General features: G+C 39.1%; 2 protein-coding genes, 1 long non-coding RNA gene and 1 other non-coding gene across 6 annotated transcripts; 1 reads left to right on the top strand and 3 right to left on the bottom strand.

Annotated features, from left to right (window-relative positions):
• Positions 1 to 34,988: 34,988 nt before the first annotated feature.
• Positions 34,989 to 54,908, bottom strand: LOC100847509 (uncharacterized). 2 transcript variants are annotated; one of them, XR_001501269.3, is made up of 4 exons: positions 54,709 to 54,908; positions 47,150 to 47,242; positions 46,753 to 46,984; positions 34,989 to 35,585 (listed from the first exon to the last, which is right to left on the bottom strand). It is a non-coding gene; the product is annotated as an uncharacterized lncRNA (long non-coding RNA). The 2 variants fall into 2 exon arrangements; XR_001501268.3 differs by lacking the exon at positions 34,989 to 35,585 and having other exon boundaries at positions 45,210 to 46,984.
• On the top strand, positions 54,577 to 77,237 carry DIPK2A (divergent protein kinase domain 2A). 2 transcript variants are annotated; one of them, NM_001205651.1, is made up of 3 exons: positions 54,577 to 55,921; positions 71,318 to 71,621; positions 74,318 to 77,236. In NM_001205651.1, exons 1-3 carry the CDS (start codon positions 55,265 to 55,267, stop codon positions 74,647 to 74,649), a joined length of 1,293 nt encoding a protein of 430 aa, NP_001192580.1. In that variant the 5' UTR covers positions 54,577 to 55,264; the 3' UTR covers positions 74,650 to 77,236. The 2 variants fall into 2 exon arrangements, with proteins under 2 accessions (NP_001192580.1, XP_059732186.1); XM_059876203.1 differs by lacking the exon at positions 54,577 to 55,921 and adding an exon at positions 56,023 to 56,113 and having other exon boundaries at positions 74,318 to 77,237.
• LOC132345853 (uncharacterized) lies at positions 55,896 to 65,611 on the bottom strand. The gene is made up of 2 exons (XM_059888923.1): positions 65,214 to 65,611; positions 55,896 to 57,901 (listed from the first exon to the last, which is right to left on the bottom strand). The coding sequence occupies exon 2, from the start codon at positions 56,304 to 56,306 to the stop codon at positions 55,896 to 55,898; it is 411 nt and encodes a 136-aa protein (XP_059744906.1). The 5' UTR covers positions 56,307 to 57,901; positions 65,214 to 65,611.
• A 50,549-nt stretch (positions 77,238 to 127,786) lies between the features above and the next one.
• On the bottom strand, positions 127,787 to 127,893 carry LOC112448367 (U6 spliceosomal RNA). Its single transcript, XR_003036745.1, has one exon. It is a non-coding gene; the product is annotated as a U6 spliceosomal RNA (small nuclear RNA).
• Between the last annotated feature and the right edge of the window lie 16,286 nt (positions 127,894 to 144,179).

Below are 144,179 nucleotides of genomic sequence, written 5' to 3'. Positions count from 1 at the left end.
TCACTAGTCTGTTTTATTGGAGAAGGCAATGGCAACCCACTCCAGTACTCTTGCCTGGAAAATCCCATGGACGGAGGAACCTGGTAGGCTGCAGTCCATGGGGTCGCAAAGAGTTGGACACGACTGAGCAACTTCACTTTCACTTTTCACTTTAATGAATTGGAGAAGGAAATAGCAACCCACTCCAGTGTTCCTGCCTGGAGAATCCCAGGGACGGCGGAGCCAGGTGGGCTGCCGTCTCTGGGGTCGCACAGAGTCAGACACGACTGAAGTGACTTAGCAGCAGCAGCAGTCTGTTTTATATTCCTTTGCCTCAAACTAGTCCCCAAACAGCAATCATTCCATTTTATATATTTGTTAACAACAACAAAAATAGACAAAAAAATGTCTTTAACAGGCAAGATTAATATATGGTGGTAGAAATCAGAATGATAATATGAGAAGGATGGGTAACAACAGGAAAGGAGCAGAAGAGAAATTTCTGGCAGGGTAGAAATGTCTATACCTTGATCTGGTGATGGTTACAGAGGTTTATATGTTTGTAAAAGGTCATCAAGCTTTCCCTTTAAGATTTGTGTATTTTACTGCATGTAAAAGATACCTTAATTTAAAATATTTTAAAAATACATATTTTTCTTAGGTGAAATCCTAGATGTAGATGCTTTTGGTTTCAAAAATTTATTTTATTTGTAACAGCATAAGCATGAGTACTACATGGTACATTTTGGAGGCAGCATTTTCTTCACACACGGTCAAAAACTTATATTGAAATTCTCATCACATTCTACACAGTAAATTAATTCATGAGGTTGATTAATATCCCTGGAAAGTAATAGTCTTTTAAGGTAAGTTTTCTTTTTTTTTCTTTTTTAATGGAAATCTAAGGAAATTCTGCAACTCCAGCTAATTTTGCTGCAGTTTTGTGGCAGTTAAAATATGTTTTTGTCTGTAGTCCAAACACCATAAAATCCTACATCCCTAAGATTATAATCCTGTGGCTATGATTATGTCACTGGTTTTAATATAATGCTTTCAATATATTTAGATTTTGAGAATAAATCTAAAATTAGAAGAGAAAAATAATATATGCTACACCCAAAATTTTAAACACAAAATTCAGTGTTAGGATCAACTCAAAACATTTCATTTTTTTTTCATTTACTCTTAATCCTGTCCTCCCCTACGCCAGTTTACTCAAAACACAAAATCTTAGGACATAAACCCCTCCACATATAGTTATTTATTCAGTGCTAGTAGAAGGCAATGGCACCCCACTCCAGTACTCTTGCCTGGAAAATCCCACGGGTGGAGGAGCCTGGTAGGCTGCAGTCCATAGGGTTGCTAGGAGTTGGGCACGACTGAGTAACTTCACTTTTACTTTTCACTTTCATGCACTGGAGAAGGAAATGGCAACCCACTCCAATGTTCTTGCCTGGAGAATCCCAGGGACGGGGGAGCCTGGTGGGCTGTCGTCTCTGGGGTCGCACAGAGTCGGACACGACTGAAGCGACTTAGCAGCAGCAGCAGCAGCAGCAAGTTCCTAGGCACTGGGGCAATAAAGGAAAAGAAAGTAATGGCACTTTCCCCAGAGAATTTACAATCTAAATGAGGAGATAGAACAGCTCATTTTAAAAATATTACTATCAAAAAACATTTAAAATTTATTTTATCATTATTACCATTTAACAAAAAATTATAAAAATATATCATATATAGTGGTGTGCTGGTAAATATTTAGCAACTGGCTGTCCAGGAAAATAAAAAAAGACTTCATTTGCAGCTTTTGCCAATTTCTATCCTGTAAATATTCTCACCATGGCCTGATATCAAGGTACTAATGTGAAATCAACTGGCTGGCAAAATTTCTCCAATTTTGACCATCTGCTGTCATGAATTGGTATACACCAATTCTGGTACATGACTGCTTCAGTATCTAGTGAGAATGCAAATTATTTCTGTAGAAGCTTCAAACCTTGTAGAATTGTCAAAGAAACTCACTTTATTAAATATCTACTAAAAATCAAGTACTGCGTTAGATATTAGGAACAAAGATGACTAATTATAGTCTTTGCCCTCAAGGATTTTATAATCCATGGGAGTGGAGTTATATAAGTAAACCACTGGCTATAAACACATACAATGATTAAATATTATGGTAAGGGAAATGTAAAGGAGGGAGCAAGCAATTGGATCATGGGCCAGGAATGCTTCCAAGTGGAGGTAATACTTGAGTCAAATGTTGGTTTTAGGCAGGAAGTACTTATTTTCAAGCACTACTGGTGACTTGATCTCAGCAGGTCTAACAGTTCGAGGTGGGCAAAAGTTATTTACCAGATTATTTGGGGAAAACCCTTTTTAATTTTTCCTTATAAATCTGGCCAAAGGTAAGAATTTTAAATATTCATATCAACAGATAGATGCCAAAAATAATCAAGTTCACTTGATAGTAGCAATTTTCCTAGTGATTGAAACCAAATATTTTAATACTTTTACCAGCACTTCTTAAAATAAGTTCCACGGAGTGTTAATAAATCATGTTCAAAATAAAATTTCATGATTAAGTAAACTTGGGAAAAATTTAATGCAGGAAGTTAAGCTGGTTAGTTATTGCAGTACTTCCCAGTGGCTTTAATCTGCTTCTGTGCATTGTGATCCTTTAGGAGCAGGTTAAAATATGACTCATTTCTCCAGGGGATATTCCCAACCCAAGGGTTGAACTCAGATCTCCTACATTGCAGGTAGATTCTTTATCACCTGAACCACGAGGAAAGCACCTCCCACACATAGTATGACTCTTTTACTGAGATTCACATGATTAGTGTTCCAAGAACTGGACTTCGGGGTATATTAAAGTACAAACGACACATTAAAAGAGTTTTAAAGGGATTTTTTTTTCAACAACCAATCCTTTGTAGACACATAGCTATTCAAGCTAGTAATCTCTCTAATTGTCATTAAGATGGCATGAAAAAAATCACTGCTTTAGTTCTACTTCACCATCTCACAATTATATCATGGGCAGTATAACACCTGACAACTGAGAGTAATTTAAAATATTTCTAGAATAGTAGTAAATGTGGTATCAAGCATGAATAAACACAACACCACTTGTTAAGCCCTAATGGCATTTGGTGAGGTAATATAACAAACCTGTGGCTTTAAATCTTGGTCCATTGCCAGTATCAAGGTTGAACTTATGAATAATGAGTTTTTTCTATGGTAGGAATTTCCATAATGGTTCTTTTACTCTCATTTTCCATGGGGCAGCTTTTGGTATTATCTTTATAAATTCCTTCCTTATTTACTTTTTAAGGTATTTCTTGAAAGTGAAAGTTAGTCATTTATTCGTGTCCAACTCTTTGTGACCCCATGGACTGTAGCCCACCAGGCTCCACTGTTCATGGGATTCTCCAGGCAAGAATACTGGAGTGGGTTGCCATTTCCTTCTCCAGGGGATCTTCCCGACCCAGGGATCAAACCCAGGTCTCCCACATTGCCGGCAGCCTCTTTACTGACCAAGTGTTCAGGAAAGACACTTGGAGTCCTCTAATAAAAAATCCACCACCCACCCATTCCCAGGGTTACTCAACCCATAGCAGATGTATCAGCTATTTTCTCAGTGAGAATCAGCAGGAAGTTGTCCTGAGAGAATATATATAGAAGCAAGACACTTGTGTTTGGAGAAGAGGGGAAAGACCTGTGCACTGTTTGGATTTCACTTGGAACAGAGCAGTCCAGGTTTGGTAGGCAGTGACTTATCTGTGTCTGTGTGAGACACTCCAGAGTTGGAAGAATTTCTCCCTCCTTCTAGCTTGTTATCTCCTTACTGGTGTTACCCAAATGTCCAGTGATGATGTAGTCTGTTAAGGTCAGCCTCCCCAGGGACAGAGAATGGAGAACAAGGAAGTGAGGGCCCACAAAGAATAATCAGCACACCTTCAGGGCCAACTAAACAGTGACAGAGGCTGCCATTTTGAAATTTCTTCTCCCTCATTTATGTTGACAGATGTTTATGTATTACCCAAAACAGAATACATCTAGTATCTTCAGAGTGTGTAGACCTAGGCCAGACAAATACAGCACACTGTTGCCTGCTTTGGCAAACAAAGCTTTATTGGAATCCAACCATGCACACCAACTCTACAAAGGCAGCATTAAGTATTTTCAGGAGAGACTTTAGGCTGGGAAAGCCTAAAATATTTACTATCTGGCCTTTGATAGAAAAGGTTTACCAATCCCTGGTATAGATAGTCCTTTTACTTTTCAAATTTTCAAAAATGTTTCCAAAGTGACTTTAAGTTTATATTCTTAAAATCAGATTTTCTCTGTGAAAAGATTCAGGTTATTTCATACTAAAAAGTAAATTATAGTTAAGCCTGGGTAATAGCTAGGCTAGCATATGCAGCTGAAAAGTGGGAAAATAAAATGTTTGTTTTGAAAATATCCTTTTTTAAGATCAAAACATCTGGATATTTCCCAAGACATCTGGAACACCAACTGATTGGCTCATTTATATTTAGCCAGGTGCATTTTGTAAACACTAGCAGTAAAAATTAAGCATTATAGGTAAAAATAATAATTTCATGTAACATTTTTGTACAAAATACTTCATATCGGCTTTCTTGTTTTCTTAAAATGCACCAAGAAGTATGAAGTCTATAAATCTGCCAGAGACTTTGGAGTATTTAAAGAATATGATATTGTCTTTTTTATTCGATCATGGATTCTCTATAATCTCATTGTCTGAATGATAGAAGATATCATTATGAGTTTTTTAAAAGGCCTCAAAACTTAAACAATGTATTTTTCAGTAACTATGTAGTAGAATATCAGCAAAAGGTATGAGAAATTTCCCTTCTCTGAACAATTAAACTGAAATAAAACTTGTTCCTTGGTTGCTCAGTGTCAGCTCTTTTGATGTCAGAATTGCTACCGGTTAGAGCCAAATAGATTGTCATTAAAGGGTCTGGGGCTTTGGAGCCAGACTGAGGTTTTACTGCTGGCTCAAATTCCTTTTAGGCTGTTAGGGCCTAAGTTTCTACTTAAAAAAATGAGGATAAAAATTTTATTGATGAAATAGTATATACGGTGCCTGAAAAAGAATAATAATAACAATAAAACAGTGGCTCCCATTTATTGACTTACTATGTGCAGGTCACTCAACTTAGTATGTCATATACTTTACATCATGTAATCCTTACAAATGCCATAAAAGTAAGTACTATTATTATATGTCATTCAGAGATGAGTTAACTGAAGTATTAACTTCTAATTTTCAAATTCTACCCTGAGAAGGGTAGTTACCAAACATTTACTGCCTGGAGACTTGACATTGTCTTCTCTTAAGGTTCAGAGGGGCTTACCTAGAGGCTCACAGGTTAAGAATTTGCCTGGAGTGCAGGAGACATGAATTCAATCGCTGGGTGGGGAAGATCCCCTGGGGGAGGGCATGACAACCCACTCCAGTACTCTTGCCTAAAGAATCCAATGAAGAGAAGCATGGCAGGCCAGTTTAAATTGTTTGCAAAGTTACACACTTTATAAGAGGCGGAGCTGGGGTCAGAGACTAGGAAGAACCCCCCACTACTTCCCAGGGCCATTGACTTTAACCTTTACTATACTACCTCAGCAAAAAGTAGCTATTATTAGTATCATTACCATGGACATTAGTTTAAGAAAATAAAAAATTAATACACTAAAAATATGCATATGTTAGAAACTTCACAAATGTAATTAGGGAATCTAACAGTTTCATGTATAACCTTTTGAATTGAGAGCATCTACCTTTGTACTTCACTTTGCACCCTTATGGCAGAAAGTGAAGAGGAGCTAAAAAGCTTCTTGATGAAAGTGAAAGACAGTGAAAAAGTTGTCTTAAAGCTCAACATTCAGAAAACGAAGATCATGGCATCTGGTCCCATCACTTCATGGGAAATAGATGGGGAAACAGTGGAAACAGTGTCAGACTTTATTTTGGGGGCTCCAAAATCACTGCAAATGGTGATTGCAGCCATGAAATTAAAAGACGCTTACTCCTTGGAAGGAAAGTTATGACCAACCTAGATAACATATTGAAAAGCAGAGATATTATTTTGCCAACAAAGGTCTGTCTAGTCAAGGCTATGGTTTTTCCAGTGGTCATATATGGATGTGAGAGTTGGACTGTGAAGAAAGCTGAGTGCCAAAGAATTGATGCTTTTGAAAAGTGGTGTTGGAGAAGACTCTTGAGAGTCCCTTGGACTGCAAGGAGATCCAACCAGTCTGTCCTAAAGGAGATCAGCCCTGGGTGTTCATTGGAAGGACTGATGCTGAGGCTGAAACTCCAATACTTTGGCCACCTCATGCGAAGAGTTGACTCATTGGAAAAGACCCTAATGCTGGGAGGGATTGGGGGCAGGAGGAGAAAGGGACGACAGAGGATAAATTGGCTGGATGGCATCACTGACTCGATGGACATGAGTTTGAGTGAACTCCGAGAGTTGGTGATGGACGGGGAGGCCTGGCGTGCTGTGATTCATGGGGTCGCAAAGAGTCGGACACGACTGAGTGACTGAACTGAACTGAACCTTTATACTGAATTGCAAAGTAAATATGAGGACAACTTCTAAAAGTTAAAATAGAGCCAAGCACTCCACATCTGAATCCACTTTCCTACAGCAATCTTTCTATAGAACAGAATCTGAAATTTTGTATTCCAAAGTTGCATTCACATTTGCAGTAGATATCTTAAATAATGTGTGTTGCCTAAAAGTGACAAAGTCTGCAATTATATCATATCCAAGTTCTAAGAAAGAAAGGTGCAGTAATGTTTGTGAAAAAGCATAGTGACATATGCACTCTATGCCAGAAAAAAATCAATTTGAGTTCCTGGTTTTTGTATCCTCACTTCTAAATGTCAGTCAGAGCGATATGCAGAAAATATGTAGCTTGCCTGGCTTTGCCCTTGCCTAAACAGTCTCGGTCAACATCGAAATCAGACTGATTATATTATTTGCAACCAAAGATGGAGAAGCTCTATACAGTCATCAAAAACAAGACTGGGAGCTGACTGGGGCTCAGATCATGAACACCTTATTGCCAAATTGAGACTGAAATTGAAGAAAGTAGGGAAAACCACTAGAGCATTCAGATATGACCTAAATCAAATCCCTTATGATTATACAGTGAAAGTGAGAAATACATTTAAGGGATTAGATCTGATAGACAAAGTACCTGATGAACTATGGACTGAGGTTTGTGACATTGTACAGGAGACAGGGAGCAAGACCATCCCCGTGGAAAAGAAATGCAAAAAAAGCAAAATGACTGTCTGAGGAGGCCTTACAAATAGCTGTGAAAGGAAGAGAAGCGAAAAGCAAAGGAGAAAAGGAACGATATAAGCATCTGAATGCAGAGTTTCAAAGAATAGCAAGTAGAGATAAGAAAGCCTTCCTTAGCAATCAATGCAAAGAAATAGAGGAAAACAACAAAATGGGAAAGACTAGAGGTCTCTTCAAGAAAGTTAGAGATACCAAGGGAACATTTCATGCAAAGATGGGCTCAATAAAGGACAGAAATGGTATGGACCTAACAGAAGCAGAAGATATTAAGAAGAGGTGGCAAGAATACACAGAAGAACTGTACAAAAAAGATCCTCACGACCCAGATAATCACGATGGTGTGATCACTCACCTAGAGCCAGACATCCTGGAATGTGAAGTCAAGTGGGCCTTAGAAAGCATCACTACGAACAAAGCTAATGGAATTCCAGTTGAGATATTTCAAATCCTGAAAGATGATGCTGTGAAAGTGCTGCACTCAATATGCCAGCAAATTTGGAAAACTCAGCAGTGGCCACAGGACTGGAAAAGGGCAGATTTCATTCCAATCCCAAAGAAAGGCAATACCAAAGAATGCTCAAACTACCGCACAATTGCGCTCATCTCACACGCTAGTAAAGTAATGTTCAAAATTCTCCAAGGCAGGCTTCAGCAATATGTGAACCGTGAACTTCCAGATGTTCAAGCTGGTTTTAGGAAAGGCAGAGGAACCAGAGATCAAATTGCCAACATCCGCTGGATCATGGAAAAAGCAAGAGAGTTCCAGAAAAACATCTCTATTTCTGTTTACTGACTATGCCAAAGCCTTTGACTGTGTGGATCACAATAAACTGTGGAAAATTCTGAAAGAGATGGGAATACCAGACCATCTGACCTGCCTCTTGAGAAACCTATATGCAGGTCAGGAAGCAAGAGTTAGAACTGAACATGAAACAACAGACTGGTTCCAAATAGGAAAAGGAGTACGTCAAGGCTGTATATTGTCACCCTGCTTATTGAACTTGTATGCAGAGTACATCATGAGAAATGCTGGACTGGAAGAAGCACAAGCTGGAATCAAGATTGCCAGGAGAAATATCAATAACCTCAGATATGCAGATGACACCACCCTTATGGCAGAAAGCGAAGAGGAACTAAAAGGCCTCTTGATGAAAGTGAAAGAGGAGAGTGAAAAAGTTGGCTTAAAGCTCAACATTCAGAAAATGAAGATCATGGCATCTGGTCCCATCACTTCATGGCAAATAGATGGGGAAACAGTGGAAACAGTGTCAGACTTTATTTTTGGGGGCTCCAAAATCACTGCAGATGGTCATTGCAGCCATGAAATTAAAAGACACTTACTCCTTGGAAGGAAAGTTATGACCAACCTAGATAGCATATTGAAAAGCAGAGATATTACTTTGCCAACAAAGGTCCATCTAGTCAAAGTTATGGTTTTTCCAGTGGTCATGTATGGATGTGAGAGTTGGACTGTGAAGAAAGCTGAGTGCCGAAGAATTGATGCTTTTGAACTGTGGTGCTGGAGAAGACTCTTACGAGTCTCTTGGATTGCAAGGAGATCTAACCAGTCCATCCTAAAGAGACCAATCCTGGGTGTTCATTGGAAGGACTGATGCTGAGGCTGAAACTCCAATACTTTGGCCACCTCATGGGAAGAGTTGACTCATTGGAAAAGACCCTGAAGCTGGGAGGGATTGGGGGCAGGAGGAGAGGGGATGACAGAGGATGAGATGGCTGTATGGCATCACCAACTCGATGCACATGAGTTTGGGTGACCCCGGGAGTTGGTGATGGACATGGAGGCCTGGAGTGCTGCAATTCACGAGGTTGCAAAGAGTCGGACATGACTGAGCGATTGAACTGGACTGAACAGAAACAGTCTCAGACTAGGGATTAAAACTCCTATCTGAATAGACCTTCTCCCCTCCTACTTTTTTTGTTTGTTTTTAATCCATCATCAGATTTAAGGATGGTTTGAATTTCTGCAAAGAAATGGCATATAACCAACAACAAAAAAACTGCTTCAAAAGTTTGGCTTTTATTGCAACATTTGGACAAGTTTTGAAGAAGATGTCTTGAAACAGTTAAAGTGCTCCAATAAAATCAAAATTTTCATCTACCAACTTTCAACAAGCTATTTCCTGCAAATTCTGCAAAGAAACCGTTCCATACTCTGCACTTCAGCTGGGGACAGAAAACGTTAGAAATGTGAACAGCTTCTTCAGTTTTGTCTTTTCATCATTCCATTTTTTCCACTTGTGTTTAACCTCGAATTCGATCCTTTTTTTGGGTTACTCACTCACCGGAGAATTTCTGAACAAATGAGTATGCCACCTGGTGGTGAAAGGTGTTTATCAGCCATTTACAAAGAATTGGAACTTTCCTGGATCCTTTAAGAAAAAGACAGTGCCTTTGATACTTCTGCTTGCATGACCAAGTATTCAACTTATTTGTTTCAATTAGAATTAAAGTCAAGTATTGTTCTTTACTATTATTTAATCTTAGTTTTAGCTGGTCAGTATAATGAGCAGAAAATCTTTGTTCAGTTGTGTCCTGCTACCCCATGGACTGCAAAACGCCAGGCTTCCCTGTCCTTCACTATCTCCCGGAGTTTGCTCAAACTCCATTCCATTGAGTTGGTACAGCCATCCAACCATCTCATCCTCTGTCGCCCCCTAGCAGAAAATAGCTAGAGAGAAATAAAGGTCTAGACCCTGAAGGATTCCTGTCTTTCTCCACTTTAGGGACCTGTGGAGAACTCAAGACACAGCACCCTAATGCAGCCACTTATTCAGAAGTCAAGCTGAGAATGTACTTCATAGGCCTTAAAAACAGTCTGAATTTTGCTTTTCTTACTCTTGGTACAAGATTTGATAGCTTAAAAATAGATACTGCTGCTGCTGCGGCTAAGTCGCATCAGTTGTGTCCAACTCTGTGTGACCCCAGAGATAGCAGCCCACCAGGCTCCTCTGTCCCTGGGATTCTCCGGGCAAGAATACTGGAGTGGGTTGCCATTTCCTTCTCCAGTGCATGAAGTGAAAAATGAAAGTGAAGTCTCTCAGTCGTGTCCGACTCTTCACGACCCCATGGACTGTAGCCTACCAAGCCCCTCCGTCCATGGGATTTTCTAGGCAAGAATACTGGAGTGGGGTGCCATTGCCTTCTCCAAAAAATAGATACTGAAGAATTTAAATTCTAACTTCATTTGGAAAATCTATAATGCACAATAACTCACCTAATTTTTATGATTACTAATAGCTTAAAATGCAAAATTAAATTTATTCTTAAGGATAATAGACTGTTTTATGGGAGCTTTTTATAGCTGATGATAGAAGAGATTAAATTACCACTTTAACAGTGAATTGTTTTAAATATTTTAATAACATGCTGATTTTTACAAGAGAACCTTAACTGTTCCCTAATCAGTAGATAGGTTGCAACATAAAATACAGGATGCCAATTAAACTTCAATTTCAGGCATATAATAAGTTTTTTAGTATAAGTATGCCCCCTACAATATTTGGGACATGGATTACTGAAAAAAGCTTCTGTTTATTTAAATCTTATAAGTAAATGGGAATCCTGTACTTTTATTTGCTAAATCTAGCTTTGAATGATTTTCAAGAATTCAGTTGACTATCAACACCCTTTACATTCACCCATTTATTCATTCTGGAGAAGGCAATGGCAACCCACTCCAGTACTCTTGCCTGGAAAATCCCATGGACATGGACAGAGGTGCCTGGTGGGCTATAGTCCATGGGGTCCCGAAGAGTTGGACATGACTGATCGACTTCACTTTCACTTTTCACTTTCTTGCATTGGAGAAGGAAATGGCGACCCACTCCAGTATTCTTGCCTGGAGAATCCCAGGGACAGAGGAGCCTGGTGGGCTGCCATCTATGGGGTCGCACAGAGTCAGACACGACTGATGCAACTTAGCAGCAGCAGCAGCATTCATTCATTCACTCACTCATAAATTCATTTAATAAATATTTGAGTACTTTCTATACTATTGTCAACATGAGGAATAGTTTTGCAAACATCCCCTAACTTATACATCAGTGGTTCTCATTTGTAGTTGTCATTGTAATCAGCGGGGGAGCTTTTTCAAATATGTTAATAGAGCCCTGGATACAACCATCTAAGATTTTGAATTACTTGTTCTGGGGTATGACCTGGATATTAAATTTTTGTCACCTCCCCAGCTGATTCTAATGTATGGCCAAGGTTGAGAATCACTGCTATAGATGGAGACAAACTGTTTCTTAGTCTTCATTTTTGCAACACCTACATCTGCCACCAGGTGTGCCCATTAATGCTTGATTCACTCAGCATATCAACTCTCTTCATACATGCAAACTGCATTCAATTTTAACTAATTGAGATTTTTCCAAAGCAAGATAACTTTTAAGGAAAGTATTATGTGTTTTTCTATTAAACTATTTGCCTTGATTATAAAACTATGAATATTTAAATAAATACATCTCTGCATTCATTCAAAAATATTTATTTCTGCCTAAGCACTAGGCATTGTACAAGGCATGGGATGGAGTCATGAAAAAGACAAAGCTTTTCTTGCAGGAGGACAGACAATATGAAAACAAAAAATAAATACTTTCTATGAAGAAAAAGAGACAAAGAATCAAAAAAATATTAAGTAGTGGAAAAGGATAGCATTATAGATAGAGCAATCATGAAAACCTTCCCCTGGGACATTTTATGAGATGAAGGACTGAATCTGCAAAGTTATCCAGTGATTGGTAAAAGAAATAGCATGTAGGAAGGCCCTGCTGCTGCTAAGTCACTTCAGTCGTGTCCAACTCTGTGCGACCCCATAGACACCAGCCCACCAGGCTCCCCCAACCCTGGGATTCTCCAGGCAAGAATACTGGAGTGGGTTGCCATTTCCTTCTCCAATAGGAAGGCCCTGAAGCCAGAGCAAACTTGGTGTATTTTTAGGAAGAGTTGGAAGGAGAGTGTGACTGAAGCAATGGTAGTGGGGTGAGTGATATAAGATGGGACTAGACAAGGGTATGTAGGTCCTTAGGCCAAGGTAAAGATACTGGGCCATATTCTGGGCTGTGGGGCAACATTCACAGTCTAATTTACATTGGAACAATATCACCGTGGCTTCCATGTAGAGACTGGATGGTAGGATAATGGTCTGGTAGAAGTAGGCAGACATTTAGGAGACTATGATGGTGACTTAGACCAGGGTGGTAGCTGTAGAGGTTTCAGGACATAGTTGGATGCAGTATGTATTTTGAAAGTAATCAAACGACTCTTGCAGATAGGTTGGATGTAAGGAGTAAACGAAAGAGGAAATAAGAATGTCTGAGATTTTAGCCATCTACTAAGATGGGGCTAAAAGACTGACACAAGAGTTCTGTTAGGACCAGGTTAAGTTTAAGGCACTTAAACGTCATCCCAATGGATAGGTAATAATGGCATATATGTGTATTTGGAGCTTAGAAGAACAATCAAGGCTGCAGATATAAATGAGATCATCACTAGTACATGGAAGTGTACTTTTTTTCCCCTCAAGTTTAACTGTTTTTAAACAAAGTGGTTTGGTCATTTCCTTTCCTACTTTCTTTAGGAGTTATACCTTGACCTTCTCAACTACACTGGAACCTGATGACTTGTAATCTTTTACTACAGAAAATATGTATAAAAGGAAACGTTGCCCCTGCAACTTTTTAAATTTCCCTGGGATGAACACAAGAGTAATTGTGCAAATTATATTGGATGATGCATGAGGCCATTTTAGAGTATGACTAAAAAAACTTTCTGATGACTAAGAAGTGATAATTTTCAGCTGTAACTACCTTTTTTCTTAAAATTGTTTTTTCATATATTTTAATATTCAAACAATCCAGAAGTATCTTTAAATAGTAAGTAAATTATACACAAAAATTAGATGTTTTATACAATTACATATTTTAGAAAGAATTTCATATAAGTAGCATTATTTTTTGATAGGTTAAAATGAGAATTGTAATACATCAACTAATCTTTATTATAATATTTACTAGGGAATATTCAGTTAGCTAAGTTATTAGAAAGCTGAGTTATATTAGAAAAGAAAGGATTATGAGTTTCATATTTGCCAATAAACTAGTTATATGACTGAATACAAGTTGTTTAGCTGCCTGGGAACTTTGTTTTCACATTTGAAGAAGCCTACTTCTAAATCTATTTCTAAAGTCTTTTGATTAAATGAAATAGTGTATGTAAAAATATTTTATAAATATAAAATTGTACATGAAAGAAATTATAAATAAATCATGGACTATTGTCCACTTTCTTGTCTATTAGCAGATACCATATATATCTAGTACTTGAGAACTCAAGGCAGATGGCAATGATGATAACCTTGTTATGATAAATTAGTCACAAAGTATTTTAAACTCAAAAATTAAAAGTCTAAAATTTTTACTTTTTTAAACTTGCTTTTCTGATGGTATTAGTTTATTTCTTTTCCTTGAGTTGTTAAGGTGACTGAGTTTATCTTTTTCTCCCCTCTATCCTTGATAAGGATAAATGAGGTATTTGAGATGGTGAAATTAAGGAGTAACCACTGATAGATGGGTAAAGAAAAGAACTATAAAGAATTCAGATAAGGCACACGATAGACTGGAACTCAGCTCTCCTTCAAAATTTACAGTATAAGTATTATATGTGTTTACATTAGTGATTATTGTTGTTGTTAAGTTGTTAAGTAGTGTCTGACTCTTTGAGACCCCGTGGATTGTAGTATGCCAGGTTCCTCTGTCCTCCTCTATCTCCCAGCCTTGCTCATATTCATGTCCATTGAGTCAGTGATGCTATCTAACCATCTTATCCTCTGCCACCCTTTTCTCCTTTTGCCTTCAATCTTTCCTGTCATCAGGATCTTTTCCAATGAATCAGCTGTTCGCATCAGGTGGCCAAAGTACTGAAGCTTCAGCTCCAGCAACAGTCCTTACCAATGAATATTCAAGGTTGATTTCCTTTAGGATTGACTGGTTTGATCTCCTTGCAGTTCAAGGGACTCTCAAGAGTCTTCTCTGGCACTGCAATTCAAAAGCATCAATTCTTCCAGTGCTCAGCCTTCTTCATCTCACATCCATTCATGACTACTGGAAAAACCACAGCTTTGACTCTACGGACCTTTATTGGCAAAGTGATGTCTCTGCTTTTCAATATGCTATCTAGGTTTGTCATAGCTTTCCTTCCAAGGAGCAAGTGTCTTTTAATATCATGGCTGCAGTCACTGTCTGCAGTGGTTTCAGAGCCCAGGAAAATAAAATCTGTCACTGTTTCCAATTTCTATTTGCCATGAAGTGATGGGACTGGGTGCCATAGTCTTTGTTTTTTGAATGTTGAGTTTCAAGCCAGGTTTTCACTCTCCTCTCTCAACCTCATCAAGAGTCTCTTTAGTTCCTCTTCACTTTTTTGCCACAGGAATGGTATCATCTGCATATCTGCAGTGTTGCTATTTCTCCCACCAATCTTGATTCCAGCTTGCGATTTATCCAGCCTGGCATTTCTCATGATGTACTCTGCATAGAAGTTAAATAAGCAGGGTGACAATATACAGCCTTGATGTACTCCTTTCCCAATTTTGAACCAGTCCATTGTTCCATGTTCGGTTCTAACTGTTGCTTCTTGACTTGTGTATAGATTTCTCAGGAGACAGGTAAGGTGGTCTGGTACTCCCATCACTTCAGGAGTTTTCCACAATTTGTTGTGATTCACAACAGTCAAAGACTTTAGTGTAGCCAATGAAGCAGAAGTAGATGTTTTTTTCTGAAATATATTACTAAAAGCTTTTTAAAGGAAGTTAATTTTAATTCATCATCAAAAAAGCTATTATCGTTCAGCTTTTAGAGTATGGAAATAGTTGTATTAAATAGAAATAGGATTCATTCCCATTTATACCCCAGATACCTGGACCTATGAATACTGTCTATGGAAGAAACAATATCATGTATTGGATGCTGATTTAGACATAAACAGTCTCCTGAATGGAGAAGGCAATGGCACCCCACTCCAGTACTCTTGCCTGGAAAATCCCATGGACGGAGGAGCCTGGAAGGCTGCAGTCCATGGGGTCGCTAAGAGTCAGATACGACTGAGCGTCTTCACTTTCACTTTTTACTTTCATGCATTGGAGAAGGAAATGGCAACCCATTCCAGTGTTCTTGCCTGGAGAATCCCAGGGACAGGGGAGCCTCGTGGGCTGCCATCTATGGGGTTGCACAGAGTTGGACACGACTGAAGCAACTTAGCAGCAGCAGCAGCAGCAGTCTCCTGAAGAATATGGAAGTGGCATCATTTATTATTACTCATATTGATCCACTAGCAAAATTTTTGTTCCCTGTACCTACAACCTTATCTTCTAATCTACAGGTCTGAGTTTTAAATGGAGGAATGCTTCCAACAGGAGACACAGTTAGAACACTACATGAAGACAGAGAACGGGAGTAACAAATAGACAAGTCAAAGAATGCCAAAAACTGCTGCAAACTACCAGAAGCTAGGAGGAGGCAAGGGGGGGATCTCCCTGTATGTTTCAGAGAGAGTATAGCCCTGCAGACACCTTGATTTTGGGCTTCTAGCTTCTAGAGCTGTGATCCAATAGATTTTTGGGGTAATTTTTTTTAAGCCACCTAGTTTATGGTACTTTATTATGGCAGCCTTAGAAAAGTGAGGCAGCCACTTTTAATAAATCTTCTAGATTTAACAAGGCACAGCACTTTAGAAAGATTTACTATTTTCTAGGAACTATTGGCTAAGGGGTTGTGTCTCCTATCTTTCTGAAGCAGTTAAGAAGGAACAAGAAGGTAAATTGAATCCGGTAGTACAACTCTTAAGTGAAAAAAAAAATGTTTATGCTCGCCACAATAAAGCACGCTTTGTGTTTTTCACTTTAAGACAACATTAGGAGATTCTAGATACTGCCAAGTAGACTTGGAGAATACGAGCCAGCTTTATAAGTAACAGAGGATGATTTAACATCCAGTGATGTACTTTTAAACTTCATGCAAGCCAAGGGTCAAAAGACAGGAGAGGTCATTTATGCTGCCCAAACTCCTAGAGCAATATTTGATTTGGGCCAAAGAATACAGACACTTCAGAGAGATGGGGGGAGGAGGACAGGGAAACTTTAAATAATACCATAAGGAAACTTTTAAAGGAGTATGACATCCATCATTTTGTCAACAGTGATTTGGTTAAGGCTGAGAATTTAGAACAGTTCAATAGGACTTTGAAATCTAAAATGTGGTGTTACTTTGTTGCTCAAAACCCATTTAATACATTGATATAATTCATCACTTTATCACTAGTTACAACCACCAGAAAAATCTACCAAAAAATCTATAAATGTCATAGTTAGGAATTCTTTAAAACTTTAAGAGGAAAAAACAGGAAATTCCATTTTGTGAGAGAGAAAATCATGGTGTCTGGTTAAAAGATTTGAAAAGTGGTTCCAGGAGATAGTAACAAGAAAGATATATTCAGTAACAAAAGTGGTAATCAGAAGTTAGCAACTAATTTTTAATGTAAAAGATCATAATTAGGCAGAAATAAGCTGCTGCTGCTACTACTGCTAAGTCACTTCAGTCGTGTCTGACTCTGTGTGACCCCATAGACGGCAGCCCACCAGGCTCCCCCACCCCTGGGATTCTCCAGGCAAGAACACTGGAGTGGGTTGCCATTTCCTTCACCAGTGCATGAAAGTGAAAAGTGAAAGTGAAGTCGCTCAGTCGTGTCCGACTCTTAGCGACCCCATGGACTGCAGCCTTCCAGGCTCCTCCATCCATGGGATTTTCCAGGCAGGAGAACTGGAGTGGGGTGTCATTGCCTTCTCCGAAATAAGCTGCAGGAAGAACCAAAAATCATAACCAAATGTCAAGAGTAAGTACACAATATAAAAAAAGAAATTAGACAAAGGGACATGATGGGGATTAGATCGTTCTCATGAAAGTGTTGGGCTGCCTTGAAAATATTAATAGTTGGAGAAGGCTTTGATGATTCAGAAACTTTACATGGTGGAAAATAGGTGAGTAAAATGCTTTTTATACATATGGGGAAATGGCAGGGGGAAGGGATGCATTGGGAATTTGGGATTAAGAGATGCACACTATTACATATAAAATAGATAAACAATGGTCTACTGTGTCACAGGGATCTATATTCAGTATTTGGTAGTAACATATAATGGAAAAGAATCTGAAAAAAGTATATATATTATATATGTATGTGTGTGTGTGTTAGTTGTTCAGTCATGTCTGACTCTTTTCAACCCCATGGACTGTAGCCCACCAGGCGCCTCTGTCCATGGGATTCTCCAGGCAAGAAAACTGGAGTGGGTTGCCATTTCTTTCTCTAATTATATATGTATATGTAATATGTATACATATATATGTGTAACAGACTTACTTCATCATATACCTGAAACACTGTAAATCAACTATACTTCCATTAAAAAAAAAAAACAAAAACTGTTTTTATATTATACTACTGAGCAATATTTCAATGTTACTTTCCCGTGAAGCTTAAGGATGTCTGATAGTTGGGATTTAAGCAGATCAAGGACCCAGAACTAGGAAATCACTTCCAAAGATGCTATCTTCTGGTGTGGAAGACCATGTTTTCTAGAAGAATAAGTATAAATTATCTTCTATAAATACTTTTATTTAGAAAATAGTAAATTAATTCAGGCCAGCTTCTATGAACCTCTCAGAATTTTATGCTGGATCTTTTGCTGCTAGCTAGCCAAGAGAAAAAGTGAGAAGACCACATGAAACATTTTACTGTCAACCCTGGAAGAGGATGTATCTCATCTATCACACTACATTGTCTAGAATCCAGTCACAAGACTGTATTCATACCGCAGTCTGGGCCAGGAAATTTAGTCTTCCTATGTGGAAAGAGAAATGGGATTGATTACCACCTAACAATTTCTATAAAAAATAAAACTAACACATACAAACATGCACAAATATCACCTATTTTTGTTGTATTGGCATCTACATGTATGTCTGTGCCCAGCTATTAATTTTCACCCTTTCTGGATTAGATTGACTTTAGATTAATCTCTGGAACCTACAATTTATATTTGGGTTTAGCTCCATGATTTGATGTAAGAGATTCTTCTTTCAGTAGGTGAGTTTATTCTTTCTAAATTTATTGATCTGATAGATATGTTTGTTCTTTGTTTTGTCAAATTGTTTTGTTTTCTTATTTTAACTTTTTACTGTTTACTCTAAGGTTTTGTTTTGTCTTTGGTTTAGTTTTAAGCTTATTTTCTTCCTAATGATTTCAGTGGCTTTATTTCTAATGTTAATATAATTTATCCTCTGATTTTTATAGGCTTGAAAACTATCTGTTGGCTTTAAATATATATAATAATTTGATTTTTTATTAAATTCTTCTGATGTTCTTTCTTTTCCTGAGAAAAAAGTAAATAATATTGCATCATCTTCTAGCACTGATTGTAACTGGGATGAATTTCTATATAATGTTTCTTTATTTTTGGAATAAGATAAATTTTTAGACTGTGTATTGACATTGTCTTATTTGCAAAAATGTGTTCTACAACAGGATGTTGTTTAAACTGCTAAATACTTTTCCAAATTTGTACTGTGTCACAATCTCCAGCAGTGTATGAGTTTCTGTTGTTCCACATCTGTACCAACTCTTGTTATTTCTAGTTATTTTAATCTTAGCCATATGAAAACATGTGTAGTAATAACTTATTTGCATTTCAGTTTGTATTTTTCTGACAACTTTTGATACTGAACATTCTTTCATGCGTTCAATGACTACTCATATTTTACATATTATGTATATACCTATAGTTTTATATAAAATATATTTATAATATAAATATGTGTATTACACATGTATAATTATATGCACACACATATATATACATATGAAATTTAATAACATTTTATCCCAATGTATGGCTTGCCTTTTCATTTTCCTAATGGTGTGTATTAAACAGCAGAAGTTATTCTGAGAAAGAATAATAAAGTGGGAGGTATCACTTCCTGATTTCAAGCTATGCTATAAAGCTTAAGTAAGTAAAATAGTATGATACTGGCATAAAAATGACACACTTATCAGAGGAACAGAATTGAGAGACCAGAAATAAATCTGTGTATATATGGCAACAAATATTTGACAAGGGAGTCAAGAATACTCAATGGAGAAGACAGTCTTTTCAATAATAGGTGCTGGGAAAATTGGATATTCACAAGTAAAAAGAATTAAATTAGACCCCTCTCTTACAGCTCACAAAAATTAACTCAAAATGGACCAAAGACTTCAATATAAGACCAGAATCCATGTAACTTCTAGAAAAAAACATTAAAAAAAAATTCTTGAAATAGATCCTTGGCAAAAATTTTTCGGATGTGACATGTAAAGCCTGCTCATGTGTGCTCAGTCATGTCTGACCCTTGGCGATCCCATGGATTGCAGCCCACAAGGCTTCTCTGTCCATGGAATTTTCCAGGCGATAATATTAGAGTGGGTTGCCATTTCCTACTCTAGGGGATCTTCCCACCCCAGGGATTGAAACTGTGTCTCCTGTGTCTTCTGCATTAGCAGGTAGATTCTTTACCACTGCACTACCTTAGAAGTATCTAAAGCACAAGCAACAAAATCAAAGATAAATAAGAGGGTACATCACTAAAAAGCTTCTGTGTGGTAAAAGAAATGATCAACAAAGTGCAAGGACAGCCTATAGAATGGGGAAAAATATTTGCAAACTGGATATTTGATAAGGGGCTAATATCCAAAATACTTTAAAAACTCATACAATTCAATGAAAAAAAGCAAATAATCCAATAAAAAATGGTCAACAGATCAGAATAGACACTTTTCTAAAGAAGATTTACAAATGGCCAACAGGTACATGTAAAGGTGCTCAACATCGCTAATTATTAGGGAAATGCAAATCAAAACCAAAAATAATATGTCAGGCCTGTTAGAATGACTATCATCAAAAAAGATAACAAATGCTGGTGAGGATGCAGAGAAAAAGAAACCCATGTGCACTATTAGAGGGATTGTAAACTGGTACAGCCACTATGGAAAACAGTATAGAGATTCCTTCAAAAATTAAAAATAGTATAGCACTATTATATGATCTTTCCATGGGGATGGTCTTGATCCCTGTCTCCTGTACAATGTCACGAACTCCAGTCCATAGTTCATCAGGCACTCTATCTATCAGATATAGTCCCTTAAATCTATTTCTCACTTCCACTGTATAATCATAAGGGATTTGATTTAGGTCATACCTGAATGATCTAGTAGTTTTCCCTACTTTCTTCAATTTCAGTCTGAATTTGTCAATAAGGAGTTCATGATCTGAGCCACAGCCAGCTCCTGGTCTTGTTTTTGCTGACTGTATAGAGCTTCTCCATCTTTGGCTGCAAAGAATATAATCAATCTGATTTTGCTGTTGGCCATCTGGTGATGTCCATGTGTAGAGTCTTCTCTTGTGTTGTTGGAAGGGGGTGTTTGCTATGACCAGTGTGTTCTCTTGGCAAAACTCCATTAGCCTTTGCCCTGCTTCATTCCGTATTCCAAGGCCAAATTTGCCTGTTACTCCAGGTGTTTCTTGACTTCCTACTTTTGCATTCCAGTCCCTTATAATGAAAAGGACATCTTTTTTGGGTGTTAGTTCTAAAAGGTCTTGTAGGTCTTCATACAACCGTTCAACTTCAACTTCTTCAGCATTACTGGTTGGGGCACAGACTTGGATTACTGTAATATTGAATGGCTTGCCTTGGAAACGAACAGAGATCATTCTGTCATTTTTGAGATTGCATCCAAGTACTGCATTTTGGACTCTTTTGTTGACCATGATGGCTACTCCATTTCTTCTAAGGGATTCCTGCCCACAGTAGTAGATACAATGGTCATCTGAGTTAAATTCACCCATTCCAGTCCATTTGAGTTCACTGATTTCTAGAATGTCGATGTTTACTCTTGCCATCTCCTGTTTGACCACTTTCAATTTGCCTTGATTCGTGGACTTAACATTCCAGGTTCCTATCCAACATTGCTCTTTACAGCATTGGACCTTGCTTCTATCACCAGTCACATTCACAACTGGGTATTGTTTTTGCTTTGGCTCCATCCCTTCATTCTTTTTGGAGTTATTTCTCCACTGATCTCCAGTAGCATACTGGGCATCTACCTACCTGGGGAGTTCCTCTTTCAGTATCCTATCATTTTGCCTTTTCATACTGTTCATACTGGTTTTTTCTGGGGGGTGGGGGGTGGGGCGGGGCTCCAAAATCACTGTAGATGTTGATTGCAGTCATGAAATTAAAAGACACTCCTTGGAAGGAAAGTTATGACCAACCTAGTTAGCATATTCAAAAGCAGAGACATTACTTTGCCAACAAAGGTCTGTCTAGTCAAGGCTATGGTTTTTCCAGTGGTCATGTATGGATGTGAGAGTTGGACTGTGAAGAAAGCTGAGTGCCGAAGAATTGATGCTTTTGAACTGTGGTGTTGGAGAAAACTCTTGAGAGTCCCATGGACTGCAAGGAGATCCAATCGGTCCATTCTAAAGGAGATCAGTCCTGGGTGTTCTTTGGAAGGACTGATGCTAAAGCTGAAACTCCAGTACTTTGGCCACCTCATGCGAAGAGTTGATTCATTGGAAAAGACCCTGATGCTGGGAGGGATTGGGAGCAGGAGGCAAAGGGGATGACAGAGGATGAGATGGCTGGATGGCATCACTGACTCAGACATGAGTTTGAGTGAACTCTGGGAGTTGGTGATGGACAGAGGGGCCTGGTGTGCTGCAATTCATGGGGTCACAAAGAGTCCGACAAGACTAAGCAATTGAACTGAACTGAACTGATCATATGATCTAGTGATTCCACTTCTGGAAATACATCCAAAGGAAATGAAAATGTTAATTCTAAAAGATATATGCACCCTGATGTTCAGAGAAACATTATTTACAATAGCTAAGACATGATAGGGGTTTCCCTGGTGGCTCAGATGTTAAAATATCTGCCTGCAACATGAAACACAGTTTTGATCCCTGGGTCAAGAAGATCCCCTGGAGAGGGGAATGGCTACCTACTCCAATAGTCTTTCCTGGAGAATTCCATGGACAGAGGATCCTGGCGAGCTACAGTCCATAGGGTCACAAAGAGTCAGACATGATAACCACCAAAGCGTCCACTGACAGATGAATGGATAAAGAAGTTATGAAGTTATATATATATATGATATGTATGTATGTGCATGATGGAATATTTTTTCACCCATTAAAAAAAAGGAAATCCTGCCATTTGCAGCAACATGGATGGACCTTGAGAGCATTTATACTAAGTAAAATAATTCAGACAGAGAAAGACAAATACTGTACGATCTTATTTATATATAGAACCAAAAAAAAAAAAAAAACCCAAATTCATAGTAAGAGAGATCAAATCTATGGTTACCAAAGGAGTGTGTGGTGGGGGGTAATTGGATGTTAGCAGTCAAGATACAAACTTTCAGTTATAAGATAGGTAAGTACTAGGGACATAATACTTAGGACAATTGCACTCATCTCCCATGTTGGTAAGGTCATGGTTAAAACCTTGCATGCTTGGGTTCAGCATTATATGAACCAAGAACTTCCAGATGTCCTAGCAAGCTAGGTTTGGAAAAGGAAGAGGAAGCAGAGATCAAAATGCCAACATTCACTGGATCACAGAGAAAGCAAGGAAATTTCAGAAAAATATCTACCTCTATTTCACTGACTTCACTAAAGCCTTTGACTGTGTGGATCATAATAAACTGTGGAAAGCTCTTAAAGAAATGGGCATACCAGACCATCTCACCTGTCTCCTGAGAAACTTGTAGGTCAAGAAGCAACAGTTAGAACCCTGTATGGAACAACTGATTGGCTCAAGATTGAGAGGAGTACAACAGGGCTGTCTGCTCTCACCCTGTTTGTTTAACCTATATGTGGAGCACATCATGAGAGATGCCAGGCTGGAAGAGTTACAAGCTGGAATCAAGATAGGTGAGAGAAACATCAACAACCTCAGATACATGGATGATACTATTCTTATGGCAGAAAGCAAAGAGGAACTAAAGAGCCTCTTGATGAATGTGAAAGAGGAGAGTGAAAGAGCCGGCTTAAAATTTAAAAAATAAATAAATAAAAAATCATGGCATCTGGCCCCATTACTTCATGGCAAATAGAGGGGGAAAAGGTGGAAATAGTGACAGATTTACTCTCTCGGGCTCTAAGATCACTGCGGATGGTGACTGCAGCCATGAAATCAAAAGATGATTTACTTTTTGGTAGGAAAGCTATGACAAACATAGACAGTGTGTTGACAAAGAGACATTACTTTGTCAACAAAGGTTTGTATAGTCAAGGCTATGGTCTTCCCAGTGGTCATGTATAATTGTGAGAGCTGGACTATAAAGAAGGTAGAATGCCAAAGAATCAATGCCTTTGAACTGTCATGCTGGGGAAGACTCCTGAAAGTCCCTTGCACAGCAAGGAGATCAAACCAGTTAATCTTAAGGGAAATCAACCCTGAATACTCATTGGAAGGACTGACACTGAAGCTGAAGCTCCAGTATTTTGGTCATCTGATGTGAAAAGTCTCTGATGCTGAGAAAGATTGAGGGCAGAAGGAGAAGAGGGTGTCAGAGGATGAGATGACTGAATGGCATCACTGATGCAATGGACATGAATCTGGACAAACTTCAGGAGATGGTGAGGGACAGAGAGGCCTGGCGTGCTTCAGTCCATGGGGTGGCAAAAGAGCTGGACATGACTGGGCGACCGAACAACAAGGGACATAATATGCAATATGATGACTGTGGTTAACATTGCTATATGGCCATTTGAAGGTTGTTGAGAGTAAATCCTAAGAATTTTTGTCACACAAACACGCACAATTTTTTTCCTTTTTTATATCTATACAAGTTGATGAATGTTAACTAAATTCATTATTATAATCATTTCACAAATATTAAGTCAAACATTACACTGTACACCTTAAACTGATACAGTGCTGTATGTCCATTATATATCAATAAACTGGAAAAAAGATACATTTGCAAAACCTAAAAACAATAATAACTCATTTATTAAAACCACTCCAAAAGAAACCAAGACTGTGACTGTGTCATAATAAAAAAACATTTTAATACAGGTTTACACCTAGAAAATGGATAATAAAACAATTCTGAGTGGGAAGCTCAGAAGAAAAGAAAAGGGGCAGTTATCACCATAAGATTTTTGAGTATCTCTACAGCTGCTTCAAGCAAGAAAAAAACATCAAGCAAGGAAAAACAATTGAGTAAGAATAAACTGGGTGAACATTGTAAACCAACAGCTAGTAATTTAGAAGAAACTGGAAAAGAGAGAATGAATAGGAAAGTCAGAATCAGAAAATAAATGTAAAAAAAATTAGTAGATTTCAAAGTAGTTTAAGACATATAGCTTGCTCTCATATTCTACCTTGGGATGAAGTGTGGTCTTACCCTGCCAAGTAGAGTTTTAAAAGCTGCAGTAATTTCCTGACATTGAGCATTACTTCAAGCTGTTAATGGAGTCAGGATGTTCTCCTCATTCATGCCTGCAATTTATCTTCAAAAAATTATACTTCAGATCCCACATGCCCACTTTCAATAATCTTTGTATCCAGTTCCCCAGTTTCTTTAATTGCTTACCTCATAAAATACTTTTTTAATATTTTATTAAATAATTTATTAAACTATAAAATTTATAATGAAAGCATTTTAAAAAGAAAAAGAGTTAATTTTGATAAAATGATCTTTTTTTTTTTTTTTTCCTTTTTGGCCACACAGCATGAGAGCGCTTAGTTCCCTGACTAGGGATTGAACCCAGGGCCACAGCAGTGAAAGCGCCCAATCCTAATAACTGGACTACTAGGGGATTCCCCAAATTTATCAATTTTTAAAATTTGATACCATGGGGAGAACTTCTGTTGTTTTAGCTCAAAAACTTTTTTCTACTCCAACTCTATGGAGATTTTCTCCTAGGTTTTCTTCCAGAAGTTCTGTGATGCTTTAACTGTTATGGTAGATCAATGACCCATTTAAAATTAAATATCTATAGTTTTTGAAAATTAAATTAATTTTGTATTCCTAGAATAAATTCCACTTAGTAATGATGTATTATTTTTGTATATTGCTGGATTTGATATAAATGTTTGCATCTGTGTTCTAAGTGATATTGGTCTGTAGTTCTATTTACTTATAATGTTTCTATCTGGTTTTTGGGTATTAGAATAGTGTTGGCATCATAAAATGAATTGGAAGTGTTTATTACCACTATTTTCTGCAGAAGTCTGTATACGATTAGTGATGTCCTCCTTTTAATATTTGTTTGGATATACCAGTCCAACAGCATGGGACTGGTATTTTCTTTGTGTAAAGTTTAAAATAATCAATTTCATGTTTTTAATATGGGAAACGGACATTTGTTTTCCCCTGTGCTAATCTTGTTAATTTAGCCTTTCAGGAGGAAATTTTCTATTGCTATTTTATATAAATAGTCATAGATTTCAACAACACATGTCTTTATTACTCTTTTAATGTATGTAAGCCCCATAGAGTTTTGACCTCTTTCATTCCTGTCTTTGGCAATTTTTGTTTTCCTTCATTTTTTCTGATAAGTCTGGAAAGAAGTTTATCAATTTTATTGACCTTTTCAAAGAACCAGTTCTTTGTTCAATGGATTTTCTCTATTGTTTATTTTCTATTTATTATTCCAGTCCTTATTCCATTCCTCCTACTTATGTTGGGTTTAATTTCTTTAACTTTTTAAAATAGAAGCTTATCCTTGGTTTTTAAGTGTTTCCTCTTTTCTAACATTAGCACTTAACGGTACAGATTTCCCTGTAAGTTATTTTAGGTGCACCCTACAAATTTTGATGTGTGTTTTTTTTTTTTTTTTATAGTTCAAAGATAATTTAATTTCATTCAGCTCAACATTTTTTTCTAATTTACCATGTTATTTATTCATCAGATCATGGTTTATGTAGAACGATGTAATTAAATTCTCAGTATTTAGGAATTTACTTCTGGATACATTTTGTCTGCTTTCTAAATTAATTTAATTGTGTCCATAAATTACATGCCATATGACTTTGATTATTTCACATTTATTGGAACTTCTTTTGTGACTCAACATATGACCTATCTTGAGGAACATTTCTTGTGCATTCACAAATAAGATATATCTTATGTTGGGCATAATTTTCTATAATTTTAGTTAGGACAATCAGGGTGATATTGTTATTCATGTCTTCTATAATCGTAGATAAATTTTCTGTCAAATTATTTGATCAATTAGTAAATTGTGTTGAAATGTTCAGCAACATTTGTGGATTAATTTATTTTTCCTTTCAGTTCTCTTAGCTTTTGCTTTCTATCTTTTGAAGCTCTTAGACACATATATATTTAAAATTATGTTCTCTTAATTAAATGATTCTTTAATTATTTTGAGATGGCATCATTTACTTCAGTAATATTGTTTGACCTGAAGTTTATTTTGTCCTTTATTAATACAGCCATTTTATCTTTTTTATGACTAAAGATCTATCATTGTCTTTATATTTAAATGGTTACTGACAAACAACTAATCTCAAAAATATACAAGCAACTCCTGCAGCTCAATTCCAGAAAAATAAATGAACAAATCAAAAAATGGGCCAAAGAACTAAATAGACATTTCTCCAAAGAAGATATACAGATGGCTAACAAACATATGAAAAGATGCTCAACATCACTCATTATCAGAGAAATGCAAATCAAAACCACAATGAAGTACCATTTCATGCCAGTCAGAATGGCTGCTATCCAAAAGTCTACAAGCAATAAATGCTGGAGAGGGTATGGAGAAAAGGGAGCCCTCTTACACTGTTGCTGGGAATGCAAACTAGTACAGCCACTATGGAGAACAGTGTGGAGATTCCTTAAAAAACTGGAAATAGAACTGTCATACGACCCAGCAATCCCACTGCTGAGCATACACACCAAGGAAACCAGAATTGAAAGAGACACATGTACCCCAATGTTCATTGCAGCACTGTTTATAATAGCCAGGACATGGAAGCAACCTAGACGTCCATCAGCAGACGAATGGATAAGAAAGCAGTGGTACATATACACAATGGAGTATTACTCAGCCATTAAAAAGAATACATTTGAATCAGTTCTAATGAGGTGGATGAAACTGGAGCCTATCATACAGAGTGAGGTAAGCCAGAAAGAAAAACACCAATACAGTATACTAATGCATATATATGGAATTTAGAAAGATGGTAACAATAACCCTGTATACAAGATAGCAAAAGAGACACAGATGTTTAGAACAGTCTTTTGGACTCTGTGGGAGGGGGGGAGATGATTTGGGAGAATGGCATTGAAACATGTATAATATCATATAAGAAATGAATCACCTGTCCAGGTTCGATGCAGGATACATAATGCTTGGGGCTGGTGCACTGGGATGACCCAGAGGGATGGTATGGGGAGGGAGGTGGAAGGGGGGTTCAGGATCAGGAACACGTGTACACCCGTGGCAGATTCATGTTGATGTATGGCAAAACCAATACAATATTGTAAAGTAATTAGCCTCTAATTAAAATAAATTTAAATTAAAAAAAAATGGTTATTGAGGAAACTATAAAGTTTGGCCTTGCTTTTTCATCTAGTCTGAAAATCTCTGCATTTTGATGGATTGTTAGAATATTTGTATAGATCCAGATTTCCACCCGGTATTATTTTTGGTGGGGGGAGCTTCCTGGGTGGCTCAGTGGTAAAGAATCCAACTACTAATGCAGAATACACAGGAGACTTGGCTTCAATTCCTGGTCAGGAAGATCCCCCCAGGGAAGGAAATGGCAACCCACTCTAGTATTCTACCTGTAAAATCGAATGAACAGAGGAGCCTGATGGGCTACAGTCCATAGGGTTGCAAACAGTCAGACACAACTTAGCAACTGAACAGCAGAACAGCAGCATTATTGCTATATAGCCAATAATTTGGCCAATAGCCAAATTAATTTCCTTTATCATTGTAGTGCTTCACTGTTAATGACATATTTTCTTAGTTTTGTCTGAAAATGTCTTTATTTTGCCTTTATATTTGAAGGATATTTTAACTAGATATGGAATTTGATTAATAGTTTCCTTTTTTTTTCCCTTTCAGTCCTTTGAAGATGTGTTTCCATCACCCTCAAGCTGACAGTATTTTTAAAGAAAAACCAATTCTAACTCATCTCATTAATTCCAAAGCATACAACATGCCTTTATTTCCCCTTTGGTTAATTTAAATTTTTGTCTTTATCACTGATTTTCAACAGTTTGATTTTATGTCCCTTGGTATAGTTTTCTTGAGCTTGCTCTCCTTGGGACTTACTGAGCTTTGTGGGGTTGTGAGTTGATAATTTCCTTGAAGTTTGAAAAATATTTGACCATTATTTTATCAAATATATTTCTGTTCCCCTCCTTTGAAACACCATTTGTACTTAAGCTGGATCACTTGATATTGTCTCATAGCTCACAGAGTGAATGTTTTCATTTATACTCAGACCTTTTGCTTTCTATATTTTAGCTTGAACAATTGTTAATTGCTATATCTTTAAGTTCACCGATCCTTTATTTTAAAATGAAATCTCCCATTAAGTTCTTTTATTTTTTTCATTTTGGACATATTTTTCAGGTCTAGATGTTCTTTTTAGTTCTTCTTTTGTATCTTTCTTTCCTCTCTTTAAAATTCCTTAAAGTATTTCTAATTGCTATTTTAAGGAATGTTTCTGCTAATATTATTATCTATTTCATGAGTTTATTTTTATTAATTAATTACATTCCTAGTAATTTTTATTTTATTTTCATGTTATTGGGGGTTTTAGTTCTCCTCTAAAGAATGCTGGCTTTTTTGTGTGGCTCAATTATTCATCCATTTGAGTTTAAGTAGTTTTGTTTATGAGATACTAGTCTAGCCTTAGGGCTTCCCAGGTGGCTCAGTGGTAAAGAACCTGCTTACAATGCAGGAGACACCAGAGGTATGGGTTCAGTTCCTGGGTCAGGAAGATCTCCTGGAGGAGGGCATGGCAACCCACTCTAGCATTCTCACCTGGAGAATCCCATGGACGGAGGGAGTCTGGCTGGCTACAGTCTATAGGTTGCAAAGAGTCAGACGTGACTGAGCACACAGCACAGCACAGAGTAGCCTTAATATGGACATAATTTAGCCTGTTACTAAGGTAGCATCCTTTTGGGGTCCCTGCTGAATGCCTTGACTGTTTACTAATGTTTCTACCTTTGGCTGGTCTGATCTCAAATATATCCCAGGCCTATCCATGCTCTCCCTTCTTGCTTTTCATTCTGAAAAATGCCTCCAGTTAGAAAGGTAGAATGATTGCAAGACTCACTTAAGTGCTTTCCCTACTCTTTAGGATCACAGCTTCGTGCTGCCAAAGTCTGAAAATAATTGTTCCTATATATTCTCCAATTTTTTAGTTGTTTATGGTGTGCCAGTCTGAAATAAAACTTGCTTTATTTTTTGTCTTTTTGTTGTAAAATAAAATAAAGTTACAGAAAAAAAATGAAGCTTATGAATTATAATACTATAAGGTTAAACAACTGCTATGGTTTCAAGTTTTGTGTACTCACCAAAATTTATATGTTGAAATTCTAACTCCTAAAGGTGAAGGTATTAGTAAGCAGTGTCTTTGAGAGTTACTTCAGTCAGGAGGGTGGAACCTTCACAAATGGTATTTGATTAGTGCTTTATAAAGGAGGCACGGAGAAGGCAATGGCACCCCACTCCAGTACTCTTGCTTGGAAAATCCCATGGGCGGAGGAGCCTGTTAGGCTTCGATCCATGGGGTCACTAAGAGTCGGACACGACTGAGAGACTTCACTTTCACTTTTCACTTTCATGCATTGGAGAAGGAAATGGCAGCCCACTCCAGTGTTCTTGCCTGGAGAATCCCAGGGACGGGGGAGCCTGGTGGGCTGCCGTCTATGAGGTCGCACAGAGTCGGAAACGACTGAAGTGACAGCATAGCAAAGGAGGCAACAGAGAGCTCCCTAGCCCTTTCTGCCTACTGAGAATACAAGGGAAAGTTTGTGACCTGGAAGAAGGCCCTCAGCCAGCTATGTCAGCACTGTGATCATGGACTTGAGCCTCCAATACAGTGCAAAATAAGGTTCTATTGTTTATAAGCTACCCAGTTGTGGTATTATGTTACAGCAGACTTTTGTAACCATCACTCTGGTCAAGAAACAGAAATTGGCTAGCCATTCTCAAAGTCTCTCTGTGTGCTCTTTCCCTCTCACATCCCCCTCTCACCCATATCCAGTATCCCAATTTTTATAATATTTGTATCCTTGGAGTTATTATGGTTTTTCAGTCACCAAAGTGGGCACCCGTAAATACTCACCCATTTATGTTAACTTGAATTGTCTTATAAGTCTCTTTATACACAGGTATTTCATTCATTGCTTTCTTTTCTTTACTACTTACCTGCTGGAGAGACAAGCTGCTTGTCCTGTCCAGTTTCTCACTGACTGAATTTTGCTGATTCTGTATTCATGGTGTTATTCAAATGTTCTATTTTTTCTATTTCTTGCAAATTCTATTCAGGATACAGAAGTTGATAAAACTATCTTTTTATCCCTTTGGTAAGACTATAATTTTAATCTGAAGGCCCTTATAGCTGTTTTCATTCAGTTTTGATACTGGCAGCCATTTGTGTTCAACGTCTGAATTCACTAATTCATTCATGTTTGCAAAATAGTGATATCCATACCTTCCCTTGTGGCTCAGGCGGTAAGGCATCTGCCTACAATGCGGGATACCCGGGTTCAATCCCTGGGTCGGGAAGTTCCCAGGGAGACGGAAATGGCAACCCACTCCAGTATTCCTGCCTGGAAAATCCCATGGATGGAGAAGCCCGGTAGGCTACAGTCCATGGGGTCGCAAAGAGTCAGACACGACTGAGCTACTTCACTTCAATGTTTTTATTAACTGAAATAAGTTTATAAGAAGACACAACCTCATTACTATTTACCAAGTATGGTAAATAGTGAATGGTATGGTTCATTTCCCAGGTGGCTTAGATGTTAAAGTGTCTGCCTCCAATGCGGGAGACCCGGGTTTGATCCCTGGAGAAGGAAATGGTAACCCAATCCAGTACTCTTACCTGGAGAATCCCATGGACAAAGAAGCCTGGTAGGCTACAGTCCATGGGGTCGCAAAGAATTGGACACGACTGAGTGACTTCACTTTCACTTTTCACTTTCACGGTTCATTTAGACAGGGTGACAAGAATGTTGCTTTCCTTTCATCTGCTTTTAAGACAGTGATTTGGGACTATAATAGTCTCCTACGGCTGCTGTAACAAATTACCACAAACCTGATGCTTTAAAACAACATGTATTTATTCCCTTACAATGCTGGAGGCCAAAAGGCTGAAATGAATCTTAGGGGACTAAAATCAAGGTTTCAGCAGGGTTTCACATTCACTTCAAAGGCTCTCAGTGAAAATCCCATGTCCAGGTCCTACCTCCATCTTCTCTCGTTGACAATGTTTCCATCACATGGCTTTCTTATTTCTCTCTGTAGTCAAATCTTCCTCTGCCTTCCATAAGAGAATACTTATGATAAGTTTAAGACCCACCTGGATAACTGAGGATAATCTCCCCATCCCACCATTCTTAGTTACATCTACAAAGACCCTTTTTCCACATACAGTTAAAAACTGTATATCTTTGGAGGTTTACCACAGTGACAATAAAATCTTTTAAAAATGTTATTTAATATTACTATGAACTTGGAGGTTTAAACATACTTGATTGGCTTCAATTCATTGTAATTTTTCTACAAACTGTGGTGAATTAGAGCCTCAATTTGATTTCTGAATCCTTGTGACATGACCTTTGTAGTTTTTTTTTTTTTAATTGTTTTTCTGTTATAAATGCTTCAAGATATTCTAGTATATTTTCTACTGTAGATCTGGGATCAGTCATATCTTGAAAAAGTTTTATGGTTTCCTTTAAGAGAAAATAGTGTTTCTAAAGAATAGTCTGGAAGCTAGGGTTTCTATTTGCACTGGTGATTTATTTTCTCCTGGGAATTTTCAAATTCAGGACTACAGGGTTTTTACTTAACCTTTTTTATTTTACACCTTTCCACACTGAGAATCTTCACTCTCAAGGTCACAAGTAATGATAGATTTAGAATATATCATAATTGCTCATTTGTTTTATCCTACTTACTTTATCCCACATCTTATATATGTTGTTCCATGTCTTCCTGCATAAAGCATTTTTATTAAAAAATCTGATGATAATTTTGATGCCCTTATGAAATACGTGTTCTTTTGGTTAGATTCCCAATGATTTGTTTGTTTGTTTGTTTAAGTCCAATACCTTTGTAAGAATACTTCTTGGTCTAGTTGCTTTGGGTTGATATTCTCAGGTAACAGGGTGTTCTTTTAATGTATACTTCACAGTAATATTTTTTAGCAAGCGTTTAATATTTGTTCTATTTCCTAGATCTTTTTTCTTTCTTTTTTTAGGTATTCCTGTAACTGTATATCTTCTTTTTATAACTTTAATATTTGTCATTATCCTTCAAATCCTTTTTATTTCTTCATTTATTTTTAAAGATTTCCTCCCTTGGATCTATTTCCTGTAAGGCATTACTTGTTGTATTTGGTTTTGTGTGTGTACGTGTGTTATGTGTTTTTTCTTCTAATTTATTCTTCAGTTCTGAAATATTTTTTCTTTTATGAGTTCTATTTGCTAGTTTCTGAATTTTTCTGATTTTTTACTGTTTTTTCATATCTTGTTCTTTTCACTATGCAACATTGTTTCATTTTGAAATGTAACATTTCAATTTGCATACAAGATGAGCATGTGTTTCTAGTGTTTTCTTTGACTGCAGGGTTATTCTGCTTCTGTCATCTTATAGTTACTTGTATGTTATTTGACATCAATAGCTTTCCAGTGCTCATTTTTACATGGATTTAACTTGCATGACTTCTTGGATTTGGTCCAGATAGCTTTCTAACTTCTCACAAGCTCCCTTTTCTATGCTTTTCTATAGCAGTAAAACTATAATTGCTTTCTTGGTGTAGTTGGCAGCTCTGTTTCCTTCTCTATTTTATCTGAATCTTTTTTTCCCTTTGTCCTAGTTGTTCCTATGCTGAACAATTTTTTTTTTTTTCAGTTCAGCAGTTTCTCTTCAGTATGAGACATGTACTTGAAGGGAACTCTAGTGCCTGTCAGTTATGAGAATTTATGAAAATGGGCCAGCAATAAGACTTAGTTCTGACTACTGGAACATGCTAGACCTCTCCCAGTTTTAGCTGCTGTTCTCAAATTGAACTGCCATGATTCCCAGTGAGTAAGTTTTAGTTTATGTGGAGTTTTTCTCCTCAGGTCCATCAGATGCCCCATGGCTTCACATTGCTTCCCCCTACATAGACACTGATCAGACATGGGTCTTGTGGCTACTGGTGGCTTTTCTCACCTGCTTGTATTCTCAGGTTTGTGAGGATAGTCTGTTATCTTTTTTGCAAATATTGTTTTTAGCTTTGTTAATCTAGCTGCAGTGTCTTTTAATGTGGGAATTCCAAAGATCTCAAACATGTTACGTCTCCACTACCACTTTCTCAGAATCCTACAGTTATTTAAGTGAGATTCCTTAATATAAAAAGTTCATTAGATATTAAAGTACCAAAAGGCAAAAGAAAAATTCTTGACCATTACAGGGCTAGAAACTGTAGGAAGTAACTACCATATCTAGATCTGGAAAACTAAAGAAGTGTTTAGTACTTGGCTGGTGCTGGCAATTCTGAGTTCAAATGAAGGGACTCATGGAATTGGGATCCAGCCCTAAGAGAAGCCAGAGCTACAGTGGTGTTGGTTCCCCTGAGTGGGCATATTCAGCATGGTATTTGAAAGACTGCAAAACTACAGTCAACTGCTGCTGTGATGAGGAAATGTTACTAACAAGTGAAGCTTTATTGTGCTTGTGCTTACTCACTCAGTCATGTCCAACTGTTTACCAGCCCACGGACTGTAGCCCACCATGCTCCTCTGTCCATGGGGATTCTCCAGGCAAGAATACTGGAATGGGTTGCCATGCCCTCCTCCAGGGGATCCTCCCAGCCCAGGCATCAAATCCAGATTTCCCATATTATAGGTTGATTCTTTACCATCTGAGCCACCAAGGAACCTATGAATACTGGAGTGAGTAGCCTATCCCTTTTCCAGTGGATCTTCCTGACCCAGGAACTGAACTAGGGTTTTCTGCATTGCAGGTAGATTCTTTACCAGCTGAGCTTCCAGAGAAGCCCCGAAGCTTTATTAAAGTCATGCTAATAGGAAAAAGTACATCATGAGAAACTCTGGGCTGGAAGAAGCAGAAGCTGGAATCAAGATTGCCGGGAGAAATATCAATAACCTCAGATATGCAGATAACACCACCCTTATGGCAGAAAGTGAAGAGGAGCTAAAAAGCCTCTTGATGAGAGTGAAAGAGGAGAGTGAAAAAGTTGGCTTAAAGCTCAACATTCAGAAAACGAAGATCATGGCATCTGGTCCCATCACTTCATGGGAAATAGATGGGGAAACAGTGGAAACAGTGTCAGACTTTATTTTTGGGTGCTCCAAAATCACTGCAGATGGTGACTGCAGCCATGAAATTAAAAGACACTTACTCCTTGGAAGAAAAGTTATGACCAACCTAGATAGCACATTGAAAAGCAGAGACATTACTTTGCGAACAAAGGTCCATCTAGTCAAGGCTATTGTTTTTCCAGTGGTCATGTATGGATGCGAGAGTTGGACTGTGAAGAAAGCTGAGGGTCGAAGAACTGATGCTTTTGAACTGTGGTGTTGGAGACGACTCTTGAGAGTCCCTTGGACTGCAAGGAGATCCAACCAGTCCATTCTGAAGATCAGCCCTGGGATTTCTTTGGAAGGAATGATGCTAAAGCTGAAACTCCAGTACTTTGGCCACCGCATGCGAAGAGTTGACTCATTGGAAAAGACTGATGCTGGGCGCGATTGGGGGCAGGAGGAGAAGGGGACGACAGAGGATGAGATGGCTGGATGGCATCACTGACTCGATGGACCTGAGTTTGAGTGAACTCCAGGAGATGGTGATGGACAGGGAGGCCTGACGTGCTGCGATTCATGGGGTCACAAAGAGTCGGACACGACTGAGCGGCTGAACTGAATAGGAACAAGAAGCAAATGGTATAAGAAAAAAGAGTTTCTTTCCTCCTCTTCTGTCTTGTGATCACCCTTTATTTCCCCTATTGCCAGAGCTTAACAGGGAGCAAGTAGACAAATCAGAAATGCAATTTCCAGAGCTCTAGTGCTAACATCACAAAACAAAATATACAAGGGTAAATATGAAGCTGAGAGATAGTAACTTAAAAACTGGCTTATAATTGTTATAATCTCTTTGTAAACTGAGCCTTTTATCATTGAATAATCTTTATCTTAATACTTTTAATTTTTATTTTATCTATTAATGTTGCCTTTCCTCCATTTGTATGCAGTTGCTTTTCTCTTATCCTATTTCTTATTTCAAACATTTCTTCATTGCTTTGCTTAAATGTGTGTGTATGTGTTTAGGAATACATGGGTAGATTTGTTTTTATCAACTCAATCTGAGATTGTTTTATATGTTGGGGAATTTAACCATTTGTGTCATTTATTGCTTTCACCTTACCTTGTTTGCATTTTTTAACTTTTTCCTTATTTCCTTCTAAATATTTCCCTTATTAGTTTTCCTGTCTGATCATTACCATTACTTATCTTTTTCCTCTTTTTAATTTGGAAATTTTACTATACTTTTCCATTCAACTGGTGATTATAATTTTCATTTACTCAAAATCCATATGAAAAGTAAGGGCTTTATGAAAATAAAAAAAACAACAATTAATTCTCTTTTTAGGTGCTCAGTTCCTTCACTCGGTGAACTATTTAAAACACTTTTATTTCTCCTCTCCTCACCTCCAAACTCCTAGGATTTATTGCCCTATTTTAATTATTTTTAGCTAGAGTCTTATCTTCCCTGGCTCAGACAATAAAGAATCCGCCTGCAATGCAGGAGACCTGGGTTCAGTCCTTGAGTCAGGAAGATCCTCTGGAGAAGGGAATGGCTAACTATTCCAGTATTCTTGCCTGGAGAATTCCTCAGACAGAGGAACCTGGCGGGCTACAGTGCATGGGGTTGCAAAGAGTTAGACATGACTGAGCGACTAACACTTTCACTTTTCACTTTCAGAGTCTATTATCAGTGTAGTCTTGCTGTATGCCACGTCTATTTCAAGAACTGACCATTAGGACTCATATTATACGTACCCAGCCTGCATTTCTGTTTAGAATTCTCTTCAGGTTACAGACATGTTAGAGCTCATCACTCTTTCATTTAGTCCATCTTCCTGTCCTGAGATCTACATTTTTTTGTTTGTTGCTTATTTACAGTCCTTTCCTTTACTGTTTCTTTAATTGTACTACTGATATATTCTATCAGTCTTCAAGTATTTCCAAATAACTTTCTTTGAAATTGACAATTAAATGATATCTGAATTAGTTATTTGATCAGTCCTTTTTCTCCATATAAATGATACTTAATTTTTCTCTTGCTTCTAATGGTGTAATTAAAAGGTGATCTGATTCTTTTGCCTTCAAGATTTACTCTTTCTCCAAAGAAGGCAGACTTTTTCTTTATCCTTGGAACTTAGAAATTTAACTAGATTATTTCTAATATGTCCATAACAAGATACTACTAAAAGTCAGAATGTAAAGGAAGTTGAAATTTCAACAAAATGATAGATCCTTAAGATACTAATGAGTAGATTCTATGATCCTTCCTAATTGTATGATATTGGCACATTTTTCAGGGAGACAGTTTGTTTGCTAATTTCTGACTGCCAATATTTCCTTTCTCAGGGTCAGTGAAGTCCTTTCTTCCCTTTTGCCTGTAATGTACTTCCTGGAATTGGGCTTTCATTGTGTTTAAAGTAAACCATGATAATTTTATGTATTAAGAAATTAGTTATGATTGCTTTGCTATAGCTGATGGGAACTCCTCTCCTTTTCTGCAATGTCATTCTTAGTAAATGACAAAGTCTTATTTAAAATTTTAAGTCTATAGTCGAATTTTCTACAACAATGTCTTCCTTCATCAGTCATGGCTGAGTGGGACCTTTTATTCTGCAGATCTTTCTCTAGTTCAGGAACTTTTTATTTTTTCTATATAAAATTTTTTTATATGAAGTACTTCTCCATCTTTTTGCTTCCTCCCTTTGGAACTCCTGTTACTCACTGTCGGGTCATCTATGTCTTTCAGTTTTCTGATCTTGTCTTTTACACTTTCTATCCACTTGTATTTTTGTTCTGTACTCAATTTTCCTCCATTTGACCTTTTATACCACTAATTCTGATATATGCTTTACATGCTGAGGTTTTTTTTTTTTTGTTTGTTTGTTTGTCTTTTTTATGTACTGAGCTTTAAAGTTTGAAAATCACAATTCAAATCTTCACGCTGGGATACAGTGAGACAGGGATACCAGTTAATGTGCTCCTACAATTTTCTGGCTGAAGATGCAGGCCTGAAATGAGCATATGTCAATAGAAATGAAGAAGGAATAATAAACTGTGTTAGTTTTCTGGGACTGCCATAACAAAATACCACAGACTGGGTGGCTTAAACAACAGACATTTATTTTCTCAAAGTTCTGGAGGCTGGATGTTTAAGATCAAGGTGCCAGCAGTATTGATTTCCTCTGAGGCCTATCTCCTTGGTTTGCAGATGGCAGAACTCTCACTGCCTCTTCACATGATCTTGTCTCTGTGTGCACGCTCCCTCGTGTCAGTTTTTGTGTCCAAGTTTCTTCTTCTATAAGAGTAAATGACTTAGGCCCCAAATGGCATCTCTTATGTCCAGAAAATCATGCCTGGTTCTCTTTCTCCAGGGAACCCCTACCCTAACTGCTTCACTTTGTCAGAACCACTCCCAGAACACCAGTCAGATTAGCTTAGGACCATGCTAATGCCTAATTTTAAGTTAATTATTGCTTTAAAGACCTTATTTCCAACTACGATTATACTTTGAGGTACTGGGGATTAGGATTTCAACATATAAACTTCTGGGAAACACAATTCAGCCCATAACAACTATCATTGTTAAAAGTAGATATTTGTTGTTTATTCATATCAACTAACTCTTGTATCACCTAGGTTTCCAATAATTAAATTCTGACACCAACTCCCAGAGTTAGCATCAGGATCTACAAGTGTCTCAGTTTCACAAAAGACACACCCTCTTGAAATTCTGGCCAAAAATGGTGTGCAAAAGCTACTCATATCTCTGCTCAGCAGATTAAATATCAAGGGTTCCCTCAACCCTCTCCATAGATTTGGTAGCTCACCAGAACAACTCACAGAATCAAAAAAAAAAAAAAAAAAGCATTTACTTATGACTACTGGTCTATTGAAAAGCAGAGACATTACTTTGCAACAAAGGTCTGTCTAGTCAAGGCTATGGTTTTTCCAGTGGTCATGTATGGATGTGAGAGTTGGACTGTGAAGAAAGCTGAGTGCCGAAAAATTGATGCTTTTGAACTGTGGTGTTGGAGAAGACTCCTGCAAGTCCCTTGGAATGCAAGGAGATCCAACCAGTCCTTTCTGAAGGAGATCAGCCCTGGGTGTTCTTTGGAGGGAATGATGCTAAAGCTGAAGCTCCAGTACTTTGGCCACCTCATGTGAAGAGTTGACTCATTGGAAAAGACTCTGATGCTGGGAGGGATTGGGGGCAGGAGGAAAAGGGGACAACAGAGGATGAGATGGCTGGATGGCATCACCGACTTGATGGACGTGAGTTTGAGTGAACTCTGGGAGTTGGTGATGGACAGGGAGGCCTGGCATGCTGCGATTCATGGGGTTGCAAAGAGTCGGACATGACTGAGGGAGTGAACCGAACTGAACTGAACTGGTCTATTATAGAAGATATACCTCAGCAACAGTCAAATGGAAGAGGTATGTAGGGCAACGTATGGCGGCAGTGATGGGAAACTTCAGTGCCTTTTTTGGATGCATTAACCCCAGCACCTCAATGAGTTTATCAAATGAAAAACTCTCCAGATTCCATCCATTAGGGGTTTTTAAGGAGGTATCATTATATGGGCATGATGACTAAGTTACTGAAAACTTGTAAATACCCAGTCACCAGCCCCTCCCCCCTTCCTGAAGGTTGGAGGGTAGGACTGAAAGTGTAAGTGGATAGGGTAAGGGGTCCCAGCGAAAGAGAACCAGGCATGGCTTTGTAAACATGTGAGAAGCCATTTTTGTCCTAAGTCATTTTGTGATCTAAGCCTGGCCACAATACTTGCTCTTCACAAAGTCTATTGCAGGAAGGGAGACCCTTTCCAGGCCCCAAACGGGGCTCTTGTCTAACACTTGGAAATGAATCATCTGAGGAGATACACTTGCTGACAACGCAAGAGAGTTAATTGGGAAGGGGACCCCAGGCAAACAGCAGTAGGGTAAGGGAACCCAGGAGAACTGCTCTGTCACACGGCTCCCAGTCTCGGGTTCTATGGTAATAGGATTAGCTTCCAGGTTGTCTCTGACTAATTGTTTTGACTCAAGAGTCCTTCCTGGTGGTACACGCATTGCTCAGCCAAGATGGATGCCAGCGAGGAGGATTCTGGGAGGTGCTCAGATACATGGTGTCTCCTTTGGACTTTTCCTGAACTCTACCAGTTGGTGGTGGCTTATTAGTTCTTGTTCCTTACCAGGACCTCCAGTCATAAAACAACTCTTGCAAATGGTTACTACGGTGCCTGGCCAGGGTGGACAGTTTTAGTCAGTGTGTTTCTGCTAACAGGTCTCAGTAATTAATAATCTTAAAAGAAGTGAGGAAATGTAGGAACAAAGCAAAAGCGGTCAAGGAGCAACAGTTCAGTGATAAAACAGATTCATAGTTCCTCCTCAAGGGATATACATAACACTCTGATACATATCTTTGAGTTTCACAGGAACTATCCATTCAGGTGAAGGACAGTGAACTACCTACATGCTGAGATGTCAGAGTAGTGGAACCTAAGGAAAGATGATGCTTACCTTTCCTGATATTTGTGACTTTTAATCAACTAAAGCCTGGACCTGGTCAACCTCTGCCCCAATACAGTGTGAAATTCTCCTCTGCTTAAGCCCCTTCAGGAATATGCATACACTACTCAAGCCCTTTCATGAATATGAATATAGTCTTAGCTTAAAACTTCCTCAATTTTGCTGTATGGGGAGAGAAGGCTTTGGGAGAAATCCCTGTTATCCTCCTCACTTGCTGCAAGGAATAAATCCTTCCTCTGCTCTTTGGCTTGGTTATGTCTTTTGCACTCTCCAAGAGGCAAATCTATGTAGTTTTCAGGCAACAAAACTTCCAAGCTTCTAATCATGGTGCTAGGTAGTTAGAATAGGAAAAAGGAATCCAAAATAGCAGGGGCTAAAAGACAAAGAAAGGGAAAAGTCTATGAAAATGGAACAAAAGAAAACCCATGGACCTGAGTGAGAACTTCAGGTCAAACAAACACTCCCCTTCTTGGCTAGCCCAATTTACATAGGGCTGGCGGGGGTGGGGGGGGGGGAGGTGCGGAGACAACTGATAAAAAGAGGAAGCCAGGATGGATTGAAGCCTCTCCTTTTGGGTCAGCCCACTTTCATGCCTCAAGGGTGTACTATCCTTTGCTTGCCAAATAAAACTGAGCTGTAACCAAGCTGTAATACTGGTTTGCCATTTCAAATCTTTGCTGATGTGAGACAGAACCAAGAAAATTACACACTCCCCTGACAACAGATTGGCCTTTCTGGTGACCAGACCCCATTCTGAAGTGATCTAAAGGCCTGCTTATCACTAAAGAAGTTCAAGAAATTTTAGTTTTGTGTGAGGAACTAGAGACAAAGACCAAATATTTGTCTATTTCACTACATTTATGCAAAAAGGTAACAAACTGGACTACAAGATGCTTCTGAATCACTGATGAATACAAACTGGGGAAAATGCCATCTAAATATTATAATATGTCTACCTTTTAAGAGGTTAAATATATCTTTAGATTATTTCTTTGCTCTAAGAAAGACACAAAGTGGCCTGTAAAGTAAATGTAAATCAAGTCATCAAATCTATTGTTCCTGGGCAAAGCTCAAGAATCTTGAATGTAAATATCTTAGAGCAGCTCAGTTTTGTTTTGTGAAGCAAGTGTACCTAGGTATCACGTTTCTACAGGTTTTTTTGGCTTCTTTGGGGAAAACGTCCTTTGCTGTTTGGATTTGGATTGCCCCATGTATTAATTTTGTCATTTTTTCTTGAACAGTCATAGGAACTCTTGTGTTGTAAAAGGGAAAAGTCTAAGTATAGAAAGCTGACTGGAAAGGTGACACTAGAAATCAGTGCAAACTCAGCCAACTTTAGGGACCAAGCAAGTGACATAAATGTGTGTGAAACTGTTCATTCTAAAACTGAATTTAGTGGTAAATAATTTAGTAGTAAAGCTGGAAGGTTTGTGCCTTCTCCAGGAATGGAATTTCAAAAAAAATTCTTTTAAACACTCTGAAGTTTAGTTTCCAGCTATGGTAGAATAAGAGGAACCAGATTTTAACCTCCAGCCATAAAAAATAGGGCTTCCCAGGTGGCTCAGTGACAAAGAATCCATCTGCTAATGCAGGAAACGCAGGTTTGATCCCCGATTGGGAAGATCCTCTGAAGGAGAAAATGGCAACCCACTCCAGTTTTCTTGCCAAGATAATCCCATGGGCAGAGAAGCCTGGCGGGCTACACTCCATGGAGTCACAAAGAGTCAGACATGACTGAGCAACTGAGCACATGCATGCATAACGAATAGAAACTGGACAAAATACATGAATCAATTGTTTCAGATTATGGACAATGTCAGCACAGGACAATGGTCAATGTCCCTGTTAAAAAGAATATATGGACAATAATCCCCATTTTGCCCAAGCTTATTTCTGGAGTTTCCAGGCTGCATCATATGAAAGGGTACCGAAACAGAAATTAGCAGTCACTGTAAGTGAGGAAACAGAGTTTGGTGTTTAAGGATGTCAAGTATTCTATAATTTGCAAGATATAATGATGCTGAGGAGAAATAATAATGAATAGAAAGCACTTCGGAGATCTCTAGAAAGCTGACCTATAGTATTCCTGAGGATTAACCTGCATATTAAGCTGTGACTTTTAAAAACATCTGTGGAATTTGAAAGCAATTTTTTAAGATAATTTTTTTCTTAGTATTTTCTCTGAAATTTCCTTTGCAATTACTTCAAGTTTGTAGTCAATTTAGAAGGGACAAACATTCCCAACAATTAATAAATGATTATTCATGTTATGATTTAATGATTTTTACTGCAAAATGTTTACTATTTACTATTGGCCATTGCTTTAAGACTGACAGTGAGCTAGTTTTTCTCTCCTAATATTGGAGATTACTGTTTTCTAAATTATTGTTCATTATCTACAGTTCCATACTAAGTGCTAGTGTCTTAAAGACTTGGGAATCAAAACCTTACCCAAAGAAAGAGTTAAAATCTTCCCTTGGCAACTTCCTGACTAATGGTCAGACTGGAGGCTTTCACTCCTAGGGTCTGGGTTTGATCCCTGGTACGGGAACTAAGACCCTGCAAGCCATGCAGCACAGCCAAAAATAAAATAAAATAAAATCTGCCCTTATGTAGAGTTTAAAGCTTCTTTTAAAATAAATTCTAGAACTTCAATTACTGTATTTGCCACTAGGTCTGCAAACTGATAGCTGTAATTAAGTGCTACCTTATGTTAGAACGGGCTTCCATGGTGGCTCAGATGGTAAAGAATCCGCCTGCAGTGTGGGAGTCCGGGGTTCAGTCCCTGGGTTGGGAAGATCTCCTGAAGAAGGGAATGGCTACCCACTCCAGTATTCTTGCCTGGAAAATTCCATGGACAGAGGAGCCCAGCAGGCTACAGTCCATGGGGTTGCAAAGAGTCAGACATGACTGAGTGAATTTCACTTATGTTAGAAAAATGTAACACCTATAAAAACATACTTTATTTTGACATTTCAGTTTAATCCACTAAGTTGCTGTTTTCAGTTGGTCAATAAGTTCTAGCAGTCCTGTTATCATTAATTAGATCACTTTTTAAAAAAATATATTTTACTTATCTACAATTATTAAACTTGTATTTTCTAAGAAGGAGGCAAATCTTCAAGGAAGCTTATTTATAATAAAGGAATATGTAATATTTCTAATCCCTTTGATGTGATTTAAAATTTTAATTCTTGACTTTGAAATTGAGCAGGATCCTGCTGGGCCCTCCTGGGTACAAAAGCCCCTCCATGTCTCCTGTTTCTTGTTTGCAAAAAAAGGCTTTAATCTCCTAGGCCTTCCCAGAGTTCCAAAGAGCAGGGTCAAACTGTTACTAATTAGGGAAGTGAGAGGATACAGAAACAAAGGAAAAGCAGTAAAGCAAGAAAAGTAATGATAGTGGAAAAAAAAGAGACCTAGTTTTTCCTCAAGAGATACACCTAACAATCTGATGAATATCTCCCTGTTGGTCTATAGAAATTAAGATCCCCCTATGGAGAAGGCAATGGCAAGCCACTCCAGTACTCTTGCCTGGAAAGTCCCATGGGCGGACGAGCCTGGTAGGCTGCAGTCCATGGGGTTGCTAAGAGTCGGCAGGACTTCACTTTCACTTTTTCACTTTCATGCATTGGAGAAGGAAATGGCAACCCACTCCAGTGTTCTTGCCTGGAGAATCCCAGGGACGGAGGAGCCTAGTGGGCTGCTGTCTCTGGGGTCGCACAGAGTCGGACACGACTCAAGCGACTTAGCAGCAACCCAAATGGAAGAAGGTGACTACATGCTGACCACAAGCACACAGACCCCTGACTGGTTGGAACCACAAAGCTGATGGTTGAGATTCCTGAAAGGTCATGCTGTTACCTCACCACTAACCAATTAGAAGAAAGTCCATGAGTTGAAACCCTCATCCCAAATGTTGCCTTTAAAAACCCTTCCAGGAAAGCCACTGGGGGTTGGGTCTTTTGAACACAAACAGCCCTTTTTCCTTGCTTGTGTCAAGGAAATGTGTGCTCAGTCATGTTCCACTCTTTGCGACCCCATGGACTATAGCCTGCCAGGCTCCTCTGTCCACAGGATTTTTCAGGCAAGAATACTGGAGTGGGTTACCATTTTCCTCCTTCAGGGGATCTTCCCAACACAGGGATTAAACCCATGTCTCCTGTGTCTCCTACATTGCAGGAGGATTCTTTACCTGCGGAGCCATCAGGGAAGCCCTTCTCCTTGCTTGTTAGTTGCTCAGTCGTGTCCAACCCTTTGCAACCCCATGGACTGTAGCCCTGCCAGGCTCATCTGTCCATGGAATTCTCTAGGCAAGAATACTGGAGTGGGTTGCCATTCCCTTCTCCAAGGGATCTTCCCAACCCAGGGATCGAACCCAGGTCTCCCACACTGCAGGCAGATTCTTTACTGTGTGAGCCACAGGGGTTGGGGCCCTGCAAATAAATACTGTACTTTCCTTTCCTACAACCTAGTGCCAGTACGTTGGCTTTGCTACAAGGCAGGCAAGTGGACCCAAATTCGGTTCAGTAACAACTTCTCAAAAAATTACTCGAGCTTTACTATTTCCTAGAAGACAAGAGAAAGAAAAAAGCCTCTCAATCTGTCAAATTGGATAGACAGGTCAATCAGTTATATTTCTATTCAGAACTCACAGTTCTACTGGCCATACTATACAATTAGATTATACTGGATGATAAGACATCTCTTCAGTTAGTTTCTGTGATATAGTTATTTTTATTTTATATGGAAGTACAGCCACTTAAGAATGTTGTGATAGTTTCAGGTGGACAGCAAAGGGACTCAGCCATATATATACATGCATTCATTCCCCCCAAACTCCCCTCCCATCCAGGCTGCCACATAACATTGAGCAGAGTTCCCTGTAGGACAGTAGGTCCTGTTGGTTTTAAATATAGCAGTGTGTACATGTCCATCCCAAACTCTGTAACTATCCCAGTCCCCCATCCTTCCCCTGGGCAACTGTAAGTTTGTGAGACTGTTTCTGTTAAATTAATAAGTTCATTTGTGTCATTTCTTTTTAGATTCCGCATATAAGAGACATCATAGGACATAGTAAGAAATACATATTTGGCCTTTGGTTCCTGGCCCAAAGTTCTAAACACCTGGAATTTCCTGAGCAGCCAGCAATGTGTGCACCTTTTGTTACAATACTTGATCTCTTGTCCTCAGTTCCTTAAATCACTCCAGAGCCATCAAGGTGAAGATATCTTATTCATAACAAGCCCCCTTCCCCTACAGCTGGTTCTATGTTAATGAGGTGACTTTTGCAGAGCACCTAAGGATGCTGCTGGTTGCCAGGGGAACCAATTCAAACAGAGAACTTTTCAGTCCCACTCTGTCCTAGGGGAGAGGAAAGAAGGGACTGGATGTTGAATCAATCACCTATGGCCGACCAAAAGTTTAATCAGTTTTGCCTATGAATGAAGTCTCCACAAAATTTTAACAGGATGGGTCAGAGAACTCCTGGGTTGGCGAACAGGTAGAGAGTTAGGAGTGGAGAGGGCATGGAAACTTTGAGTCCTTTTCTGATACCTTGCCCTATGCATCTCTTCTATTTTGCAGTTCCTGAGTAATATCCTTTTATAATAAAACAGTAATCTAGTACATAAAATGAGTTTTTTGAGCCACTTTAGCAAATTAACCAAATCCAAGGATGGCATATGGTGAGAAGCATAGGTGATAACCTAGACTTACAACTGGCTTCTGAAGTGGGAGTGGGAGTCTTAATGGGGACTGACTCCTTAACCTATAACCCAAGGAGTGGGTCCTAGGAACCTCTGATTTGTAGCTGGTCATCAGAAGCACAGGTAATAACCTGGGCTCACAATTTTCTTCTTAACTATAGGGTGGTCTTGTGGGACTGAGTCCTTAACCTGTGGAATCTAATACTGTCTCCAAATACATAATGTTAGAATCGAGTCAAATTGTAGGACACCCAGCTGATGTCAGAGAATTGCTGATGTGGGGAATGCCCTCCCACATATATACACCCCACACACAGGAATTAGTGACAGAATCTTTAGGTCCCCAAAATGGGACTTCTTATTTGCCTAAAGGGTTTATAAACTCTTTTATAAGGAAAAAAACAAAAACATATATCAACCACATAATTTTGAATACTAAATACACACTATGATACTCAAACACAAGACATAAATAGGCTTCCTCAGCTGTGGCTGATTTTTATAAAATGAGCACAACAATTAGGCTGGAGACTACTCAGATATTTTACCTATACATGTGGTTTCCATGAAGGGATCTTTACTTAGAAGTCCAAGCATTAGCTACCCAGAAGATGCTGTTGCTCTGAAAAGGGCAGCTGTGGTTCTCCCAACTTTTTGCTTGCTTGCTTAAGAGCGAGCATTGGGCTGCAGTTATTATCATCCAGCAGAGATGGCAGGAACATCATCAGTAAATTCAGGGAGGTAGGAGTCACAGAATGTGAGGCTTATGAGGAAAACAGACTATGAAGGAAAAAAGAAGCAAAATTATATTAGTGAACTCTCCTAAAAGGAGTGCTATCAATGCAAAGGTAATGTCTATAGCTATAACAATTTCTTGTTTATGATCCTTTAATATTTGCTTACATCACATTTCTCACAAACATGTTAAAGTTAATATGTATGTACCTGTCTCTCCACAGGACTCTAAGAACCCCAAACCTCAGAATCTTGTACTTGGTGAAATTGGATAAGGGGCATTTCTAGTACATACGCCAACTCCTAAAAATAGAAAATAATATTAATTTACATAGGCTTTGGTTTAATTTTTCAACAGATTTTAATACAGGGTAGTAAGTGATCTCTCATTGAAATGCTGTTAATTTTTTTGTCTTTGCATATCTTACTTTCTCTGCTGAAACAAACTGGGGGAATAAAAACCAGAAGTAATAAAAATTTACTAAGAGAAAATGTGCCTCTCTGGATTAGTCTAGTTAAGGCAGAAAACACTTATGTAATATTGCATGTTAATCAGAATTAATATAAATCAAGAATTATAAATTACAGTTCCACTTGAGCTAATTTGAATTATTCTGACCATGTCAGAAAAACTATGATTCAATGTTCTCAAGCAAAATCATGGTTTTGATGTTTATGAGTTTGAGAAGTCTATTTTTATCCAACAGAGCCAACTGTTTGATATTAAATCCATCCTAAAAAATACCTGTGTATAATGTCATTGATTTAAAATATAGTAAAATGAGATTAAAACGTTATTGAAACACTGAACAGCTTTTAACAATATACATAAATCAGATAATTAACATTAGTTAGTGGAAGACTTACAGTTAACATTGTCAAGCATTTCAATTTTAGGTGTCAGAACTGAAAACAGGGAAAAGACCCCATCATTTTGTGATGACATAGGTCTTTCAATTAGACTAAAAGTAATAATTATTCATACATTGATAGATAACTGTATGTCTCAATAGCTAAATCAAGCTTAGAAACACAAACGTGGCACTGAAGTAAATGGACATGGAAAATTTTACTTGTATTGCGACTCTGTGTGACCCCAGAGACAGCAGCCCACCAGGCTCCCCCGTCCCTGGGATTCTCCAGGCAAGAACACTGGAGTGGGTTGCCACCTCCTTCTCCAATGCATGAAAATGAAAAATGAAAGTGAAGTCGCTCAGTCGTATCCGACTTGTAGCGACCCCATGGACTGCAGCCCACCAGGCTCCTCCATCCATGGGATTTTCCAGGCAGGAGTACTGGAGTGGGGTGCCATTGCCTTCTCTTACTTGTATTGCGTTGGCCAAAAAGTTTGCTCAGGTTTTTCTTTTTGTATTTATTTTTAACTGGAGGACAATCAGGTTTTTCCACAAGATGTTACAGAAAAACCCAAACAAACTTTTTGGCCAATGCAATATCTTTCTCATTCTTTTCCTCTCAACCTTCTTCACCTCAGTAAAGTGGTAACTCTTTTAGTAGTTTAGGACAAAAACTATGCATTGATAGCTGATGCTGTTCTTATTCTCACCCAAACCTTGAGTAAATTCTGTTAGATCTATCTTTGGAATATATTCAGAATATTCTCATCAACTTTAACCTGGGTCTCCCGAATTGCAGGCAGACTTGTCTGAGCCTTGCTATCAGCTGTCATTTCCAGCTTTGGACTATTACAATAGTATTTAATCCTAAAGTGTTAATTACTTCAGTTGTTCGTCCATCCACCTATACAACAACTACTAATAAACAATCACTTAAATCAGACACTATTTTAGGTACTTAAGTACACAGAATTATCTCTTTGGCCTTTCCAAAAGGAATGCCTCTTACGCATCCTAAATTTATTATGATATATTGTTTTAGGACATAACGATGAGGGGACTAAACAGTCAATAATGAGAAAATTAGTGACTCAGTAAGGAATCATTTTCTAAATCAAGATTCCAATGCTTTTCTTCTAAACTGGAAAACCGAACTGATATGTCCATTAAAAATATTCTGATAAACCACTGTAAGTAATGATTTTTGGCATACAACATTGAAGGAATAAAAATTATTTAAGGACATTACTGTGTAACATTTTTTAACTCCTCTCAAATAAACAGACATTTTGGCCTTTACATCTCTTAAGTTGAAAAAGAGAAAAAGAATTATGTTGAACTCTGTCAGATTACAGTAATAAATAATACTCATCTGTAAAAACTTTACCTAAATGATAAAAAAATCCAATCTCTTAAGAAATGTATTTCAATGAAGTATTATTTTTATAATGCTCAAAATGTGACATTTATACTTTGAGCAGATGTATACTAGTAACAGCTGTAATGATACAAAGTTTCTTTGAATTGACAATGTTCATAACATTATAATCACAAGATATGCAATAAGTGTAAATACACACACTTTTTATGCTGTAGAAAAGAATGCTAAACAATAAAGCTTTCATACCTAAAACCTTACTACCTAACAGCAGAATTTTGTAGGTCAGAATTTCTCAATAGCATATCACTATTGACATTTTGGGCTGGTTAATTCTTTGTTGTTGGAATTGCCTTGTACAGTATAGGATGTTTTGCAATATTCCTGGCCTCTTCCCACTAGATACCAATCCCTACTCCTTGGTTATGACACCAAAAATGTTTTCAGAGGTTGTCCAATGTACCCTTTCCCCACCAAGAGGCAATATTCCCTAATTGAGTACCACTGCTGCAGGGGACCCATTGATGGATCACAGCCTTGTCATGGTGAAGGGGCCTGAGTAACTCAATGAAGCTATGAGCCATGCCATGCAGGGCCACCGAAAACAGATGGATCATAATGAAGAGTTCTGACAAAACTTGGCCACTAGGGAAGGGAACTGCAACCCGCTCCAGTATTCTTGCCATGAGAACTCCATGAACAGTATGAAAAGGCAAAAAGATACGAAACTGAAAGATGAGTCCCCAGGCCAGAAGGTGTACAATATGCTACTGGGAAAGAGTAGAGGGCAATTACTAATAGCTCCAGAAAGAATGTAGAGGTTGGGCCAAAGCAGAAACGATGGTCAGTTGTGGATGTGTCTGGTGCTGAAACCAAAGTCCGATGCTGTAAAGAACAATATTGCATAGGAACCTGGAATGTTAGGTATTCAATGGACATAAATTTGAGCAGACTGTGAGATAGTGGGCTTCCCTTGTGGCTCAGCTGGTAAAGAATCTGCCTGCAATGTGAGAGACCTGGGTTTGATCCTTGGGTTGGGAAGATCCCCTGGAGAAGGGAAGGTTACCCACTTCAGTATTCTGGCCTGGAGAACTCCATGTACTATATAGTCCATGGGGTTGCTAAGAGTTAGACATGACAGAGAAACTTTCACTTTCACTTCCAGAAGATAGTGGAAGACAGAGGAACCCAGTGTACTGCAGTCCATGAGGTCACAGAGTCAGCCACAACTTAGTGACTGAACAACTACAACAACAGCTACAGGGGATATAATAACGACATAATGTAAAACTTTAATTTTCTAAGAGCAAGTTCATTTTTTAAAAAAATACATGATGGGTATTCCATTAAATTGTTTTCCTCTATTTCTTTACATTGATCATTGAGGAAGGCTTTCCTATCTCACCCTGCTATTCTGTGGAACTCCACATTCAAATAGGTGTATCTTTCCTTTTCTCCTTTGCCTTAAGCTTCTTTTAAAACAACAGAAAACAATAGAATGGAAAGACTAAGAGATTTCTTCAAGAAAATGAGATACCAAGGGAACATTTCATCCAGACATGGGCACCATAACGGACAGAAATAGTATGGACCTAACAGAAGCAGAAGATATTAAGAAGAGGTGGCAGGAATACACAGAAAAACGGTACAAAAAGATCTTTACGACCAAGATAATCATGATGGTGTGATCACTTACCTAGAGCCAGACATCCTGGAATGTGAAGTCAAGTGGGCCTTAGAAAGCATCACCAGGAACAAAGCTAGTGGAGGTGATGGAATTCCAGTTGAGCTATTCCAAATCCTGAAAGATGATGCTGTGAAAGTGCTGCACTCAATATGCTAGCAAATTTGGAAAACTCAGCAGCGGCCACAGGACTGGAAAAGGTCAGTTTTCATTCCAATTCCAAAGAAAGGCAATGCCAAAGAATGCTCAAACTACTGCACAATTGCACTGAGTTCACATGCTAGTAAAGTAATGCTCAAAATTCTCCAAGCCAGGCTTCAGCAACACATGAACCGTGAACTTCCAGATGTTCAAGGTGGTTTTAGAAAAGGCAGAGGAACCAGAGATCAAATTGCCAACATCCTCTGGATCATGGAAAAAGCAAGAGAGTTACAGAAAATCATCTATTTCTGCTTTATTGACTATGCCAAAGCCTTTGACTGTGTGGATCACAATAAACTGTGGAAAATTCTGAAAGAGATGGGAATACCAGACCACCTGACCTGCCTCTTGAGAAACCTATATGCAAGTAGGAAGCAACAGTTAGAACTGGACATGGAACAACAGACTGGTTCCAAATAGGAAAAGGAGTATGTCAAGGCTGTATATTGTCACCCTGCTTATTTAACTCATATGCAGAGTACATCATGAGAAACACTGGGCTGGAAGAAGCACAAGCTGAAATCAAGATTGCTGGGAGAAGTATCAGATATGCAGATATACAGATGATACCACCCTTATGGCAGAAAGTGAAGACGAACTAAAGAGCCTCTTGATGAAAGTGAAAGAGGAGAGTGAAAAAGTTGGCTTAAAGCTCAACATTCAGAAAATGAAGATCATGGCATCTGGTCCCATCACTTCATGGGAAATAGATGGGGAAACAGTGGAAACAGTGTCAGACCTTATTTTTGGGGGCTCCAAAATCACTGCAGATGGTGATTGCAGCCATGAAATTAAAAGACGCTTACTCCTTGGAAGGAAAGTTATGAGCAACCTAGATAGCATATTCAAAAGCACCCATTACTTTGCCAACAAAGGTCTGTCTAGTCAATGCTATGGTTTTTTCAGTGGTCATGTATGGATGTGAGAGTTGGACTGTGAAGAAAGCTGAGGGTTGAAGAATTGATGCTTTTGAACTGTGGTGTTGGAGAAGACTCTTGAGAGTCCCTTGGACTGCAAGGAGATCCAACCAGTCCATTCTAAAGAGATCAGTCCTGGGTGTTCATTGGAAGGACTGATGCTGAAACTGAAATTCCAATACTTTGGCCACCTCATGCGAAGAGTTGACTCACTGGAAAAGACTGATGCTGGGCACGATTGGGGGCAGGAGGAGAAGGGGACGGCAGAGGATGAGATGGCTGGATGGCATCACCGACTCTATGGATATGAGTTTGAGTGAACTCTGGGAGTTGGTGATGGACAGGGAGGCCTGGCGTGCTGCGATTCATGGGGTGGCAAAGAGTCGGACACGACTGAGTGGCTGAGCTGAGCTGAATCTTTTAGATAGTCTTGGGTGCCTGCTCAGTTGCTTCAGTCAAGTCTGACTCTTTGCGACCCTGTGGACTGTACTGTACCAGGTTCCTCTGTCCATAGGATTCTCCAGGCAAGAATACTGGCGTGGGTTTCCATGCCCTCCTCCAGGAATAGTCTTGCATTATACCTCAATTCTCTCAGCTTTATCACTGGCAATAATTCCAATGGAATCATTCACTCTAAATAAAAATATTGAAATGCATGTAGTGCTTTTGTTTTAAAGCAATTCCACATAAATCCTCTAGTATTGATTGAACATATCTAAATGACAGGAAGAAAGGATGTTAGGGATAAGAATTTTGCAGTTTAGTAATAACTAGCCCAGTTTACTCGGAGAAGGCAATGGCACCCCACTCCAGTACTCCTGCCTGGAAAATCCCATGGATGGAAGAGCCTGGTAGGCTGTAATCCATGGAGTCGCTAAGAGTCGGACATGACTGAGCGACTTCCCTTTCACTTTTCACTTTCATGCACTGGAGAAGGAAATGGCAACCCACTCCAGTGTTCTTGCCTGGAGAATCCCAGGGACGGGGGAGCCTGGTGGGCTGCCGTCTATGGAGTCACACAGAGTTGGACACGACTGAAGCGACTTAGCAGCAGCAGTAGCAGCCCAGTTTACAAATCAGCAGAGACAGAAGCAGAGCTGACATCTCCAGACCAATCACACCAAACTCTCAATGGAGATATTGTTCATAATTCTACATTTCATGAAGTTATAGGATGCTCTGAAAGTAAGTTAAATCAAGTTACTGCCGAAGACTTCAAAAAATCCTTAGCATTATGAAACTTCAAGTCACTTTGTACAAACTGAAGAACTAAAACCGCCCAATTTGTCTGGAGTCAATGTAACATCATTTAAAAGTCACTTCTACGCTGAATATATTTATTAGTTGTACAAGTATGTTTTTTTCCCCCAAAGTTTGAATTCTTTTATCACGAAGGTCAAAATGCTGACTACAACAGTACTTCTCGAGTATAGCTCTTTCTTTTACAAGTAAACAATGTTGAGACCACCACACAGAAACCAGTACAGACTTTTTTCATTAAGCCCTTCTAGAGTTGATTTCTACATGCCAGTGAATGGGTCTCCTAAACATCATTGTTCAACCCCTATCATTAACTCGGTTAAAACCCAGATATTTTAACACCGCATGAGGAATCACTTGTGCATCAGAAAAACTGCTCATTTTAATTACTTTAGCGCTAAAACTGAAAAGCATTATAACTGCATATTTCAGCTACTGTAGATAGAGTCTGGGTTCCCTTAAACTTCTACCAAAATAAGGCGCTGGAGCTACAGATTTCCGAGTTATTTTTGTAGTCGTGGCGTGAAGCTGAGCCAAGGTGCAGGTGTGGAGCACCAGGCAGCCCGGGTCCCCATGGCTACTGTCACAGCAACGCGTTGGGGCTCTTGGGGCAGGCCTGAGTCCGAGACGGGAAGTAAGGGCCCGCCCGCGCCTCAAGGGAGGCCCTGGGACAGACTCCCCGGAGTTGAAGAAAACGCCTTCAGTTGAAGGAAACCGGCTGGGAAAGCTGGCGGGAGCAAATTAGCTGCTAGTTCCAGCTCCTTCGCAGTGGCTAGGGCAGATTTTCCGGCGACGCCAGGCCGCGTCTGTTCTCTCTTCATCCTGCTTTGCCATTTTTTATCACGCTGCCTCGCACACTTCTCTTTCCTGGTGCCCACTCAGCTTTAATTTAAGATGTCTTCACAGACGTGACAGATGCCGAAGGTGAAGCCCCTAAATAGTCCCGCCACAACTCACGCCTTCTCCCACGTTTTCCTCGCAGGCCCGCCCCCGGAGTGAGCGGCGCGCGGGGCCGGGGGGAGGCGAGCTCCCGCCGCGGCCTCGCCTCGCCCCGCCCCCGGGCGCGCGCCCCTACTCGCATAAGGCCCGGAGAGCACGCCGCCCCGCCTACTCGGCCTCCACCCCCGGCGCGCCGTGCGGAGGGCAGGGGCTTGCAATAGGCTTCTGCGGCTCCTTTATTTTTTTCCCCCTAAGGTGACTGTTTGCACAACGGCAAAAAACAGGTCCCAGTAAAAGGCAACAATCAGAAAAGAGTAACTGTTACTAAAAGTATTAAATAATTTCACTACAGGAGCTTGCGAGTTTACCCAGCCTCCAAAAGCTCGAGCTCCGCCCCGTGGAGCAACCCTCCCCCCACCCCAAAGCTGCCCCCGGGAGCCCACGCAGACGCTCTCTCGGCGGCGCGCTAGCTCCACCCCGCCAGCCCCGCCCCCCTGCCCCCTCGCTCTCCCTCTGGAGAGTCAGCGCGCACGAACCGGGGCGTGAGGCGTCAGGGACGCGCGGGCACCTCATCCTTCCCGCCTTCCTACACTGTTGCTACTTTTCGGTGTGAGTCATTCCAGCTTCCCCTTCCGTGAGTTCCTCCTTTTCTCTTCTCAGAGACCTCGCTCGTCCCGCAGGCGGCCACCTCCGCCGCAGCTCTCGCGCCCCCAGCGAGTAGTGCGCGTGCGCGCACGGCGCACGCGGGCGCGCGGCCGTCGAGTCCCTGCGCTCCCTCCCTCCTCCCGTTGCTGTATAACTTGACTGGCTTGGAGGAGGCGCCGCCGGAGTCGGAGGGCGGGGAGCTCGGAGGAGGGAGCTCGAGAGTTGTGGAGACTAGTGACTGGGAGAAGTCGCAGCCTGCTCGGCTCGGCTGGTTCCCGCTCTCCGTCTCTCTCTTACACACCTACTCCGCTTCCCGCCCCAGCCCGCGCGCCTTGCTCCTTCTCTCGCCCGGGGGCCCCTGCCGGTCGCTCTCCGGGTTTCGGCGCGGCGGGGGCGCCCCGGGGGTGCCCTCGCCCTCCGGGTGCTGGCGGACGGGCGGCGGGCGGGATGTGGCGCCTGGTGCCCCCGAAGCTGGGCCGCCTGTCCCGCTCGCTGAAGCTGGCGGCGCTGGGCAGCCTGTTGGTGCTGATGGTGCTGCACTCGCCGTCGCTGCTCGCCTCCTGGCAGCGCAACGAGCTGGCCGACCGGCGCTTCCTGCAGCTCAATAAGTGCCCGGCGTGTTTCGGAACTAGCTGGTGCCGCCGCTTCCTCAACGGGCAGGTGGTGTTCGAGGCGTGGGGCCGCCTGCGCCTGCTGGACTTCCTCAACGTGAAGAACGTCTACTTCGCGCAGTACGGCGAGCCCCGCGAGGGCGGCCGCCGCCGAGTGGTGCTCAAGCGCCTCGGCTCGCAGCGCGAGCTGGCGCAGCTCGACCAGAGCATCTGCAAGCGGGCCACCGGCCGGCCCCGCTGCGACCTGCTCCAGGCCATGCCCCGCACCGAGTTCGCGCGCCTCAACGGCGACGTGCGGCTGCTCACGCCGGAGGCGGTGGAGGGCTGGTCCGACCTGGTGCACTGCCCCTCGCAGCGCCTGCTCGACCGCCTGGTGCGCCGCTATGCCGAGACCAAGGACTCGGGCAGCTTCCTGCTCCGCAACCTCAAGGACTCCGAGCGCATGCAGCTGCTGCTGACCCTGGCCTTCAACCCCGAGCCTCTGGTGCTACAGGTAGGCGCGGGGTTCCGGTTGGGAGCGTCCTGCCGGGAGGGCCGGCCGGGGAACGGGAGTCGGGAGAAACGGCCCCGCCCGCGCTGGTCGCCCTGTCTGGACCGGGCTCGGCGCGGCGGCGGGCGTGGGAAGGCGGCGGCGCAGGGGGACCCGGGGCGCAGTGCGGGGTTGCGAAGGGCGACCCGCCTAAGGGTGAGTCGGCTCTGGTCAGCTGGACGCGGGCGCATCTCCGATCCGACTGCGGATCCTTCAACGCCAGAGGGAGCTTGTCTCTCGTTCGCTCCCAAAATGTCTCTTCGGCCAGTTTCCCGGGGCTCTTCTCCCTCCCTGCCTTTCTGCTTTGATCCGCCCGGGCTTGCGCTTCCGCGGCGAGCTCAAGAACCATTGGACCTTTTTCTTAGTACTCTTGTCAAGTGTTTTTTGCTCTCCTCTTTAGTACCCCGCGCCGGCTGCCCTAACTTCGGCCCCGAAGTCTGTCTTTGTTTTATTCCTTAGCTCATTCACCTGGCACATCATCAGGGCAGCCAGACTGGGAGGATGAGGTTGGAAAATGGGGATCGTGGTTGGGGTGGGGTTCATCCTTGAGTCGTGTGCTTTGGGTGGGATTAAGAAGAGGAAAAATAAGGCACGTTGGAGTTGAGGCTGCGAGGGTGTCAGGACGGACATTTTCATGCTGATCCGGTGACCTTCTCTGTTCGTTTGGTAATTTGGCCGCAGGGAGGAGGTGAACGGTTAGGCCAGGGCCAAAAGAGTCACCTCTCCTGGTTGACGTATTGGCTCTCTCATGACTTAGGGAATAGGCTTTGATCTTTCTGCTGGCGGTGACAGCCAAAAAAGAAAACAGAATCCCTCAAAACTGTGTTTACCTTGGGGAAAGTTATTGAGTTTATACACATTCCCATTCGCCTTTAGTGCGGTGTCCTTGGACAGTTGTTGCAACTGTGGGGGTGTGATCTGTCCTGATAACCTCAGGGAAAGTTACCTTGCTCCTTCCCCATACCAATTGTGCTGTATTTCAAATACAAAGGGTGGGGGCAGGGGGAACATGACATAAAACTAATCCCAAGTAATTTAGATATACTTCACGCCCTGTCTGCGCTGCTAAGAATGTCACCAGTGGCTAGGAGGTTTGTACAGGGTTGCATTTTTTTTTTTTTTTTAATCTAAAGTGCATGTATAGAAATGTCCATTATTCATTTATATGGCTTGCTTTTCTCAAGTTTTTCGCTGCCCAACTTAGCCAAAATAAACCAGCATTGTTTGATTAGTGTAGCCAAATAATTTTAACACAAAATAAGTATTTTGCCTCAAATAAAACTGTAGTAAATTTTAAGGAGTCATAGGATGTATGTAATGGGTTATTTAAAATACAGATTGAATATTAAATGTTGCTCCCGTATCAGTGAATAGGATATAAAACTGGTTAAACTTGAAGAAATTACTTTATTTGGTAGTTGCAAAATTAGTCAGCCTCTAAAGTCTAAGTCCATTTTTAATGCGTACATTTTGATTTAAAACTTTTTTTTTTCCATTTAAGCTGCCTTTTCTCTGAGAAATAGATGTTTATGTTAGCAAGTTTGGTCTCTGGAGACAGCTCTAGCAATATAGTTTGCTGAGTAGTCTGTCAAATTCTCTGGGATCCAAAAATTTAGTAAAGATCTTCCTTAATAATACACGTTTTCTGCACCTATAGTAATAGCTGCATATTAAAAGGTTTTTATCAGATGATTCTGCTGATGTTAGAACTAACACTTTAAGAATGTTGTACATGTAGTTCTATAAATGTATGTCACTTTAATATGAGAAATATTGACATTTGGTTTGCACTGAGATAAATGCTTTATTTAGGAAATACATGTTTTTGAAGCTTGAAGTTGTCTTGCCATTTTCAATTTACTTTACAGTTGAGATTGTCAAGTATGTTTTCTGATTAACTCTTCCCTTAAACTTTTTCTTCTTTTCATCTTTAGTGATAGACAACTTGAAAAAAAAAAAAAAAAGTTCAGTTATATTTTTGTAATTTAAACTTACTGACACAATCACTTGACCATGTGGCTACGTGGATTATAGGATAAGAGTTTGTTTTTAGCAAATGAGAAAATACATGTATCAACATTATTGACGGCTGTTTGTAAATTGAAATGTTAATTTAGTTTTATAGTTACATGCGGTGTGAAATACAGATTTGAGGCCTTTAGTACCAGTCAGTCATAGGAATGTTTATTTTTTTGACTCTATTTATATATATTTTGGGGTTCATGGGTTTCTTAAAAATATTTTTAAAAGTACAAGCGTGTGTTTTACAGCTTAACGAGGAACTCCCTTTTTTTTTTTTTTTCTCTTTCCAGGAGAGGGAGCTACTTATTGAATTTTTGGACAGTTGGTGAAAAACTAGTTTTTTTTATATTGCCCCCAAATTAACTACTTGGGAGAAAAAGTATTTTAAACTGAATTCATCAAGCTGTTCTTAACAAGAGTTTCCATATAGTAAACATGCTTCCAAAAATAAACATTTAAAAATCTCTTGATACAGTACTAAAGAACTGAAAAGTATGTGTGAATTTAGCCCATTCAATTTGCCTCTTCAGATTTTAAGAAACAGTAAAAAACCTAAGTTTCTATTATGCCTTGAAAGGAGACATGAATGGTATTAAATGTCTGCAAGATATGATATGGACCTAACTTATCTATGTAAAGCTGTACAGATTTGTTGTGTAGATTTCCCAATGTGAAATGATACAGAAGTATGACTCTTTGCCCATTGTTGAATAGTTTTACTAGCTTACAGCAGTTTATCTAGCTCTAAGGAAAAATTATAAGCATCAGCAGGATAAAGCTAGAACCGATACCTTCTTTTCCTCTTCACAGTTTTACTTTACCTAGAGGTACATTTCATAACAAGTTTGCCATAAATTCTATGGGGAAAAATGCAGAGAGGGACTTTGTAATACAACGTATAGCAGCATTCTTGGAATAGTTAAAAATGAAGTATTTCGCGAGATAGCAAGATATTTTCTGTTACTGATAAAATTTTTACCAGTATTTGTACTTAACCTATTCTTGAATTTATAAACATTGTGAGTGTGTGAGGGAGAAAAATGCTGTCTGGATTTCCTGAAGCTCAAAATGTTATCTCTGACTTTATAACTCAGAGATAGTGAAGATGGTCTTATCTATAGAAATAAGAAAGCTCTTTGTTGTTTAAGGGCAAGAATGTGGGAATTTGTCTTATTTGCAGAATTTTGTCTTGTTTTCTAAATCATGTTTTTAATAGGATTTCTTTAATTTTTAAAGTATGTAACTATCATTGTTTAAGCTATAGATTTTAAACCTTCAGTTCTTGTAAATGACATAATACATGGAAAGCATTTTATATAGTGCTTGATGCATAGTAAGCACTCAATAATTAGAAAGTGCTTAGATATTAAATAAGTAAAAGTAACTTAATTATCTAATGCACTTGGTTAACAGTTTTGAAGCTTGTCTGGAATATGGATCACTTTAAAAATAGTTATGTTTTTGAATATTAACCATGCCTTTACTTCACTAATTTAGTCCACTCCTGCATTACAAGATGAATTTTTACAATTAAACTTGGAGTGAATGTTGTGTCTGCCCTTAAGAATAATTTCTGTAGGTGAAGAATATATCTTTAAGATGTACTAAGATGCACTTTTTGATGTAAACAGATTATGACCATTTAGCTGATTTTTTTACTTTGGACTGTTGGTGAACTTCTTGTGGGACCCCCTTTACTTATCTATAAAATGACACTATTGGATTAGATCCTTTCCTTTTCAGCCTCAACACCCTGTGACTCTTACACTCTCAACCTGAAGTTGTCACTTTGCTTCTGAACTTGAGTTTAACTGGTGGGTTTAAGCTCTTCTAGAAGGGAGTCACAGGTTTGGTACTTGATTCCTGATAGCGTATACGGGTCAGAGGCCAGATTAGCTAGCCCTGTTTCAAGCTTGTCTTCCTAGCCCCAGTTTTTACACAGATGAAATCAGGTTAAAACAAATCAAAATTTGAGACTACCTTTAAAGGAAAATAGTCTGGAGCTAAGGGTAGCTAAGGTTCTTGTGGGGCAGTGGCACCTAGAAAGGATGTTCCAGACTTTGTCTCAGGAGTTTCTTTTCAAACCAGAGTTTAAGGGGCCACCTGCTTCTCTACCAATGATTGCTGCTGTGGTAACCACACTCTCAGATTTAGGCTTCAGAGATGTTTCTGACTAGGTAGTACTGAGTAGATTACTTTTTAATCAAATAAATGAATAAGCTTATATCTAGAGGGTTTTTTTTTTTTCTTCTGTTTTTCTTCTTTTTAATAGAGGTTTTATTGACACTTGATTGAGCTTAGTGACAGAGCAAACAAAAAAATAACATCTGTGTATAACCCAGGTCTCAAAAAAGATACTTTTATTTTGGAAAGATTGTAGAAACAAATGATCATCCATAGGAAAACACTTCCAGATCAATGGAGCAAAATCATTTGATACCCTGGCCTATTTTCTGTTTATATTCCTATCTTTTGGCCATTGTTAGTTCTGAAAGTGCAGAAATATTTTTTTCGTCTAATATTTGAACTATTTTCCCTCGTATTTCCATTGCATGGGTCAGCACGTATTCCTCTCATACATTAATAGGGAGTCAGTTTTTCAGGGAATCATCAGACTGGTTTTTATTCTGATTTCCTGGCTTCTGGTCTCTGGCTCCTTCCTATATTGCTGTTATTGCTGCTTATTCTTCACAGAATGCTGGCATGTTTTCTTTCTTTACTTTTCACACTAAAACTAATATGTCCTTAGAATATAAGCCTTATACATAATGAACTTTAGTAAATGATTGTAAACTGTCTTAAAACAGTAAATTCTTGGCATAAAATTAGGATAGTTATTCACCCTGATCATAGACTTTGGAAGATTTTAAATTATGTAATCAAATTTTTTATCCACATTTTATGTCTTTTTTATAGATTACAGGAGTTTATCTGTGAAGCAGCTGGAAACTCTTTGAACTTATAGCCCTGGACTTAGAAGAACTGAATTTTGTTTGTTTGCTTGTTTGGTAAATAGTCTGTTAGAAGGTATTTGGATTGAAAAGGCTTTTCCAGGCAGCAAGTAGCTTAGCTGTGTGTAGCTGGCAGGTATATAAATGACTAATTAAAATCAGTATAGTATAATTAGCCCTACCAATAAAGGTACTTTGCATCCTGTCAGATGACTCATTTAGGGAGGGACATCTAAGTGTACCTTCATTGGAGTAAATACCAGGGAGGATTTCACAGAGGAATTGAGTTCTGAGGATAAATGGGGTTATGCTCACAGGGACTAGGAGGTGTGGTGATGGCAGTATTGAAATAGCATTCTAGACCACCACGAAGTCACTTGATGGTTCAGACCCTGAGTTTTTAAATGGGTAAAATGGGAATGTTAATACTTATCCAATGAATTGTTTTAAAGGAGAGAATTATTCAGATAATATATGTAAAATATCCTTAATTGTAAAGTTTTTTACAGTATATTATTACTTTGCAAATCAGCTTATTTCACTTTTAGACATGAGTAAAGGGAGGGATTGGGGGCAAGAGGAGAACGGGACGACAGAGGATGAGATGGCTGGATGGCATCACTGACTCGGTGGACATGAGTCTGAGTGAACTCCGGGAGTTGGTGATGGACACGGAGGCCTGGCGTGCTGTGATTCATGGGGTCGCAAAGAGTCGGACATGACTGAGCGACTGATCTGATCTGATCTGAAAGTTCCTTAGTACACCATGACATCCGTCTTAGAAATATATAAATTTTACTCTTCCTATGGCAAATGTTTAAATGTCATCCTCTCTACATATGTATACATACATCATAAATACCTATGTAGATGCTACTTCAGGCCGTAGTTTTTTTGGAATAGTAATTAAAAGGGCATTAAGGATTTGTCCCATATGATGATGACTATTGTATAAACATAGGTTTCATAAGGATTCAGTAATATAAACCAAATAGTTTAATTTTTCTCTGTAAGTCATAAAGTTAATAATTCTGTTTAGTACATTAGTAAATAATAATTTTAAAAATAGAGGTTAAGTCAAGGTTTTTCTTGGCATTCATAGACTCCGAGATGGAATCTTAAAAGATGTGTTATCTGAGGGAGATCTGACAGGAATTGTGCGGCATTGACAAATAGTACTGGGAACTGACCTTTGTGCCCTTAGGGTGTAGTAAAGATGACAGGCCAGGGCACAGTTGTGGATTCTTTGCTTTCTGGGGCATTAGATAGAGGCAGCAAACAAATAAAGAGCAAGGTAATCTTAGATTTTACATACTGTAAAAAGAACAAAGCAGATTCCTCTAATGGAGAATTGGATTGGAGATACAATTTTAAATTCAGTGGTCAGAATTTAAGAGTGACATTTTAGCTGAGATGTGAATGATGAGAAAAAGCCAGTGGTACAGAATTCTGAGGGCAAATTCAGAGGTTCCAAAGCAGGATCAAGCATGGGAGTAGAAAAGCCTGGTAGAACATAGGATCATAGAAGTAGGCAAGGTCCATATTGTGTGTGACTTTGTAAACATGCTTCATGAGTTTAGAATTTTGTTTTCAGAGCAGTGGGAAACAATAAATGTGTTTTTAGCAGTGCGTGCTTTGTGGAGAATGGTTTAAGGCATCAAAGGCTTTTGCCCTGGTTTGTGGGAGAAAGCTTGGTATGTATTAAGGTGGTTGCAGTTAGATATGGTATGTTTTGGAGAAATACCTGATAGGACTTGATGATGGGAATGGGTTACTGTATGAGAGAAAGAAACATAAAGGATATCACCAGGGTTTTTGGTCTAAGCAACTACTGCTGAGGAAGCCCAGAGAAGGAATGGCTTTGGGGGAGGGAGAACCAAGAGTTTTGTTGTGGTCGTATTAAATTTAAGACAAAGGAATACACATTCAAAACCAGGCACCAGGTATTTAATGCAGAGAGATACTATGCTCCTAGCAGATACTGTGTTATACTTCTGAAGGGCTGTATTAATTCAGTTTGTGTCTTAAAGGGAAGAGGGGAAGTTAGTACTATTCTATTTGCAGATTAAAGAAATCAGATCTTGACTAAAGAAAGTATGAAGTAGCATTCTTAGGTTATTGGGTCTAAAAGAAGCTGCTTATACCTATTTTCCCCCATTTGACAGTTTATTAGAAATATTTGAGTATAGTGTTTCTAGGTATATCTTTCAACTTAAAAACATGAATCACAGTTGCTAGTTCTCATGAGGTCAGTTGAGACTAGGAAATATATATTTAAAATTTTATTGGCCAAGCAATTTTTGTTTGTTTCTTTTTTTTTTTTTTGGTGGTATGGAAGAATATTTCTTAAGATATTTGTTCTCAAAGATGAGTTGTTTCTATTAAACTTGGTAGGTTTTTTTGTTATTGATGTGTTTTGACATTAGTTTCCTATTTTAGATACAGCTAGCTGTTGGACACGATATTCAGTGAAATAACACAACCTTGCTATTTTCAAGACATTGCTTAATATTGTTGGAATTCTAGGTGGGTGGAAATGGCATTCAGAAAATTACTTAGTGAAACAAATGGAACATATCCTGTGACTTGAAAATCTTGAGATTATTAAGATCCTACAGTCTTTGCAATGGACTTTGGCTACTATTTGGCAGTATAAATTAAGAAGCTGAGGTCTTAAAGAAATTTTAGCAAAAATTAGGTAACCATTAAATCATTCCAGTAATTTTACTGTATTCCCCCTCTAGACAGTTCACAAAACTGTGAACACATTAGTCTGTCACCAGAACATTTGACTAATCTCTATGAACAGCTGTTATAACATGCGTTACTACAATGGGATTTTGTTCAAATTTTGGCTTTTAAAAATAATTTTGAAGCTCAGATTGAACCTCTAAGCATTTTGTATGCTTTTGGTAATTTACTCTCTAGAAATGATCTCAAGTTTAAATTGTGTGTATGAGTAGAAATGCCAGTTCTTTGGAAAACCTGTAACTAGATTTTTAGACTATATGTTTGATTATTTATGAGTTTTTTTTCAAGTCATTATCTTTTTACTAGAAATTTTCTCCTTTAAAAAAAAATCAGTCTTGCAGTTGTGTAACACATTTCTTTTTTAGGCAAACTGCAAAGTTATGTTCTTTTTAATGGCATGTTGTGAGATAATAAATGGCTATAAAATATTTCATATTTTTTGTATTAGAGGAATTACTATATTTTAAACTTAGTATGCAAACCCCACTTTTGGTCATGTAAAGAGAGTAAAAGATAATAGAACATGAACATTTTAGAGTTAACTTTAGTTTTTTTTGTCAGTTTTACTTACACATCCCATGTCTCCTTTTTTCAGGACTGTATTCTTATATAATAGAATAAAATGATGTAATTAATATGGTAGGACAGTGGCTGTTGATTAAAGGTTATATACCACAGGATATTGATTAGCTCTAGTAAGTAATATGTTTCTGAATGTTAAAGATTTGACACTTGTTTGGTGTTTTCATGGCATGTAGACCGTGTTGGGGAGTTTGTGTTTTATTCTGTAATTCCCAACATGATTGTGATCTAATCTCTACCTCCTTGTCCAGACCCCATTACCTCAAGCCATTCCCTCCTCATTTCACTGCAGCTTCTTTGGCCTTTTTTTTTTTCTGAATTTCAGTTCTGAGAAGACAGTTTCTGGCTCTAACATATTCCTGCAACATTCTTCCTGCCTCATCCCCAATCTGTGTAATATTATGCTCAGCATTTAGAGTTCTCCCTAAGTAGCACTTGGAGGCTGTCTTTTACTACACAGTTTAAAATAGGTCCCTGTTTTTCTTTCTCAGCATCTTCTGTACTTTTCTGTGATTTGTAACAAATTCCAGAATTTATCATTTATATATGTTTATAATCATCTTCCCAACTCAGACTAAAAAGCCTTGCTAAGAACAGGATTATGTTTTGTTTGCAACTCTTAGCATTTCCAATGGAGTTAGGCTTGATATAGGATTTTTTTAATTCAGGATTTTCATTCCACAGTAACTCTCTTTGCCTTTTAGTCCAGCTTCTTACAGTAGTCAGTGAAATGTGAGTTGACCTTATCTGCAATTCTAGATTTAAAAAGTGAAGAAAAATAGGCCTTGCCAAGTTAAAAAACAAATGTGAAAACACATGAGGTAATTCATGTGCTTTATCCAACTTGGGATGAATAAGCTTATGGTATTTTTGCAGCAAAATGTTTTCTTGTAAGGTGCTATCCCAAAGTCCTTGAAGCATTGCATAATATGAATGTGAAACATACGTACTGTCACCTTTCCAAAATTTGAAAACTTCTGAAACAGGAATGTTGGGATCGAGGGATTGTATTAGCCTGACTTCACCTCTTAATACTTGCGTGTGTGTGTGTATGCATGCTCAGTCATGTCCAACTCTTTGTGACCTCATAGACTATAGCCTGCCAGGCTTCTCTGTCCATGGGATTATCCCAGCAAGAATCCTGGAGTGGGTTACCATTTCCTCCTCCGGGGGTTCTTCCTGACCCAGGGATCAAACTTGCGGCTCCCCATGTGTTTTGTGGCTCCTGCATTGGCAGGAGGATTCTTTACCACTGAGCCACTAGGGAAACCCTGCTACCTTTGTGACTTGAGGCAACTCACTTAAGTTATATGCTGATAAAGTTGAACTGTATTTAAAACTTGAGTACCCTCCAACTCTAGAATTTTTAGATTGCACATCCCATTTGGTCACATGAAGGGTCCACAAAACATTGTGACTTTTGGTTTTGATCAATAGATGTGATAGATATGTCAGCATTTAGAATTTACTTTGTGATACTTACCTATTATAAATGAAAATCAAATTACAGTGCTGTGTTTATATATATACATATTACCAAGTTTTAAATCTGTGTATTTACTGCTTGTAGATGCACTAGATATCTCTCATAGCACCGAGCCTTTTTACAGTTTAGCATTTCATACTTTTTTCCCTTTGATGGCCCTGATGAATATGGGACAAGTATTATTCCAGTTTTACAGAGAAGAGACTAAAGCGCTAAAAAGTTCTGACTTTGCCACCATCTCACAGCTAGTGAGATTCAGAGGTAAAGGTGAAACTTAGAAGCTAGACTAGTGATTTCAAGTCCATTTTCTGCTTATATACTGTTTTACCCTTTAAATATAGAAAGTTTATAAAATATTATGTATCTTAAAAAATATAAAATATCTGAATTGTCTCTTTACTATATTGATTGTATATATTTTATTTTCTCATAAAATGAAGATGATCCTAGTAGTTTCTGAAACCTTGATTTTTAAGCTAAAAGGTACCTAGACATGATGATATCTTAGGTTTCATATTCAAAATACTGTGTCAATTAACAGTGAAAGCATTTAATTTTGCTTTAAATCTTAGAGTTAAGCATTTTTGACTTGATACTTAAATTTCCATTTTAAATTATTACATTGGTAGTAATACTCAGACTTTTTCTTCGGGTGGTCACCCACTTAATGTAAAAAAAAAAAAAGGCAGTAATAGAGTAATAAATATGTTTTTTAACCATTTTGTGTCTTTGTATAATCTTAAACTAATACTTGGTTATAACTTTGCATACTGTATGACATATTCAAACCTGATGAAAAACCCTGAACAATTAATTGGAGTGCCTCCAATCCAGTTAGAATTTAAACCATTCCAGGTTTAAAGACTCTCTTTCAGATGAAAAGTATTTATGCATTTTTCCACTAGTAAATAATCCTGTAAAATACACACATTTTCTCAGACAGCTCAGCAAACAGCCCCATCAAAAAATAGAAGATCTAAGCAGACATTTCTCCAAAGAAGACGTACCGATGGCCAAAGGCACATGAAAAGATGCTCAGCACCACTACTAGGAAAATCAAATCACAGCTGTAATGACTTACCATCTCACACTAGTCAGAATGACTGTCATCAGATAGTCCACAAGTAATAAATGCTGGAGTGTGAGAAGAGTAGGGAACCGTCCTACACTGTTGGTGGGAATATAAATTGGTGCAGCCACTATGGAGGACAGTATGGAGGTTCCTCAAAAAACTAAAATAGAGTTGCCATGAAAGAAAGTAAAAGTGTTAGTCGCTCAGTCATGTCTGATTCTTTGAGACCCCATGGACTGTAGCCCACCAGGCTCTTCTGTCTGTGGAGTTCTCCAGGCAAGAACACTGGAATGGGTTGCCATTCCTTTTTCCAAGGGATCTTCCTGACCCAGGGATGAAACCCGGGTCTCCTGCATTGCAGGCAGATTCTCTACTGACTGAGCCACCAGGGAAGCCCATATGGGAAGCTACCAGGGAAGAGTTACCATATGGTTCTGCAATCCTGCTCCAAGGCATATATCCAGAGAAAACCATAATTCTAAAATATACATGTGTCCTATGGTTCCTTGCAGCACTATTTAGAATAACCAAGATATGGAAGCAACCTAAATATCCACCTACAGATGAATGGATCAAGAAGATGTGGTATATATACACAATGTGATATTACTCAGCCATAAAAAGAGTGAAGTAATGGCATTTGCAGCGACATGGATGGACCCAGAGATTATCATACTAAGTGAACTAAGCAAGACAAAGTCAAATATATTAATATTGTTGTTTATATGTGGAATCTTAAAAGGATACAAATGAACTTATTTCAAAAACAGAGACTTGCACACTTTTGAAAACAAATTTATGGTTACCAAAAGAGAAGTGGGTGAGGGATAAATTAGATTGGGATTAACATATACTCACTACTATATATAAAATAGATAACCCACAAGAATCTACTCTAGCATAGGGAACTATACTCAATATTTTGAAATAACCTATAAGGGAAAAGAATAAAAACTCAATTGCTGTGCTGTACAATAGAAACTAACATAATATTGTAAATCACCTATACATTAATAAAAAGTAAAGTAAAAATATAAGTAAAAAATGAAACACACATTTTATTTCAAGTTACTTGAAATTATGTGCCTGTTGTGTTAGGCAGTTTGAAAATCTGCCCAGCACAATGGGCAGATTTTTAAGATTTTGTTTAAAGAAAAAAAAAAAAAGTGAGCCTCAGCAGTATACTTCTTATCCTAGCTACTGTGTTTTATGCACTGTGGAAGTTTGGTAATCAGGAAGTAAGATGTTTTCTTTCTTACTGCTTGATATATTTAATAAATCCAAGTGGTAACATCTTAAAATTTTTGTCTCTCAAACTCTGCTTGATCATGGTACATTTGGTTCTAAGCCAGAATTGTTTTAAATACAAATTATAAATATTTTGGCTTCCTTGGAGCATTTTCAATAGAATGCTCAGTAGAATTCTGTTCTTATTAATGAAGTATGACTTTTGATTATTCAATGAAAAATTCTTTTCATATGAGCAAGTGATGTGAATTCATTTGTTAAAGTTCTTCCAAAAGATTTGGTAGCAAATTATATGAAAGAATTGTTGTGCTCTTCTTAAAATGAGGCAGAACAGGATTTCAGCTAACATTGTCAGAAATTGCTATATGAATATAAAGTTGCTCAATATGACACTTGTTCATATATTTTATTCTCTTCCATGAGGGACTTGAGTAATGAGGTATATATTTGACTGTCGTTCACTTGGAAAGGCTCCAAAAACAAGGAGGCATTTGTACATGTGCAGATGTTGGCAGGGTTCCCTTTTCTCCTGTTGTCAAAGACCATTTTAGTTTCACAAAGATATGTTTGTATCTGTTTGACAATATGGCATGTGAATAATATGCCAATAGTGTATGTGGAGGAGTTTTTTATTTTTTGCACTGCAAAACTGTATAATCTCACATACTTAGTTATTTTCAGTGCTTTTGTTTTATATATCAGATTTTATACATGAATACTTCTGAGAAATAGTTAAATCTTTTGTAATCATTTTACCTATAAATTTTCAAGATTATGGAGGTATTTTAAGTTGGGAGGAAAAGCTGAAAATAATGTGTGGTTAGCAATTTTTGCATGTCACATTGGAAATGAGCAATCTGTCACTTTCCCTAGTGCCCACAAGAAGTTTTAAAATCTCAGATAAGATTAAAAATGTGCTTTCCTCTAATTACTAAAGAATCAGTAGATACTGTCTGTGAACAAAATTGAATTAATTCATTTACTATATTTAAAGATTCGTACTAACATCTAAATTTTTAATTTACATAATTAGTATTATATTACAAAACTGCAGATATTGAAATTTAAACAGAAAAGGTATATATACAAAGAACAAATACAGTTATTGTACATTTGATAGTTAAAAGGAAGCACACATTAAAATAGGCAATTGTGGATGAAGTATGACTCTATAAATCTTTTGTTTTAAAGTTGATACAAATTTTAAAGTTAAGAGTGTTACTGAGTTTTGTCAATTTTATAAAAGCTCAGAGTAAAATTAATATCACCCACCTACTTTCTTGAGTTCCCAGAAGAGCCTCATCTCTGGCTCTTATGTAGATTGTTCAATTTTTAGCAGTAGAAGTAGGCTATATTTATATTCTGTAGTGTTTTGCTTTGTTTGCCCTGCAATCTGTGTAAATATCATCTGCCTCTAATTTAAGGAAAGGACTGTACTGAAAGGGCTTCCCGAGTGGCTCAGCTGGGAAAGAATCGCCTGCAATGCAGGAGACCTGGGTTCCATCCCTGGGCTGGGAAGATCCCCTGGAGAAGGAAACGGCTACCCACTCCAGTGTTCTGGCCAGGAGAATTCCATGGACTTGTATAGTTCATGGGGGTCACAAAGAATTGGACATGACTGAGTGACTTTCACTTCACTATTCTGAAAAACAGCTCTTTAAAAACGCCTCTGGTCACGTGATCTTCCAACAGTTGTTGAAAGTATTACTTCCCACCCTTTTGCTCTTTTTTCAACTTGTAGCTGGGTGTTACAATACTGCAGAGTACTTTAGAATAAGCCTGCCATTTTACTTAGGTTGAAAATAACTTGTTCATAATCCTGGAAGACGTTTGTTTTAGGATGTTAATCTTACTGCTGCTGCCAAGTCGCTTCAGTCGTGTCCGACTCTGTGCGACCCCATGGTCTGTGCGACCCCATGGACTGCAGCCTACCAGGCTTCTCCGTCCATGGAATTCTCCAGGCAAGAACACTGGAGTGGGTTGCCATTTCCTTCTCCAATGCATGAAAGTGGAAAGTGAAAGTGAAGTCACTCAGTCGTGTCTGACTCTTAGCGACCCCATGGACTGCAGCCCACCAGGCTCCTCCATCCATGGGATTTTCTGGGCAACAGTACTGGAGTGGGGTGCCATTGCCTTCTCCGTTAATCTTACTAGTAGTTAAAAAATCCATTAGAAAATCTTGGCAAGATCAGGAGAATAAATAATTTTGAAGTTGGATTTAAGGTGATTAGACATGGGGTGACATTGGAAAGGGAAGCAAAGCTAACTTGGCATCAGAGATACTTGGAGTGGCGATTGCATTGTAGGTTATCAGACTGCTCTTTACCAACCTGTGGGTACAGATTAGAAGACATTTCCCAAGAATCTTTCTCTGCATTCCTCTCCTGCCTGCTTCTGGACTAGATTAGGTCCCTATTAAAGACTCTTAGGACCAGAACCATTTTTTTTGTAACTAATACTTAATTACACTCATAGTTATTTGTTTGGTATTTGTCTTCTAAAATTTTTATTTTAGAGACAGTGCAGTTCACTCTTATTGCCAGCATAACAGAGTGCCTGATGCCTGGTAACACTTGCTGGCTAATAGGTGTGCAGTCCTGTTCATTGAAAAGAAAGTTTTGGTTGATTGTATGTACATGAATCAAAAAGATAAAGGAAAACATCTCTACTTTTAGATCTGGTAATAAAGTGTCTTGTGTTTTGTTGATCAATTTGATTCTGAGATTTCAATAAGCAAGACTTATTTTAGCTTTATAATGTGAGGTGCTCTATTAAAAAAATTTCAAGTCCGTAGTAATGGTATGAGTTAAAAAAGAAATAAAGTTACTCACAGACCTAGAGAACAGACTTGTGTTTGCCAAAGGGAAGGGGAGGGGTGAGGGGGGGGTGAACTTGGACTTAGCAGATGCAAACTATTACATATAGAATTGGATAAATAACAAGATCCGACTGTGTAGCACAGGAAACTGTATTCAATATCCTGAGATAAACCATAATGGAAAAGAATTTTTTTTTTAAAAGAATGTATATATACATATAACTGAATCACTTTGCTGTTTAACAGAAATTAACATCACATCTTAAATTAATTATACCTCAATTAAAAAAATGTTTATGTCTTTTGAACTGTTGAATATAACAAGAAAATCCAAGCTCATGCCTAGCAGAAATCTCTACTGCGAGAATCTGGGGATAGACCTAGGATATCCTCATCAGAATGTCTTGTAATGAAGATAATTCTTTCGTAGAGTTTTCCATCTGATGAAGGTTGGCCATTTGCAAAATATCTTGGAGCTTGTGGAAGAATGGTGGCTGTAAATTATGTTGGAGAAGAACTGTGGAGTTACTTTAATGCACCATGGGAGAAACGAGTTGACCTCGCTTGGCAGTTAATGGAAATAGCAGAGCAGCTCACAAACAATGACTTTGAATTTGCACTCTACCTCCTGGACGTCAGCTTTGACAATTTTGCAGTTGGTCCTAGAGATGGGAAGGTAATCATTGTGGACGCTGAAAACGTTTTGGTTGCTGACAAAAGGTTAATCAGACAAAGTAAGTATATAACTTGTAGGTTTTTTTTCCTATGTCAAATGTTTACATTATATGATGCAGATTTTTAAAACTTCCTCCTTAAAAAGCAACTCTTAGTCACAGTTTGTCCATATATAGTAAAATATACTTCAGGTTCAAATGGACCCAGATATACTGTGTGTGGGGTGTGTGTGCATACACGTCTCTTCCATACTGTCTGCTGCGTGCTGTGGTTTAGGACTCTAATGCAGTATTAAGTTTTTATTTAGTTAAAGGCTACCAGAGAGACTATACTGCTTTTGTAGAGTCTGTTTTTCTGTGGATTCTCTTACAGTAATATTCTGTGTTACATTTTTCTGTGAGGTCCCTCCAGTGATTCTTTTTTTCCTTTTTAACCATGTAGATGATTCCTAGCACTGCAGATCTCTAACTCTGGTTTGACATTAAACTTTGCTTTCATTTATTTATGAGCTCTTCACTGGATAGTTGGGCAGAATGTCTAAAGTGTTTTGAAAATTAAGTGTCATAGGAATTTTAGTTTCAAGGACAAAGCCTGTGGTTCTGTAACTAATGTACTTAGTAAAAGAAACCGCAGGGTTGTTGTTCCACGGTAAAAAGCCTTGTATTTTTAACCCCCTCCTGTCATGTGGGTCTGTTGATGAAGAGACCAAAAGTTTGTGGCGCCTGTGGAATGCAGTGAGTGTAACAGCAATGTATTAGGTTGACACATTTTACATTATCTCAGCTTATCTTGTTAAATACTTGATTTTTCTCAATGCCTTGTTCCGATTCCATACTCACAAAACTACTTTCTGATTCTTTCTTATCTGCCATGCAGATCCTTTCACAGGGAGTGGATGCCCTGCTCTGAGTACATCATTCCCCACTTAACCCCTTTATACATTTGTGGAAGTTACAGCAGCTTAAACTGTGCTTTTTTTTCAAGTATTCAGTTTTTTTTTTTTTAATATATATATTCACAGAGTTGTGCAACTTGCCTAAACTCTACAACATTATTATTCCAGTATTTGTAAAAATAATTTTTTTGTAAATTTTTTTTTTTTTTTAACCATGGGCATTCCTGGAATACATGTTACAATTTTGTACCAACTAATTCCTGACCTTGGATGAATACAATATAGTTTCTGTACTTTGGCATTTCATACAGTGAGCATTGCTCCAGTGCTTTTTTAGCTCTGGCTAATTCTTTTCAAATATCTCATGGTAGAGCTGGCTAAATAGAAACTTTGCAAAAGGCTGTATTTATTTATTCACCCTCTTTTCTTACCTCTTTCTAGTAAATGACCTTTACAGGGAGATTGTGGTTTTGTTGTGGCAACTCCCTAATGTCCTTCCCTTTATCATCTAAACTAGTAAAAGCAATACACATTTTCTTCCAGAGAAAATAGATCTTTCATTGAGAACTTGTTGCATCAGTTAGTTTCTTCATTTCCCACCCTCCTTCTTAAAATCTAGTTTTTCTTACTTTCCCATAAACAAGTATGCATAAGATTCTCTGCTGCTTTCCCTCTATTTTTAAAAGTTGCTTACTGCCTTTCTCTACTTCCTCAGTGTCCATTCATTTCTCAGCCCATTAAACCTGACTTAGAAGATCATGTTACTATTTGCAGTCACCCAATTGGCAAATTTGTGAAGTGACTGATTAGTAACAGCTTTCTGAAATTATTTCCTCCTTTGGTTTCCTCCTACTCAGGTAGTTCCTTTTTCAAAACATAAATCTGATCTTAGCACTCCCTTCCTTAATGCTTGTAATGACTTCCAGTGGTTTGTCGACTAAAATTCGTACACTTTACCAGAGAATAATCTATGTGACTTGGCCTTGTTCTGCTTCATTTTTAACATAACTCCAGTGCCCTTAATGCTTCCGCTATAGTGGCCTTTTAGTTTCTTGAATGGATCTTTCTACTGAACACCTCACAGCTACTTTATATTATTCTGTATGTATAAAATATTAATATTATCTTAATAGTGTCTACTTTGTCATCCAATTAGAACCTCTGACTTTACTGTTAATTTTTGTATCAAGTGTTTGTACAGTCTGACCTTTTCCCCTGGACCTTCTTTAGTTGTTGTCATCATCCTAGCACCTCCAGTCTTCAGCCCAGAGTACATTTCTATTAGATCGTGGTCATGACCACAGGACGTGCAGCCTTCTTCTCTAGCATTGCCTGTGCCTCCTCCCCAGTCACCTGTCTCGTGCTCTAGCGACAGTGAATTTATTATTTCCTTAATGTACCAGCTGTACCAACCCCTTAGATCCATGCCTTGGTACATACTGTACTCTGGGCCTAGCATGCTGTTTTCCCTCTTTTTCAGACGTGTTTATCTTTCAAAGCCTCAGTCAGTTGTTCCCTGTGTGGCTTTCCGCAGTCTAAGGCACTGGAACTGCTTACTCTGTACTCATGTAGCACTATGTCAGACTTGCATGTGGCACTTTCTCTGTATCATGGAGAATTTCACTCTAAGCTGAACCCTTTGGCCTTTAGTATGGAGAGACCCTTGTCTGATCCTTCTCCCCTGCCTTGGTGGACTCCTTATAAATGTCTGTGTAGAAATTAATATATTTAAATGTTTAATGTAATATAGTTTTAAGAACCAACATTACTGTGTTCATTAGTCAAATGTTACATTTTGGGAAACAATGAAAAGCCTTCTAAAATGTATTTTTCTCTTTCTCCTTCTTTCCCTTTTCACAGATAAGCCTGAAAATTGGGATGTATGGTATGAAAGCAAATTTGATGACTGTGATAAGGAGGCTTGCTTATCATTTTCAAAAGAAATTCTTTGTGCTCGTGCCACTGTGGACCACAATTATTATGCTGTTTGTCAGAACCTCTTATCCAGACACGCCACGTGGCGTGGCACTTCTGGAGGACTCCTCCATGATCCACCAAGTGAAATTGCCAAAGACGGCCGCCTCGAGGCCTTGCTGGATGAGTGCGCAAACCCAAAGAAGCGCTACGGCAGATTCCAGGCTGCGAAAGAACTGCGTGAATATCTAGCACAATTAAGTAACAATGTGAGGTAGTCTACGGTGAACTTGTCTTTGCTTTTCTTCATTTACATAGCACTGGCTAAAAACGAAAACTACCAAAACCTATCCGGAAAAATGACATTTGGAAGTAATACTTCCAAATGGCTGATAAACTTGCACTGACAGATCTTACGTTAACATCCACCAAAATAAGACATGATTTCAGAAATCACGCGCTGCTTCTGCAGATGGGTTTGTTCTTAAACTTTGGAGGCTTGAGCTCTTGTTGACCGCTTCAGCCCCTGAATGCCTGACTGGATTAATGAGTATTGTTAAGCTATTGGAAATGAGTCTGATAGTTACATTGGCTTGTGTATCAAAGGGTACTTGGTACTTGACTTAGTTTGCATTACTGTCATGATTTTGTGAATCTCTTTTATTTACTTTGATTATCAAGTTAGATTATGGCCTGTTTTATAGGCTACTTTTTCCTTCTGATGTGTAGGGGTTTTTTTTTTTCTCTTCCATTTTTATGTTTTTTATTAAATTTTACACATTCAGGTTACTATAGGTGTTCATTTACAGTTGGGCTAGTTTTCATTCAGTGCTATGCGGTACATATTTACCGTTAGGATTCCTAGGTTTACTGTGTTTTTCCGAAAAAACAGAATTCAGTTTTCAGAAAACTGAATATTTTATTGTGTAAATACTTATATTTCTTCCCACTTTCTGTGGCTTCACCATTGCATGAGATCATTTAAGGTTATTTAACAGTTACATCCCTCTATGCCAATAAATTATAACTGTACACTAAATATGAACTTTGGCATATGTTGCAAAATGTCATTTTTGTCCCTTAAAATGCTTTAAGAGTATACTAGCAATCTATACCTTAATGTTAATTTAATTGAGAGGAAAAAAAAAACAGTATTTTTTAAATGCTAACTTGTCCAGGATAGTAAGCATATGCCAAAGAAATATTAGACCTAGTCCTAGATTTTAAAATTGGTCACCTACTTATTCTTACTGTCCTACTTCCAATATTTTGAGTCTGTCATTATTAAATTCATATCTTCCTGGTTATTCTTTAATGTTGAAAAATTGTGCTACTACTTCCAAACGTATGTAACTTCAGTTACATTTCTGTAACTTCAGTGTGGTAGTTTTGCAAAAATTGGCGTGGTAGTCATTGTTTGAGTTTAATCTGGCATCATAACTTTTTAATTTATTGATGGACTAGTAATTCTAACTATAAAGCAGACAGGTTTATTAGCCAGTCTGTCCAACTTGGTCTCCATTACCTAATTGTTAACCATCAACAACATCAAATTTAAGTATGTGGATAAAAATTAACAAATGTGTGAAATTTCTCTCGGGTGTTTTTTAAAGTTAAAATATATGTATATATAAATTGGCTAAAGCTAATGTAGGTGATATTTTTCTGTTTGAAATCGTAACTTTTGTTTACAGCAAAGTTTGATGTAGTGTGCAGTATTTAGTTCTAGACTGATCTTATTCTAATCAGAACGTGATTAAAGTATGCACAACCAAAGCCAAGTTTTTCTTTTTCCTTCATTCAGCACCTATTTATTGAGCATCAACTCTGTGCCAGGTACATTACTAGCTGCTACGCACTGTCTGAACATGACATATGGTTAAGTAACTTTACAGTGATTATCAAAGACTTTCATGTGGATATTTCTTAAGTTGAAATAGCATTCATTAGGATGTTGCTTTCATGTTCTTTTACTGTTGTGATGGACGTTCTACCTGTACTATCTATAACAGTTGCTAAAGAAAGAGCAGGAGGAAATCAATAAAATTAATCCCAGTTTAAAAACTGGAAGAAGGGTAAGATCTCTTCCTTATAAAATACATTGCATTATGTTAATTTTAATACATTAGTACATTACATATGCCAACTAGCCCTCAAAGAAATATTCAAGTGCTGGAAATTTTACTAAGCTGACTTTTTACAGCTTTGGAAAACTTTTGAGGAGAGTAGGTAAAATTACTTGTCAGACATTCGCCTCTTGCCCAAAACTTCGAATAAAATACACATTTCAAAATGGAGCACCTTTTATATTTGTATAAGTATTCATTACAAACCTTAGAATGCCAGTCATTAGAGCAGTTGTCTTACTGTTTAGCAAACATTTATCTTACTTTTTGGAAGGGCGACTGTGATTGCAGAACAGGAAGTGAGAAAACACTGCCAGCAGTGATTGCTTCTTGAGGTAGTTTTTGATAACTACCATTTCCCCTGTGAGATTATGTGGAATTTCTTTTATCTTTGGAAAAGTTGAGAAGATAATAAAAGAATTAGGAATTTTAAATTACAGGGAAAAATATATATATGAAAAGCAATAAATATTTTGTTCACTTTGCTATCAAGATGTTCACTATCAGATATTTATTATACAGTAGCAATTTATATTTTTAATCATTGCCCATTAATAGACACAGTAAAATATTTTTGAATCAGACATTTGGGGTTTGTATGTGCATTAAAATTGTCTTTTGTACTGTAAGTTACTGTTTAATTTGAATATTTTACCAGAACTGTCTCCCTGTGCCTTTATAATATAAAGTTGTTTCTACAACTTTTAATAATCTTAATAAAGAATACTTTAAGAACCACACTTTTCAGACTATCTCTTAACTTCAGATGTACAACTTTTTCTTGAATGTAAAGTGAGATAAAATAGATAAGTTTGTTTTTTTTTTTTCTCTTGCATATAATTTTGAGAAACTATCTGACTGGGTGTGAGCTAGACTTAGGGTATGTTTGTCTTCTGTTTTTCTATAGTAGTTGATGACTTTTTACAGTTTTACTACTAAAATGAAATTATAAGCTTCATTATGGAATTTTTCAAATGTATACAAGAGAATGATACAAGGAACAATAGTAAACTGTGCTTATACTAACTTCAGAAGTTAGCAATGGGCGGCCAAACTTGTTTTATCTATACTCCAGCCTGCTTGCCCCAGCTTATTTTGAGAGAGATCATTCGATTCATACGTGCACATTAGGCACTTTCTCCTTCCAACAAAAATTTCACATCGGAAAAATTAATACCTAAGTATTGCCAAAGCAAGAGAGCTTTCAGAAACGTGAAGATGTTTTCTCAGAAGCTCAAGATCCAATGAGGGATTCTAAACAACTAGTGATATATTTGGAGTACTTTGATGTTCAGTAAAAACTGAAATGAAATGAAATGCATTGAGTATATAACTTATGCATTCAGAATGATAAAAGAGGGCAAAAACAAACCAACTCCGTTACCTTTGGAAAGATGTTGAGGAATTATTCTGAAAACTGGAAATCTGAAGAGAAAGAAGAATTTATCCTGCCTTATCCCAGGATAATTAAATAATTGAGGGGAAGAATTTATAGAATTATTGTAGTTAATATGTGGAGATAAGTGTTAGAATATCACCATTTTAAAATTCCTGTTAATTTGCAAGAGCTAGGCAGTGCTTATCAATGGCTGCTGAAGCTATTAATTAAAAAGCTGATGAGGAACTTTGGATGAAATGGCAGCACCTGATGACCTCATTGGTTAATCTTCATGATGTGCCTTATAATACAATTCAAATAAAAGTGCCCAGCACCACCTATGAAGTGTCTTGACAGGGGGCGGAAAGCCTGAATCTGATCAAGCCTCCAGATCTGTCCATTAATAGGAAATACACAGCACAAAGGGACATGTTACAGAATACCATAGGAATATGATCAACAAAATCCAGAATAGGGATAATTCTACAGGATAAATGTCTTGGCATTGTTAACCAATTGCAAGAAAAGGGAGGGAGACCCTTTAACTTAAAAGAGACTTAAGTTAAAATGCAGATAGCACCTTTGTATCCTGATTTGAACAAATCTATTTTAAAACCAAGTGGAAACATAAATTTGAACAACTGAAAAATAAGGTGGATGTCTTGAGTAATCTCATCCACTTTTAATTTCGTGCTGGCTTTATTATGTGGAAGAACCATGAAACTATGCTGCTGCTGCTGCTAAATCGCTTCAGTCGTGTCCGACTCTGTGCGACCCCACAGACGGCAGCCCACAAGGCTCCCCCGTCCCTGGGATTCTCCAGGCAGGAACACTGGAGTGGGCTGCCATTTCCTTCTCCAATGCATGAAAGTGAAAAGTGAAAGTGAAGTCGCTCAGTCGTGTCTGACTCTTAGCGACCCCGTGGACTGCAGCCCACCAGGCTCCTCCGTCCATGGGATTTTCCAGGCAAGAGTACTGGAGTGGGGTGCCATTGCCTTTTCCGAAACTATGCTAAGTGAGCTATATATCTAAATTTTGAATAAAGACATTTTAGTTCTCTTTCTTTTGAAGTTATTTGCCACTGGTCACAAAAATAGTGGCAGACCTATGGCTCACCGTTGACTTTCTGGTTGACTTCAGCGTTCTCTCTGCAGTGTGTGTGCTCATTTGCTTGGTTGTGTCTGACTCTTGTGACCCGTGGACCACAGCCCACTAGGCTCCTCTGCTCATGGACTTTTCCAGGCAAATTGTTGGTTTCTCAGTCATGTCTGACTTTGTGACCCTACGGACTGTAGCCTGGTAGGTTCCTCTGTCCATGGGGATTCTCCAGGCAAGAATACTGAAGTCGGTTGCCATGTCCTTCTCTAGGGGATCTTCCCAATCCAGGGATTGAATCCAGGTCTTCCACATTGCAGGCGGATTCTTCACCATATGAGCTACCAGGGAAGCCCATGAATACTGGAGTGGGTAGCCTATCCCTTCTCCAGGGGATCTTCCCAACTCAGGAATCAAACTGGGGTCTCCTGCATTGCAGGTGGATTCTTTTACCAGCTGGGCTACCTGGGAAGTCTAGGCAAACTGTTGCTGCTGCTAAGTCACTTCAGTCGTGTCCGACTCTGTGTGACCCCACAGACGGCAGCCCACCAGGCTCCCCAGTCCCTGGGATTCTCCAGGCAAGAATGCTGGAGTAGGTTGTCATTCCCTTCTCCAGTGCATGAAAGTGAAAAGTGAAAGTGAAGTCGCTCAGTCATGTCAGACTCTTAGTGACCCCATGGACTACAGCCTACCAGGCTCTTCTGTCCATGGGATTTTCCAGGCAAGAGTACTGGAGTGGGGTGCCATTGCCTTCTCCCAGGCAAACTTAGTGGGCTGCTATTTTCTCTTCCAGGGGATCTTCCTGACCCAAGGATCAAACCTGCATCTCTGGCGTCTCTTTTCATTGGCAGGTGGGTTGTTTACCACTGAGCCACCTAGGAATCCCTTCTATACCATGCAACTTTTAAGAACCGAAGCGTATAGTTGATGATGACCATATAAATATAATTGCATAGAACATTTACATGCATTCTCAATTTTTAACAAATGAGTGGAAGGAAAGTTTTGTGATGGCAAGGAGAAGTAGAGAAATCCAAGTTAAGATGCAAGGTTTAAAAAAGAGGAAGTTAGGGTTAGGAGAGAGACTTAGGGAGAAGAGTAGAAAGAGAAAAGGGTAAGATCTTTTTTGCTTTGACCTTGAAATGTTAGACCTCTCATAGATCTATATAGATTACTTAGATTACTCTTGCCAACAAGAGTTTACCGATATATTGTCAACTATAAACTGGCACTTGCCATCTACCTCTACAACGATTAAATCATGTGATTCAACAACCTCTGAAAGGAGTTCAGAGTAGAAAGCAGAAATGAGGTACTCTGTGCTGAGGAGAAAACTGTCAGGACAGCTCTTCAGATATTTTAGGAGCCCATTTTATGAGCCTAATTCTTATATCACCTCATATCTAGAAAAGCACTGAAGTCCTTCATGATGACAGTTGTCCATTGTGACTGACAGAAACCCGCAAAAAATACGTACTCTATTGATGTATTTCTGCTTCAGCAAATCAACATATATACTGACCTCCTCCCTGCCTCTTTGGAGCAGTTTCTCAGAGCTATCTGAAATGCAGTCTCCTGGCCTATAATCTCTATTTTACCCCAAATAAAACAACTTGCAACTCTCTTGTTATGCTTTTGTTTTTCTTTAAGCTGACAACATTCTGTTTTCTGGGACCTACCTCAGCCTTTCAGGATTATTTTTTTTTTTCCACTTTTATTTATCCTATAGATAACTTGAAACTGTACATCATGTCTTATACTCCAGGTTCTAAGACTATATAAGGTCTGCCTTGTAAGGTGACAAACCATTAAAGTAAGCTCAACCTTATTCAGTCAGGCCTGGGAGTTAATTTTAGCTTTCCTTTTAGATGTTTATCTCAGGTGTTTAGGTAACAAAATCCTGAGGGGTCACCTGTAGGCTTTTAGATGAAGACAGAACAAGCAGAAGCAATACTCTGCTTGCTGCTGCTGCCGCTAAGTCACTTGAGTTGTGTTCGACTGTGTGCGACCCCATAGACCGCAGCCCACCAGGCTCCCCCGTCCCTGGGATTCTCCAGGCAAGAACACTGGAGTGGGTTGCCATTTCCTTCTCAATGCATGAAAGTGAAAAGTGAAAGAGAAGTCACTCAGTCGTGTCTGACTCTTAGTGACCCCATGGACTGCAGTCCACCAGGCTCCTCCATCCATGGGATTTTCCAGGCAAGAGTACTGGAGTGGGCTGCCATTGACTTCTCCAATACTCTGCTTATTTCATGTTAATCCTGGAACAAAGTCAGTGGCCCTCCGATGACATTGAGTGGTCTCACTGTTTTTACATTTTTTAATTTTTATACTTAAAGACGTTGATTATTGGTTTTAGTTTTTTGTAAAATGTATTCTTTGTTTTTTTCCTTTTTTTAGCTACCCGGATGACTTAATTATACTTACAGTCTTCTAAGGACTTCCCATGTAGGTTATCTACATTTTTTTAAATAATCACTTGGTAACTTTGAAAGGTGTGTTTTCAGTTGTCTCATCAACAATTTTAAATTTCAATGTTTTAGAATTTTTTTAAATCAATGCCAATATTTTTGAGTTACTTTGATTTTTTTCTACTGTTACTGGGACAGTGTATTATTGTGTTTCTTTTATATTTTTCAGACAAATTTTCAAATATTGGGGAAGTAGAATAAGGTAGCAATTAGGAGAAGTTACTGGCAGATTTTGGTCTTAAACTAGTTAACGATACGGGTGTACTCCTAGATGTAATGAAGTTTTGAGTATAATTCTTTCTTGTCTTCCTCTGAAATTAATATTCTCATTTAAAAAGTCATTTGCTGTTACTAAAGCCACAAATAGAAATCTCAAACACTTAACACATGTCCCCCGTGGAAAAATAATTTCTCTGATGTCATCTGAGAAAAGGCCATGAAAAAGAAAGATAGACATCTTTGAACTGCTAAAAATGTATACTTAGATGTTTCTCAGAGAGTTTGAATATCTTCCTTGACACTTTGCCAGTTGTTCCCCTGGACAGATTATTTAACATCTATGAGATAGCGTTCACATTAAAGAAACACAGAATGTCCTCTCCGACCCTTTCTACAAGTTTACTGGCCAGATGCAGTAATGTATGGGAAAACACTTTGTAAGCTGTAAAGTTCTATACAAGTACATGGTAATAACAATCATTGATGGTTTGCCCAGAAAGATGAGACTTCATTCAAGGATTAAATAATTGACTTCTTGCTAGCTGGCAATGGCACAGGCACCCATGCCTTTTACGTCTTTATAATGTAAGGCTCTAAACTAGTTTTAGCAGGGGGAGAGGAAGCAGATATTTTTAGAAAACATCCTGTGGGTTAGATGAAATTGCCAAGTATATGATTCAGCATGAGAAATTTAAGTTTCCAGGTTCTTAGGCTTCATGTGTGTGTCCTTGGTTACTCAGTCATGTCCGACTCTTTGCGACCCCATGGGCCATAGCCTGTCAGGCTCCTCTGTCCATGGGATTTTTTAGGCAAGGATCCTGGAGTGGGTTGCCATTTCCTCCTCCAGGGGATCTTCCCAAGGCAGGGATCAAACTTGAGTCTCTTACATTGGCAAATGGATTCTTTACCACTGATCCAGCTGGGAAGCCCTCTTGTGCTTCATAGGATAATTATAATCAAAAGGGAAAGAAAAATCACCAACTCTCAGGGGGAGGGGAATTGTTTCAAGACTATTTGTTAAATTATCACTTTTGAAGCTTAATTTTTGCATCTTTCCTTGAAATATCTAAAGAAAAATGTCAGTTACTTAAAAATGTCAGTTACTTAAATAAATCTCAGTTACAGAAAAAAATGATACTTAAAGGTATAGCCACTTGTTTTCAGCTCATGGTTTTACTTAGAATTTTCTTTATCTGATCAAAATTAAATAAAACCAGTATAGTATCTATAACTTGAGCCTTACAGTTTTCAAAAGAAATACAGTGGTGCTGATATGAAAAAATATGCAAATTTACTACTAGTAAATAATGGACACTTCATCCCTATAGTACCAGTAAAAATGGGACAGAATCAGATGAAGAGTTTTTCTACTTGGCTTGGCACAACATGAGTCTAGACTAGGGATTTAGTAAAGGGTTAGGGATGCTGGAAGGCAAAGAGAAATTGCTTGATAGATCCAGACATTTTGTTTACCCTTTTGGATGCCTGTGTAAGAATTTCCAAAAGTAATACAAGAATATACACCCACTGAAATCACCTCTCTCCCCCTACCTCAGCTCTTCTCTCCTTCAAATAAGCAATGGCTGTTTATGCTACCTGTGTTGAATTGTATTGATGTAACCATACATACAGATTTTTATATAATGAAGATCATACTATGTAATAGGCATTACACTAGTCTTCAACTGGATTGTGTGTGTGTGTGTGTGTGTGTGTGTGTGTGAAAATCAGAACCTATCAGTCTAAATCTACTTCATTTTTCTAAATCAGAGGTTGGCAAACATTTTCTTTGATGCTTTGTAGGGCATGTGGTCTTTGTTACAATTCCTGAATTCTATCCTATAGCACAAAAGCAGCTGTAGACAATACAAAAACTTGTGATGGTTGTGTTCAATAAAGCTTTATTTGCAAAAAGAGGCCAAGTTTGGCCCATGGGAGGAGTTTGCCAACCTCTGTTCTAAATTGTTATATAGTACTTCTGCTAAAAATAACCATTCTTCTGAAATCATATCCAATTTTTCTCTATTAAACGCAACTGTTTTGAATATCTTTATACAAATAACACTGTACATATTTAAGTACTTCTGTAGAAAGTGAATACCAGCTCAAAGATATTTGTATTTAAATATGAAAACATAGCTTCCAAACTCTCCGAAGACTTACCGACTTACACTCCCCAAAACTGTATGAGAATGGGCTTCGTACTGCCTGCCAACACTATTACTTTTATATTTATGTATATTTTTGGCTGTACCACACAGCTTTCAGTATCTTAGCTCCCCAACCAGAGATCAGACCTGGGCCCCAGCTGTGAAAGTGCTGAGTCCTAACTATTGAACTACCAGGGAATTCCTAGCGTCCACTGCTTCAAATTATCATCCTAGCCCTCAACATTATCACTTTTATCTGACCTATCCTAAATTATTTGTGAATATATCTATACATATCCATGAAAATAAGTTGAATTTAAGGAAGGAAAATAATGTATCATGGGCCCAAGAGCAGGACCTGATCTCATAACACCCAGGAATAATTTGTAAGTATAATGTACCAAGTTCATTGTCCAGAGTTCATTATTCTCCTCTGGAAAAAAAGAAAAAGAAATTGTGTTTATATCACTATATTCCATTTCATAAAACACTGTTGTAAATGCTGTAAGGAGTGATGGGCCAAGATAACGTTTACCTCTGTGCCTTCGAGGTTGGGGAGCCCCATTTTGTGGCTCAGATGGCAGAGAATCTGCCTGCAAGGCAGGAGACACGGGTTTGATCACTGGGTCAGGAAGATTCCCTGGAGAGAAGAAAGGCTACCCACTCCAGTATTCTTGCCTGCAGAAATCCATGGACAGAGGACCCTGGAGGGCTACAGTCTATGGTATTGCAGAGTGGGACACAACTGAATGAATAACACTTTCACTTTTCAAAGGAGGTTAATGGTTTATTTTTATTTTTATGAGTATTATGTGCAAAATACTGTTTCCCTTACTACTGATACTTAGCTGATGAAGCTTGAGAGACCTAATAATACTCTTTTACCTTCCTACCTGATTTAGAGTAAATTGAGAGACAGATGCTGCAATCAAAAAGATAGAGAATATTGCCTGTGCTATTGAGAAAGCTCTTGGACAGCATGACCTATATCCCTCATAACAACAGCTTTCTGAATGCTATATCCTATAATGAGTCTTCCCCACTTTTAGAAGAGTTTGAAAATGACAGACCTTCTAGTCTGTCCTTGGAAAACATCTCAGAGAGTTTGAGATTCATAAGATAGTCATACCCCATAAGGAAGGAGAAAGAGAAAGTGTCTGAACCACACATATCCAGTTCCCTTTCCTAACTCACCAGTTAGATGAGTCACTGGGGAAGGGGAGAAGACAGGCCAGGAGTGTCCCTCTCAGTCAGTCCTTCCTCTTGGAAATGAGTCAATCAATGTCTTGCTCTAACACTAACCCTTGTGAGGTCGACCATCTTTCCAGTATTTTTGATGGCCATGTAATTGTTTTGTGAACTGATTGCTGTTATCCTTTGACCATTTTTAAAAGCTGGTTCATATTATTCTATTGATTTATAGGAGTGCCTCATCTTATTAAGGATATTAATCTTTGGCTATTAGCCACAATGACTGCATTTATCAAATTTAAGCTGCCATTGCTTGTAAGATGCCTTTATTTTATATATTCCTAAAGGGAGGGAGGTTAAAAAAATATTGCTGATGAAGCTATGTCCCAGTGAATATTATCACTTAGAATTTTTGTTTTCTATGTACTGAAAGAGCTTGTTTAGACGTTTTGAGTGTGTACTTAAAAGGGAAAATATAAGCAAAATTGATTGGCTAAGGGATTTGCAAAACATTTTGTAGTCAAAATTCATCTACTGTCTTGACTTACTTTTCTCTACAGCACCCTCCCTGTATGTGTTTTTCCACACTGTATGTTATCCTTTGTGTCATCAAGTACATTGGTACAGCCACATTTCTCCAAAGAGTGCTTTGGTGCTGGGTCCAGAACTTTTTTCCAAGTCATAGCCACCAATTCTTTAGGTTTTGATACTGGAACTTTCTTGAGCTTACCAGTAGAAGTAATGGGATTTCAGACAAAAAAGAAAAACACTCATATTTTTCTCCTTAAATGGTTCTTGAATAGTGTGTCAACCGAAGTGTTAAGAGATTGAGCCTCTCCAATGATAAGCAGAGTATCAACCACATTTGAACATGTGCAGGCAGTGGCTCCACTTCACAACCACAGCCTGGTAGACAGCAAATGTAAGACACAGAGGTGGTAAAACGAATGTTGATTCAGATACATTAACATTTAAAGACATGCTTGTGTTCTAACTGGTGAATTAGACTGCTTTTTTTCCAATGTGTCATGATTTTTTTTTTTCTTTCTACGGTAAAATATATAAAACATTTGTCATTTAAGTATTTTAAGTGTACAATTCAGTTGCTATTAATTACATTCACAATATTGTGCAGCCATCACCAAAATTTCAAAAATGTTACATCATCTCAAGCAGAACTCTGTACATAATTAAGCAACAGCTGCACATTATCCCTTTCCCCAACCCCAGGCTTCTAATTTACTTCCTATCTCTATGAATTTGTCTATTCTAGATATTTCATGTAAGTGGAGTCATACAACATTTGTTGTTTTGTGTCTGGCTTCCTTAGCTTGGCATAATATTTTTAAGGCTCGTGTTGTAGTGTATAGCAGACTTTTATTCCTATTATGAATGAATAACATTCTATTGTTTGTCTCTACAACATTATCTATATATCTTGATGAATGCTTGGATAATTTCTATCTCTTGGCTGTTGTAAATAATACTGAATGGAACGTTGGCCTACAGGTGACTGATTGAGTCCCTGTTTTCAATTTTGGAGGTTATATGCTGCTGCTGCTGCTGCTAAGTCACTTCAGTCGTGTCCGACCCTGTGCGACCCCATAGACGGTAGCCCACCAGGCTCCCCTGTCCCTGGGATTCTCCAGGCAAGAACACTGGAGTGTGTTGCCATTTCCTTCTCCAGTGCATGAAAGTGAAAAGTGAAAGTGAAATCGCTCAGTCCTGTCCGACTCTTTGCGACCCCATGACTGCAGCCTACCAGGCTCCTCCATCCATGGGATTTTCCAGGCAAGAGTACTGGAGTGGGGTGCCATCGCCTTCTCCGTTGGAGGTTATATACAGGAGTAGAATTGCTGGGTAACGTGGGATTTTTATTTTTAACTTGCTCAGAGATCGCCAAACCGTCACACATCTTTTAATTCTAATGTCTGGTTGGCACTAAGGAGATGAACAGAAAGTTTTTCATTGTTGTCCCAGAGTTGGTAAGGGTGCAGCAATTGCTGTGAGGAAACCAGGAGCAACGTCAACAGTGTCCACAGAGGTGTATGTCTTACTAAGTGCAAGAGTGCCCAGAGGTTCCTTAATTATATCTTTAGAAACAAAGGGATTAGCCATTGTAAATAAATCTAAGGAATGAGCCTATACCCAGAGTTACTGAATAATTCATCTTTTGAAAATTTGGAGCAGCAGGTGAAAAGAGCTAAATGGCTCTGCCTAAGAAAAGAAAGAGACAGAAACCACAGAGATGACGTGGAGCTTGCGGAAAAAAGCTACCAGAAGGAAACAGGGAGAGAGAAGAAACAATTGATTTAAGTCTGTTAACATGGGCATCATTTTAAATGCAGGTCCCCAGAGCACATACTAAGTGATAGGATTTGTGCTTAACACTTTAAATCAAATCTTTAAGGCAAGACAGGTAGGCGGTTTCCTTTTTACACACTGGAAACTATGGCCTTAGAAGTTAAGTGCCTGCCCAAGGCCGCAGAGCTAGTGAACTGCAAAAATGGGATTTGTCCCTCTCCCGCAGCCCTTTTCACCCTGCCACTCTGGCCCTATAAGTTACATATTTGAGAGTCTTTCTTTCACAACCACTCTTTCCTGCCTACCGTTGTAGAAAGAACAAGGCCTCTTTCCCTTGCCTTGCCCTTCCCGGCCTCGGGGGGCTCTGCTGAGACCCTGCCGGGAGCTGTGCGGCTCCTTCAGCGTGTCTGGCATCTGGTTGCATGCTGTGTGTTTGCTCGGCTGTGTCCGGCTCTCTGCGACCCCACGGTCTGCAGCCTGCCAAGCGCCTCTGTGCATGGAATTTCCCAGGCAAGAATACTGGAGTAGGTTGCCATTTCCTACTCCAGGGGATCTTTCCAATCCAGGGATCAAGCCCACATCACCTGCATTGGCAGGAGGACTCTTTACCACTGAGTAGCCACCAGGGAAGCCCCTGGTGTCTGGTTAGTGACATACAAAGCTTCATTCCTAAACTCTTAAACCATCCCATGTGCTGCTGGTATGAATTTGCTTTATTTTAACTTCCTCTGTTGATTTTGCATACTTCGAAGTCCTATCTCTTCCTGCATGTTGGGGCCACCTATTTTCACAGGAGAAAAGATAATTTATGCACTACCCTTTGAAGTGCACCTACCCATATGTTCTATCCCTGCCCTCTCAGGAGACCCTCTATTTCCAATTTATTTATTTATATTTCAAAGACTGTCTCTCCTAAGAGCCATATTAAGGGATCTTATGTCCCTGGAGTTTGGAGAAGGAAATGGCAACCCACTCCAGTGTTCTTACCTGGAGAATCCCAGGGACGGGGAAGCCTGGCAGGCTGTCGTCTCTGGGGTCGCACAGTCGGACACTACTGAAGCGACTTAGCAGTATGTCCCTGGGGTTATATCTGTCGCTTCAGGGGGTCGGTCTCAGATTTGTCATAGTTCCTTTTCCCTGTTACTCTGAGCATTACATTTACAAAGCACACACATGCTATACTAATTTGGTGATTAAATGATTGTCATAATAATATTCTCCAAAACACAACGTCCTCTCACTGATTTCCTCCTCAAGTGATTTAGTCACTAAGTCATGTCCTGCTTTTGCCACCCTATGTACTGTAGCCCACCAGGTTTTCTGTCCATGGGATTCTCCAGGCAAGAATATTGGAGTGGGTTGCCATTTCCTTCTCCAGAGGATCTTTCGGACCCAGGGATCACACCCATATCTCCTGCATTGGCAGGCAGATTGTTTACCATCTGAGCCACCAGGGAATCCTGCTCAAGAATTTGCACTTATTTTCTGTTTTCCAAAATTTCCTCCCAGTTCTCTCCTCAAGACCTATAGGGGACAGGAGCACCAAGAGCAGAGGTCCTACTAGGAACCTTAAGTTAGTGTGGGGCTTCAGGGCACAAAGGAAGCTGATTAGAGGTCCTAACTCAACACCCAAGGGCAAGTACTGGGTGATATTGTAAAGAATTTCGAAAAGCTAGATATTTCTTTAAGGGATTAATTGAAAAAAGGATGGTCCATCTATGCAGTCAAATATTGATACCTTCTGGCACTTAAAATGATAATGCAGAGATACATTTATTCACATGGAAGTGGGTGAATACAGATATGTAGGGCCTGAAGTTTACAGAATTTCTTTAAGAAGATAGATTCAGATACCTATAGCTTAAGTTTCATAAATACACTTAGGGGAAAAAAACAGGTTTCTGAATAGCATGTGAAACTTTGTTCTTATTTCAGAAAAGCCTAATTGGCAATGTAGAGGGTTGCTAGCAGTCATTATCTGTTGTATTTTTACTTTTAGTATATTTTCATTTTGTATACTTGTAATGTGATTATATATGTGTGTATATGCATATACATATATGTGTGCATTTCAAATGTATATGTGATATATATATACAGGAATTCCCTGGCTGTCCAGTGGTTAAAACTCTGCTTCCACTGCAAGGGTCCTGGGTTTGATCCCTGGTGGGGAACAAAGATCCCACTTGCTGCGTGGTGTGGCCAAAACAAACAAACAAATAAAAACAAAACAAATATAGTGTATTGTTTTTCACTAGAAGACCATGAGTCATCCAGACTTCTCTAGTCCAAAGGGCTAGGCAAATTAAGAGACTCCAGATTGTAGGAGTTGGGAAAGCAGATGTAAGTAAGGTTTAAGCCAGAGAGTGGGAGCCAGAGGAATTCTCCAAGAATTGGTTTCCAGGTATGTTTTTATTTATTTTTAAATTGAAGGGTAATTGCTTTACAGAATTGTATGGGTTTCTGCAAAACATCAGTAAGCTTTATTAAGCTTTTTAGAGTTACAGAAAAGTTGCAAAGGTAGTACAAGATAGTTCCTGTATAACCCTCATCTGCTTTCCCCTATCATCAGCATTTTTCATCTCAGTGGTAATTTTGTCAGAACTAAAGACCCAGTAGGTGCCCACTAGGTGCTAGGTGCTCAGTCGTGTCCAGCTCTTTGCAACCCCATGGACTGTAGCCTGCCAAGCTCCTCTGTCCATGGAACTTTCTAAGCATGAATACTGGAGTGGGTTTCCATCCCTCCTTCAGGGAATCTTCCTGACCCAGGAATTGAAGCCGTGTCTCCTGCATTGGCAGGTGAATTATTTACCACTGAGCCATCTGGGAAGCCCAAGGACCCAATGTTGGTATATTGTTAACTTGGTTCCATACTTTATTTAGATTTCACTAGTTTTTGCTTAATGTCCCATTTCTGTTCCAGAATGTCACATTACTTTTAGTCCTCATCTCCCCAACCTCCTCTTGTCTATGACAATTTCTCAAACTTCCCTTGATTTTAATGTCCTTGGCAATTTTGAAGGGTACTGTCTGATGTTTTCCTCATGGTTAGACGAGGGTTTTGGGATCTGGGGAGGATGACCAGACAGGTGTAGTACCATTCTTGTCGCATTAAGGCTGATGTTCGTACCAAGAGTTCATGTTACCAGCATGACTTATCACTGATGAATGTCAACCTTGATCACCTGTTTTAGGTAGTTTTTACCAGGTTTTTCCACTGTAAAGTTACCTTTTTTCGCTTTCCTATTCTATTCTTTGAAAGCAGGTCACTAAGTACAGACTGTACTGGAGCAACAGGGAGTTAAGCTGCATCTTTTAGAGAAGTATCTTCATAAATTATTTGGAATTCTATCATGTGAGAAATTTGTCTCTTCTCCCCCATTTGTTTATTTAATCATTTATTTATATCAGTACAGACTTCTGGGTATTTATTTTATATTTTAGTGACAACCAATGCTATATTATTTATTGTATTGTTTAAATTGTTTTAGCTTTGGCCATTGAGAGCTCTTCAGATGGGCTCCTGTGTCTTTTTGACATGATTGGATCATTTGTTTTTTCAGCATTTCCTTACTTGCTGGCACTACAAAGCCCTCCAGGTTCATCTCTTGTATTCCCTGCCCCAGCCCTAGAAACAGCCATTTTTCCAAAGACCCCTGGTTCCTTAATTGGAGGATGATACAGAAAGCAACAAGTGAGCCCTCAGTGTGACTGTTGCTACTGGAGTGTCATTCCTTCTAAGCCTTTTCAGTGCACAGAGCTAGGAAATGTATGTATGTTTATTAACATACATGTGTTGTTGTCGTTTAGTTTCTAAGTCATATCCATGTTCTTGTGACCCTGATGGACTGTAGCCTGCCAGGCTTCTTTGTCCATGGGATTTCCCAGGCAAGCATACTGGAGTGGGTTGCCATGCCCTCCTCCAGGGGATCTTGCCAACCCAGGGATCGAACTTGCACCTCTTAGGTTTCCTGCATTGGCAGGCGGGTTCTTTACCACTAGCGCCACCTGGGAAGCCCAGTCTTTGGGAGAGGCTGTGTTAACTTCTTTCTTCCTGCCATCCACAGGTAGACAGGGTCCTGAACAAAGGCATTTTGGTTTAATATTCAGACAGAGGGGCAGGGTTCCCTGAGGCAGGCCATTATGTGTGGACAGTATCCTTTTCATGAACAAAAGCAGCGGGAAGGAAAGGTTAAAGTAAAAGAAACAGATCCAACGTGGAGTCAGAATTGTCTCTTCCCTGTAACACTGCCTTGGTTTGAGTCTTCTTTCATGGCATAGGGCGTGGCTTTCCAGGTGGCTCAGTGGTAAAGACTGCCTGCTGATGCAGGAGACATAGGATATGTCAGTTTGATCCTTGGGTCAGAAAGATCCTTTGGAGGAGGACAGAGGAGGAAATGCAACCCATTCCAGTATTATTGCCTGGGAAATTCCATGGATGGAGGAGCCTGGTGGGTCACAGTCCATGTGGTCTTAAAGAGTGGGACATGACTGAGTGACTAAGCACCTTGGCCCCTGCAATTCATAGCCTACTTCTCATTTGATCTGCTCCCACTCAATAAACTTCCATATTTAAGTCCATATTACCAACATTTGAGGGTCTCTTACTCATATTATTCTGTTAAGATATGTTTAAAATGGATTTTCTTTTGATGCACATAGTACTAGGGTGATGAATATTAAAAAGGAGTAGAAAATAAAAAGGCATGACGCAATGTTGTTTAAAAAAATATTTATCTCATTTTTAAGGGTAGCCACAATAAAAATTTAAGGTAAAAAGGTATAGAAGCATCGTTAAATTTCTCTCTCAATTTTAATTTTTTTCTTGTGATGTATACTTTTTCAAGTACAGGTATTTCAGTATGATTTTGAGAAAATGATCTGTTCACTCTTAACTGAATTCATAAAGCTAAGTTCTCAATTTTAAGTATGCTGTTACCATCTCTAAAATCTAGATGAATCTTGGCAATCATGGGGAAAATAGTTAATCTCTCTAGATCTTTAGCAATACTTTCGTTATTCTGACAAGCTGTCCAGACTGTCAAAAACATAGCTAGGTGATTCAGTCCCTGAAGAAAAATGTATTTATGTCATACTTTTCGGAGAAGGCAACGGCACCCCACTCCAGTACTCTTGCCTGGAAAGTCCCATGGACGGGGGAGCCTGGTGGGCTGCAGTCCATGGGGTCGCTAAGTTGGACAAGACTGAGCAACTTCACTTTCACTTTCATACATTGGAGAAGGAAATGGCAACCCACTCCAGTGTTCTTGCCTGGAGAATCCCAGGGACGGGGGAGCCTGATGGGCTACCGTCTATGGGGTCGCACAGAGTTGGACACGACTGAAGCAACTTAGTAGCAGCAGCAGCAGTCATACTTTTGGATGAATAAATTCCTTAAGAAAACATTATAGTATTTTGGGTCCCTTTAGAAACTCCTAGCAATTCTTTCCCCTTAAGTGTTTTTACTAATTAGGAAGCATTTACTTACTGTCTTTTTGGTGTGTTATAGAGGGATAAAGAGTGATTAAAAAAACTATGAATTCAAGTCATTTGTTTTTCATTTACCCTTCTTGCCTGGTTTTAATAAAAATTCTGAGTTTTGGCCATTGCTACAAAGTAATGTTCATATCTGTTTTGTGTTTCCTTTTAAAATACTTCCAAGTCACTTGTTAGGAAATAACCCATCAGTTGAGATTAGCTTTTGAGTTTACATGCCACCTCAGATTATATTTAGTGCTACTGGCAAATGATTTTATGGGTCTGCAGATCTTTCAACTTTGTTCAAGTTTTTGGCAACATTTTTTTCTGTGTGTGATATTTGTTTCCTCTTGGCAAGTTTCTGACAACTTGATGCCTTTAAAAATATATGTCTGTGATGTGATCTTCAATACTTGCCTTGCACCATTTTATATTTTGACACTAAAAAGTTAGTTTGTACTGGGCCTTGAGCTCAACAAAATATATGGTCATATGTGTTGCCACATTTTAAGAGGTTGTCCTTTCTTTGGAGGGCATTTCTGTTTGTGGATGAATGTGCAGAGAGTTACATATATGAGAAACTGGGAAAAAGAAGAGTTGTGGACCAGGGAACTCATCCTTCACCTACCCGCCACATGTCTTCAACAAAACCAGGAAGAAATGATGGAACAGTTTTCAGCCTGTTTCCAAAAAGAAGGCTGTTGAAAAATCATTCTTAAAGACAGAAAAAGCTTAATCTGAAGAAGTAGGACATGTTCATTATTTTATTGTTTTTCTGTCTGTTTACATTTGAAATCTGTAGAAGGGCAAGTTCGTCCTTACCACTTTCAAGTGATTTAAAGGGCCATCAGAATGGGCTGTCTCATCATAGTAAACCATTAGTACCCCAGTTTACTGGGTTTCCCAGGTGGCACAGTGGTGTAGCACTTGCCTACCAATGCAGAGATGCAAGAGATGCAAGTTCCATCTTCTCTGGGTCGGGAAGATCCCTTGGAGCAGGACAGAAAATGGCAACCCACTCCAGTATTCTTGCCTGGAAAATAAAATGGACAGAGGAGCATGGTGGGCTACAGTCCATGGAGTCACAAAGAGTTGGACACGGTTGAGCTCTCTCACACACACACACACACACACACACACACACCCCCCTTAGTTTACTGTAAGTTAACATTTTTGGAAAATGCTGAGTTTCCCCTTTTCCCTCTGAGCAGCTGCCTTGTATATATATGTGCATGCCTGGCCAACAGTGATGCTGGTGGAAGGAAAGAGAATGTTTAGGACATTTTCTTTGCTCTCTACTGAGGAAAAACAAAATTCAGTTGTGTGCTTTACTCTGTAGGATGACAGGAGGCAGTCCTTGACAAAACCTCCAATGTAATTTCCACAGGGAAGCTGTGACCCTAAAAGAACTGTCTTATAAGGTTCCAGATTTGAATTCCTTCTGTACTCGCTTTTTAGTTTTTTTTCTGTCACTCCAGAGCTGAGACACTGTGAATAATCTCTTCATCTCTCAGGTTAGGTCAGACCTGGAGGATGACATAACAAAATGCCTCATCCTTGAGGTTGAATTAGCTCTTTGGGTTTGAGAACAGATGTTCTTTGCTGAGAGCTACTGCAATGTCTACCTGAATGTCTTCATCTTAGACAGTGGGGCACCAAGATCAGGATGGCTGCAACCTCAGGGTGAAGGCTGTTTTTATTTCTGTTAAACATCATTTGGCAGAGAAGACTTGAACGCTGCTGTTTAGCTATGACAAAGCCTGTGACGTCTATGGGTAAATTTAAGGATATACATTCTCAGAGCATACTTAAGTATTTTAAGGATAATCTATCCAATTCTTTTAAAAAATGTAGTTTGTCCATTGAATTGTAATAGTTCAGAATATTAAATTTTAAAATTGAGAGCATTTGCCAAGCTTTTGACAGAGAAGATTTAGATGCCTGAATATTTATGAGTGAGGCCTCTCTTTACCACTACTGAGCTGAATAATCATGGGAAAATCACTTCTTCTCATTGATTTTCATCTTTTTCCTCTTACAAGGAAATAGGATTAAATTATTCCTAGGGATATTTTCAGCTGCAGTTTTTTATAATTTCAAGTTCTTATGAGCTGACTGTGGTCTTTATGATACACTTAAGCATCATATCTTAAGAATTCTCTAGAAGTCCTGTTTTAAACATAATAACTACTCTGTGTTCTGAAATAATATCTCTATATCATTGGATAAGTCATATTGAACAAGTTACTAAAAGGTTGTTAAATATTTTACAATACTCTTTTGATAAACATTACACCTTTAAGGAACTGGAAGTCTATCAGCACGATGGGAAGTAAGCATGCATAACTAGAGTGTGAGGCAAAATGGTTGTATTAAAAGCTTCCTGGAGAATTAGATGTGTTTTGTAAACTTCAGTGGGTCATAGCAGACTTCGTGTGAGAAACAGGTTGGTGCAGAAAGATAAGACCAAGGGATAAAGTTCTTTTCAGATCTATTTTTCCATGTTTTCCTGTGAGTAATTTTACTAACTTAATGAAATATATTTGCTTTCATAAACATTCATGTGTGTGTGATGTGTGCTTTGTTGGAGGAGGTGTGGTGTTGATGGAGATGAATGTGGATGATCTTGTTGCCAAATAAATGCTATTCCCTATAATTTGGTAAAGCTTTTTTTATTTATAGGAACTGTTTTTAAATTTTTATTTATTTTTAATTGGAGGATAATTGCATTAGAATGTTGTGGTGGTTTCTGCTGTACAACAGCGTGAATCATCTGTAAATACACATACATCCCCTCCCTTCTTGAGTCTCCCTCCCACCCACTTCCCATCCCACCCTTCTAGGTCATCACAGAGCACCAAGATGAGCTCCCTGGGCTATACAGCAACTTCCCACTAGCTATCTATTTTACACATAATAGTGTACATGATCATATCAGTGATATTCTCTCAATTTGTCCCATACAGGAACTGTTTTAAAGCATTATAACATTGTTTTTCCTTTACACATTTTTTAAGTCTCTAAATAGCTATGTGTTCTATTAGATCCTAAATATTAAAAGTCTCATCAGATTTCTTTCAAATATTTATAAAATAAAATCATACTCCTATTTAAAATAGAACATGAATGTTCCCCTGTAGAAAAGATGCATTAAATATGACTGAGCCCCCTTCCTTGGTTTATTTTTCTCGATGACAATTTTTATAAGTAGTATATATTTTAGTTGCTTATTTTCTTATTTTCACTTGCAAAACTGGCTGCCAGCATCTCAGCCCAGTGTGTCAGGGGACATCTCAAAGAGAATGGGGTAAATGGGCTGGTCTGATGCTTTGAAAATACGTATATCTGGATGAAATTGCCTATTTACTAGACTATTCTATTATACACCATCTACGGGCTTTGAATACCGAAATATGAACACATTACATCTCCAATATCTCCTTTTAGAGTTTCCATTAAACATCACTTATCTAAATGTGATTTACCTTTTAATTAAAATATTTATTGGTATAATTAAATCAACTGTAGATGGATTACTAAAATCATCTTAGAAGTAGTACCTAAGGATCATTTGTTTATACTAAGAAAGTGACTTAACTGTCTGAATCTTTCCAGTAATTATTTGTTTCCAACAATTCTTCTATTGAAATTATTCCTTATAAGTAAAAGTGGTGATGGCTACTAAAAAGCAGGATTTGTATTCTCAGGAAAACTTGTTATTAGGAACAAATTCCAAATTATTATTATTATTTGTGAAATAGTTTCTAGTGCTTCTTTCCCTGTAAAGTTTAGCATCTGTTCCTGATTTTACTTTGATTATGTATTTGTGCTGTGCTGTACTTAGTTGCTCAGTCTTGTCCGGCTCTTAGTGACCCCATGACTGCAGCCCACCAGGCTCCTCTGTCCATGGGGATTCTCCAGGCAAGAACACTGGAGTGGATTGCCATGCCCTTTTCCAGGGGATCCTTCCCATCTCAGGGATCAAACCCAGGTCTCCTACACTGCAGGCAGATTCTTTACCATCTGAGCCACCAGGGAAGCCCAAGAATACTGGAGTGGGTAGCCTATTCCATCTCCAGAGGATCTTCCCAACCCAGGAATCAAACCGGGGTCTATGTGAGATTAAAACTGATACAGTCTCTGTGCTCAGTCATGTTCGACTCTTTGCAACCCCATGGACTGTAGCCTGTCAGGCTCCTCTGTCCATGGGGATTCTCCAGGCAAGAATACTGAGTGGGTTGCCATGCCCTCCTCCAGGGGATCTTTCCAACCTGGGGATTGAACCCAGGTCTCCTGCATTGCCGGCGGATTCTTTACCATCTAAGCCACCAAGGAAACCCTTAGATCCCTAATATACTGAACTAAATTAACAAGTGAGAAGGAAAATGTGACATTTATTTTACACGTAATTACTGATTGAAAAATAGAGAATTGGTATTTTGCTCCAACAGAACCCATTTCAAAACTTTCAGTGCTATCAAGGCAAACATAATAAGATTTGTTAAAATATTTATAGGAAAGAAATGACTCTAATGTCAAAATGAACATTAAGAAAAACATATAAACATGACAGAATCAGGAAAATGACACATTATTATCAAAGTGCATAGCCATCAGATGAAAGATATGAAATAAACAGCAGCTGGGAAATTTGAAGGCTAAATGCTTCCAGTATTATATTTGGAAACTAGTACAAACCACCAGCATCTAAGAAATGACAGACTGTCTAGTGAAACTTCTCTACCATCAGGAAGAAAATACATGAATGAGAAAGTGTGGTCACACATCATTATGTTAAATCACTAGGTGTAGAGTTCAGAACTGGCATTAAATAGAAATTCTTGCCTGCCAGAGGGAAAAGTGGAGGGGATATTATGGTTAATATCCTTTGATTGTAAGTAATTCAAGCTAGCTTGTGTGTGTTTTTTTTTAAGTATTGATTGTAAGTGGCTCATATGCTGATGACATGACTGTGGCTAGGCTTCAGAAAGGGAGTAACTCCAGGAACTGGGAAACATCAGTTTCTCCCCATTTCTTGTCTCTCCTTCCTGTAAGTGTGCTTTGAGTGCAGATCTAACTCTTGGCTAGGAGGACATTCAAAGACTATGTATACATAAACTGATAGGATAAAGCTAATGTGGTTCTTGTAGTGTTGATCATGAACAGAAGGTTGGACCTGGGATGGTGATTCTTCCAATAAATTTGAGAATCCTTCAGGCTTATGATCAATGTGAAGGGAACCTGGGGTTAGAACTAGTGTGTCATAGTAGGGCAGATTAGAAAGTCAGTGTTCATGAGATCTGGTATCTGGAGGCTCTAGAAAAGGACCAGGGGCTTGACTTGTCCTTCCTGTCCTTTTACCTGAGAGAAGATTCTTCCCTGGACTCCTCGCATGGCTTGCCTCCTTCTGCCTCAGCACAAATGTCACCTACTCAGAGAGGCCTTCCCTGTCCATTCTATTTAATGAAACCCCGATACCACATTTATGATACTCTTCCATAATTACTGTGTTTCTTCTCCTTTAGAGCTTTATTTTTTTGAAATTGTCATATTTGTTTACTCATCTTTTATCTGTTGTCACCTTCTTCCTCTCTTTGTGACATCTGAGGCCTTTTCTGAGTTGTTCTCCTTTGTATCTCTATCGTCTAGTGTGATGCCTAGCACATAACAGGTGCACAATAGATATGTGTTCCATAAATGACTAGGAGCATATTTGCTGCTCTAGAGTTGGAGCTAGGAGTAGTATGTGGTACTAGGAGCTGGGGATGTATAGTATCTTGATTCTGCAGCAGAGTGAAGATTTCTCTGGCCCAGTCAGAGGAGGATCTGCCCTTGCACATTATTGGAGCCTTAAAGTACTTATTTATTATACCTATGCTTTGGCATGGTTGGGAAATCAAGACTTATTAGCTGAGTTGGGGCTCAGTCATAGCGTAGGAGAGGACATTATGTACTCAGAGTGTAAAGGGGCCTCAGGCACATCAGACACCTCTGTGCTCTATATCCAAGATTCAGGGAAAGAGAAATGCTGGTTTCGAGAAACAAATAAGTGCTTGGGGCTATTACACTGAATTTCTAATAAAAACCTTGGAGGGTGTTAATGAAGCAAGAATTTATTTTAAGTCATATCTATACATTTGAAATACTTGAATTATAGTCTAAGAAAAGGTAGGATATCTGTAGGTAAGCTTGAATTTTGGTGTTAGGATACGATGGTTTTCCTCATAAAGTTTATTAATGTCTTTAATATCATAGGACTCAAACAAGGTAACATAATTGTACAGTTTTCTTTCTTTAGCCTTCCTTTGAATAGTCTTCCTGAGGAATGCATTTCATGAAAGGAAAAAATGTATGTCCATTTAAGAAGAGGATTTTCCCTGAGAGGGAAGTTGGAGTAAAATTTGGATGAAGGTAGGGAAGTTGGTGAATCTCAACGGTTAACTTTTTCACTAGAGTTACGACCCAGATAATCACGATGGTGTGATCACTGACCTAGAGCTAGACATCCTAGAATGTGAAGTCAAGTGGGCCTTAGAAAGCATCACTATGAACAAAGCTAGTGGAGGTGATGGAATTCCAGTGGAGCTATTCCAAATCCTGAAAGATGATGCTGTGAAAGTGCTGTACTCAATATGCCAGCAAATTTGGAAAACTCAGCAGTGGCCACAGGACTGGAAAAGGGCAGTTTTCATTCCAATCCCAAAGAAAGGCAATGCCAAAGAATGCTCAAACTACCGCACAATTGCACTCATCTCACACGCTAGTAAAGTAATGCTCAAACTTCTCCAAGCCAGGCTTCAGCAATATGTGAACTGTGAACTTCCTGATGTTCAAGCTGGTTTTAGAAAAGGCAGAGGAACCAGAGATTAAATTGCCAACATTCGTTGGATCATGGAAAAAGCAAGAGAGTTCCAGAAAAACATCTATTTCTGCTTTCTTGACTATGCCAAAGCCTTTGACTGTGTGGATCACAATAAACTGTGGGAAATTCTGAAAGAGATGGGAATCCCAGACCACCTGATCTGCCTCTTGAGAAATCTGTATGGAGGTCAGGAAGCAACAGTTAGAACTGGACATGAAACAACAGACTGGTTCCAAATAGGAAAAGGAGTATGTCAAGGCTGTTTATTGTCACCCTGCTTATTTAACTTACATGCAGAGTACATCATGAGAAACGCTGGACTGGAAGAAACACAAGCTGGAATCAAGATTGCCAGGAGAAATATCAATAACCTCAGATATGCAGATGACACCACCCTTATGGCAGAAAGTGAAGAGGAACTAAAAAGCCTCTTGATGAAAGTGAAAGTGGAGAGTGAAAAAGTTGGCTTAAAGCTCAACATTCAGAAAACAAAGATCATGGCATCCCGTCCGATCACTTCATGGGAAATAGATGGGGAAACAGTGGAAACAGTGTCAGACTTTATTTTTCTGGGCTCCAGAATCACTGCAAATGGTGATTGCAGCCATGAAATTAAAAGACGCTTACTCCTTGGAAGGAAAGTTATGACCACCCTAGATAGCATATTCAAAAGCAGAGACATTACTTTGCCAACAAAGGTTCGTCTAGTCAAGGCTATGGTTTCTCCAGTGGTCATGTATGGATGTGAGAGTTGGACTGTGAAGAAGGCTGAGTGTGGAAAAATTGATGCTTTTGAACTGTGGTGTTGGCGAAGACTCCTGAGAGTGCCTTGGACTGCAAGGAGATCCAACTGGTCCATTCTGAAGGAGCTCAGCCCTGGGATTTCTTTGGAAGGAATGATGCTAAAGCTGAAACTCCAGTACTTTGGCCACCTCATTCGAAGAGTTGACTCATTGGAAAAGACTCTGATGCTGGGAGGGATTGGGGGTAAGAGGAGAAGGGGACGACAGAGGATGAGATGGCTGGATGGCATCACCGACTCAATAGACATGAGTTTGGGTGAACTGCGGGAGTTGGTGATGGACAGGGAGGCCTGGTGTGCTGCGATTCATGGGGTCGCAAAGAGTTGGACACGACTGAGTGACTGATCTGATCTGATCTGATCAATTCAGTTCTGTTGCTTAGTCATGTCTGACTCTCTGCAACCCCATGAATTGCAGCACGCCAGGCCTCCCTGTCCATCACCAACTCCTGCAGTTCACCCAAACTCATGTCTATTGAGTCGGTGATGCCATCCAGCCATCTCATCCTCTGTCGTTCATTTCTCCTCCTGCCCCCAATCCCTCCCAGCATCAGAGTCTTTTCCAATGAGTCACCTCTTCGCATGGGGTGGTCAAAGTATTGGAGTTTCAGCTTTAGCATCAGTCCTTCCAAAGAACACCCAGGATTGATCTCCTTTAGAATGGACTGGTTGGATCTCCTTGCAATCCAAGGGACTCCCAAGAGTCTTCTCCAACACCACAGTTCAAAAGTATCAATTCTTCGGCGCTCAGCTTTCTTCACAGTCCAACTCTCACATCCATACATAACCACTGGAAAAACCATAGCCTTGACTAGAAGGACCTTTGTTGGCAAAGTAATGTCTCTGCTTTTGAATATGCTATCTAGGTTGGTCATAACTTTCCTTCCAAGGAGTAAGCGTATTTTTTTTCTTTTTTTTCCTTTCTTTTTATTTTTTAAATTGTGAAAGTATGATAGCACATTTAATGGGAGACTTGGAAAATACAGAGCAAAGTTACATATAGTTCCACTATATAATACAATTATTTTTTTAAGTAGACAAATTAAAATTTTTTTAGTTGGAGTTTCAATATAAAATTCAAAAATTAATAGAATGAACAGAAAAGTAGAAGGTATAGTAGACCTGAAAAGCACTGTGAACCAATTCAACATAATTAAGATGTATACAGTTTTCACACAACAGCAGGATACAAGTATGTTTGTTTTCTTGACTGGAGGGTCTCAAACTTTAGCATGCATCACCTGGAGGGTTCATTTTCATGCTGATTGCTGGACCTCCATCCCCAGAGTTTCTGATTCAGTAAGTCTAGGGTGGGGCCAGAATTTGCATTTCCAACAATTCCCAGGTGACACTGATGCTGCTGATGCAGAACCACACTCTGACAACCACAGCTCTAGACTGGGGGCTGAGACACTCTTCCCTTTGTTTTTGTAAACACAGTTTTCTGTGAACACCCCCCACTCATCTATTTACGTATTGTCTATGGCTGCTTTCATTCTGCAATGACAGTACTGAGTGTTTTTTTTTTTAATTTAATTTTATTTTTAAACTTTACAATATTGTATTGGTTTTGCCAAATATCAAAATGAATCCACCACAGGCATACATGTGTTCCCCATCCTGAACCCTCCTCCCTCCTCCCTCCCCATACCATCCCTCTGGGTCGTCCCAGTGCACCAGCCCCAAGCATCCAGTATCGTGCATCGAACCTGGATTGGCGACTCGTTCCATATATGATATTATACGTATTTCAATGCCATTCTCCCAAATCATCCCAGCCTCTCCCTCTCCCACAGAGTCCAAAAGACTGTTCTATACATCAGTGTCTCTTTTGCTGTCTCATATACAGGGTTATCGTTACCATCTTTCTAAATTCCATATATATGTGTTAGTATACTGTATTGGTGTTTTTCTTTCTGGCTTACTTCACTCTGTATAATAGGCTCCAGTTTCATCCACCTCATTAGAACTGATTCAAATGTATTCTTTTTAATGGCTGAGTAATACTCCATTGTGTATATGTACCACAGCTTTCTTATCCATTCATCTGCTGATGGACATCTAGGTTGCTTCCATGTCCTGGCTATTATAAACAGTGCTGCGATGAACACTGGGGTACATGTGTCTCTGCAATCACCATCTGCAGTGATTTTGGAGCCCAAAAAAATAAATTCTGACACTGTTTCCACTGTTTCCCCATCTATTTGCCATGAAGTGATGGGACCAGATGCCATTATCTTTGTTTTCTGAATGTTGAGCTTTAAGCCAACTTTTTCACTCTCCACTTTCACTTTCATCAAGAGGCTTTTTAGTTCCTCTTCACTTTCTGCCATAAGGGTGGTGTCATCTGCATATCTGAGGTTATTGATATTTCTCCTGGCAATCTTGATTCCAGCTTGTGTTTCTTCCAGCCCAGGATTTCTCATGATGTACTCTGCATGTAAGTTAAATAAGCAGGGTGACAATAAACAGCCTTGACGTACTTCTTTTCCTATTTGGAACCAGTCTGTTGTTTCATGTCCAGTTCTAACTGTTGCTTCCTGACCTCCATACAAATTTCTCAAGAGGCAGATCAGGTGGTCTGGTATTCCCATGTCTTTCAGAATTTTCCACAGTTTATTGTGATCCACACAGTCAAAGGCTTTGGCATAGTCAATAAAGCAGAAATAGATGTTTTTCTGGAACTCTTTTGCTTTTTCCATGATTCAGCGGATGTTGGCAATTTGATCTCTGGTTCCTCTGCCTTTTCTAAAACCAGCTTGAACATCTGGAAGTTCACGGTTCATGTATTGCTGAAGCCTGGCTTGGAGAATTTTGAGCATTACTTTACTAGCGTGTGAGATGAGTGCAATTGTGCGGTAGTTTGAGCATTCTTCGGCATTGCCTTTCTTTGGGATTGGAATGAAAACTGCCCTTTTCCAGTCCTGTGGCCACTGCTGAGTTTTCCAAATTTGCTGGCATATTGAGTGCAGCACTTTCACAGCATCATCTTTCAGGATTTGGAATAGCTCCACTGGCATTCCATCACGTCCACTAGCTTTGTTCGTAGTGATGCTTTCTAAGGCCCACTTGACTTCACATTCCAGAATGTCTGGCTCTAGGTCAGTGACCACACCATCATGATCATTTGGGTCGTGTAGATCTTTTTTGTGTAGATCTTCTGTGTATTCTTTCTTCTTAGTATCTTCTGCTTCTCTTAGGTCTATACCATTTCTGTCCTTTATTGAGCCCAACTAGAACTTCGAATCAAATGGCAGATTTTGGTAACATTGTGTTGAAAATATGTTGCAAGTTTGTCTATATGATAGCCTGAAAATCTATTTAAAAAATCTTTTTTATATACTGGTCACTTCTTTAATTGATTTTCTCTAAGAATAAACTTGTTTTTGCACCACCAGGAAACTATGTTCTCTGAATGTCAATTTCAGCAATCTCAGACTAAACAAATGAGTCTAACTTTAGTAACTCATGGCTTTTACCACAGTCTCTTCTCCCTATATTTATGAATCTCTGATTTATGTTCTTTCTGGAGGAAATTAAGTAACACAGTTAAGATTTGCTTATTCTAGAATGTGTTAGAAAAAGGGATACTTTAGCTTAATCTCTCCTGAATTCTCCCCTTAGAGGAATTTGCACCTATGGATCATCTGCGCTTCTCAGGGTGGGTGTGAAAACACATTCAAGAAGTTCATGCCCTCACAGGTTAAATGCCAGGTCCTAATCTTAAGTCTGCATCCTCTGTTCCAAGTTCTGTTGAAACTGCTGAGTGAATCTCCACTGGCTTTTCAGAAAAACCCAGCTCCTATACAGAGGAGTAGGATCTAGGTCCAGTATATGCACCTTTCCTAAGAGCACATTCCCTTAGGCTGAGGTATTCTGAGAACTGGTGAAGTGGGGTACAGGGAGACAAGAACATTTAGTTAATGGTGACTATCAGAATGCCAAATCCCACTGAAGGGTGGACTGGAGTAGGCAGATATTGGTTCTTTTTCTTCTGTCTGTACAATTTCCAAATCTAGTTTCTTTCAAGATCTTTTCACCAAACTTCTACTTCTAGCCAAGAGAGAATACAGAGATTGAATTTAATCTCCTGCTTTAAACAAATAAGAAAACAAGACAAAAATATATGAAAAATAGTTTTCAAGACACTGACATAAGCAAAGACAGATAAGCAAAGATCTTTGAAAGATTTGAAGCATGTGAAGTTAGCCATAACTGCGCTTTTATTCCCTGAGAGAGTTTCTAGGCCTTGGTGAAGAAAAAGGAGACTGAGGCAGAGAACAGTGGACTCTCTGAGTTAAGGAGATGCTGCCCTGAATCCAGAGAGATTATGGTAGGTAGGGTTAACAGGAAGAGTTCACAGTATTGAAAGGAGAGAACTGCATAGAGCGAGAGTCTCGGAAATCAGCAGAATTCTCTGGTATTCAAGAGTACTAATCAACACATTCTAAGGTCACGGAACAAATGTGTGTGCTGTGTTCAGTCATGTCCAACTCCTTTCAACTTCATGAACTGTAGCGCACCAGGCTCCTCTGTCCATAGAATTTCCCAGGCAAGAATACTGGAGTGAATTGCCATTTCCTGCTCCAGGGTATCTTCCTAATCCAGGGATGAAACCCACATCTCCTTTGTCTCCTGCATTGCAGGCAGATACTTTACCACTAAGCCATCCAAGAAGTTCAAGGAAAGAACTATTTAAAAAAAAAAAAAAAAAGATTAGAGGTGATAGAACCTGGTATTCACACACTGCTAAGAAGAGGGCCTGCTTTTACTAGCCACACTGGATAAAACCTCACAATTCAGGGCACTGACTACTCAGAAATTCTCAATAATGGAGAGCAATTAATCGGCTCTAAACTAAATGTTACTCTAGTTCTACTTAACGTATCTTAAAAGCAAAGTCTAAAAATATCAAAATTTCCCCAAATAACTGTGTTGAAGAAGAAAACTTGAGAACATACAAAAAACATGCAGCCTTCAATGATATAAAAATCACAACGTCTGGCATCCAATCAAAGATTATCAGGCACTTAATGAAGCAGAGATACATGACCCATTATGATGTGAAAAATCCATCAGTTGAAGCTGACCCAGAACTGGATTAAGATAAGGACATTAAACTATATTCAAAAAGCTAAATAGAATATCTTTAAAAGACTCAAACTTCTGGAGATGAAAGCCAGAAGGACTGAGATTTTTAAATATGATGAATAGAATAAACAACAGATAAGACATTACAAGAAAGAAAAAGATTAGTATACTTGGAGACATAACAATAAAATATATCTAAAATGAACCATTGAGAGACAAAAGGACATAAAAGAAAAGTGCATTAGTGAGCTTTGGGACAACTTCAGGCAGCCTAATATGATTGTCTTTGGAGTTTCTGGAGAAAGGGAGTGGGGCGTAGAAAAATATTTAAATAAGTAATGGCTGAATAGTTTTCACAGTTGTTGAAATTTTAAACCCGCGGATCCTAGAGCTCAATGAATCCCATTCACAAGAAACATGAAGAAACTATATTGTCATATCAAGGTTGAATTATTTAGAAGGAGTGATGAAAAGGAAATTTTAAAAACAGCTAAAGGAGAAAAGTAAAAAGAAAACTATAGATGAATAAAGGTAAAATTGACAACAGATTTACCAGAAATGATGCAAGACAAGGATGTCCACACTGGTGTGGAGGTTTTTGCTTCCCACTTTCCTTGACACTGTCACAGAGAGGGTTTGGGGCATCGCATTATAGCCTCACGAGGCTGGGTCCCTTGTTTAGCCTGCCCGCTCCACTTTGAAAGTTTGTGTCACCCCTATGTTGTGAGCAAGTTTCTCTGTGCCATTTTTCCAACAGTGTTATTTCTTAATTAAGGTATATACATTTTTTTAGATATAATGTTATTGGACACTTACTGGACTATAGTGTAAACATAGTTTTATATGCACTGGGAAACCAAAAAATTCACGTGACTTGTTATTACAGTATTCACTTTATTGCAATGGTCTGCCACCAAACTCACAATATCCTTGAGATGTGTCTGTATACTTTGAAAAAATAATGATCTGAAATAATGTGAACTCTATCAATAAAATTTTATATGTGTTAAACATGATCAGTCAGATTCATATTCAACTCCTAAAATTGTCCTGAAAATGTAATTTATTTTATGCGTCCTTGTTTTAAAATGATTTTTTTGGCCCATATTGGACATTAACCCTCAATGAGATTTATGATTTGGAATTAATTATATTGCCCTCTAGTGCTACAGACATCACATGATTTGGCTTTCCCATGGAAGCACAAGACGTAAAGCCTCTGAGGACAAGGTTCTTGTGTTTTCTTGCATAGACTTCTCTTTTTTCTTTATATGTTCACTCAAAAATATGTGCCAAGGAGGGATGGAATAGTAATTCCTATAAAATAATTCCACTTTGTCTTTTTCCTTTGGCATTGTGACTTTCATTTCTACCGACTGGAGAACAGTAAAAACTAATCTTTATTAATAATATTCTTCAAATTGCATTTTTACAATATTTCAGGAGTGTCATTTGTGTTAAGAAGTACATGTTAAGCATTTTTATAATTTTAATATAAACTCTCATAAAATATCCTTAACTGCTCATCTGTGTTTCTGAAACATTTTCTTTTGGATGTAGAGAATTCTTTATATCCCTGAGAAACTCCACTCAGAGGACAAGTCTGCAGGTAATTTTTGTGACAATTGGTATAATTTAAATGGATTTGTAGGGATTGGGGGTGACTGAAGGTTGTTGGTGGGACTGACAGCGTATCACATGAAAAGCTGCATACAGATGTTTATAGCAGCTTTATTCATATCTGCCCAAGCTTGGAAGCAACTAAGGATGTCCTTTAGTAGGTGAATGAATGAATAAACTGTGGTGCCACCAGACAACGGAATATTCTTTAGTGCTAAAAATAAATTAACTATAAAGTCATTAAAAAAATGGGATAAACTTAAATGCATCAGTTCAGTTCAGTTCAGTTGCTCAGTCGTGTCCGACTCTTCGCGGCCCCATCAATCGCAGCACGCCAGGCCTCCCTGTCCATCACCAACTCCCGGAGTTCACTCACACTCATGGCCATCGAGTCAGTGATGCCATCGAGCCATCTCATCCTCTGTCGTCCCCTTCTCCTCCTGCCCCCAATCCCTCCCAGCATCAGAGTCTTTTCCAATGAGTCAACTCTTCTCATGAGGTGGCCAAGGTACTGGAGTTTCAGCTTCAGCATCATTCCCTCCAAAGAAACCCCAGGGCTGATCTCCTTCAGAATGGACTGGTTGGATCTCCTTGCAGTCCAAGGGACTCTCAAGAGTCTTCTCCAACACCACAGTTCAAAAGCATCAATTCTTTGGTGCTCAGCCTTCTTCACAGTCCAACTCTCACATCCATACATGACCACAGGAAAAACCATAGCCTTGACTAGATGGATCTTTGTTGGCAAAGTAATGTCTCTGCTTTTGAATATGCTATCTAGGTTGGTCATAACTTTCCTTCGAGGAGTAAGCGTCTTTTAATTTCATGGCTGCAATCACCATTTGCAGTGATTTTGGAGCCTGACACTGTTTCCACTGTTTCCCCATCTATTTCCCATGAAGTAATGGGACCGGATGCCATTATCTTCGTTTTCTGAATGTTGAGCTTTAAGCCAACTTTTTCACTCTCCACTTTCACTTTCATCAAGAGGCTTTTTAGTTCCTCTTCACTTTCTGCCATAAGGGTGGTGTCATCTGCATATCTGAGGTTATTGATATTTCTCCTGGCAATCTTGATTCCAGCTTGTGTTTCTTCCAGTCCAGCGTTTCTCATGATGTACTCTGCATGTAAGTTAAATAAGCAGGGTGACAATATACAGCCTTGACGTACTCCTTTTCCTATTTCGAACCAGTCTGTTGTTCCGTGTCCAGTTCTAACTGTTGCTTTCTGACCTACATACAGATTGCTCAAGAGGCAGATCAGGTGGTCTGGGATTCCCATCTCTTGAAGAATTTTCCATAGTTTATTGTGATCCACACAGTCTAAGGCTTTGGCATAGTCAATAAAGCAGAAATAGATGTTTTTCTGGAACTCTCTTGCTTTTTCCATGATCCAGCGGATGTTGGCAATTTGATCTCTGGTTCCTCTGCCTTTTCTAAAACCAGCTTGAACATCTGGAAGTTCACAGCTCACGTATTGCTGAAGCCTGGCTTGGAGAATTTTGAGCATTACTTTACTAGCGTGTGCTGTGAGATGAGTGCAATTGTGTGGTAGTTTGAGCATTCTTTGGCATTGCCTTTCTTTGGGATTGGAATGAAAACTGACCTTTTCCAGTCCTGTGGCCACTGCTGAGTTTTCCCAAATTTGCTGGCATATTGAGTGCAGCACTTTCACAGCATCATCTTTCAGGATTTGGAATAGCTCCACTGGAATTCCATCACCTCCACTAGCTTTGTTCGTAGTGATGCTTTCTAAGGCCCACTTGACTTCACATTCCAGGATGTCTGGCTCTAGGTGAGTGATCACACCATCGTGATTATCTGGGTCATGAAGATCTCTTTTGTACAGTTCTTTTGTGTATTCTTGCCACCTCTTCTTAATATCTTCCACTTCTGTTAGGTCCATACCATTTCTGTCCTTTATCGAGCCCATCTTTGCATGAAATGTCACCTTGGTATCTCTAATTTTCTTGAAGAGATCTCTAGTCTTTCCCATTCTGTTGTTTTCCTCTATTTCTTTGCATTGATCACTGAGGAAGGCTTTCTTATCTCTTCTTGCTATTCTTTGGAACTCTGCATTCATATGCTTATATCTTTCCTTTTCTCCTTTGCTTTTCGCTTCTCTTCTTTTCACAGCTATTTGTAAGGCCTCCCCAGACAGCCATTTTGCTTTTTTGCATATTACTAAGTAAAAGAAGACAATCTGAAAAGGCTATATACTGTATGATCCCAACTGTATGACACTTTGGAAAAGGCGAAACTATTTGGAGACAGTAAAAATAACAGTGGTTGCCATGGGTACAAGGGTGCAGTAATGAATAGGTAAAGCACAGGGGATTTCTAAGGCAGTGAAACTATTCTGTATGCTGTAGTGGTTTGTACTTGAATTGCGTGTGTGCATGTGTGCTAAGTCCCTTAAGTCAGTCCGACTCTTGGCGACCCTATGGACCGTAGCCCATCAGGCTCCTCTGTCCATGAGATTCTCCAGGCAAGCATACTGGAGTGGGTTGCTGTGCTCTCCTCCAGGGGATCTTCTGGACCCAGCGATGGAACCCTACTCTCTTAAGTCTCCCTCATTGGCAGGCAGGTTATTTACGACTAGTGCCACCTGGAGAGCCCTGTGCTTGAACTGCATGTATACCAAAATACATGAAATGTATAACATCAAGAGTGTATTTGGCAAAACTAATACAATTATGTAAAGTTTAAAAATTAAATAAAATTGAAAAAAAAAAGAGTGAATGAAGGACTTCCCTGGTTGTCCGATGGTTAAGAATCCACCAGTCAATGCAGAGGATGCAGGTTTGACCCCTGGTCCGGGAGGGATCAGCTAAGCACTCCATGCCACAAATCATGAGCCTGCACACCTAGAGCACAGGCTGTGAAACTAGAAGCCACCACAATGAGAAGCCTGTGTATTGCAGTGAAGAGTAGCCCTTCTTGCTGCAAGTAGAGAAAGTCTGTGTGCATCAGGAAAAACTCAGTGCAGCCAAAACCAATAAATAAATAATTTTTAAAAAGTGTGAATCGATAGAAACATACTGCTCTGATGGGGAATATTGATAGTGGGGGAGGCTATGCATATGAGGGGACAGAGGATATACAAGAACTCTGTACTTTTAGTTCAGTTTCTATTCGGTTTCACTGTGAATCTAAAATTGTTCTTTTTTAAAACAAACAAACAAACTTTTAATTAAAAAAAAATTGTTGATGGGCATTTGGAACTGAGATTCCATTTGATGCAGTGAAAATAACATGAAGGCCCTTGAATCTGACAAGCATTATTTGAAATTTTATGATCATTAGTCTGAAAACTTTGTGAAGTTTAACTTCTCTAGGACTCAGTTTTCTTGAGAATAAGTTAAGTGAATAATATTTATCATGTAGAATTTATATGAGGAGGAACTTAGATAACTCTGTACATGCTCAATAAATAGTAGCTATCATTTGTAATATAATATATTTCAGATTTGGAGCCAAGGGGACTCATCCTTCATACTAGTGGGAGAACAAGAAAGGCAATAGATAAAACTACACCCTTTCAGAAGCAGTTTATGGGAGACAGAGAAAAGATTAAATTTGACCAGGCTCAAGTATATTGTATTTAAATTTTTTCCCCTTTTACTCTAGCAGTGATAATGTGAGATCTCTTTTGATAAATTGTTTGTATCTTAAAAAATATCATGCATACTCCCCCTAGAAAAGGTATTCAAATGATCTAGTATTGGAAACGGTGCATAGAAAGTCATTATTTCTTGATGAATTTGCCCTCCAAATATTAGAAATGACTAACATTTCTCAAAAATTATTGTCGTTTAGTCGCTCAGTCACGTCTGACTCTGTAACCCCATCGACTGTAGCCTGACGGGCTCCTCTGTCCATGGGATTTCCCAGGCAGTAATGCTGGAGAGGGTTGCCATTTCCTTCTCCAGGGCATCTTCTTGACCCAGGGATCGAACCCAAGTCTCCTGCATTGGCAGTCGAATTCTTTACCACTGAACCACCAGGGAAGCCCCATTTCTAAAAATAGAAGAAAGGAAAATACATACCTGAAAAAAATTGCTAGGAAGAAGTAGTAACAGTATATTGTATCCTAGTCAGTAATCTTATTGAGAAATTAAACTTGCAGTTGGGCTGATAAATAGGGAGTAATGACAGGACAAATATCTTGAAAAATACAAAAAGGAAAACTGAAGGCAATTAGGAGAAGTAGGTAACTATGAGAACTGTCGGATAGCTTCTTTTTCATTTTCTCTTTTACCCAACACCAAAAATCCTTACTTAAGAAAACAAAATTATGTCTGGTGGCAGAACTATTGGTCTGCCACAGCATCCGTTCCTTCCTTTTTTCTTCCTAAAAATCCCCTATCCCTCCTTTTTGTTAATATCTCCCCTTGTCCCCCTGAAGCCCATGGGCTTCAGGTAAGAAAACTTTCCCTCGTTCTAGGGACTGGGATCACTGACTGCTCATAATCCCTTTTCTTTGTCAGTGATTGCTGCAGAAATGAGCATGTGATGTGGCCCAGTTTGTGCCAATGAGATGTAAAGAAAGGTTTGCTAAGTGCTTCAGGGAAAGACATTTTCTTGCTCTTAAGAAAGAGCCACTCAAAAGGGTTATTCTCCCTTTCTCTGGTCATCACAGAGGTGCAGATAAAAAGCTCAGAACTGCCACAGCTCTTTTTCCACCATGCAGAAGCTAATCTAAGGATGAAATGAATTCACAGTGGAGGACTTAGTGAGTTACAGAGAAATAGGACTGGAGTTACTGGCTTGTTCCAGACCTACACTATGCCTTCCTCTGGAATTCTGGGTATGAACCTATATATATCCTTATCCGAGATAGCTTAAATAGTAGTTTAATTTGCAGCTGAAAGCATCCAGCTAATATCTGCTGACTAATGAACTATTAGAAATGGTTATTTCTGATGTGTTGGTTTTTATTAACATTGTACACAAAAATGTTAACAAAGATATGGTAAGACTTTTAGGTCAAGGCATAGGATAAAGAGTTTGCCAGGTGGCACAGTGGTAAAGAATTCACCTGCAAGTCAGGAGACCTGGGTTTGATCCCTGGGTTGGGAAGATCCCCTGGAGTAGGAAATGACAACCTACTCCAGTATTCTTGTTTGGAAAATCCCCATGGACAGAGAAGCCTGGCAGACTACAGTCCATGGAGTTGCAAGAGTCTGACATGACAGAGCACACACACACACACACACAGAATAAAGAAAATCAGGAATTTGATACCCTAGGAAAAGAGCTCTGAAAAGGCGATTGATTTGACTATCTGGAGCTACCACACCCCTCCTTTTTGAATGATTAAGCCCTTATGCTAATGTCCTTTTGATTCACTTTTTTTTTTTGACAATTTTGTGAATTATAAGACCTCATACCTATCTGGGTTACAGACAGCAGAAACACCATGAATATTTGTGTAACAGAATTGGAATAGATTCATGGGACTTAATCATATCGTGAATAATGGAAGCTGAGTAATACTGACAGTTATAGCAAAGATGATGGCAGGGGATTTTTTTGTAACTGGATTTAATATAACTGTAACTAAAGATGTAATAGCCTTTTAAGACTAGGTTTGCTAACAGGTTTAAAGGATGAATGTGTTATCAGATTGTGGAGATAGAATCACACTGATGCTTTCTATGATATGAAAATAACCTGTCTTGATTTTTCAATATACAAGTAATTAGCAACATATAGAAGGACAGCACATTTTCCCTAGTTATCTTGGATTGACTTTCATGTACTTTGCATTTCACTTGTAAATCTTCTTAATGGGAATGGAACTAGAATGTCATTGATGATGAGTAAATGTAGTATGTCATTCATGATGAAAATAAATGTGTATTTATTAAATCAATCAATGAATGAAGACTTTTTCACTTTTGTTTTAGTTACCACTTAAGCACATGGCTTGTAGAATAATCCTATAGAGTTAAGATGCTGAATGCTATAAACCACTCACAAAACTCTTCACATTGCGTTATTGTTAGATATTACTTGTTTTAGATCCAGATTCATCTTTCCAGATGCCTATAGAACATTTTCATATGCATGTTCTACTATCAGTTCAAACTTTCGTATCTTATCTGGATCTTCTCATCTCCCCACCCCTCTTTTCAACTGGTGACTTGCCTCTCTCCCAGTCACTAAGGGAAACGTCCACAAGACACCATTCACTTTTTTCTCTCCATTGTCTCTCTTATTTAATTATGGAGTCGTGTTTACTCTTCCTTTGGAATGTCCCTTTCTTCCTAGTGCCATGGCTACAGCCCTTCACTGACTCATTGTTGTTACAGGCATGTCACTCTTTCCTAGTCTGTATTTACCTCCAAGTCAAATCACACCTCACATTTTGGCCAGATTAATCTAACTAAAACATTGCTTTCATTGTAGCTCTCTTTGTCTTGAGAACTCAAAGCAACTGTATGTGACTTGAAGTTTGAAATCCAATTGAACTTGACTATCATTCAAGGTCTTTTATTATCAGTCTAATATTACTGATAGAAGTTGTCTTTTAAATCTCCTCAGACTAAACTCTCTGCTATAGTTTGGTTTCTGGTACAAACTTGGCACAACCCCACAACATTGCTTATGTTGTTTCTGCCAGAAATGCCCATTTTCAAATCCTTATCCAATTCAATCCCTTCCCTTGCTTTTTTGCCTTCATACCTGACTCTCAATTCAAATATCTATGCCATGCTTTCTTCAAGTTGAGCTAAATCTTACTTCTACTAAGTTTGTGTGATATACTCAGTTGCTAAGTTATATTTGACTCTTTGCGATCCCAGGGACTGTAGCCCACCACACTCCTCTGTCCATAGGATTTTCCAGGCAAGAATATTGGAGTGGGTTGCCATTTCCTTCTCCAGGGGATCTTCCTGACCCAGGGGTCGAACACTGTGTCTCCTGCATTGGAAGGTGAATTCTTTACCATTGAGTCACCTGAGAAATATTTGTGACTATCTCAGTTCAGTTACTCCATCCTGAAGGAGCATATTCCCAAGACTAAATTGCCTCAAGTTGTTTAAAGTTATAAAATTGGATGGTCAGTACTATGCAGCTTTGAATGGAGGCCTCCCGGGTGGCACTAGTGGTGAAGATCCCCACTTGACAATGCAGAAGACATGAGAGACCTGGGTTCAGTCCCTGGGTTGGGAAGATCCCTAAGAGGAGGGCATGGCAGCCCACTCCAGTATTCTTGCCTGGAGAATCCCACTGGACAAAGAGCTTGGCAGGCTACAGTCCATATGGTCACATAGAGTCATTCATGACTGAATCAACTTAACACACACACACACACACACACACACACACACACACACACACACACAGCTAAGCCTCTGCTCCCATTTCTGGCTGGATGTAGGGAGTGACAAGCCCTGGAGCCAAGATTCTAGTCATAATATAGCTTGGTGGTTATCTACTAACTGTGGTTTTCCTCTTTGTGGCTTCCTTAATAGGAATTTCTTCTATGGAAAAGATAATTCAATGTTGACTTTAAAAATTCTTTCCTTATGCATAGGCACACTGTAGTTATAAAATCTACTCTGTGTTGGGAGAATGCTTTAAAATGATTTAAAATAATATTTAGAAAAAAAAAGACCCTAATGATTGGACTTGTACCATTATAGGTAAAAAAGCATAATAAAAAATTGGATATATTTTTATCTTAGTATATCAAAATTTATGTACTCCAAAAAATACTGGAATATTATTATTAGCAGTGGCCATTTTGGATGATGGTTATTGAATGACTTGCTATCTTTTAAAATACTTTATTTTTTAAACTTGTGTTTCAGAGAAGTACAGTAATACATAGTTCAAGTAGTCTATAGAAGATACTGTTTAAGCAGGTAAAGTCTAGATATGTGCTGCATTTTTTGAAAAGCATTAAGGAGTATGAATAAATAGAAGTTCAAAAATTATTTATTAGGGCTTACAGGACACAAAGATAGTTAAATGCAATATAGTAACTATTCTGCTTTGAATTTCTAAAATTAAGAAAGTAAAACGGAGAAGGCAATGGCACCCCACTCCAGTACTCTTGCCTGGAAAATCCCATGGACGGAGGAGCCTGGTAGGCTGCAGTCCATGGGGTCGAAAAGAGTCGGACACGACTAAGCGACTTCACTTTCACTTTCCAATTTCATGCACTGGAGAAGGAAATGGCAACCCACTCCAGTGTTCTTGCCTGGAGAATCCCAGGGATGGGGAGCCTGGTGGGCTGCCTTCTATGGGGTCACACAGAGTCAGACACGACTGAAGCGACTTAAGCAGCAGCAGCATGGTATGTATGTGAGATGATGGATGTTAACGAAATTTATATGGGGAATCATTTCACAATATTTGTAAGTCAAACCATTACAATGTACACCTTAAACATAAAAAAAAAAGAAAGAAAGTAAAAGACGTTACTTTAACACTAATTTTTGTTTTGTTTATATTTTTTATTATTAAAAGTTTAAAACCTACTGAAAAGTATAGAGAATACTATATATAAACACCTCTATATCTCTTACTGGGATTTTACAATTATTGAAACTTTTGCTATATTTTTATTTTATATGAAATCTTATAAAATAAATTATAAGCATCCTAACATTTTATCCCTAAATAGTTCAGAATTAATTTCTTAGAAAATGATTGCAGTTTTCTACTTAATTACAATTCTGTTATCACAACTAAAAATAGAATAATGATTGCCTTACACTATCTTGTACTGAGCCAATATTCCAATTTTCTGTTTTGTCCCTAACATGTCTTTTATAGCTAGTTACTGAACCCAAGATCCTAACCAGGAACATACAGTGTATTGGCTATGATGTTTCTTGTTTGTTTTTATTTACAACATCCAGGTTTTCCTCCTTCCCTCCCTTCCTTCCTTGCTTCTCCATGGTATTAACTTGTGGATGAGCTGCTGCTGCTGCTGCTGCTAAGTCACTTCAGTCGTGTCTAACTCTGTGTAACCCCATAGACGGCAGCCCACCAGGCTCCCCTGTTCCCTGGGATTCTCCAGGCAAGAACACTGGAATGGGTTGCCATTTCCTTCTCCAATGCATGAAAGTGAAAAGTGAAAGTGAAGTCGCTCAGTCGTGTCCAACTCTTTGCGACCCCATGGACTGCGGCCCACCAGGCTCCTCGGTCCATGGGATTTTCCAGGCAAGAGTACTGGAGTGGGGTGCCCTTGCCTTCTGTGGATGAGCTAGTTGCCTTGTAAAAACCCCTGCTTCTTGAATTTGTTTAATTGCTTCCTTTGTAATGCTGCTTTAACTTGTTCATCCAGCTCCTGTTTTTCTATAAACCAGAAGTTTGATCTTCAGGAGTGCTTCCATCAAGTACATTTCGACACAGATACTTTATTAGTAATGTCACCTAGTTCCTAATGCATCCAACTAACTCTCTTCCACTATCGCGCTGACACTAATCCCTGAGTCCGAGAGGCCCCAGCCAGATCTTTTCCCACAAAGCCGCATTCCTCTCCTCCAGCCAAGTCTCTCCAGTGATGCCTCAGCATCAATTTAAGATTGATTAGTTTTCTGAAAATGAAATCCTCTAATTAAATTAGTAGTTAACATTTAAATACACTTAAATTTTAGAAATCCCTTGGAGTATGTGAAAAATATCTTTGACTCTGAAATATGGTCTTCCAAACATAAATACTGTATTAAACCAAATGACTTAGCAGGTTAATTCATTTTTCTTCAAGTGTTCAGTTCAGTTCAGTCGCTCGGTTGTGTCCGACTCTTTGCGACCCCATGAATCGCAGCACGCTAGGCCTCCCTGTCCATCATCAACTCCCAGAGTCCACTCAAACTCACGTCCATTGGATCGGTGATGCCATCCAGCCATCTCATCCTCTGTCGTCCCCTTCTCCTCCTGCCCCCAATCCCTCCCAGCATCAGAGTCTTTTCCAATGAGTCAGCTCTTCGCATGAGGTGGCCAAAGTATTGGAGTTTCAGCTTTAGCATCAGTCCATCCAAAGAACACTCAGGACTGATCTCCTTTAGAATGGACTGATTGGATCTCTTTGCAGTCCAAGGGACTCTCAAGAGTCTTCTCCAACACCACAGTTCAAAAGCATCAATTCTTTGGCGCTCAGCCTTCTTCACAGTCCAACTCTCACATCCATACATGACCACAGGAAAAACCATAGCCTTGACTAGACGAACCTTTGTTGGCAAAGTAATGTCTCTGCAAGTGTTAGCTCAGTTCTTTTAAAACTCTCTTTCACATTCTGTTAAATAAACATATCGATATGTGTCATGCATGCTGCAGAACTGCTGGCTTCTGCTGTGTAGGCATCCCAGGGCCCTTACGCTGCCTCTTTTCTGGGGCTCACAGGAGCCGGAACACAAGTGCCTTGTGTGTGCTTCACTGTGCTTCCCAAGGCACGCCTTCTGCCAGTCAAAACTGGCTGTTCCCACTGTGCCAACCTCTCACATCGGTCCCTGGGTTTTTGCCAGTTTTTAAACTTGGCATGAGAACTTGTGCTGCAAAAGTTTGTGTTACTACATTTACAGCTCACTTTAAATTCTAGGCAAAAATATAACTCCCCAGTGTTTCTTTGGGAGAGTACTTAAATACCCCTTTTGAACTTTGGGCACTCGGCACATGCACTTGTGTGAAAGGTGCTAAATATTTATGCAATTTAAATAAAAATTTAAATGAATGCCTGTAACCATAATTGACTGTGTATATTTGCTGTGGTTATTATAGGGCATCATTTACCTAATTAATGGAATATACACTTGATTCATTGACATTTCTGAATGGTGTCTAGGATGTGGCCACAAACTTGCTCATGCACTTCATAATATTCTTAGTGACATTATCGTTGGAAGTTATGTGCTCAAAACAAGTGGAGGAGTGAATTAATTACTAACTTGGTCTTTAATCTAGAAGATTTAAATCTCAAGATGCTTTGTCCTTGGGTTATTTTTAGATTACAGAAAAAACCACTCCTTTAAATATGGATTGTTGGGAAAAAATGTAAGTTAGAAATATGAGAAAGGTAGATGAAGAAGTAGATAGAAACATTTATTTTTTCACAGTTATAAATAATCTGCTTTCCATTTTAGAAATGCCTTTGACTGGAAAGGATTATATCGTATATGTTCTTCAAGCTATTATGTAAAATTTTATTTCTCCGTGAGTTCCTAAGCTAGAAGCCAAAACAATGTTTTTTTGGGCCTAAGTGCATTGCTTGATCTTGCAAAGCCTATTTCATGGTCTGCTAGATCCTAATGGAGATGGTTGGTAATGAGAAAATATTTATTTATATATAAAATAAATTTACAACAGAGTGCAAAAAGTGTGTAAGCAAGCAGTACCAGCTTTAAAAAATTCGTAGTGAGACCATATGAATGTTTCTAGTTTTTTCCAAGAGAACCGTTTCTCTACACACATAATTTAGCTGCCTTGTGTTCGTGTGTGTGTGTGTGTGTGTATTAGTTGCTCAGTCCTATCCAACTCTTTGCAACCCTATGGACTGTAGCCCACCAGGCTCCTCTGTCCATGGAGAATCCCATGAATAATATTGCAGTGGGTAGCCGTTCCAGGGGATTTTCCCAACTCAGGGATCGAACCCAGGTCACCCACATTGCAGGCAGATTCTTTACCATCTGAACCATCAGGGAAGCCTGTGTGTGTGTGTGTATGTATATATTCCTTTTACTCAGCAGTACATGTGTACCTTGGGGTATCATAGAGGATGACTCTTGCTGTATAACTTAAGCTCTAGGATTCTTACTATCCTAAGAACTATTTATCACATTGCTGCTTTCCTGGAAATTGATTAATAACAAATGTTGAGTTTATTTGTTTAAGGCAAGTTCTGTGCCCCAGTTAAATGATTTATATATTTCACCATCTAAGAACTGTAAAAGAAACTTCTACAGTGTCTTTCAGTGACCTTAGTAGCTGATGTGTTAATAACATTTCAGACTGACGATTTGTGGCAGGCTTCTTGCCCAAAGCTCTGTAGTGAGTTATTGCTGCATTGCAGATTACAGTTTAATTCCTTAAAAAAAAAAAAAGCCTCATTGATGTTTGGGCTGCAGGATCCAAAACCATACTCAGTCCGCTACATCTTGGAAAAAATCATCCATTTAGATGGAACTCATGAGATTCATAAATACACTTTGTGCCAAAAACCATAATGTGATACCTTGATTAGTGAAAGCTCTAGGAACTGGTCTCCTTTATGATGAAACTGGCAGTATTAAAACTGTGGGAAGTAAAAGTTTGTATGTGGTTAACCGGCTTGACAAATGGCACCGCTTGGCTTCCACTTGTCCCATCTAAATACAGAAGGCCAAGGTTACAAGGAACAAAATGGTGAGGCTGTCAAAATATGCCTCGTCCTATGAAACCAATGCCCTCCCATGCTCTTTACTCTCAACTTTCCCAGAAGAAGAAACCCTAATAACTCTCACTTCCATTAGCTTTCCTTGTTGACTGAATGCCTTTTGATGAGCAAATTATAAAATGGCAGTCTATATCCTGAATTTGGCATGAAACTTTTGTTTGCCCCAGAATATTTTGTTTTGTTTATGGGAATGAATTAGTTGTCAATGTTCTGAAAATACAAACATTTTACATAAAAGTAGGGGTCAGCATCTGTCTTGAAATACCAGAAGCTCTTGCAACATTTGTAACCATGCAGACTTTCCCCTGACCACCCAAACTTGAAGCTGGCGGGTGTCTGGCCTCTGCAGATGGAGTGTGCCCTTTATGGGAAACTCATCATTCCCCCTCCTCAGTTGCTTCACTCATTTATGTCTCCTGCTTGCCCTTGTGGACATTTTGATTTTTATGTTTTGTTGTTGAATGTTTATTCATTTACTTGACTGTGTCAGGTCTTAATTGTGGCCCACGAGAGCTTCGTTGCAAATGCAGGATCTTCCTCTCATTGCTGTGCATTGCCTTGGTTGCCCTGTGGCAATTGGGATCTTAGTTCCCTGGCCAGGGATTGAACCCCCATCTCCTGCATTGGAACACAGATTCTTAACCACTGGACCACCAAAGAAGTCCCTGGACATTTGTTTTGATTCTTGTATTTCATGACTATTTTACCCTTAACAGAATTCCCAGGTGATGCAGTGGTGAAGAATCCGCTTGCCAAGGCAGGAAACACAAGTTCAATCCCTGGGTTGGGAAAAATCCCCTGGAGTAGGAAATAGCAATCCACTTCAGTATTCTTGCCTGGGAAATGCCATGGACAGAGGAGCCTGGCTGGCTACAGTCCATGGGGTCGCAAAGAGTCGGACATGACTGAGCACGCACTCACGAGTGCCTACCCTGAATAGCACTTACTGTTTTACAAACTTAAGTTTTATACCTAAACATTGAAATTATGAAGGGGAATATTTGGTTTCCTCTTAAAAGAGTATTAGACCTTGGGAAGCAGGTATGTAAAAGACTCAAGTCATATGGTCTGTAGACCATTAAAGTAAAGTTGTCACTTCTATTAAAGATAGCATGGTGGGTGTGGGTGGAGGAAAGAAATAGATGAAGGAGATTAAAAGGTACAAACTTCCCCTAGCAAAATAAACAAGTTTTGGGTATGAAGTGTACTGTATGGGGACTGTAGTTGGTAAGTATGTAATATCTTTGTGTGACATGTCACACATGTCAACTAGACATATTGTGTAGAAATATCAAATCACTGTATGGTGTAATGGGCTTCCCTTGTGGCTCAGCTGGTAAAGAATCCACCTACAATGCAGGAGACCTGGGTTCTTTCCCTGGGTTGGGAAGATCCCCTGGAGAACGGAAAGGCTACCCACTCTAGTATTCTGGCCTGCAGAATTCCATGGCCTGTAGAGTCCATGGGGTTGCAAAGAGTTGGACATGACTCGGTGAATTTTGCTTTCATGTTCATATTGTGTAACAGGAGCTAACATAGTCTAGAAGGTCAATTATACTTCAAAAACAAACAAAGCCATAGAAACAGAGATCGGATTTGTTGTTATCAGAAATGAAGGAGTCGGAGGAAGGGGAATTAGATGAAGATAGTCAAAAGGTACAAACTCCCAGTTATAGATAGATAGGAACTAGGGATACAACATGACAGATTAACACTGCTGAATGTTACATATGAAAGTTGTTAACTCTTAGCAAATACTAATAGATCTCATCACAGAAAAAGGTTTTTTTTCTATTTCTTTAATTTTGTATCTATATGAGATGATGGATTCTCACTAAACTTATTATGACAGTTCTTTAATGATTTGTGTAATTCAAATCATTACGCTGGGCACCTTAAATGTATATAGTTGTCGTAGTAATGTGCTCAATCACGTCCGACTCTTTGTGACCTCATGGACTGTAGCCTGCCAGGCTCCTCTGTCCGTGGGATGTTCCAGGCAAGAATACTGGAGTGGGTTGCCATGTCCTTTTCCAGGGGATCATCCCAACCCAGGGATTGAACCCACGTCTCTTGCATCTCTTACATTGGCAGGTGGGTTCTTTACCACTGCATCACCTGCTGCTGCTGCTGCTGCTGCTAAGTCGCTTCAGTCATGTCCGACTCTGTGCGACCCCATAGACAGCACCACCTGGGACACCCTTAAATGTATATAGTGCTGTGTGTCAATTATATCTGAATAAAAGTCAGAAAAAAATGAAAAAAATTCAAATGAAGGGGGAAGAATGATACTTCATTGTTTTCCCTGGACTACTCTTCGCTGTCTCTTCTCATCCCTCTATTCTTCTGGGTCAGCACTGGTATTTACTGGGATGTCTGGAGCTGGATGAAGTTGTGTCCTTTGCTACAGGGTCTTACTGAAACCCGGACTGTCTTGCCCTTTAACACATCACCTGGTGAATCTTTTCCAATCAACTTTCCCCCAAACCTTCTGCTTTTAACTACAGGGTTAATACTAGGTCTCTTTCTTAAACTCCTTTAACATGATTTCTCATCATTTACTTCAACATTGACTTGTAGGAGGACTATTTTATGTTTTCCAGCAGATTTGATGCCATTTTCTTTAGTATTTTGTCATATTTCTATATTATATGTCATATTTTTACCTTCCAACTTGAAGGTCTGAAGCTAACACCTAGATCTTTTGATTTTTTTTTTCTGTCTTGCTTATGAAATAGTTGATGAATAAGTGTGTCATTGAAACACATTCTCTTCATTAATAGAGGTATTACTGCAAGCCTGTGTTAATGTCCCACTGGAAATAAGCCTGCAGGAATGCTCATATTTTCAACACCTTTTATTTGCTGAATTTCTCCCTGGTGGATTCTTTCAGAGTAAAGTAAGAAAAATGCATTTTTACGCCTGGCATTTGGGTTTTATTTTAAAATTGCCCATTGTTTTTATACACAGTTGTATATACTGCTGCCTAAGGGTGCTTTGTAAAATTGCTTGTTCTTGAAACCTGTTGATCATAAAGTTAGCACTTGGGGCTTTTCTGTTCTGCCCCAAGTTGGATTTGCTAGGGAGCAATGAATGTAGTCAGACTGAGCCGAGAGCATTCCTTCAGTCTACCCAGGATAGGATCATGTACAAAGATGCTTTTGTTTCTATCCATTGGGATGTATGGTAACGGGATTTTACTAACCTGATATTTGTCCGGGGCATTGATGGTATAAATATAATGTCCTGAGAGGGAGAATACTTCTTTCTCATATGAGCTTAGAGACAAAGACTTAGTTTTGAAGCATGTAAGAATATGGTGTGCTCTGAGTCAGGCTTGGCCTTTTTGCCCAGTGACGGTACAGATCCCAGGGTGTACACGGGAATGTGAACCTGGAGGTCAAGGAAAACCAAGTGGAAGACCAGGGAGAACACATGTGATAGGGACAGAATTTTTTTCTTTTTCTTTTTTAAGACCCCAAGCTTGCCAACTTATTTATCCTTTTAAAATATTAATTATTTATTTACTTTTGGCTGTATCAGGTCTTAGTTGCAGCAGACAGGATCTTAGCTGTGGTTGTGGGCTTCTCTCTAGTTGCAGAGCAAGGGCTTAGTTGCCCTGTGGTATGTGGGATATGAGTTCCCTGACCAAGGATTGAACTGAGTCCCCTGCACTGGAAGGTAAATTCTTAACCACTAGACTGCCAGAGAAGTCCCAGAAGTTTGTTCTTTTTCTTTTTTAGCAACAACCTTGAAGGAAATTTGGGGGATATTTTAATTACTCCACGTTTTCTGTCATTTTACCCACTTCTTAAATAAGTAGACACTCTTCAGTTTTATCCACAATTACAGTGTCAGTGGAGTTGATTCAGTGGAAAAGTAAGTTGATTCAGCCAGGGCATTGAATCCCAAGGATTCTCAGGAGCCCATTTTAGTAAAATTTTCATAGTATTGATTATAGTAATTAATTAGATAATTACATTTAGAGAGCATTGTGACACCAATAAAATTACATCTGAGTAAAATTTAGTTCTTTGGCTTCATTTTCTTAAACTGATAGAAATCTCAATATGATATCTAAGGCTCCCTATATGATTTGACCCTAATTGATTTCTCCAGATTCATCTCTCACTTAAGGTTCTTATATTCTATGTGCCACTGAACTGCTTTTTTTGGTCTTTTCCCTTCATCAGTGAGTGTGAAATAAAATTTTAAAAATTAATAAAAATATAAATCTCTCTTTAAAAAAAACAAAACAATAACAACAGCAAAAAAAACACAAAAAACAAAAAAAATCCAGGAAACTTTGCCCCTAGTTCCTGGCACAGAGCTCCTAAAACACTTGTAATTTCCTAAGTGAGACGAGCACTAGGAGCATCTTTTGTGCTTACAGTGGATCTTTGACCCCAGTTCCTAATACAAAACTCCTAAATCCCTTGGAATTTGCCGGATGATAGAAGTATCTTTTGTTCTAATGAGATGAATCTTGGTGGACTCCTGCATGGGGGCCGGCTATGAGAAAGACCAAGCTGTGATTAAAAGATTGGAACTTTCAGCCCCATCACCATTCCTTAAGGAAGGAGATAGGAGCTAGATATTAAGTTAATGTTCCATCATACCTTCATGATGAAGCCTCCATAAAAATCCCAATACTACAGGATTTGAAGAGCTTTGGGGTTTGTGAACACATCTACATGTTAAGAGAGTGGCATATCCCACATCCACAGGGGCGGAAGCTCCTGCATTAGGGACCCTTCTGAACCTCGCCATTTATGTTTCTTCCTCTGGCTCTTCATTCTTATCCTTTGTTGTATCCTTTGCAATAAACCAGCATATGCTAAGTGACTTCTATAAGTTATTCTAACGAATTATGGAACCCAAAGTGGGGTGGTGGGAACCCCGACCCATATAGACAGTGGGTAAGAAGTTCAGGTGACGATCAGAGATTTGCAATTGCTGTCTGAAGTGGGGTCAGTCTTGTGGAACTGAGCCCTTAATTTGCAGGATCTGATGCTCACTTCGGGTATACCATGTTGTTGCAGGAATGGAGACCCCTTCCAGGGCCTGAGAGTGGGCTCTTGTCTAACACGCGGAAATAAATTGTCTGAGGAGACACATGAGCTGACAAAGCAAGAGGCTTTGTTGGGAAAGGGCACCTGGGTGGAGAGCAGTAGGGTAAGGGAACCCAGAACTGCTCAGTCTTGAGTTTTATGGTGATGGGATTGATTTTCGGGTTGTCTTTGGCCAATCATTCTGACTCAAGGTCCTTCCTAGTGGCACACTCATTGCTCAGCCAAGATGGATGCCAGCAAGAAGGATTCTGGGAGGTGGTCGGACACATGGTGTCTCCTTTAGACCTTTCCCAAACTCTTCTGGTTGGTGGTGGCCTATTAGCTGTGTGTTCCTTACTAGGACCTCCTGTCATAAAAGAACTCACACAAATGGTTGCCATAGTGCCTGGTCAGGGTGGGAAGTTTTAGTCAGTGTGCTTCCCCTAAGAATGTCAGATTTCAATTATGAAGACCCAGCTGGTGTTGCAGAGAGTTGCTTGGTGTGTGGAAAACCCACACATCTTGTGTCAGAAGTATTATGAGAACAAAGGAAAATACAGGAGGATTTTTCCTAGACAATGGGAGAAATTTCCCTCTGTGCATTTTCATTTGCTGTATGTCACCCACCTTTGAAGACCTAGGTCAAATGTCACCAACTCCATGAAGATTCCAAGAGCATCTTATAGAAGAAATCTGTTCTTCCTTTATTTTCCCCACTGTATTTTAACATCTCTATTTTATTGCACTCCATTTTCCTTAAAAAAAAAAACACATTTATTTATTTGGCTATGTTGAGTCTTAGTTGCAGTACTTGGGCTCTCTAGTTGTGGTTCACGGGCTCAGTATTTGCCACACATAGATTTAATTCCTCCACAGCATGTGAGATTTCAGTTCCCTGACCAGGGATTGAATCCACGTTTCCTGCACTGAAAGGTGGATACTTAACCACTGGACAATTAGGGAAGCCCCTGCCTTATGTTTACAGTTGCTTGTATCTCTATCTTAATTCTCACAAAAAAGAGATACATATAAGTGTGTGTGTGTGTATACATATATATATATGACATCTCACACAATATATATGTATAATATCATAAAAAGTTATATATGTGTATATAAAATGTCACAAAAGATTATATGTAGAGACAGAATTGCCATGTTGCTCATCTTTTTATTTCCTGTCAGCACAGTATCTTAAGCCCAATAGATGCACAATAAATGTTTATATTAATAGATTTGTAGATCTTTGGAATAGCTACTTGCCAAAAGAATTAATTTGATACCTGAAATATGAAGTAGAAGGAAAGTATATTATTTGGGCAAAAAAAAATAGACTTGGACTTTTGAGAACGTGGCAGTTTAGAGTATCCTGAGGAAAGTATAAATTTGAAAGCGGTTAAAACAATATTAATGTGAGATTCATGGAATAAAGGGGAACTGGTGCTGAAAGTATTCGTACCTAACAAGTTCTGATTGGCCCACTAATTCTCAACTTGTATGTGGTTCAGTTCAGGGAACTCTGCCAATTTGAGCAATGTGACTTAAGCTCCATGATTCAACTATTATCTCAGGCATAATGGGTATTTGTGCACAATGAAAGAAAAATTCTCTCACAACATCATATATACCCACTGTGGGAGGGAAAAATACATAAAATGCATGCATGCTAAGTCACTTCAGTTGTGTCTGACTCTTTGCAACCCTGTGAACTGTAGCCCACCAGGCTCCTCTGTCCATGGGATTTTCCAGGCCACTAGACCACCAGGAAAGCCTCTGACTTGCTTTTAAACTTAAAAAAAAACTTTTTTGTCTATGGGATAAAATATAAACTCCTTAAAGTGCCCTTGACGAATCATCCCCTACTCCTCTCCAGCCTCAGTTCCCACCAGCCTTCTCCCATGGGTGCTGTCCTCCAGCCACTAAGAATTATCATCAGTCCCACAAACAAATTATTTCCTCTCATCCCTCTGTGCCCTTTCTCATGCTGCTCCTCCTTCTTCAAATATGGACACCTTCAGCCTCCCTTCACCACCGGTTAAAATTCTATTGCCCTTCAAGGCAAAACTAAAGGTTACCTCATCAGTGCTTGCCTAGCATGATGGAGCTGTTCACCTGCAGTGCTTCCACAGTATTTTATACGCCTGTGTCAGACCACGAGTCACATTGTTCTGTCATTATTACTCCTCTGACAGCTTCTGCCTCTGCTGTGGGACCTTTTTATAGGACACGCAGTCAAGTGTTCCATGACTTACGTTGGTCTCCCCTGCTGAGCACAGGATGGACTTGCTGCGTAGTAGGCACTTTCTACCTGGAATGTTTGCTGTGCAGTAGTAACAACTGTGAAATTATTCTTTCTGCCACATGTTTAAAACTTTTTGTTCCTGTTAAGGATACAGGATATTGAGACTGCTGCTGCTGCTGCTAAGTTCCTTCAGTTGTGTCCGACTCTGTGCAACCCCATAGACGGCAGCCCACCAGGCTCCCCCGTCCCTGGGATTCTCCAGCCAAGAGCACTGGAGTGGGTTGCCATTTCCTTCTCCAATGCATGAAAGTGAAAAATGAAAGTGAAGTCGCTCAGTCGTGTCTGACTCTTAGTGACCCTATAGACTGCAGCCTTCCAGGCTCCTCTGTCCATGGGACTGTCCAGGCAAGAGTACTGGAGTGGGTTGGCATTGCCTTCTCCGAGATGTTGAGGCATCGTTTTTGAAATATTACCTTGCTGAAATATGTATAAAACCAGAATTGCTGCCAATGGCAACTCTAACCAAAAAGGAAATCCATTGTTACTAAGCTTCACTGAATACCTTACCTGCAGCAATCACTAGAACTTCTGCTTGGGAAGAAGGGCCCCCTTCCTTTTATTTTTTATGAGTAGAAATTACACTTAAAAATATTTTTATTGGAGTATAGTTGCTTTACAAAGTTGTGTTAGTTTCTACTGTACAGTAAAGTGAATCAGCTATATGTACACATATATCCCCTCTATTTTGGATTTCCTTCCCATTTAGGTCACCTCAGAGATTGGAGTAGAGTTCCTTGAGCTATATCATAGGTTCTCAGTAGTTATCTATTTTATACATGCTATTGATAGTGTATCCCACCGTCCCCTCCTTCCTCCTTTGTATCATATATTTGTTCCCTGTGTCTATGTCTCTATTTCTGTTTGTAAATAAGATCATCTATACCATATTTCAAAAATACAGACCACTTCACAAATTTGCATGTCATCCTTGCACAGGGGTCATGCTAATCTTCTCTGTATCATTCCAGTTTTAATAGATGCGCTACCAAAGCAAGCACAAAGTTGCACTTTCGGGGGCTTGCCTGGTGGCTCAGTGGTAAAGAATCCACTTGCCAATGCAGGAAACATGGGTTTGATCCCTTGTCTGGGAAGATCCCACATGCCACAGAGCAACTAAGCCATTGCGCCCCAACTACTGGGCCTGTGCTCTAGAGCCTGGGAGCCTCAACTGCTAAGACCATGTGCCTGGAGCCTGTGCTCTATAACAAGAGAAGCCGCGCAGTGAAAAGCCTGTGCACCACAGCTAGAGAGTAGCCCTCGCTTGCTGCAGCTAGAGAAAAGCCTGTGCAGCGACAAAGACCCTGCACAGCCAAAAATAAATGAATAGCGTATTTTTTTTTAAGTTACACTTTCTGATTAGAAAAGAAAGCACAGCAATTTGTGTTATCTGAGTAGCATCTTTCTGCTTCCTGCCCATTTTTTTTTTTCTTCCATGTAGACTAGACAAAAGAGAGACTCTGGGGTCCTAATCTGTGGGAAATGATTCAGCAGAAGATCTTGAATGAGAAAAAGCACAAATATTGTTCTTTGACTTTAAATACTCATAAACAGCAATTACAAGACCCTTCAAGAGTATCAGCACCAAGCTGTTCTGAAGTCTAACTCCAGAAACTTTCTTCTCTACCATGTGCTTCTCAAGTGATTGTCTTATTATTAGTACCCAAAGAGGGGAGAGAAAAGTTGCCTTTAAAGAATTGAGATAAAAAAAAAGGTTTATTTTTTAATTTTATTTTTTATGTAAATATGCAATTTAGAGTCTTCAAATAGCTGACTTTATCTTTCATGTTTCTTTGTATAACTGCTGAAAATTCAAAACCAAACATCAAGCTGAAACTACATGTGATTCACTTTATTTCTCTTAGTGACAGCTTCCTGTGGTGGTTAAGAAGTGGGGTAGGTTTATATTTTAATTCTGCAATTCAACTTCCTGTGTGACCCTGAGAAAGTTGTATGAACTCTCTGTGCCTCAGTTTCCTCATTTGTAAAACAGACATGATAAGGACATCTACTTCATAGGGAATTGTGCATTCAGTGAGCTGTAATTTCCAAATGGTTAAGAAGGGTGACTGAAACACAGGAAGTGTTGTGTAAGTGTTTGTAAAATATATAAATGTTCCCATAGGATTGGATGGTGTATGTGAACCCCTTCTATCATATACTCTTTGGTAGTGTTGACAAAAATTATTCAGTTGCTCTAAGAAAGAAGTAGAAAATTTTATTGGAGTCAAATTGAGGATTATAACCTAAGAATAGCATCTCAGAAAGCTCTGAGAACTGTTCTGCACACTTATTTAACTTTTTTGAGACAGAGGGTTGTACCTTAAATGACAGCTTGCACAATCTAGATACAATATCAAAAAGGAATGTTATCTTTTAAGGAGTTGTCTTGTTGATGCTAGGAGAAAAATGCCAGAAGAATGCTTTGTATGGTTGAACCAGTATTTCTGCTGATGGGGGTTGTTTGGCAGATATGTAATGCTGATATGCAAGGCACAGTAGAGGGGAGAGAGGAAGCCAAAAGGCAGAGAAAAAATTTTAATGCTTATTTTTTTGTCTTGTCATGAAATACAAATTGTATTTCACAGTTGAAAAAAGAACAGTGAGAAAGGTAGCCTTTTTTGTTTTTAACTTTTTGAAGCACTCTGGAGTATATTTTCTAGATTGATCTTTACTACAATACTGGGAGGAAAGGGAACAATAGATAAAAATATTAACATCTGAGTGACTTGCCCACAGATGATTAACAGTGTGGAGAGGGGCAACTAGAGTCTTTTGACTTTCCAAGGACATCTGCATTCTTAAAAAATTGGACTGCATGATTAGAAATCAATATGTGTTTAAGTCAAAATTATTTTATTGATAAAATGACAAGCTTTAGCCTGTTTGTTTTTAAAATGCCTACAGAGGTATTTTAAAAAAATTATTGTGTCCAACTTTATCTAAAAAATACAAAGTCTGAGTTGTCATTATTGATTAATTTTGACCTAGTCAGTAAGAATGTTAATGTTTATAGAGAGCAGACGGGTGGTTGCCAAGATGGGAGCAGGGTGGGAGAGAGATGGATTGGGAGTTTAACAGATACATATATATACTGAATCAGTTTGCTGTACAAAAGAAATTAGCATCACATTGTAAACCAACTGTATTTCAATGAAAAAGAATATTAATGTTTAATATAGTGAAATAGCCTTGTGCCATGACTAGAGCTTTTCGGTAATTGCCAAGTTCTTCTGGTAAATATCGGGAGTCTGCCTGCAATGCGGGAGACTCGGGTTTGATCCCTGGGTTGGGAAGATCCCCTGGAGAAAGAAATGGCAACCCACTCCAGTACTCTTGCCTGGAAAATTCCATGGACTGAGGAGCCTGGCAGGCTAAAGTCCATGGGGTCGCAAAGGGTCAGGCATGACTGAGCAACTTCACTTCTGATAATTCTGGATCTTTTAGGCCATCTGTCTCCCACCACCCTATCTGAGGGATATATTAGAATTAAAGTAAGATTTTGGCCAAATTCTTGGCTAAATGAATTTTGGCCAAATGAATCAAGCCATTACTTATTAGCAAAGAGATGTCATAGAACCTATTCTTGAATCTTAATTAAACACCGTACTCCCACTCATCCGACACTTGATTAATGAGATATTAGGTTTTATCCCCAGGCTCTGCCATGGATGGGAAAGGGTGTGTGTTAGTTGTTCGGTTGTGTCTGACTCTTTTTGACCCCATGGGGTGGAGCCTGCCAAGCTCCTCCATCCATGTGATTTTCTAGGTAAGAATACTGGAGCGGGTTGCCGTTTCCTTCTCTAGGGGATCTTCCTGACTCAGGGATCAAACCCTGGTCTCCAGCTTTACAAGCAGACTCTTTATCATCTGAGCCACCAGGGAAGCCCAAAATGTCTATGGGATGACTTCCCTGGTGGTCCACTTGCTAAGAATCTGCCTGCCAATGCAGGGGAAATAGGTTCAGTCCCTGGTCTGGGAAGTTCATGCTGAGGGGCAACTAAGCCGATGGGAGGAAAGAGTAGCAAAGGCTTTTGAAACTAAGGCATTTGCTATTTATAAAAAATTTGCATGCAGGAAGAGCAAGGGAGCATCTATCAGTCAGAAGTCAGATACTTCAATTCTTAGGAAATAAAAGTGACTCAAGTATATATTTTGAAAATGAGAATATTAACAGTAAATTAGATCAAATGTGAATTTTTAAAAAATAAAATATACATTTGAAACAAGGATGCTGTGCTTAGTCACTCAATTGTATCCAAGTCTTTGCAACCCCATGGACTGTATCCCACCAAGCTCCTATGTCCATGGGGATTCTCCAGGCAAGAATACTGAGGGGGTTGCCTTCCTCAGGGGATCTTCCCAACCCAGGGGATCTCCCTCCTCCAGGGGATCTTCCCCACCCTGGGATGGAAGCCAGGTCTTCCACATTGCAGGCAGATTCTTTACCATCTGAGCCACCAGGGAAGCCCTGAAACAAGGGAGACGTAAATGAAGTAAATACAGATCTGAAGAGAAATTCATATATCCACTGAAAAGAATGAGAGTCAAGTTATTACTTTGACAAGAGCAAACAGCATTGTGATATTGAAGGGTTCATGAAATTGCTTCCAGAGAGAAAAAATTAAGAATTTTAAAAGTGGATTGAAATTTAAAATTTTATAACATTTGTTATAAATTTCTTTGATTATAGAGGTTCTGATTTTTGTCATCATTTTCTCTCTTGTCTGGATATAAAAATCCACATATTTATACCTACATTTTATTACTATTTATTTTATTTGTTATTTTATTTCTTTGGCTGTGCCAGGCCTTAGTTTGGCATGTTGGCTCTTCGATACTTATTGAGGTATGTGGGATCTTTAGTTGCAGCATGTGAGATCTAGTTCCTTGACCAGGAATAGAACCTGGGCCCCCTACATTGAGAGTGTAGGGTCTTAGCCACTGGATCACCAGGGAAGTCCCTGTAACTACTTTTTTTTTTTTTTTTTTTTAATTTTAATTAACTCTATTAACTCTGCCTTTTTAAGCACTATCATTATTCACTGTAAGAGATACTTGGGAAAGGTGAACCTGTGACCAATGGGTTAAAAGGAAAATGTCTTATACAGAACAGCAAAAGTGAGATAAAGAAGGAATGAATGGCTTTTCAAAGTTATAGTGCAGTCCTAAGGTTGCTTGTCCTGTGTCTCCATACAGGTCTTTCAGGCTTCCTTGTACTGTGGTATTGCTCAAGGAGCTCCAGAGAAAGAGTCAATATAAAGAGATTTATTTTAAGGACTTGGCTCAAACAATTATGGAGGCTGACAAGTTCCACAGTTTACCATGAATAAGTGGAGGACCCAGGAAAATCAATGGCGTGGTTCCAGTTTGACTCCAAAGGTCTGACAACCAGGATCAATAGTGTAGCTTCTAGTCCAAGTCAAGACTTGAAAACCAGAGGGCCCAATGGTGTAAATCCCAGTGTGAAGGCAGGAGAAGACCAATGTCTGCTCAAGCAATTAGACAGAGAGAGAAAATTCCCGCTTCCTCACCTTTCTGTTCTATTCAGGTCCTCTACCAATCAGGTGATGCCCACCAGCACTGAGGAGGAGCATCTCCTTAACTCAGTTCACCATTTCAAATGTTAATCTCTTCTAGAAATACCTCCTCCCCCTCTCCCCGCATATCCAGAAGTAATGTTTAAACCAGGTACCTGGGTACCCTGGAGACCAGTCCCAGGTGGTCTTTTCAGGAATACTCCCACTTTTATTTGTTTATCTATTTATTTGGCTGCACCAGGTCTTAGTAGCAGCACGTGGATCTAGATCCCTAACCAGGGATCCAACTCAGGCCCCCTGCATTGGGAACACAGAGTCTTAGCCACTGGGCCACCAATGAAATTCTCCCACTTATGACTTCTAGGTCAATTATCCTCTATCTTCAAGAGGGTAGTGATCCTTTAGCCGGTTCCCCTGAATTCCATTTCTTTCTATTGCCTGATTCTTCTGTTTAACCATAGAACTCTGCAGTTCCCACCCAAGTCAATCTCCTCACTTGGGGATCCTGAGACCTTTAGTCTTGGGACCTGGTGAAATTTTGTGTTCTTTTATATTCTTCAGATCATATACGTCTTAAAAATGTTTAAGATGGTTTTAGTTGGGTGTGTACCTTTTCTGTGGCTTTCTCTATACCCAGGCTATACATTATTAAGTCTTTCTATTGATGTTTTCCATGAATCAGAAAATGCCTTTTAACTGATGTTTTTACATTTATTTGCTTCTGTATTCTACATTGACAGACGATTCAGTAAGACCATCTTGACTGAGTACAAAGCAATAGAAATATTTTTTCAGTCCTTTTTTCTCAGGTTATTTTACATTAGCCTCCCTCACCCCCATGTATTATTATGGGTTTATGGCTCTACAGATTTTAAGGATGAGTCAATTTCAGCCAGTTTTCTCCTTTTGGTGCTCAGATAATCACAGCTTTGGGCAATGAGAGCCCCATTATAATTGGTGTAATTTTGGTACAACCTCATAAGCTTCCTTACTTTTTGTCCAATAAGATGATTTTCACTTGCATTGTGATTTCTAAGAAATCTGGGAAAAGCAGTATTGGTGGTCATAGAACCTGATGCTTGGATACATTTCCGAAGTGACATTGCAGAATTAGGAAAAGTTTAAGGGAGGGGGTTGTTTTTTAAATTTTGTAAAGAAATGAGGCAGTCTTGCCTAATGGGCATATTTCCCATGAGAAATTTCCAATCCCATTCTATCAACAGAGTATTCCTAATTTAATTCTTGATTTAAAAATATTTCCTTCTTTCTTTTATACTACTATAAAATATATAGTATACTATACATGTCTTGTAGGAGTCTATGAATAGATTCCTAAGACACTCAACATAGTTACCTACTATGTTAACAGTACCATAGCTTCAAGATAAATATACAACATTAATACACATAGTAAAATTACTAAAATCCAAACATTTCTATGTATTTCCTTTTGTTTTTAAACTGCATTACTCTAAGGATTTGCAGTTAAATTGCTCTGTTCTAGAAATTATACAGCTTTTGTGTAGCTGTATAATTATAATGTGATGGATAATTTAGTTCAACTGTTTCCATTAGCTTTCATTTTGAGGGCCTTGGCATGTTATTAGCTGATTATCTAAATTCTTAAAACAGGAGGCTTTTAGCTGCTAGTCTTTCCTTGGAGGCTATTGTCAATTAGGAGAGAGAAAGGTCTGCTCCACTTGAGACAAAATAAAACTCAAATAGCTCAGTTTTCAAAATTCTGTACATTGTCTATAACATCATCATGCCTAATAAAAACATAAAAGTAAAGCATATTTAAAATATTGTCCAGATAGCTCAGTTGGTAAAGAATCTGCCAGCAGTGCAGGAGACCCTGGGTTGATTCCTGGATCAGGCAGATTCACTGGAGAAGGGATAGGCTACCCACTCCAGTATTCTTGGGCTTCCCTTGTAGCTCAGCTGGTAAAGAATCTGCCTGCAAAGAGGAATACCTGGGTTCGATCCCTAGGCTGGGAAGATCCCCTGGAGAAGGGAAAGGCTACCCACTCCAATATTCTGGCCTAGAGAATTCCAAGGACTGTATAGTCCATCGGATCCCAAAGAGTCAGACATGACTGAGCGACTTTCATTGTCTTGCAATATTCTTAAATTTCTAGAATATTAACATCTATGGACTGGTTGGATCTCCTTGCAGTCCAAGGGACTCTCAAGAGTCTTCTCCAACACCACAGTTCAAAAGCATCAATTCTTTGGTGCTCAGCCTTCTTCACAGTCCAACTCTCACATCCATACATGGCCACAGGAAAAACCATAGCCTTGACTAGACGAACCTTTGTTGGTAAAGTAATGTCTCTGCTTTTGAATATGCTTTTGAAAATGGTCATAACTTTCCTTCCAAGGAGTAAGCATCTTTTAATTTCATGGCTGCAGTCACCATCTGCAGTGATTTTGGAGCCCAGAAAAATAAAGTCTGACACTGTTTCCACTGTTTCCCCATCTATTTCCCATGAAGTGGTGGACTGGATGCCATGATCTTTGTTTTCTGAATGTTGAGCTTTAAGCCAACTTTTTCACTCTTCACTTTCACTTTCATCAAGAGGCCTTTGAGTTCCTCTTCACTTTCTGCCATAAGGGTGGTGTCATCTGCATATCTGAGGTTATTGATATTTCTCCCGGCAATCTTGATTCCAGTTTGTGTTTCTTCCAGTCCAGCATTTCTCATGATGTACTCTGCATATAAGTTAAATAAGCAGGGTGACAATATACAGCCTTGATGAACTCCTTTTCCTATTTGGAACCAGTCTGTTGTTTCATGTCCAGTTCTAACTGTTGCTTCCTGACCTGCATACAAATTTCTCAAGAGGCAGATCAGGTGGTCTGGTATTCCCATCTGTTCCAGAATTTTCCACAGTTTATTGTGATCCACACAGTCAAAGGCTTTGGCATAGTCAATAAAGCAGAAATAGATGTTTTTCTGGAACTCTCTTGCTTTTTCCATGATCCAGTGGATGTTGGCAATTTGATCTCTGGTGGAGATCCAACCGGTCCATTCTGAAGGAGATCAGCCCTGGGATTTCTTTGGAAGGAATGATGCTAAAGCTGAAACTCCAGTACTTTGGCCACCTCATGCGAAGAGTTGACTCATTGGAAAAGACTCTGATGCTGGGAGGGATTGGGGGCAGGAGGAGAAGGGAACGACAGAGGATGAGATGGCTGGATGGCATCACTGACTCGATAGACGTGAATCTGAGTGAACTCCGGGAGTTGGTGATGGACAGGGAGGCCTGGCGTGCTGTGATTCATGGGGTTGCAAAGAGTCGGACATGACTGAGCGACTGATCTGATCTGATCTGATTCATTTTTTGTATAATATTTAGTTATATATATTTTGCATGCATGCTCTGCCCACCAGGCTCCTCTGTTCATGGGATTTTTTTCAGTCAAGAATACTGGAGTGGATTGCCATTTCTTTCTCCGGGGATCTTCCCAACCCAGGGATTGAACCAATTCAAATCACCCACATCTCCGCATTGGCAGGTAAGATCTTTACCACTGAGCCACCTAGGAAGCTCATATATATTTTAAAATTTGCTAAATCATCTCCTAATTTTTAAGCATTTAAATTTATTTTGTTTCCTTTTCTGAGCTACAAATTCTTTTTTTTTTTTTAATTTTACAATATAACATCCTAAGGAATCAACATCTTATGACTTACACTGTTATACCAAGTTTACAATATACAAATCCAAATCTCCCAGTTTGGATCATATTGACCCAATACCATCGAAGTCTTCCATGTTGTTCCAGGGATATCAAAGCAACACCTCATATATTACAATTCATGGAATTATCAAAGAGCAAAACATGGATATATGGACTTTTCAGGCTTTTTCTGGAATAAAAAGTCAAAAATACTTACTTCAGATACATTATTGATATCCTTAGTTTAATAATGGTTCTAATAAACAAATCTAATAAAATTCTAATAAAACAATTCTAATGCAATTCTAATAAAATATTCTGTTTTATAGAAGCCCTTGGAAAATCACAGATCAATAATATCTTAGGATTTATGAATTCAGACTTCAAGAATCCAATGAGGAATGTTATAAATCTATCAACAGTATATCCAAATAAAATGCAACTAATTTAAAAAATAATTAGAAAATGTGGGAGATTTTATACTCAAAAAGATTCAAGTGGAAACTTTTCCATGGATTCATATAAATTTCACATTATCTCAGGGTTTTGTTAGAATTGTATTTGTAAAGTATACCCAGGTTTAAAATTATAACACACTTCAATTGCACTTCGTTTCAAAGGAAAGAAATGTCATATTTTACATAAAATGTTAGCTCTTCAGTTTTAGTGCAGAAATTCAAATTATTGAATGAAAACAAATATGCTATGCCCAAGATTTCTCACTTCATATCTCATAGTAATTGCTCTTGTAGCTAGGGTACCATATAAAATTATATTCCTTGCAATTCATGTACACTGATAGAAATTTCATTTTGATTATTCAATTTTTTAAATAAAATTATGGTTTGAGATTTAAAGATGTCAAAGATTAGTAGATAGATAGTTAAAAACATAATGCTTATATAAATATAGAATGAGTCAAAGATATATTCAACTCCATTAAAGAGGAAGCCAGCAGGGTGGAACCCTGGACCAAAGGAATATTCAAAAAATAATGCTGAAATAAGAGCAAAAATTAGGTGTAAAACAGGACAATAAAGCTTTAATCTTTGGGTTGTATTTTCTGTAGGGTAGACATTATTTACATCTCTATCAGATCAGATGGTAACTGCAGCCATGAAATTAAAAGACGCTTACTCCTTGGAAGGAAAGTTATGTCCAACCTAGATAGCATATTCAAAAGCAGAGACATTATTTTGCCAACAAAGGTCCGGCTAGTCAAGGCTATGGTTTTTCCAGTGGTCATGTATGGATATGAGAGTTGGACTGTGAAGAAGGCTGTGCACTGAAGAATTGATGCTTTTGAACTGTAGTATTGGAGAAGACTCTTGAGAGACCCTTGGGCTGCAAGGAGATCCAACCAGTCCATTCTAAAGGAGATCAACCTTGGGATTTCTTTGGAGGGAATGATGCTGAAGCTGAAACTCCAATACTTAGGCCACCTCATGCGAAGAGTTGACTCATTGGAAAAGACTCTGATGCTGGGAGGGATTGGGGGCAGGAGGAGAAGGGGACGACAGGGGATGAGATGGCTCGATGGCATCACTGACTCGATGGACGTGAGTCTCAGTGAACTCCGGGAGTTGGTGATGGACAGGGAGGCCTGGCGTGCTGCAATTCATGGGGTCGCAAAGAGTCGGACACGACTGAGCGACTGAACTGAACTGAACTGATCAGATCAAAATCATTTGTAATTTATCTCTATTCTGCAAGTTGATAGCTAACTTTACAGTGTCTGAATTTTAATCCATGGTAGATAGTGAGTCAAACAAAAGAATACTCCCCTAGTCGACTGACTCTTATTAGATAGCATTCTGATATGACAATGAAAGGCATACACTCATCCTTTTGCCTTTTTTCTATATACTGGATATAGTTTTCCTAACAGGGGTTTTGCAGCAACAGCACCAACAACAAAACCACCTCAAACTTGCAATGAATGTTTTGGAAATGAAAGTAAGATAAACTATGAAATTAAAGTAGAGGAAAGTAATGAGGTCACCTCTTCCCCAATTTTCTAGAACTGAAGTCTTTATATTTCCAGATACTAAGCTGACATCCTTCCTCACCTCCTTCCTCTCTTTTTATTTACTTTCAAAGACTGGCTTCAGACTCAGTCTGAGTATCAATTATTGGTACTCGTTACTGGTCTTTATCAGACCAAAGATAGGTGTTTTCGTTTTGAGTGTTAGACACTTCTAGTAAACAAAGTAAAATTATTTAGTATATTTAAAAAATTTCATACACAGATTTTTCAGTGTCATCCTGTCTTTCTGGTTAAAAAATCAACTCTTATATTTGATCAAATAGTCTACTTTAGATTCAATAGGTTTTATACTTTTTAACTGTATTTATTTAATAATAGACATTTTTTGTGGTAAATGTATTTGGAGTGATCCCTTTCAAACAGACAGTTCTTAAGATTCTTAAAGAATTCAGAACACCATTTGTAATTCAGCAAGTTTATATTTGTATTTATGCAAACAGGTTTTGTTTTTTTTTAGGATAATATTTTTTAGGAAAAAACTTCTCATCCACGGAAGAGAGATTACATTACAACCTAAAGCAGAGTTGCTTACAATTACACCTGATTGAATTTTACCATCTACTCACTGCTTCCTGGTAGACTAATAATTTTTCTATCCTACTATTCTTTGCAGTTTAGTCTTACTTAAGGAGAGGGGTTGTTTTGATCTACTACCTACTATTTAAAAATGAAGGAATGGAGAGCAGAGGAATTAATTTCTGGGAAAAAAAAAGACTTTTCCTGGGGATCAGTTTCTGTTCCATTTACTATAAATGGAATGACCACCACTGGCCATTGTTTCTAAGGTGTGACCTCCTCAGTATTTAGGAACTTCAATAATACTGTTTTGAATATTTAACTTATACTGAAGTAGTTGTTCAGAAACTTTCCTGCCATCCTGAGGAAAGAAATCTAGAGCTGGTAGGGGCTCACTGTGTGGGTGGTTATAAGCCTAGAAACCAAGTATAAAGGTTATTGAGGTTATTGGACACTATTTATCAATGCCAAAAGTTTCACAGGGGTCTGTGTCTGCAGTCATAATCTGGTGGTGAACTGTAACCCTCTAAGGTAGGAGGATTAGAACCTTTACTCCCGGGCCTTTTAACAGATTCATTTATAAGGTTTGTCCCTACATTCTCTCTCTGTACTTAGTAAGGTTTTCAACTTCTCCTGAGCATCTGAGAGGGAGTCAATTAAAATATGTTTGTGTGTGTGTGTGTGTGTGTGTGTGCGCGCGCGCTTCTTTTTCCCATAGATACCAGACTTCATCTGGCCAGAATGGAATTTTTCCATCAGGAAAACATTTTCTATTTTTTTCTGAGGTGATTCAGGTCATGATGATCCTAAAAGTGATCAAGGAAATACCTTGGGTCATTGCTGGTAAACCAAATTATGCAGAATGTAGTCCATTTGGTTGAAAATAACTGAGCGGGGCATGGCTTCACCTTCCTAATTTTGGACAGAGAGTGTCTGTTAAAAGTGGATCTCGGGCTTCCCTGGTGGCTCAGTGGTAAAGCATCCATCTGCCAATGCAGGAGACACAGGTTCGATCCCTGGTTTGGGAAGATACCACATGCCACAGCGCAGCTAAGCCAGTGTGTCACAACTACTGAGCCTGTGCTCTGGAGCCGGAGAACTGCAACTACCGAATCATCGTGCCACAGTTACTGAAGTCTGTTTACCCTAGAGTGCATGCTCTGCAGCAAGAGAAGACATTGCAGTGTGAAGCCCAAGCACTGCAACCAGAGAGTAGACCTCGCTCTCTGCAACTAGGGAAAAGCCAACACGGCAATGAACACCCAGCACAGCCAAAAATAAAAATAAATAAATGAAATTCTCTTTTAAAAAGTGGATCCTGCTTGAGGATGAAAATAGGCTATGTAGAAAAAAAATCATTTATGGAATCTTTGTAGACAATATATTATGGGTGGGGAGGGATGACAGAGAATGGAACAAGCAAGTGTGGAATCGAGCTCAACGTACCTGAAACAATGAAAGTCTTTGGAGAAGGAAATGGGAATCCACTCCAGTATTCTTGCCTGGAGAATTCCATGGACAGAGGAGCCTGGTGGGCTACAATCCATGGAGTGCAAAGAGTCAGACATGACTGAGTGACTAACACTTTGGAAGTGAAAACTGCTCAGGAAGAGTTTTCTGGAGATTTTCATAAGACTTTTTCCCGTAGCCCATACACTCTTTTTCAGGGACTGTTCTGTTCCCAAACTACACCAAAGTATGGTGAGAAAAATCCAGCATAACATTTGTCACCTTGGAGGATGAAATGATGGGTCAGTCATTTCAGTCAGAGTCCAGAGACTATCATACAATAGTTTTTGACACACCAATTTAAAAGAAATTATTTATTTTGCAAGTTTAGGAGATAACAGTAAAGAAAAGATCAAATATACATTTGAAAAGAAATTCAAATAAGCATTTTAAAAAAAGAAAGGATAATAGAGTAAATAAACATTTGAAATAGAAGGGAGTCAATTGGCAGTCCATTCAGAACAAAGGAGTGTTTCCTGTCATGTAATGTATTCAAGGCAGTTATACCTTAAGGCCTTCCCAGGTGGCTTTCCCAGGTGGGTAAAGAATCCACCTTCAGTGTAGAACACGCAGGAGACTGGGGTCCAATCCCTGGTTAGGGAAGATCCCCTGGAGGAGGGCATGACAACCCCCTCCAATATTCTTGCCTGGAGAATCCCACGGATAGAGGAACCTGGTGGGCTACAGTCCTTGGGTTAGAAAAGAGTCGGACAAGACTGAAGCAACTGAGCACTCAAGTGCAACTTATGGATATCTTTGTTATGGAATTACTACCTTGCTTAGAATATAGGACATAATAAAGTTCCATGGGTTAGGAAGGCTTCTTTCATTATCGTCACCCTTTGGCAGTGAGACCTTTGGTGACTTACGTAACCTCTCTGTGCCTCTGTTTCTTCATCTGTGCTACATGGCTCTGCATGTATTATAGGGTTCAGAGAGACTGCATGAGTTTACATGTATGAAGCTTAGAACAGTGCCTGACACACAGTAAATGATCAGTAAATCTTAGTTCTTCCTACTTCCAAGGTTCACGCTGACATGGACCCAAGCTGTGTTCTTCTGTTCTAGTGACCCCACATGAACTCTGGAGTGGTCAGGCCACAAGGTCACTGGAGAATTGGGGAGACCCCAGAACCCAATGGGGTAAGGGGCTTAGAGTGTGGGGCTTGCTGACTGTTGTGCTCATTTCATTCAAGTGTAGTAGAATCTGTATAATCATTTTACACCAGGTTAACGGTAGGCTGCAGTCCCTGGGGTCACTAAGAGTCAGACACGACTGAGAGACTTCACTTTCACTTTTCACTTTCATGCATTGGAGAAGGAAATGGCAACCCACTCCAGTGTTCTTGCCTGGAGAATCCCAGGGACAGGGGAGCCTATTGGGCTGCCATCTATGGGGTGGCACAGTCGGACACGACTGGAGCGACTTAGCAGCAGCAGCAGCAACACAGTTGAACACCATTTTTTTCCCACCTGAAATTTATTTTCTAAACATCCTCTATGTTTATTAATAAATATCCTGGTGCAGATTTCAATAATGGCATTTAAAGGACTTAATAGACACCTCTGTCATATAGATTTCTGACTGGAATTTTCTAGTCACTAACAAGCCATCTGGGGATATAGATTAAGGTTAATTTACACATTTTTAACACACTATGTGGGCTTCCCCTGGGGATCAGTGGTAAAGAATTTGCCTTCAATGCAGGAGACGCAGGAGATGTGGGTTCTATCCCTGGAGGAGGGCATGGCAACACACCCCAGTATTCTTGCCTGGAGAATCCCATGGACAGAGGAGCCTGACAGGCTGGGATACACAGGATTGCAAAGCGTCGGACACGACTGAAGTGAGTGAGCACATACACACACATCATACTATTTATATTTAAAAATCACCACACAGATCACTTGACCTCTCAGTAAGTATGGGAGAAAGTTTAAGACACAGATCAGTCTTGACCCTGAGATTACCTGTTAGATTCCTCTGTCAGTTTAGACTATACTGAAATATTTATAAAGCAGGGCCCACATATAATATTGTTTTTCTCTATTTCTATGCATTGATTGCTGAGGAAGGCTTACTTATCTCTCCTTGCTATTCTTTGGAACTCTGCATTCAAATGGGTATATCTTTCCTTTTCTACTTTGCTTTTTGCTTCCCTTCTTTACACAGCTATTTTTAAGGCCTCCTCAGATAGCCATTTTGCTTTTTTGCGTTTGTTTTTCTTGGGGATGGTCTTGATTCCTGTCTCCTGTGCAATGTCATGAACTTCCGTCCATAGTTCATCAGGCACTCTGTCTATAAGATCTAGTCTCTTAAATCTATTTCTCACTTCCACTGTATAGTCACAAGGGATTTAATTTAGGTCATACCTGAATCGTCTAGTGGTTTTCCCTACTTTCTTCAATTTCAGTCTGAATTTGGCAATAAGGAGTTCATGATCTGAGGCACAGTCAGCTCCCAGTCTTGTTTTTGCTGACTGTATAGAGCTTCTCCATCTTTGGCTGCAAAGAATATAATCAATCTGATTTCGGTGTCGACCATCTGGTGATGTCCATGTGTAGAGTCTTCTCTTGTGTTGTTGGAAGAGGGTGTGTTCTCTTGGCAGAACTCTATTAGCCTTTGCCCTGCTTCATTCTGTACTCCAAGGCCAAATTTGCCAGTTTCTCCAGGTGTTTCTTGACTTCCTACTTTTGCATTCCAGTCCCCTATAATGAAAAGGATATCTTTTTTAGGTGTTAGTTCTAGAAGGTCTTGTAGGTCTTCATAGAACCGTTCAACTTCAGCTTCTTCAGTGTTACTGGTTGGGGCATAGACTTGGATTACCATGATATTGAATGGTTTGCCTTGGAAACGAACAGAGATCATTCTGTCGTTTTTGAGATTGCATCCAAGTACTGCATTTCAGACTCTTTTGTTGACTATGATGGCTACTCCATTTCTTCTGAGGGATTCCTGCCCACAGTCATAGATATAATAGTCTTCTGAGTTAAATTCACCCATTCCAGTCTTTCTTAGTTTGCTGATTCCTAAAATGTTGCCGTTCACTCTTGTCATCTCCTGTTTGACCACTTCCAATTTGCCTTGATTCATGTACCTAACATTCCAGGTTCCTATGCAATATTGCTCTTTACAGCATCGAACCTTGCTTCTGTCACCAGTCCCATCCACAACTGGGTGTTGTTTTTGCTTTGGCTCCATCCCTTCATTCTTTCTGGAGTTATTTCTCCACTGATCTCCAGTAGCATATTGGGCACCTACCAACCTGGGGAGTTCATCTTTCAGTGTCCTATCTTTTTGCCTTTTCATACTGTTCATAGGGTTCTCAAGGCAAGAATACTGAAGTGGCTCAATAAAGGACAGAAATGGTAGGGACCTAACAGAAGCAGAAGATATTAAGAAGAGATGGCAAGAATATACAGAAGAACTGTACTAAAAAGATCTTCATGACCCAGATAATCACGATGGTGTGATCACTCACCCAGAGCCAAACATCCTGGAATGTGAAGTCAAGTGGGCCTTAGGAAGCATCACTATGAGCAAAGCTAGTGGAGGTGATGGAATTCCAGTTGAGCTACTTCAAATCCTAAAAGATGATGCTGTGAAAGTGCTGCACTCAATATGTCAGCAAATTTGGAAAATTCAGCAGTGGCCACACAGGACTGGAAAAGGTCAGTTTTCATTCCAATCCCAAAGAAAGGCAATGCCAAAGAATGCTCAAACTATTGCACAATTGCACTCAACTCACACACTAGTAAAGTAATGCTCAAAATTCTCCAAGCCAGGCTTCAGCAATACGTGAACCGTGAACTTCCAGATGTTCAAGCTGGTTTTAGAAAAGGCAGAGGAACCAGAGATCAAATTGCCAACATCTGCTGGATCATGGAAAAAGCAAGGGAGTTCCAGAAAAACATCTATTTCTGCTTTATTGACTATGCCAAAGCCTTTGACTGTGTGGATCACAATAAGCTGTGGAAAATTCTGAAAGAG

Source organism: Bos taurus, chromosome 1 (genome assembly GCF_002263795.3).
Source record: "Bos taurus isolate L1 Dominette 01449 registration number 42190680 breed Hereford chromosome 1, ARS-UCD2.0, whole genome shotgun sequence".
NCBI lineage: Eukaryota > Metazoa > Chordata > Mammalia > Artiodactyla > Bovidae > Bos > Bos taurus.
The sequence above is the reverse complement of the archived record's forward strand: the minus strand, read 5'-3'. Positions and strand labels throughout refer to the sequence as shown.

What these genes read in the sequence shown, in the direction of transcription:
- DIPK2A (NM_001205651.1), top strand. Translation starts at nt 55,265, where the DNA reads ATGTGGCGCCTGGTGCCCCCGAAGCTGGGCCGCCTGTCCCGCTCGCTG. An exon ending in CCGAGCCTCTGGTGCTACAG is followed by an intron (nt 55,922 to 71,317) that starts GTAGGCGCGGGG and finishes ATTCTTTCGTAG; the next exon opens with AGTTTTCCATCTGATGAAGG. An exon ending in CAAAAGGTTAATCAGACAAA is followed by an intron (nt 71,622 to 74,317) that starts GTAAGTATATAA and finishes CCCTTTTCACAG; the next exon opens with ATAAGCCTGAAAATTGGGAT.
- LOC132345853 (XM_059888923.1), bottom strand. Translation starts at nt 56,306, where the DNA reads ATGGTTCTTGAGCTCGCCGCGGAAGCGCAAGCCCGGGCGGATCAAAGC.